General features: G+C 53.3%; 4 protein-coding genes, 2 long non-coding RNA genes and 2 pseudogenes across 10 annotated transcripts; 1 reads left to right on the forward strand and 7 right to left on the reverse strand.

Annotated features, from left to right (window-relative positions):
- Positions 1–1,194: 1,194 nt before the first annotated feature.
- LOC135576375 (ciliary microtubule associated protein 1A-like) lies at positions 1,195–9,554 on the reverse strand. 2 transcript variants are annotated; one of them, XM_065041200.1, is made up of 7 exons: positions 9,295–9,554; positions 8,545–8,686; positions 4,521–4,647; positions 4,234–4,434; positions 3,851–3,952; positions 3,543–3,664; positions 1,195–3,344 (listed from the first exon to the last, which is right to left on the reverse strand). In XM_065041200.1, the coding sequence occupies exons 2-7, from the start codon at positions 8,605–8,607 to the stop codon at positions 2,949–2,951; spliced, it is 1,011 nt and encodes a 336-aa protein (XP_064897272.1). In that variant the 5' UTR covers positions 8,608–8,686; positions 9,295–9,554; the 3' UTR covers positions 1,195–2,948. The 2 variants fall into 2 exon arrangements, with proteins under 2 accessions (XP_064897272.1, XP_064897271.1); XM_065041199.1 differs by lacking the exons at positions 8,545–8,686; positions 9,295–9,554 and having other exon boundaries at positions 4,521–4,873.
- Positions 9,555–16,293: 6,739 nt separating this feature from the next.
- Positions 16,294–18,692, reverse strand: LOC135576386 (ciliary microtubule associated protein 1A-like; annotated as a pseudogene).
- A 2,070-nt stretch (positions 18,693–20,762) lies between these two features.
- On the reverse strand, positions 20,763–22,577 carry LOC135576330 (uncharacterized). The gene is made up of 3 exons (XR_010467988.1): positions 22,303–22,577; positions 21,553–21,694; positions 20,763–21,256 (listed from the first exon to the last, which is right to left on the reverse strand). It is a non-coding gene; the product is annotated as an uncharacterized LOC135576330 (long non-coding RNA).
- A 6,849-nt stretch (positions 22,578–29,426) lies between these two features.
- On the reverse strand, positions 29,427–31,737 carry LOC135576387 (ciliary microtubule associated protein 1A-like; annotated as a pseudogene).
- Positions 31,738–42,596: 10,859 nt separating this feature from the next.
- LOC135576388 (ciliary microtubule associated protein 1A-like) lies at positions 42,597–44,971 on the reverse strand. Its single transcript, XM_065041229.1, has 6 exons — positions 44,721–44,971; positions 44,434–44,634; positions 44,051–44,152; positions 43,743–43,864; positions 43,479–43,616; positions 42,597–42,656 (listed from the first exon to the last, which is right to left on the reverse strand). The coding sequence occupies exons 1-6, from the start codon at positions 44,950–44,952 to the stop codon at positions 42,597–42,599; spliced, it is 855 nt and encodes a 284-aa protein (XP_064897301.1). The 5' UTR covers positions 44,953–44,971.
- Positions 44,972–54,774: 9,803 nt separating this feature from the next.
- LOC135576331 (ciliary microtubule associated protein 1A-like) lies at positions 54,775–57,389 on the reverse strand. The gene is made up of 6 exons (XM_065040730.1): positions 57,231–57,389; positions 56,944–57,144; positions 56,578–56,679; positions 56,270–56,391; positions 55,934–56,071; positions 54,775–55,111 (listed from the first exon to the last, which is right to left on the reverse strand). The coding sequence occupies exons 1-6, from the start codon at positions 57,334–57,336 to the stop codon at positions 55,025–55,027; spliced, it is 756 nt and encodes a 251-aa protein (XP_064896802.1). The 5' UTR covers positions 57,337–57,389; the 3' UTR covers positions 54,775–55,024.
- A 2,335-nt stretch (positions 57,390–59,724) lies between these two features.
- LOC135576332 (uncharacterized) lies at positions 59,725–61,433 on the reverse strand. The gene is made up of 3 exons (XR_010467989.1): positions 61,053–61,433; positions 60,303–60,444; positions 59,725–59,996 (listed from the first exon to the last, which is right to left on the reverse strand). It is a non-coding gene; the product is annotated as an uncharacterized LOC135576332 (long non-coding RNA).
- A 7,207-nt stretch (positions 61,434–68,640) lies between these two features.
- Positions 68,641–79,479, forward strand: DMAC2 (distal membrane arm assembly component 2). Of its 4 annotated transcripts, none has more exons than XM_065040710.1 (7): positions 68,641–68,747; positions 69,112–69,275; positions 69,511–69,591; positions 69,672–69,805; positions 69,891–70,053; positions 76,743–77,107; positions 78,577–79,479. In XM_065040710.1, the coding sequence occupies exons 1-6, from the start codon at positions 68,730–68,732 to the stop codon at positions 77,086–77,088; spliced, it is 906 nt and encodes a 301-aa protein (XP_064896782.1). In that variant the 5' UTR covers positions 68,641–68,729; the 3' UTR covers positions 77,089–77,107; positions 78,577–79,479. The 4 variants fall into 4 exon arrangements, with proteins under 4 accessions (XP_064896782.1, XP_064896783.1, XP_064896781.1 ...); XM_065040711.1 differs by having other exon boundaries at positions 78,581–79,479; XM_065040709.1 differs by having other exon boundaries at positions 76,743–79,479.
- The last annotated feature ends 49,539 nt before the right edge of the window (positions 79,480–129,018 follow it).

A 129,018-nucleotide genomic window follows, 5' to 3' on the forward strand; every position in this document is an offset into this window, starting at 1 on the left:
TGGCCCCCCACCCCTGCATTGTGGCACTGCCACTAGCTCTGCCACTAATGCTGCTGCTGCTTCTGTGGCCACTGCAGCTGCTGCAGCAAATGCTGCTACTGCCAATGCTGCTGCTGCTGCTTTGGCCACTGCCGCCGCTGCTGCAAATGCTGGCGCTTCTGCTTCAGCTGCTGCCGCTGCAAATGCTGCTGCCGCTGCAGATGCTGCTGCCGCTGCTGCCACTGCCAGCACTGCCGGAGCGGTGTCCGTGCACAGCACTACATACCAGGGTGTGACACAGAGCGGCTCTGTGACCTCACAGCCCAAGCTGCAGCCCAGGACACCATGGGCCTTCTGAGCTGCCAGCTCACAATGTCGACTCGCACCCAAATTTTCATCCCCCAGGGCTATTCCATGGTCTCAGAAGCCGTGCAGAGGATGGAATGGTTGGAGTCCCCGAGCAGGACAAGAGCCTGCAAGCGCAATGGTCACGATGTGATACTTGGAATATATCTGTGATCTTAAATCCGGGCAGTTTTATTACATGGGCTTTGCAGTAGTCATGAGTTTTCCTTTCTTCATGCCTGGTTTCAGCATCATATAGATTTATAGATGCCATATTTCAAATGGAGTAAAACTTTTAGGAATTGATACTCCTCAGGTCATGTTCGAGCCATAGAGTGGGATGTCCCATTGTACACAAATGTCTTCATTGCTCTGGCATCCTTAAAAATGCTCTTTTCTTGTGTTGGTCGGGACTTAAGTCTGACAATACCAGATCCAGTGACCCAAAGGCCTTAGCAAGCAGGGCAGCATAGTGTGGTATAGATCAGTGTCATGGTATAGATCCACTTCATCCCTGCTTCTCAGAAAAGGAAGTTTTGTGCAAGGTGGTAATGACATCAGCTGGAAACATTCGATTTTGTCACATTCGACTTTGTCACTTTTCCCAAGGAACAAGCATCAGGACAAGAGGAAACGGCCTCAAGATGCACCAGGGGAGGTTGAGGTTGGATGTGGGAACAATTTCTTCCCCAAAGGGCTGTGGGGCATTGGAACAGGCTGCCCAGGGCAGTGCTGGAGTCACCATCCCTGGAGGGCTGGACAGACGGACATGAGGTTCTCAGGACACGGGGTAGTTCATCCAGGCTTGACTGGCCTTTGTGCTCTCTCTGCAAAGGCAACTTGCAGGAATCCTTTTCCAATTTGTAATTCTTTTTTTTTTCCTGATCATCAGAATACCTCTAGATCTTAAACATATAAATAAAAACATTTAAAAATTTCCTATTAAGCTCAGGAGTTTGAAACATGGGAAGCCAAGGCATGTGAACCTCAGGTGAGGTGTCTCTACCGCAGGGCTGCCTGAGGCAGCGGATGTTCTCCAATGTCTTGAGTTTGCAGCTGGACACTGGCAGAGGAGACGAACTGGAGCTGTCTTGGGCTCCTGCTGCCTGTGCTCCCAGGTTGTGCCCGTGTTTCCAGGTCGTGCCCGTGTTTCCACGTTGTGCCCGTGTTTCCAGGTCCTGTGTGTGTTTCCAGGTTGTGCCTGTGTATGGTTTGCACAGAGTTTGCTGGCACTTGACGTTTCCTGGGGCTGAAACAAAGTCTCCAATGTGCAAATCACCTATTTCCCCTGCAGACACTTCTCTGTGTCCCCCATCGTGTATCCCAGGATAAAGCTCTAATGATTGCAAACATGCAGGCTTGTACGAGCTGGTTCAGAGCAAGAGTGCTTTGGGCAGCCCTGGTCTGACACCTGAAACGTGTCTCTGGTCAAAGAACGTCCTACAATGACATAGCACTAGTGACCAAAACCAAAGTGTTACTGTCCAAAGTCATAACTATGTAATTGAGCCTCCAAGACACATCATGGCAAACCTATAGAAAATATCCCGTATCACCCAGGAGAAATCCGTGCTGTATCACTACTTTTTGCCTTTTCAAACAGGAATTAGTGATTATTTTTCCTGAGCTGTCCCCAGGATGCTCTGCTCTCTGCTGAGAGCGTGCAGGGAAGGACCCGGCTGCTTTTGGGGTGCAGCGTTCAGCTCCAGTCGCACTGTGTGGATTGTATCTGTCCTCAGCCAGGTGTGCAGCAGGTGTCAGAGGAAGAACAAGACACGTCCAGGGTGAAGTGAGCAATCAGGGTCCTCGTTTGGTTGTGTTAGGGCAATCAGGAGAAAATGTGCAGTTAGAGCTGTTGCTTCTACTAGGACCTGATTGCCCTCCATTCTGAACCTTGTAGGGTTTTTGCTGCTTGTAGGGTTAAACAGAGCAAGCAGCTCTTCCTCACCCACAGAAACCCCTCCCCTTGTCTCAAGGTGAAGAGAAAACCTCTCTGAGCAACACGTTGTTTTATTCAACACATCTCAAACGTCGAGGATCAGGGGAGTGGTGTACACGGAATGGCGCAGTCCAAACGTGGCTGCAGGCGCCTGGGGCTTGATCAGCTCCACCTGGTAGGAGTAAAGGAGGAAATGGTGACCATGGGCCCTTGTCATCGCTTGTCTGGGTGCCTGTTGCCCTGCCCGTGGCCCCGAGCCCAGTGCCATTTCTGGACAGTCACTCTGCATCTCTCTGTGTCTCTGTTTGGTCAGGGCTGGCTGTGGGTGCAGCGCAGTTCAGTGTCCTGACCCAGCAGACTTGTCCTCAGCGACGGCCGTCTGCCGGAACAAGGGTGCCGATGGGCACTGGCAGCTCCTCCTCGCACACCGCAGTACGTGTGCCTTGCAGCCTCCAGCTCGCTGCACCTATTCGTGCAGCACACTTCTTGGAAACCTCAAGTATGAGCAGAGCACTCAAGATGTCCTGAGGCTGTGATCCACTGCATTTCCTTCTCGTTATGAGGGACGTATGTAAGCAAAAGAGAAAACCAGTTTAGCAGCAGGTAAAAGGCATCCACTGAGTTTGTTTTTGAGGACAGTAAAAGAAAAGTCTAGATTTCAGCAGGTAACAGACAGAAAAGCTCATCACAGCTGGTGTGAAAAGCTGGGTCTGAGTCCAGAGGATGTCGAGCTCCAGCCAGATTTACTGGATTCCTGTCCCCTCCAAATTCGTCTTCCCAGCATTAGGAAGGCTGGGAGCTGTGTCTGCTTGTCCCTTGTGAGGTAAAGCAGTGTTCCTTGCCTTCCCTCTGCTGGGCTGGGGACAAGGGAAGGGACAGGAGGGCTGTCCTGCAGCTTGTCACTGCAGCAAAGCCGCGCAGGAGCAGAAGGCGGCTGCCTTACCCTTCCCGTGCGGTAATCCGCCGGCCCCGGTTTGACCGTCTTGTCTCGGAGCTGAGTTCGGGTTCCCATGGTGTACCCAGGAGCTCTGGTTTTGAAAACATCCAGCTCGATCTTTGGGAGCGCCGCAGGGCCTGGGGTCTGTAAGAGAGTCAGGGGAGCTGCTGGGTGAAAATCGTTGGTGTTTGTTCTTACCCATTCCTGGCACAGGATGCACCAGTTCAGCGAGCTGGGCAAAGCATTTGGGAACCACACAGCCCTTCTGGTGCACGTTGGTGGAGGCATGGGCAGTAAATTTTCTCTTTGTGTGTTTTTGCGGCCCCCGGATGTGACTCTCACCTTGGCGAGATCAGCATCGTAGCGATCCCGCTGACTCCTGCTCTTCATGGAGTAGCACGGGCTGGCAGGCGTGTGCGCCGTGTTGGGGCCCAGCACCCTGGGCAAGGTGTAGGTGCCGGGACCTGCAAGAGGAACGGGAAGAGAAGAAACCTCTGGGGCAGAGACAGGCACCCTGCAAAGCCTGCTCAGGGCAGCAGGAAGGATATCTGCTCCCTTTCCTCATTGACTCTGGTTGAAAAGCTGAGCAGCAGATTGTCACCAGAGGCCTCCCCAGCCACAAGGGTTTCCATCTCCCTGTGGTCACGTACCTGGAGTGAAGTCGGTTTTGAGTCCCCTGTTCCGAAAGGCCATGGATAGCTCAGGCGGGCACTTAAAGATGTGTCGGTTGGACTTCTCCGGGCTGTAATCGCCTAGGGCAGAGGACAACAGCACAAAAGCGGTGAAGTTCTGGCGTTTTTCTCAATCCAGGGAGGCAATTTCACCAAGAGCTGCTCTCCCTAACAGCTGCAGAAGTGCCAGCTGCCGGAAAACATCAACAGCTCATTGAAAGGGTGAGCTGCGGCTTTTGTACCCATCTATCTTTTGTACCCATCTATCTTTTGTACCCATCTATCTTTTGTACCACTATGGCAGGGAAATGTGAAAACGTATTTGTCTTGTCTGAACAAACATCTGGAGGAATGTTACTCACTGGGTCCAGGTGTGATCTCCGTCTTTATCCTGGGAAGTCCAGTGATGGCGTAGGCTGGAGCCACGTACTTCCCAGTCCTGGTCATGGAGGGCTCCACGTAATAGCGAGGGCCTGGGGAGCAGCCGCCTTCCGCAGGAGCTTTTGCCCCTCTGCAGGTGTACGCAGGGGCTTTGACTTTGGTGGGGTTGTGGTTGATGTAACCTAGGAAGAAAAGGGAAGCAGGTTTGTAGCCGATTTTGTGACGGGTGTGCTCACCGTGCCACGCACCGCTCTGATCCTTGTCTTACCCGTTGTCCCCTGGACTGAGTATTTGGGTCCAGGGCTGGTGAACTGGGCCGAGATGAGGCCCCGTGGGCGATGAGGTCTCCAAGTGCCCACGAAAGCTCCGTCCATGCTGGGAGATGCTTTGAAAGCCTGAGGAAAAAGCAGAATTGTGCCTTGGTACTTTGGTTTGTGCCTCAGTAGTTTTGAATCACCGTTCAAATGATTTTGCTGTACGTGACTAGTGAACCTTGCCATGGAACTTGGTTCAGTTGCATTTTTCCGACATCATATTAAAACCACCTTTGCTAATATCTTTGACAGTGGCTCTTTAAACGATCTCAGTCATCCATTGGTGACATCTTGGTCTTGTGCAGTGCAAGTTCTGTCTCACCAGAGAACACCAGAACTCTTGATAACAGATTTTACGATGAGGGTGTCCAGACCCCTTGCCCAGAGCAGTTGTGCATTCCCCCACACTGGATTTGTTCAGGACCTGGGGATGAAATCCCAAGGTGCACAATGGAGCTCATGGCTGCTGCAGAGCTATGGCAGGGAAGCAGGAGTCTCCGCACTTCACCTGTCTCAGCCGCGGCCGTCGAAAGGGATGAGGACGACAACGTCTGCGTCTGCTTCGTCTCTGCGGCACAGAGCGTGGCGAGCAGTGAGAGCAGCCAGAGATGTGGCAAGAGAGGTTGCCAGTGAGGGCTGCCAGAGATGTGGCAAGAGAGGTTGTGGTGGCAGCGACCAGGGGACCCTGGGGACAGCCTGGGATCATCCTGGAAACGCTCTGTGACATCAGAAGGCTGTGCCATGGCATCAGATGGTGATGCGGGACTGGGGACGTCCGGCCTGCATGGCCAGACCTTCCTGAGATCTGCTTGTCCTGTCTCCATGTGTATTTTCAGGGTGCACATGAGACAGATTTTGAACATCAGCAGAGACTGGGAGAGCTTTCCAAAGCACCTGGTTTTTACACTGTCTTTACACTCAGTGACAGAGGTGGCAAGTGACACAGCGGTCACACAGCACCGCTGGGTACCAGAGGCTTTGCCTGCTGAGGCAAACTAATATTTCCAGATTCGTTACTTTAAGACTGTTGGAGGGGGATTTGGGTTTCAAAAGGAGAGGAAAAGCATTTCCACTACAGAACCTCAGCCACCACATCTGTGATTGTCCATGTGTGGCAGGATGCAACCCCCCTCCCTCCTTCAGTATGGCACATCTCCCTCTTTCTCTGCTACTTGAGGCTAACAGCTTCTTTTGTTTGGCCCAGAGCACCCTGGCTCCTGGGACGTTAGAAGAAGGGAGTGCCAAGGCACGCTGAGCCGCGCCCAGTGTGGGGGATGTTTGGAGGCTTCAGGGGCACCCACAGACAGTGTGGGGGTGCAGAGAAGCTTCTAGAGTGCCTACAGTCAGATCTGATCAGCCAGTATAAAAACGGGACTCTCGTCGAGACTCCGCCCATTTGCCGCGGGTCTCTCGGAGCACGAGCAAGATGCTGCCACCGAGAGCCCCCTCCCCGGGATGGGGACTCCGCTTGCCTTGCCGCCACGTGTGTAAGTAAAACTTCTCGCAGGATTGCGAGTATATTTATACTTTCGTGCACATATGCACGTATAACTTTCTGTGCTCCATATGAGCGCGTGTAAAATTAATCCTCGCAGAATCGCGGGTGTATTTTCTTTCCGTGCACATTTGCACAAGTACTTTATTTCCTCGCACAATCGCGAGTGGCCGCCGAGAGCCCCTCGCACAATCGCGAGTGTATTTTCCTCCCGTGCTTCCACATAAGCACGTGTAGGATTCTGTGCACATTTGCACGTGTAAAATAACTCTCGCAGGACTGCGAGCGTATTATAAATTTACTCTTGCGGAATCGCGAGTGCACACTTTCCGTACTCACTGCGAGTACGTGTATCTCTATAAAAATAATCCCACACCGTGTTTAGGCAAGTGTGTACTCCTCTGGGACTCGGGAACAGCTCCGGCATTGTTTTGAGTGAAGCCACGTGCATGCACTCTGTGGACCGCCCCTCTCAATAATTTCCTCCACTGATATCCGAACCTGTATTTAAGTCACTTTTGGAGTGCTAAAACCCTGTTCCTTGCCGGCCTAATAAAAGCATTTCCACTACAGAACCTCAGCTGCCACAACTCTGTCCATGTCAGGACCCACAAACACTGTGTTGCAAAAAATGTGACAGCTATAAAAAGTATCCTATCCTCCCCAAATCACTGTTTCCCTCGCACCCTCAGATTAGCACAGGAATAATCTTGCTCTGATGACCAAATCCAACTCTCAGCACAGGTGTCCGGATTCTCAGTGCCCTGTGACTCCCAAGATGCAAACTCAGTATTTTCCTTTGTGGTCTGTTCAGTAACAGCGGTTACCCCAAACATGCGTCACTTTGAGCAGGGAACCTGCAAAGAGCTCTGATGGAGCGCTGTGTGGTTAAATGAATATTCAGATCTCCTGCAGTTGGGTTTCCCCGGTTTCAGGCACAAGTACGTGCACATGTGGCCAGCAGGAGGGAGCAGAGCTGCACAGAGTGAGAGACGCAGCTTTACTGACTGCATTTCACGGAATAATTTTGCGGGTTTTAAAACGAAATCCCATCAGCATCACAGGTGTATATTTGTTGCTGTGAGAAGTTTCATTAGTTCGTTAAGTAGCTGACATTTTCTTTTCTTTCACTCATGTACATTTGGCATTAAAACACACATACTAGTGCTAATATGTTTGTTTCCAGTCTCTGCTGGAAAGGGAGTTAAATAGAGAAATGCCAATACCAAGGCAGAGCAGGGCATGGCAAGAGCTGAAGGATTCTGTTGGGATAGTGTTTAATGACTATCAATAAAGTGAAAATCCCTCCTCAGCTTTGATTCTTGCTTTTCCTGCCATATTCAGCCTCAGCCTGAGTAGAAGGGGAGCTGATGGTGTGTAAGGGGATCCCAAGAACGTGTGTAACAGCAAAAGGAAGGAGATGAGCAGCAACAAGCTCCTGTCTGTCTCCTCTACAGGGACTGGTGTGTGCTAATGCAGGGAAATCAGCTGCTTTGGCCTGAGATGGGCCAAAGTGAACTCTGTCTCCTCCCCAACTGCTGCAGAATAAACCTCTGGGGATGGGTGGGAGGGGAACAGAAACTGCGGGATGTTGCACGGCTGGTGTTCTGAGAGAGAGATTTGTATTCACTGGGTAACCCAGGGCATCCTGCCATTTTCGTTAGAGCAGAGGAGATATAGGACTCTAGTCTAGGAACAGAAGAACTCTCTAAATCCTACAATTAGACTCCTTTTCCCTGAGCAAGGTCTGAACTCTGCAGACCTTCTTTGTGATGGCCACTCTGTGATGCTCGCTCACCGCTGTGGTTGTGCCCAGTGTCAATGTCAGGGGTACATACAATCAAAGTATTTATCTGGATGTGCTCATAGATGATGGAGGGTACAGCAATGAGAAAGTAGCCAGAGTTAATCCATGCTAAGGCGCTTTATTGAAAGTTGTGGTCAACAATTGACCTGTTTCAGCATTAGAATCATCAGGAAGGGAACTCCTGGCAGAGGAGATGTCAGGGAAGAACAGCATCGGGGTTGGCTTTGTGCAGCAGCGATCGGGCATCTGTACGTTGTTCCAGAAAGGTGAGATTTTCAGACCTTGATGGTGGCACGGCAGTAGTTCAGCTGCACAAGGTTCAGGACATGGAGTCTAGTGCAGGCTCCTTTGTTGTGGATGGGTTGGAGTTCTTTACAAAGCAAGAAAAGCAAACACCATGAGATAAGGCGTTAAATGATCTGTGCGCTCTTTGGCAGCCCTTAATACCGGGCACATTGCACTCCTGTTCTAAGCAAATTGCGCCATCTCAGGTACCAAAGAAATGATGAAAGCAGGGCGAACGTGAGGGGCTGAAATGCTGCTGTGTCCAAATGCAACAGCCTGCACCTGATCTGTAGAGCATCTTTGTCATACAGGGTTTGCAGACAATCAGCCTGCAGTAAGGCTCCGGTTCATACCGGTTAGTTACAGAGATAATTCATTTGCTTGTACTCACCAGGAACTGGAGAAGCCAGTACGGTTGTGGACTCTCTGCAGGTGTTGAAGATGTCAGGTCCATAAATCCTGAGGTCAGGGACAACTCTCTGGCCGAGGACGAATGTGATCACACGTGTCGGTTGTATTTGACCCTTCAGACCCTGACCATCAAAGCACAGAATGCAGCACGATGAGTGCCTTGGCCCCTGGGTTGCTGTGCATGTTCCTGTGTCTGGATGGTGACTCGGTGTTTGGTGTTTTCCTCAGCAGTGTATTTAGTGTGGGCTTTTCATCCCCTGGGTGACTCTGGGGCCCTTGGCAAGCGCTGAATTCAGCTCCTGCGGCAGATGTTCCTGAGGGAGTCCAGGTGCCGGGAGGCTAAAGAGAGCAACCTGCCAACCTAAACCTGCTCAGGGAAAACCGTCCCCGTGGCCAAATCCCAGGCAACGTTACTGTTCAGAACAACAGTCCTGCTGCTTGGAAAATCTCATCCTCTAACAAAGAAAAAGCAGAGGGAAGAAACAGCTCGATGAACTCCAGGGTAAAGACGTAGGCAGCCGGGCTGTTGGGGATTGACATGGGTGGGATTTTATCCAATAAAAGCCCTTGTACCTTCCAAAATGTGCTCTAAGGTACCATGCAGCCATAGAGCGCCAAAGTACAGGTGCCCAATACAACATTGCCCCCAGAAATTGTTTTACAATAAATAGGCAATTCAATCCTGTGGGTGTCTGTTACTCTAAGTGATAAGAATAATATTTCATCTTACCTAAACTTATTTTCCGTGATGTCAATTCTTCTGGAAAGCCGTGCTTGTTCAGTTAGGGAGGGTCATGAATGCTTGGGCTTTTGTGTCCCGTTGGTCAGTTTCCTTTTGTGTGCGAACTGTGGCAGAGAATCACTGAAAAGGTTCCAGAATGACTTGTCAACAGCACATTATTTAGAGAAGAGTGGTTTTGCGGTATAAAGTCCCCGTTCGCAGTCCCGCCAGCGCGGCGCAGGGCAGGGGCAGCGGCGGCGGGAGACGCTGAGGGGCCGCCGGGCCCTGAGGGGAGAAAAAGGGGCGGGACAAAGGGCGGGAAGAGGCGGCTGAGGCGGCGGCGGGGCCGGGGCTGCTGCGCCGCAGGGACCCGCAGGGCCAGCCCCGCACTTGTCGCGTTCCGCTTCATTCGCTTACAGTACTTTAAGTATTTTTGTTCGCAAAAGACTCTTGTTAGGCGTCTTGTTGGTGTCTCGAATGAGAATATCTCTTCTTCTGCTTAAAACAAAATAAACTTCCCTCAGAGATCAGGCTGTCTCAGCATCCTGAATGTGAGAAAAGCAGCGCAGCAGAACTGAGGAGAAAGTCCTGTGACTTTGTAATGCTAATGGGTGGCCTCTGGAATTGAAAGGACAGTTTCAATTAAACGAGGAAGGGTGAAGAGCAGTTTTTCCAGGCAGCCCGAGTTTCTGAAGTGATGTTTGTAGATCATGGAAGTTGTGTTTACTGGTAAAGCTTGGGCCTCCTCTTGTTGAGCAGGATCTTTTCTTGCAAGGTGAGCAGCTCCACATTTCTGCGCTGTTAAGAATATCTATCTAGCTATGTGCAGACATGGAGAGTTTGAGAGTCCCAGTATTGCCGTCTCTTCAGGTTCACCGGAGTCTTTGCTGCCACGTCTCTGCTCAGCAATCTCTTTTTGAGTCCCCTTCTCTTCCTCGGCAGTCTAAATTTGAATCCATTGAAATCTGAATAATTATTATCATTGTGAAATGTCATGAGAGCCCCGTCAGTGCAAGAAACCTGCCAGAATGTGATATGACAATTAAATTCCCGTGGTCTGTAAGCAGCAGACACTTTGCTTCGTTGGTTAGTGCTGGAATATGGGATTTCCTTCTGACAGACCACTCAATGCTCAGAAACTCATTTTGATCCTTATTCTGAAATGTATTGTATTTAAGCACCAACTATGCAGATACAAAAAGCTCCGCTTTCCTGTGGGACCAATATTACAGCACTCTGACACACGGCATTTGACGTATGTCAAGACCAAATAATAACATATAGTAGTAAATAGCATCAAATTAACATGACGAGTCTCTGAGAAATTATATCCTTTGAAGGAAAGGTAACAAGGCATCTTTGTTTCAATGAAACATAATAATGTTGAGAAATTAAGAAAATCAGCAGACTGACAGAAATGACTTTATTTTGATGCAACTTTATTTCAATGAAAATGTTTCATTTAATGAATAAGGCTGAATAAAGCATTGAAGATGCTCCCTCCAGGCCTGCAGAAATTAGCATGGCCCGTGATATTAGCATAATTTAGGATTCCTTCATGAGTTTAGTTTAAATGTTTCACACTCATATGTATCTATTGGTCTGGAATCTAAGAAAGGCAATTTCTCAGGTCTCTTGCTCCATACATTGCAATTACTGACAGAAAGAAATGGCAGCGCATAGAAAGAAACGGCGGCACGTGGTTCAGCAGCACGTGGTTCAGCAGTAGTTTCCTGTCTTCTGTAAAGCTTTAATGGTGACTGTAGGACACGTGGTTAATTTAAGCTTTTGCTGGAATAAAAAAGCTGGGAGATGTATTAAGCATCACGATGTGTTATGAGATGGTAAAAGTGGGATTTGATGGACATGAGGTTGAAGTCATTTTGTGAACAGCCCCCAGTGTTTCCTCTCTCTGCAGCTCTCCCTCCTGGCCCAGCTCCGCAGGCCGGTCCCACCAGGGAAGCTGTGTCGCCCCAGCCCGACGGAGCGTCCCCCGCCCAGCTCCCTGCCCGCTGGCACCGCGGCATCCACCTCCCTGCGTGCCCTGACATGAAGTTCGGCGCAGAACTGGTGAGTGCCCAGACAATTGTGCTGCTCAACTGTGTTTATTGTTATGCCGCGTTCCCAGCTGCCTTGGCCTTGGCTTCGCGGCGCCTGCGGAGAGAAGAGGCTGCTGAGGCCCCGCCGTGGCCGTGGTGCCGGGGGGTGCGAGGCTGCGGGGCAGCGCTGGGCGACCCGTGGGGTGCGGGCACCCGGCTGCACGGGGGAGCTGCAGTTGGAGCTGCAGGGACACCCTGGCCGAGGTGAACACCTGGGATATACAGCAGGACCCAGCAGGGTGATTTCTGCTCGTAGGAACACATCACTATTGTGATTCTCCCTGTCCATGGCAATGTCATCCCTCATTCTTCTTCCTGACCTTGCTCTGCCTACGTCTGTTGCTGGGTCAGCTCTTGTTGGGCAGAGCCACTTTTAACTAACACTTGGAACAGCAAGAGCAGGTTTTGTTAAAGACCAGCCAGGAGCTGAGCGGTCAGTTAAACCATCCTTCAGCAGGAACCTCAGTGGAGTTTGGCCAGTAACTAAGCGGGCACTTCAGAATACCCTGGCTCTAAATGTTTCAAGGCTAATGGCCGCCATCTGATACAGGAGTTTGGCAACAGCCCCTGCTCAACAACTCACTTTTGTATTCTCCTCTTGCACAGCCAGCATGCACAAAACAGCACTATCCCAAACAGGATGGAGCCCAAGACCCCCACGACGGCTTCTAAGCAGTGGTTCTTGTAGGTCGCGGTGTCAGTAGTATTGTTCTTATTCTTGGTGCTCCAACCTGGATGAACAATTCTGTACCTTAGTGTTTTCTGCACACGAGATCTGACAGCAGTTTGACCAACTGTCCCTTGGAGCGAGACAGACAAAAGCCATCCCTGTGTCAGGGAATGCCACCCCCAGCTCTCCCTCCCCGGGGAACCCACACCCCAGGAGGACAGAGTCCGGCCCATGGGGAGACACCTGAACCCCGCTCCCCCCTTTGCCTTTGCTCCAGCACGGGCACTGCTTGCATGCCCCCAGCCTTCAGGCCTTGTCTCCCACTTCTGGCCCTGCAAGGCTGCTCCGTACCTGGAATCTTGTCAAGGAGGCCGTTGATTCCAGCCTGGCGGGCTTCCCCGGGGTTGGGCAGCTCTGCCAAGAATCACAGAAAGGTAAAGCCTCAGCAGAGGATGCAGGAGTTCGGGGCAGGTTCCCCCTAAACCGTGCTCGATCTCTCAGTGCATCCCTTTGGACCTCAGTGCACAGGAGGGACCCCTCCCTTGTGCCTGGGGGGGCACTCAAGGCAAGAGTTTGGCTGCTGAAGACCCTGCAGACACAGGGGTTTTGGTTCATGACAGTGGATGACCAAAGGACAGCAATTACCTGGCATGCCTCGTGATTTCATTGTCCAAGTCCCTTCATCGTAGTTCGGCACTACCTGGTCGCCTCTTTTCTGAAACGCCACGGTCTCCCCAGTGTCATGGCTCAGGACTTTAGAAAGAAATGGAATAAGTTTAATGAGAAGTAACCTCTTCAAGAACCAATATCTTTCTCAGAATACATTGATAACACTCAGAAACAAAGCCAGAGCATTTTGGGGTGTCAGTTCAGTCAGGGAAAGCGCCCTTCTTAGGAGCACGTGTATCTAAACCTCCACTTCCCAAGTCTTCTGCTCTAGAGCGATATATACCCACCATGCTCTACTTTGTCCAGTTCCTCCAGGACTTGGTTGAGGACTGATTTATGCTGGGAAGGTTTTCGTCTTAATACCTTAGGCCTTGTTCTTTGAGGACCTTAACGGAAAGTAGAAAGTTAAATTCCTGAGCAATAAAATACTGAACACGAGTGCTCAGCCCGTGAAGTCAGCCAAGGCCGAGCACTCAGCCTCGCGATGCCGAGTGAGCTGCGAGGCTGGAAAAGCCCTCCCGCTGTTCACACCTGCACCTGAACACCCACGAGAAGTTTCCATCACACACTGTGATCCCGTCATCACTGAACAGCTTTGAGCTGGCAGCTCCCCAAGGAAGTTAAAAGCCACAACCTACCCATGAGACCGCCCCGAGTGTCAGCCCTGGGAGCCAGCTGGTACCCTGGATTTCCATTGCGTCCAGCCGTGTCTGCAGACAGACACAACAGAGAAACTCCCAGGAAATATTTCAATGGACGTCTTCAGAATATTAAACCCTAAATGCTCACTCGTTCAAGCAACAGACCTGAGGGATCGCCGTGATGTTCCCTGACAAGAGCCGGCTGAGGAGTCGCAAGGCCATCGGCTACAGGCACATCTGGAATCAAGCACATTCCATTAGATCTTGTCATCTGCTTCTTTCTCAGTGACCTGTGGTGACTGGAGGGGAGGTCAGGTAATGATGTGGGACCCAGACGTGGGTGGAGGTTCCCAGAGCTGCAGAGGGGTGGGGGTGACCTGTTGACTGGCACCTGGCAGCTCTCAGAATACTGTTTCCAGGCCGCATGTAACACCCCTCAAGGGCTGGATGGACAAACACAGGGATCCTCGGGGATTTCTTACTGGTAGATCTCTGGGCTGGGTGCCCATCCCCACCTGCCCGCCTACGAGTTCCCCGTTCTCCATACGGCGCTGCCTCGACCTCCCGGGCTTGCAGAGCCAGGAGGAGGAGGATAAAGAGGAGCGAGGGGGTTATGGCCCCCCACCCCTGCATTGTGGCACTGCCACTAGCTCTGCCACTAATGCTGCTGCTGCTTCTGTGGCCACTGCAGCTGCTGCAGCAAATGCTGCTACTGCCAATGCTGCTGCTGCTTTGGCCACTGCCGCCGCTGCTGCAAATGCTGGCGCTTCTGCTTCAGCTGCTGCCGCTGCAAATGCTGCTGCCGCTGCAGATGCTGCTGCCGCCGCTGCTGCCGCTGCCAGCACTGCCGGAGCGGTGTCCGTGCACAGCACTACACACCAGGGTGTGACACAGAGCGGCTCTGTGACCTCACAGCCCAAGCTGCAGCCCAGGACACCATGGGCCTTCTGAGCTGCCAGCTCACAATGTCGACTCATGCCCAAATTTTCATCCCCCAGGGCTATTCCATGGTCTCAGAAGCCGTGCAGAGGATGGAATGGTTGGAGTCCCCGAGCAGGACAAGAGCCTGCAAGCGCAATGGTGGCGATGAGATATTTGGAATATATCTGTGATCTTCAATCTGGGCAGTTTTATTACATGGGCTTTACAGTAGTCATGAGTTTTCCTTTCTTCATGCCTGGTTTCAGCATCATATAGATTTATAGATGCCATATTTCAAATGGAGTAAAACTTTTAGGAATTGATGCTCCTTAGGTCATGTTCGAGCGACGGAGTGGGATGTCCCATTGTACACAAACGTCTTCATTACTCTGGCATCCTTAAAAATGCTCTTTTCTTGTGTTGGTAGGTCAGGACTTAAGTCAGACAATACCAGATCCAGTGACCCAAAGGCCTTAGCAAGCAGGGCAGCATAGTGTGGTATAGATCAGTGTCACGGTATGGATCCACTTCATTCCTGCTTCTCAGAAAAGAAAGTGTTGTGCAAGGTGGTAATGACATCAGCTGGAAACATTCGATGAATTTGTCACTTTTCCCCAGGAACAAGCGTCAGGACAAGAGGAAACGGCCTTAAGATGCACCAGGGGAGGTTGAGGTTGGATGTGGGAACAATTTCTTCCCCAAAGGGCTGTGGGGCATTGGAACAGGCTGCCCAGGGCAGTGCTGGAGTCACCATCCCTGGAGGGCTGGACAGACGGACATGAGGTTCTCAGGACACGGGGTAGTTCATCCAAGCTTGACTGGCCTTTTTTCTTTCTCTGCAAAGGCAGCTTGCAGGAATCCTTTTCCAATTTGTAATTCTTTTTTTTCCTGATCATCAGAATACCTCTAGATCTTAAACATATAAATAAAAACATTTAAACATTTCCTATTAAGCTCAGGAGTTTGAAACATGGGAAGCCAAGGCGTGTGAACCTCAGGTGAGGTGTCTCTACCGCAGGGCTGCCTGAGGCAGCGGATGTTCTCCAATGTCTTGAGTTTGCAGCTGGACACTGGCAGAGGAGACGAACTGGAGCTGTCTCGGGCTCCTGCTGCCTGTGCTCCCAGGTTGTGCCCGTGTTTCCAGGTCGTGTGTTTGTTTCCAGGTTGTGTGTGTGTTTCCAGGTTGTGCCTGTGCATGGTTTGCACAGATTTTGCTGGCACTTGATGTTTGCTGGGGCTGGAACAAAGTCTCCAATGTGCAAATCACCAATTTCCCCTGCAGACACTTCTCTGTGTCCCCCATCGCGTATCCCAGGATAAAGCTCTAATGATTGCAAACATGCAGGCTTGTACGAGCTGGTTCAGAGCAAGAGTGCTTTGGGCAGCCCTGGTCTGACACCTGAAACGTGTCTCTGGTCAAAGAATGTCCTACAATGACATAGCACTAGTGACCAAAACCAAAGTGTTACTGTCCAAAGTCATAACTATGTAATTGAGCCTCCAAGACACATCATGGCAAACCTATAAAAAATATCCCGTATCACCCAGGAGAAATCCTTGCTGTATCACTACTTTTTGCCTTTTCAAACAGGAATTAGTGATTATTTTTCCTGAGCTGTCCCCAGGATGCTCTGCTCTCTGCTGAGAGCGTGCAGGGAAGGACCCGGCTGCTTTTGGGGTGCAGCGTTCAGCTCCAGTCGCACTGTGTGGATTGTATCTGTCCTCAGCCAGGTGTGCAGCAGGTGTCAGAGGAAGAACAAGACACGTCCAGGGTGAAGTGAGCAATCAGGGTCCTCATTTGGTAGTGTTAGGGCAATCAGGAGAAAATGTGCAGTTAGAGCTGTTGCTTCCACTTCGGACTGCTCTCCAGTCTGAATCTTGTAGGGTTTTTGCTGCTTGTAGGGTTAAACAGAGCAAGCAGCTCTTCCTCACCCACAGAAACCCCTCCCCATGTCTCAAGGTGAAGAGAAAACCTCTCTGAGCAACACGTTGTTTTATTCAACACATCTCAAACGTCGAGGATCAGGGGAGTGGTGTACACGGAATGGCGCAGTCCAAACGTGGCTGCAGGGGCCTGGGGCTTGATCAGCTCCACCTGGTAGGAGTAAAGGAGGAAATGGTGACCATGGGCCCTTGTCATCGCTTGTCTGGGTGCCTGTTGCCCTGCCCGTGGCCCCGAGCCCAGTGCCGTTTCTGGACAGTCACTCTGCATCTCTCTGTGTCTCTGTTTGGTCAGGGCTGGCTGTGGGTGCAGCGCAGTTCAGTGTCCTGACCCAGCAGACTTGTCCTCAGCGACGGCCGTCTGCCGGAACAAGGGTGCCGATGGGCACTGGCAGCTCCTCCTCGCACATCGCTGTACGTGTGCCTTGCAGCCTCCAGCTCGCTGCACCTATTCGTGCAGCACGCTTGTTGGAAACCTCAAGTATGAGCAGAGCACTCGAGATGTCCTGAGGCTGTGATTCATTGGATTTCCTTCTCGTTATGAGGGACGTATGTAAGCAAAAGAGAAAACCAGTTTAGCAGCAGGTAAAAGGCATCCACTGAGTTTGTTTTTGAGGACAGTAAAAGAAAAGTCTAGATTTCAGCAGTTAACAGACAGAAAAGCTCATCACAGCTGGTGTGAAAAGCTGGGTCTGAGTCCAGAGGACGTTGAGCTCCAGCCAGATTTGCTGGATTCCTGTCCCCTCCAAATTCCTCTTCCCAGCATTAGGAAGGCTGGGACCTGTGTCTGCTTGTCCCTTGTGAGGTAAAGCAGTGTTCTTTGCCTTCCCTCTGCTGGGCTGGGGGCAAGGGAAGGGACAGGAGGGCTGTCCTGCAGCTTGTCACTGCAGCAGGACACTGTGCTGCTCAAGGCAGCCCCAGCGGAAGGGGAGATGCTTTGGCAAAGCCGCGCAGGAGCAGAAGGCGGCTGCCTTACCCTTCCCGTGCGGTAATCCGCCGGCCCCGGTTTGACCGTCTTGTCTCGGAGCTGAGTTCGGGTTCCCATGGTGTACCCGGGAGCTCTGGTTTTGAAAACGTCCAGCTTGATCTTTGGGAGCGCCGCAGGGCCTGGGGTCTGTAAGAGAGTCAGGGGAGCTGCTGGGTGAAAATCGTTGGTGTTTGTTCTTACCCATTCCTGGCACAGGATGCGCCAGTTCAGCGAGCTGGGCAAAGGATTTGGGAACCACACAGCCCTTCTAGTGCAAGTTGGTGGAGGTGTGGGCAGCGATTTTTCTCTTTGTGTGTTTTTGCGGCCCCTGGATGTGACTCTCACCTTGGCGAGATCAGCATCGTAGCGATCCCGCTGACTCCTGCTCTTCATGGAGTAGCACGGGCTGGCAGGCGTGTGCGCCGTGTTGGGGCCCAGCACCCTGGGCAAGGTGTAGGTGCCAGGACCTGCAAGAGGAACGGGAAGAGAAGAAACCTCTGGGGCAGAGACAGGCACCCTGCAAAGCCTGCTCAGGGCAGCAGGAAGGATATCTGCTTCCTTTCCTCATTGACTCTGGTTGAAAAGCTGAGCAGCAGATTGTCACTAGAGGCCTCCCCAGCCACAAGGGTTTCCATCTCCCTGTGGTCACGTACCTGGAGTGAAGTCGGTTTTGACTCCCCTGTTCCGGAAGGCCATGGATGGCTCAGGCGGGCACTTAAAGATGTGTCAGTTGGACTTCTCCGGGCTGTAATCGCCTAGGGCAGAGGACAACAGCACAAAAGCGGTGAAGTTCTGGCGTTTTTCTCAATCCAGGGAGGCAATTTCACCAAGAGCTGCTCTCCCTAACAGCTGCAGAAGTGCCAGCTGCCGGAAAACATCGACAGCTCATTGAAAGGGTGAGCTGAGGCTTTTGTAGCCATCTATCTTTTGTACCCATCTATCTTTTGTAGCCATCTATCTTTTGTAGCCATCTATCCTTTGCACCACTATGGCAGGGAAATGTGAAAACATATTTGCCTTGTCTGAACAAACAGCTGGAGGAATGTTACTCACTGGGTCCAGGTGTGATCTCCGTCTTTATCCTGGGAAGTCCAGTGATGGCGTAGGCTGGAGCCACGTACTTCCCAGTCCTGGTCATGGAGGGCTCCACGTAATAGTGAGGGCCTGGGGAGCAGCCACCTTCCGCAGGAGCTTTTGCCCCTCTGCAGGTGTACGCGGGGGCTTTGACTTTGGTGGGGTTGTGGTTGATGTAACCTAGGAAGTAAAGGGAAGCAGGTTTGTAGCTGATTTTGTGACGGGTGTGCTCACCGTGCCACGCACCGCTCTGATCCTTGTCTTACCCGTTGTCCCCTGGACTGAGTATTTGGGTCCAGGGCTGGTGAACTGGGCCGAGATGAGGCCCCGTGGGCGATGAGGTCTCCAAGTGCCCACGAAAGCTCCGTCCATGCTGGGAGATGCTTTGAAAGCCTGAGGAAAAAGCAGAATTGTGCCTTGGTACTTTGCTTTGTGCCTCAGTAGTTTTGAATCACTGTTCAAATGATTTTGCTGTACGTTACTAGTGAACCTTGCCACGGAACTTGGTTCAGTTGCATTTTTCCGACATCATATTAAAACCACTTTTGCTAATATCTTTGACAGTGGCTCTTTAAACGATCTCAGTCATCCATTGGTGACATCTTGGTCTTGTGCAGTGCAAGTCCTGTCTCACCAGAGAACACCAGAACTCTTGATAACAGATTTTACGATGAGGGTGTCGAGACCCCTTGCCCAGAGCAGTTGTGCATTCCCCGCAACTGGATTTGTTCAGGGCCTGGGGATGAAATCCCAAGGTGCACAATGGAGCTCATGGCTGCTGCAGAGCTATGGCAGGGAAGCAGGAGTCTCCGCACTTCACCTGTCTCAGCCGCGGCCGTCGAAAGGGATGAGGACGACAACGTCTGCGTCTGCTTCGTCTCTGCGGCACAGAGCGTGGCGAGCAGTGAGAGCAGCCAGAGATGTGGCAAGAGAGGTTGCCAGTGAGGGCTGCCAGAGATGTGGCAAGAGAGGTTGTGGTGGCAGCGGCCAGGGGACCCTGGGGACAGCCTGGGATCATCCTGGAAACGCTCTGTGACATCAGAAGGCTGTGCGATGGCATCAGCTGGTGATGCGGGACTGGGGACGTCCGGCCTGCAGGGCCAGACCTTCCTGAGATCTGCTTGTCCTGTCTCCATGTGTATTTTCAGGGTGCACATGAGACCGATTTTGACCATCAGCAGAGACTGGGGGAGCTTTCCAAAGCACCTGGTTTTTATGCTGTCTTTACACTCAGTGACAGAGGTGGCAAGTGACACAGCGGTCACACAGCACCGCTGGCTACCAGAGGCTTTGCCTGCTGAGGCAAACTAATATTTCCAGATTCGTTACTTTAAGACTGTTGGAGGGGGATTTGGGTTTCAAAAGGAGAGGAAAAGCATTTCCACTACAGAACCTCAGCCGCCACATCTCTGATTGTCCATGTCAGGACCCACAAACACTGTGCTGCAAAAAATGTGTCAGCTATAAAAAGTATCCTATCCTCCCCAAATCACTGTTTCCCTCGCACCCTCAGATTACCACAGGAATAATCTTGCTCTGATGACCAAATCCAACTCTCAGCACAGGTGTCCGGATTCTCAGTGCCCTGTGACTCCCAAGATGCAAACTCAGTATTTTCCTTTGTGGTCTGTTCAGTAACAGCGGTTACCCCAAAACATGCGTCACTTTGAGCAGGGAACCTGCAAAGAGCTCTGATGGAGCGCTGTGTGGTTAAATGAATATTCAGATCTCCTGCAGTTGGGTTTCCCCGGTTTCAGGCACAAGTACGTGCACATGTGGCCAGCAGGAGGGAGCAGAGCTGCACAGAGTGAGAGACGCAGCTTTACTGACTGCATTTCACGGAATAATTTTGCGGGTTTTAAAACAAAATCCGATCAGCATCACAGGTGTATATTTGTTTCTGCGAGAAGTTTTATTAGTTCGTTAAGTAGCTGACATTTTCTTTTCTTTCACTCATGTACATTTGGCATTAAAACACACTAATATGTTTGTTTCCAGTCTCTGCTGGAAAGGGAGTTAAATAGAGAAATGCCAATACCAAGGCAGAGCAGGGCATGACAAGAGCTGAAGGGTTCTGTTGGGATAGTGTTTAGTGATTATCAATGAAGTGAAAATCCCTCCTCAGCTTTGATTCTTGCTTTTTCTGCCATATTCAGCCTCAGCCTGAGTAGAAGGGGAGCTGGTGGTGTGTAAGGGGATCCCAAGAACGTGTGTAACAGCAAAAGGAAGGAGATGAGCAGCAACAAACTCCTGTCTGTCTCCTCTACAGGGACTGGTGTGTGCTAATGCAGGGAAATCAGCTGCTTTGGCCTGAGATGGGCCAAAGTGAACTCTGTCTCCTCCTCAGCTGCTGCAGAATAAACCTCTGGGGATGGGTGGGAGGGGAACAGAAACTGCGGGATGTTGCATGGCTGGTGTTCTGAGAGAGAGATTTGTATTCACTGGGTAACCCAGGGCATCCTGCCATTTTCGTTAGAGCAGAGGAGATACAGGACTCTAGTCTAGGAACAGAAGAACTCTCTAAATCCTACAATTAGACTCCTTTTCCCTGAGCAAGGTCTGAACTCTGCAGACCTTCTTTGTGATGGCCACTCTGTGATGCTCGCTCACCTCTGTGGTTGTGCCCTGTGTCAAGGTCAGGGGTACATACAATCAAAGTATTTATCTGGATGTGCTCATAGATGACGGAGGGTACAGCAACGAGAAAGTATCCAGAGTTAATCCATGCTAAGGCGCTTTATTGAAAGTTGTGGTCAACAATTGACCTGTTTCAGCATTAGAATCATCAGGAAGGGAACTCCTGGCAGAGGAGATGTCAGGGCAGAACAGCATCGGGGTTGGCTTTGTGCAGCAGTGATCGGGCATCTGTACGTGGTTCCAGAAAGGTGAGATTTTCAGACCTTGATGGTGGCACGGCAGTAGTTCAGCTGCACAAGGTTCAGGACATGGAGTCTAGTGCAGGCTCCTTTGTTGTGGATGGGTTGGAGTTCTTTACAAAGCAAGAAAAGCAAACACCATGAGATAAGGTGTTAAATGATCTGTGCGCTCTTTGGCAGCCCTTAATACCGGGCACATTGCACTCCTGTTCTAAGGAAATTGCGCCATCTCAGGTACCAAGGAAATGGTGAAAGCAAGGGAGTAGAAATGCTGCTGTGTCCAAATGCAACAGCCTGCACCTGATCTGTAGAGCATCTTTGTCATACAGGGTTTGCAGACAATCAGCCTGCAGTAAGGCTCCGGTTCATACCGGTTAGTTACAGAGATAATTCATTTGCTTGTACTCACCAGGAGCTGGAGAAGCCAGTACGGTTGTGGACTCTCTGCAGGTGTTGAAGATGTCAGGTCCATAAATCCTGAGGTCAGGGACAACTCTCTGGCCAAGGACGAATGTGATCACACGTGTCGGTTGTATTTGACCCTTCAGACCCTGACCATCAAAGCACAGAATGCAGCACGATGAGTGCCTTGGCCCCCGGGTTGCTGTGCATGTTCCTGTGTCTGGATGGTGACTCGGTGTTTGGTGTTTTCCTCAGCAGTGTATTTAGTGTGGGCTTTTCATCCCCTGGGTGACTCTGGGGCCCTTGGCAAGCGCTGAATTCAGCTCCTGCGGCAGATGTTCCTGAGGGAGTCCAGGTGCCGGGAGGCTAAAGAGAGCAACCTGCCAACCTAAACCTGCTCAGGGAAAACCGTCCCCGTGGCCAATTCCCAGGCAACGTTACTGTTCAGAACAACAGTCCTGCTGCTTGGAAAATCTCATCCTCTAACAAAGAAAAAGCAGAGGGAAGAAACAGCTCGATGAACTCCAGGGTAAAGACGTAGGCAGCCGGGCTGTTGGGGATTGACATGGGTGGGATTTTATCCAATAAAAGCCCTTGTACCTCCCAAAATGTGCTCTAAGGTACCATGCAGCCATAGAGCACCAAAGTACAGGCGCCCCATACAACATCGCCCCCAGAAATTGTTTTACAATAAATAGGCAATTCAATCCTGTGGGTGTCTGTTACTCTAAGTGATAAGAATAATATTTCATCTTACCTAAACTTATTTTCTGTGATGTCAATTCTTCTGGAAAGCCGTGCTTGTTCAGTTAGGGAGGGTCATGAATGCTTGGGCTTTTGTGTCCCGTTGGTCAGTTTCCTTTTGTGTGCGAACTGTGACAGAGAATCACTGAAAAGGTTCCAGAGTTACTTGTCAACAGCACATTATTTAGAGAAGAGTGTTTTTGCGGTATAAAGTCCCCGTTCGCAGTCCCGCCAGCGCGGCGCAGGGCAGGGGCAGCGGCGGCGGGAGACGCTGAGGGGCCGCCGGGCCCTGAGGGGAGAAAAAGGGGCGGGACAAAGGGCGGGAAGAGGCGGCTGAGGCGGCGGCGGGGCCGGGGCTGCTGCGCCGCAGGGACCCGCAGGGCCAGCCCCGCACTTGTCGCGTTCCGCTTCATTCGCTTACAGTACTTTAAGTATTTTTGTTCGCAAAAGGCTCTTGTTAGGCGTCTTGTTGGTGTCTCGAATGAGAATATCTCTTCTTCTGCTTCAAACAAAATAAAATTCCCTCAGAGATCAGGCTGTCTCAGCATCCTGAATGTGAGAAAAGCAGCGCAGCAGAACTGAGGAGAAAGTCCTGTGACTTTGTAATGCTAATGGGTGGCCTTTGCAATTGAAAGGACAGTTTCAATTAAACGAGGAAGGGTGAAGAGCAGTTTTTCCAGGCAGCCCGAGTTTCTGAAGTGATGTTTGTAGATCATGGGAGTTGTGTTTACTGGTAAAGCTTGGGCCTCCTCTTGTTGAGCAGGATCTTTTCTTGCAAGGTGAGCAGCTCCACATTTCTGCGCTGTTAAGAATATCTATGTATCTATGTGCAGACATGGAGAGTTTGAGAGTCCCAGTATTGCCGTCTCTTCAGGTTCACCGGAGTCTTTGCTGCCATGTCTCTGCTCAGCAATCTCTTTTTGAGTCCCCTTCTCTTCCTCGGCAGTCTAAATTTGAATCCATTGAAATCTGAATAATTGTTATCATTGTGAAATGTCATGAGAGCCCCGTCAGTGCAAGAAACCTGCCAGAATGTGATATGACAATTAAATTCCCGTGGTCTGTAAGCAGCAGACACTTTGCTTTGTTGGTTAGTGCTGGAATATGGGATTTCCTTCTGACAGACCACTCAATGCTCAGAAACTCATTTTGATCCTTATTCTGAAGTGTGTTGTATTTAAGCACCAAGTGTGCAGATACAAAAAGCTCCGCTTTCCGGTGGGACCAATACTACAGCACTCTGACACACGGCATTTGACGTATGTCAAGACCAAATAATAACATATAGTAGTAAATAGCATCAAATTAACATGACGAGTCTCTGAGAAATTATATCCTTTGAAGGAAAGGTAACAAGGCATCTTTGTTTCAATGAAACATAATAGTGTTGAGAAATTAAGAAAATCAGCAGACTGACAGGAAACGACTTTATTTTGATGCAACTTTATTTCAATGAAAATGTTTCAGTTAATGAATAAAGCTGAATAAAGCATTGAAGATGCTCCCTCCAGGCCTGCAGAAATTAGCATGGCCCGTGATATAAACATGGTTTAGGATTCCTTCATCCGTTTAGTTTAAATGTTTCACACTCATATGAATCTATTGGTCTGGAATCTAAGAAAGGCAATTTCTCAGGTCTCTTGCTCCATACATTGCAATTACTGACAGAAAGAAATGGCAGCGCATAGAAAGAAACGGCGGCACGTGGTTCAGCAGCACGTGGTTCAGCAGTAGTTTCCTGTCTTCTGTAAAGCTTTAATGGTGACTGTAGGACACGTGGTTAATTTAAGCTTTTGCTGTAATAAAAAAGCTGGGAGATGTATTAAGCATCACGTTGTGTTATGAGATGGTAAAAGTGGGAATTGATGGACATGAGGTTGAAGTCATTTTGTGAACAGCCCCCAGTGTTTCCTCTCTCTGCAGCTCTCCCTCCTGGCCCAGCTCCGCAGGCCGGTCCCACCAGGGAAGCTGTGTCGCCCCAGCCCGACGGAGCGTCCCCCGCCCAGCTCCCTGCCCGCTGGCACCGCGGCATCCACCTCCCTGCGTGCCCTGACATGAAGTTCGGCACAGAACTGGTGAGTTCCAGACAATTGTGCTGCTCAACTGTGTTTATTGCTATGCCGCGTTCCCAGCTGCCTTGGCCTTGGCTTCGCGGCGCCTGCGGAGAGAAGAGGCTGCTGAGGCCCCGCCGTGGCCGTGGTGCCGGGGGGTGCGAGGCTGCGGGGCAGCGCTGGGCGACCCGTGGGGTGCGGGCACCCGGCTGCACGGGGGAGCTGCAGTTGGAGCTGCAGGGACACCCTGGCCGAGGTGAACACCTGGGATTTACAGCAGGACCCAACAGGGTGATTTCTGCTCGTAGGAACACGTCACTATTGCGCTTCTCACTTTCCATGGCAACGTCATCCCTCATTCTTCTTCCTGACCTTGCTCTGCCTACGTCTGTTGCTGGGTCAGCTCTTGTTGGGCAGAGCCACTTTTAACTAACACTTGGAACAGCAAGAGCAGGTTTTGTTAAAGACCAGCCAGGAGCTGAGCGGTCAGTTAAACCATCCTTCAGCAGGAACCTCAGTGGAGTTTGGCCAGTAACTAAGCGGGCACTTCAGAGTACCCTCGCTCTAAATGTTTCATGGCTAATGGCCGCCATCTGATACAGGAGTTTGGCAACACCCCCTGCTCAACAACTCACTTTTGTATTCTCCTCTTGCACAGCCAGCATGCACAAAACAGCACTATCCCAAACAGGAGGGAGCCCAAGACCCCCACGACAGCTTCTAAGCAGTGGTTCTTGTAGGTCGTGGTGTCAGTGGTATTGTTCTTATTCTTGGTGCTCCAACCTGGATGAACAATTCTGTACCTTAGTGTTTTCTGCACACGAGATCTGACAGCAGTTTGATCAACTGTCCCTTGGAGCGAGACAGACAAAAGCCATCCCTGTGTCAGGGAATGCCACCCCCAGCTCTCCCTCCCCGGGGAACCCACACCCCAGGAGGACAGAGTCCGGCCCATGGGGAGACACCTGAACCCCGCTCCCCCCTTTGCCTTTGCTCCAGCACGGGCACTGCTTGCATGCCCCCAGCCTTCAGGCCTTGTCTCCCACTTCTGGCCCTGCAAGGCTGCTCCGTACCTGGAATCTTGTCAAGGAGGCCGTTGATTCCAGCCTGGCGGGCTTCCCCGGGGTTGGGCAGCTCTGCCAAGAATCACAGAAAGGTAAAGCCTCAGCAGAGGATGCAGGAGTTCGGGGCAGGTTCCCCCTAAACCACGCTCGATCTCTCAGTGCATCCCTTTGGACCTCAGTGCACAGGAGGGACCCCTCCCTTGTGCCCACTCAAGGCAAGAGTTTGGCTGCTGAAGAGCCTGCAGACACAGGGGTTTTGGTTCATGACAGTGGATGACCAAAGGACAGCAATTACCTGGCATGCCTCGTGATTTCATTGTCCAAGTCCCTTCATCGTAGATTGGCACTACCTGGTCGCCTCTTTTCTGCATCGCCACGGTCTCCCCAGTGTCATGGCTCAGGTCTTTAGAAAGAAATGGAATCAGTTTAATGAGAAGTAACCTCTTCAAGAACCAATATCTTCAGGAGGCAATATTTCTCAGAATACATTGATAACACTCAGAAACAAAGCCAGAGCATTTGAGGGTGTCAATTTAGTCAGGGAAAGCGCCCTTCTGAAGAGCATGTGTATCTAAACCTCCACTTCCCAAGTCTTCTGCTCTAGAGCGATATATACCCACCATGCTCTACTTTGTCCAGTAACTCCAGGACTTGGTTGAGGACTGATTTATGCTGGGAAGGTTTTCGTCTTAATACCTTAGGCCTTGTTCTTTGAGGACCTTAACGGAAAGTAGAAAGTTAAATTCCTGAGAAATAAAATACTGAACACGAGTGCTCAGCCCGTGAAGTCAGCCAAGGCCGAGCACTCAGCCTCGCGATGCCGAGTGAGCTGCGAGGCTGGAAAAGCCCTCCCGGTGTTCACACCTGCACCTGAACACCCACGAGAAGTTTCCATCACACACTGTGATCCCGTCATCACTGAACAGCTTTGAGCTGGCAGCTCCCCAAGGAAGTTAAAAGCCACAACCTACCCATGAGACCGCCCCGAGTGTCAGCCCTGGGAGCCAGCTGGTACCCTGGATTTCCATTGCGTCCAGCCGTGTCTGCAGACAGACACAACAGAGAAACTCCCAGGAAATATTTCAATGGACATCTTCAGAATATTAAACCCTAAATGCTCACTCGTTCAACAACAGACCTGAGGGATTGCCGTGATGCTCCCAGACAAGAGCCGGCTGAGGAGTCGCAAGGCCATCGTCTACAGGCACATCTGGAATCAAGCACATTCCATTAGATCTTGTCATCTGCTTCTTTCTCAGTGACCTGTGGTGACTGGAGGGCAGGTCAGGTAATGATGTGGGACCCAGACGTGGGTGGAGGTTCCCAAAGCTGCAGAGGGGTGGGGGTGACCTGTTGACTGGCACCTGGCAGCTCTCAAAATACTGTTTCCAGGCCGCATGTAACACCCCTCAAGGGCTGGATGGACAAACACAGGGATCCTCGGGGATTTCTTACTGGGAGATCTCTGGGCTGGGTGCCCATCCCCACCTGCCCGCCTACGAGTTCCCCGTTCTCCATACGGCGCTGCCTCGACCTCCCGGGCTTGCAGAGCCAGGAGGAGGAGGATAAAGAGGAGCGAGGGGGTTATGGCCCCCCACCCCTGCATTGTGGCACTGCCACTAGCTCTGCCACTAATGCTGCTGCTGCTTCTGTGGCCACTGCAGCTGCTGCAGCAAATGCTGCTACTGCCAATGCTGCTGCTGCTTTGGCCACTGCCGCCGCTGCTGCAAATGCTGGCGCTTCTGCTTCAGCTGCTGCCGCTGCAAATGCTGCTGCCGCTGCAGATGCTGCTGCCGCCGCTGCTGCCGCTGCCAGCACTGCCGGAGCGGTGTCCGTGCACAGCACTACACACCAGGGTGTGACACAGAGCGGCTCTGTGACCTCACAGCCCAAGGTGCAGCCCAGGATACCATGGGCCTTCTGAGCTGCCAGCTCACAATGTCGACTCGCGCCCAAATTTTCACCTCCCAGGGCTACTCCATGGTCTCAGAAGCCGTGCAGAGGATGGAATGGTTGGAGTCGCTGAGCAGGACAAGAGCCTGCAAGCGCAATGGTCATGATGTGATACTTGGAATATATGTGTGATCTTAAATCCGGGCAGTTTTATTACATGGGCTTTACAGTAGCCATGAGTTTTCCTTTCTTCATGCCTGGTTTCAACATCATACAGATTTATAGATGCCATATTTCAAATGGAGTAAAACTTTTAGGAATTGATGTTCCTCAGGTCATGTTCGAGCCATAGAGTGGGATGTCCCATTGTACACAAATGTCTTCATTGCTCTGGCATCCTTAAAAATGCTCTTTTCTTGTGTTGGTCGGGACTTAAGTCTGACAATACCAGATCCAGTGACCCAAAGGCCTTAGCAAGCAGGGCAGCATAGTGTGGTATAGATCAGTGTCATGGTATAGATCCACTTCATCCCTGCTTCTCAGAAAAGGAAGTTTTGTGCAAGGTGGTAATGACATCAGCTGGAAACATTCGATGAATTTGTCACTTTTCCCAAGGAACAATCGTCAGGACAAGAGGAAACGGCCTCAAGATGCACCAGGGGAGGTTGAGGTTGCATGTGGGACCAATTTCTTCCCCAAAGGGCTGTGGGGCATTGGAACAGGCTGCCCAGGGCAGTGCTGGAGTCACCATCCCTGGAGGGCTGGACAGACGGACATGAGGTTCTCAGGACACGGGGTAGTTCATCCAGGCTTGACTGGCCTTTGTGCTCTCTCTGCAAATGCAACTTGCAGGAATCCTTTTCCAATTTGTAATTCTTTTTTTTTTTCCTGATCATCAGAATACCTCTAAATCTTAAACATATAAATAAAAACATTTAAACATTTCCTATTAATCTCAGGAGTTTGAAACATGGGAAGCCAAGGCGTGTGAACCTCAGGTGAGGTGTCTCTACCGCAGGGCTGCCTGAGGCAGCGGATGTTCTCCAGTGTCTTGAGTTTGCAGCTGGACACTGGCAGAGGAGACGAACTGGAGCTGTCTCGGGCTCCTGCTGCCTGTGCTCCCAGGTTGTGCCCGTGTTTCCACGTTGTGCCCGTGTTTCCAGGTTGTGCCCGTGTTTCCAGGTCATGTGTGTGTGTTTCCATTTCGTGTGTGTGTTTCCAGGTCGTGTGTGTGTTTCCAGGTTGTGCCCGTGTTTTCAGGTCGTGTGTGTGTTTCCAGATCGTGTGTGTGTTTCCAGGTTGTGCCTGTGCATGGTTTGCACAGAGTTTCCAGGCACTTGACGTTTGCTGGGGCTGGAACAAAGTCTTCAATGTACAAACCGCCAGTTTCCCCTGCAGACACTTCCCTGTGTCCCCCATCGCGTATCCCAGGATAAAGCTCTAATGATTGCAAACATGCAGGCTTGTACGAGCTGGTTCAGAGGAAGAGTGCTTTGGGCAGCCCTGGTCTGACACCTGAAACATGTCTCTGGTCAAAGAACGTCCTACAATGACATAGCACTAATGACCAAAACCAAAGTGTTACTGTCCAAAGTCATAACTATGTAATTGAGCCTCCAAGACACATCACAGCAAACCAATAAAAATATATCCCGTATCACCCAGGAGAAATCCGTGCTGTATCACTACTTTTTGCCTTTTCAAACAGGAATTAGTGATTATTTTTCCTGAGCTGTCCCCAGGATGCTCTGCTCTCTGCTGAGAGCGTGCAGGGAAGGACCCGGCTGCTTTTGGGGTGCAGCGTTCAGCTCCAGTCGCACTGTGTGGATTGTATCTGTCCTCAGCCAGGTGTGCAGCAGGTGTCAGAGGAAGAACAAGACACGTCCAGGGTGAAGTGAGCAATCAGGGTCCTCGTTTGGTTGTGTTAGGGCAATCAGGAGAAAATGTGCAGTTAGAGCTGTTGCTTCTACTAGGACCTGATTGCCCTCCATTCTGAACCTTGTAGGGTTTTTGCTGCTTGTAGGGTTAAACAGAGCAAGCAGCTCTTCCTCACCCACAGAAACCCCTCCCCTTGTCTCAAGGTGAAGAGAAAACCTCTCTGAGCAACACGTTGTTTTATTCAACACATCTCAAACGTCGAGGATCAGGGGAGTGGTGTACACGGAATGGCGCAGTCCAAACGTGGCTGCAGGCGCCTGGGGCTTGATCAGCTCCACCTGGTAGGAGTAAAGGAGGAAATGGTGACCATGGGCCCTTGTCATCGCTTGTCTGGGTGCCTGTTGCCCTGCCCGTGCCCCCGAGCCCAGTGCCGTTTCTGGACAGTCACTCTGCATCTCTCTGTGTCTCTGTTTGGTCAGGGCTGGCTGTGGGTGCAGCGCAGTTCAGTGTCCTGACCCAGCAGACTTGTCCTCAGCGACGGCCGTCTGCTGGAACAAGGGTGCCCATGGGCACTGGCAGCTCCTCCTCGCACATCGCTGTACGTGTGCCTTGCAGCCTCCAGCTCGCTGCAGCTATTCGTGCAGCACGCTTGTTGGAAACCTCAAGTATGAGCAGAGCACTCGAGATGTCCTGAGGCTGTGATTCACTGCATTTCCTTCTCATTTTGGGGGACGTATGTGAACAAAAGAGAAAACCAGTTTAGCAGCAGGTAAAAGGCATCCACTGAGTTTGTTTTTGAGGACAGTAAAAGAAAAGTCTAGATTTCAGCAGTTAACAGACAGAAAAGCTCATCACAGCTGGTGTGAAAAGCTGGGTCTGAGTCCAGAGGACGTTGAGCTCCAGCCAGATTTGCTGGATTCCTGTCCCCTCCAAATTCCTCTTCCCAGCATTAGGAAGGCTGGGACCTGTGTCTGCTTGTCCCTTGTGAGGTAAAGCAGTGTTCTTTGCCTTCCCCCTGCTGGGCTGGGGGCAAGGGAAGGGACAGGAGGGCTGTCCTGCAGCTTGTCACTGCAGCAGGACACTGTGCAGCTCAAGGCAGCCCCAGCGGAAGGGGAGATGCTTTGGCAAAGCCGCGCAGGAGCAGAAGGCGGCTGCCTTACCCTTCCCGTGCGGTAATCCGCCGGCCCCGGTTTGACCGTCTTGTCTCGGAGCTGAGTTCGGGTTCCCATGGTGTACCCGGGAGCTCTGGTTTTGAAAACGTCCAGCTGGATCTTTGGGAACGCCGCAGGGCCTGGGGTCTGTAAGAGAGTCAGGGGAGCTGCTGGTGAAAATAGCCGGTGTTTGTTCTTACCTGCGCCTGGCACAGGATGCGCCAGTTCAGCGAGCTGGGCAAAGCATTTGGGAACCACACAGCCCTTCTAGTTCAAGTTGGTGGAGGTGTGGGCAGCGATTTTTCTCTTTGTGTGTTTTTGCGGCCCCCGGATGTGACTCTCACCTTGGCGAGATCAGCATCGTAGCGATCCCGCTGACTCCTGCTCTTCATGGAGTAGCACGGGCTGGCAGGCGTGTGCGCCGTGTTGGGGCCCAGCACCCTGGGCAAGGTGTAGGTGCCGGGACCTGCAAGAGGAACGGGAAGAGAAGAAACCTCTGGGGCAGAGACAGGCACCCTGCAAAGCCTGCTCAGGGCAGCATGAAGGATATCTGCTCCCTTTCCTCATTGACTCTGGTTGAAAAGCTGAGCAGCAGATTGTCACTAGAGGCCTCCCCAGCCACAAGGGTTTCCATCTCCCTGTGGTCACGTACCTGGAGTGAAGTTGGTTTTGACTCCCCTGTTCCGGAAGGCCATGGATGGCTCAGGCGGGCACTTAAAGATGTGTCGGTTGGACTTCTCCGGGCTGTAATCGCCTAGGGCAGAGGACAACAGGACAAAAGCGGTGAAGTTCTGGCGTTTTTCTCAATCCAGGGAGGCAATTTCACCAACAACTGCTCTCCCTAACAGCTGCAGAAGTGCCAGCTGCCGGAAAACATCGACAGCTCATTGAAAGGGTGAGCTGAGCCTTTTGTAGCCATCTATCTTTTGTACCCATCTATCTTTTGTACCACTATGGCAGGGAAATGTGAAAACGTATTTGCCTTGTCTGAACAAACAGCTGGAGGAATGTTACTCACTGGGTCCAGGTGTGATCTCCGTCTTTATCCTGGGAAGTCCAGTGATGGCGTAGGCTGGAGCCACGTACTTCCCAGTCCTGGTCATGGAGGGCTCCACGTAATAGCGAGGGCCTGGGGAGCAGCCGCCTTCCGCAGGAGCTTTTGCCCCTCTGCAGGTGTACGCGGGGGCTTTGACTTTGGTGGGGTTGTGGTTGATGTAACCTAGGAAGAAAAGGGAAGCAGGTTTGTAGCTGATTTTGTGACGGGTGTGCTCACCGTGCCACGCACCGCTCTGATCCTTGTCTTACCCGTTGTCCCCTGGACTGAGTATTTGGGTCCAGGGCTGGTGAACTGGGACGAGATGAGGCCCCGTGGGCGATGAGGTCTCCAAGTGCCCACGAAAGCTCCGTCCATGCTGGGAGATGCTTTGAAAGCCTGAAGAAAAAGCAGAATTGTGCCTTGGTACTTTGGTTTGTGCCTCAGTAGTTTTGAATCACTGTTCAAATGATTTTGCTGTACGTTACTAGTGAATCTTGCCATGGAACTTGGTTCAGTTGCATTTTTCCGACATCATATTAAAAGCACTTTTGCTAATATCTTTGACAGTGGTTCTTTAAACGATCTCAGTCACCCATTGGTGACATCTTGGTCCTGTACCATGCAAGTCCTGTCTCACCAGAGAACACCAGAAATCTTGATAACAGATTTTACGATGAGGGTGTCGAGACCCCTTGCCCAGAGCAGTTGTGCATTCCCCGCCACTGGATTTGTTCAGGGCCTGGGGATGAAATCCCAAGGTGCACAATGGAGCTCATGGCTGCTGCAGAGCTATGGCAGGGCAGCAGGAGTCTCCGCACTTCACCTGTCTCAGCCGCGGCCGTCGAAAGGGATGAGGACGACAACGTCTGCGTCTGCTTCGTCTCTGCGGCACAGAGCGTGGCGAGCAGTGAGAGCAGCCAGAGATGTGGCAAGAGAGGTTGCCAGTGAGGGCTGCCAGAGATGTGGCAAGAGAGGTTGTGGTGGCAGCGACCAGGGACCCTGGGGACAGCCTGGGATCATCCTGGAAACGCTCTGTGACATCAGAAGGCTGTGCGATGGCATCGGATGGTGATGCGGGACTGGGGACGTCCGGCCTGCAGGGCCAGACCTTCCTGAGATCTGCTTGTCCTGTCTCCATGTGTATTTTCAGGGTGCACATGAGACCGATTTTGAACATCAGCAGAGACGGGGGGAGCTTTCCAAAGCACCTGGTTTTTACACTGTCTTTACACTCAGTGACAGAGGTGGCAAGTGACACAGCGGTCACACAGCACCGCTGGCTACCAGAGGCTTTGCCTGCTGAGGCAAACTAATATTTCCAGATTCGTTACTCTAAGACTGTTGGAGGGGGATTTGGGTTTCAATAGCAGAAGAAAAGCATTTCCACTACAGAACCTCAGCCGCCACATCTCTGATTGTCCATGTCAGGACCCACAAACACTGTGCTGCAAAAAATGTGACAGCTATAAAAAGTATCCTATCCTCCCCAAATCACTGTTTCCCTCGCACCCTCAGATTAGCACAGGAATAATCTTGCTCTGATGACCAAATCCAACTCTCAGCACAGGTGTCCGGATTCTCAGTGCCCTGTGACTCCCAAGATGCAAACTCAGTATTTTCCTTTGCGGTCTGTTCAGTAACAGCGGTTACCCCAAAACATGCGTCACTTTGAGCAGGGAACCTGCAAAGAGCTCTGATGGAGCGCTGTGTGGTTAAATGAATATTCAGATCTCCTGCAGTTGGGTTTCCCCGGTTTCAGGCACAAGTACATGTGGCCAGCAGGAGGGAGCAGAGCTGCACAGAGTGAGAGACGCAGCTTTACTGACTGCATTTCACGGAATAATTTTGCGGGTTTTAAAAATAAATCCCATCAGCATCACAGGTGTATATTTGTTGCTGCGAGAATTTTCATTAGTTCGTTAAGTAGCTGACATTTTCTTTTCTTTCACTCATGTACATTTGGCATTAAAACACAAATACTAGTGCTAATATGTTTGTTTCCAGTCTCTGCTGGAAAGGGAGTTAAATAGAGAAATGCCAATACCAAGGCAGAGCAGGACATGGCAAGAGCTGAAGGATTCTGTTGGGATAGTGTTTAGTGACTATCAATAAAGTGAAAATCCCTCCTCAGCTTTGATTCTTGCTTTTTCTGCCATATTCAGCCTCAGCCTGAGTAGAAGGGGAGCTGATGGTGTGTAAGGGGATCCCAAGAACTTGTGTCACAGCAAAAGGAAGGAGATGAGCAGCAACAAACTCCTGTCTGTCTCCTCTACAGGGACTGGTGTGTGCTAATGCAGGGAAATCAGCTGCTTTGGCCTGAGATGGGCCAAAGTGAACTCTGTCTCCTCCCCAACTGCTGCAGAATAAACCTCTGGGGATGGGTGGGAGGGGAACAGAAACTGCGGGATGTTGCATGGCTGGTGATCTGAGAGAGAGATTTGTATTCACTGGGTAACCCAGGGCATCCTGCCATTTTCATTAGAGCAGAGGAGATACAGGACTCTAGTCTAGGAACAGAAGAACTCTCTAAATCCTACAATTAGACTCCTTTTCCCTGAGAAAGGTCTGAACTCTGCAGACCTTCTTTGTGATGGCCACTCTGTGATGCTCGCTCACCTCTGTGGTTGTGCCCTGTGTCAAGGTCAGGGGTACATACAATCAAAGTATTTATCTGGATGTGCTCATAGATGACGGAGGGTACAGCAATGAGAAAGTAGCCAGAGTTAATCCATGCTAAGGCGCTTTATTGAAAGTTGTGGTCAACAATTGACCTGTTTCAGCATTAGAATCATCAGGAAGGGAACTCCTGGCAGAGGAGATGTCAGGGAAGAACAGCATGGGGGTTGGCTTTGTGCAGCAGCGATCGGGCATCTGTACGTGGTTCCAGAAAGGTGAGATTTTCAGACCTTGATGGTGGCACGGCAGTAGTTCAGCTGCACAAGGTTCAGGACATGGAGTCTAGTGCAGGCTCCTTCGTTGTGGATGGGTTGGAGTTCTTTACAAAGCAAGAAAAGCAAACACCATGAGATAAGGTGTTAAATGATCTGTGCGCTCTTTGTCAGCCCTTAATACCGGGCACATTGCACTCCTGTTCTAAGGAAACGGAGCCTTCTCAAGTACCAAAGAAATGATGAAAGCAGGGCGAACGTGAGGGGCTGAAATGCTGCTGTGTCCAAATGCAACAGCCTGCACCTGATCTGTAGAGCATCTTTGTCATACAGGGTTTGCAGACAATCAGCCTGCAGTAAGGCTCCGGTTCATACCGGTTAGTTACAGAGATAATTCATTTGCTTGTACTCACCAGGAGCTGGAGAAGCCAGTACGGTTGTGGACTCTCTGCAGGTGTTGAAGATGTCAGGTCCATAAATCCTGAGGTCAGGTACAACTCTCTGGCCAAGGACGAATGTGATCACACGTGTCGGTTGTATTTGACCCTTCAGACCCTGACCATCAAAGCACAGAATGCAGCACGATGAGTGCCTTGGCCCCTGGGTTGCTGTGCATGTTCCTGTGTCTGGATGGTGACTCGGTGTTTGGTGTTTTCCTCAGCAGTGTATTTAGTGTGGGCTTTTCATCCCCTGGGTGACTCTGGGGCCCTTGGCAAGCGCTGAATTCAGCTCCTGCGGCAGATGATCCTGAGGGAGTCCAGGTGCCGGGAGGCTAAAGAGAGCAACCTGCCAACCTAAACCTGCTCAGGGAAAACCGTCCCCGTGGCCAATTCCCAGGCAACGTTACTGTTCAGAACAACAGTCCTGCTGCTTGGAAAATCTCATCCTCTAACAAAGAAAAAGCAGAGGGAAGAAACAGCTCGATGAACTCCAGGGTAAAGACGTAGGCAGCCGGGCTGTTGGGGATTGACATGGGTGGGATTTTATCCAATAAAAGCCCTTGTACCTTCCAAAATGTGCTCTAAGGTACCATGCAGCCATAGAGCGCCAAAGTACAGGTGCCCAATACAACATTGCCCCCAGAAATTGTTTTACAATAAACAGGCAATTCAATCCTGTGGGTGTCTGTTACTCTAAGTGATAAGAATAATATTTCATCTTACCTAAACTTATTTTCTGTGATGTCAATTCTTCTGGAAAGCCGTGCTTGTTCCGTTAGGGAGGGTCATGAATGCTTGGGCTTTTGTGTCCCGTTGGTCAGTTTCCTTTTGTGTGCGAACTGTGGCAGAGAATCACTGAAAAGGTTCCAGAATGACTTGTCAACAGCACATTATTTTAGAGAAGAGTGTTTTTGCGGTATAAAGTCCCCGTTCGCAGTCCCGCCAGCGCGGCGCAGGGCAGGGGCAGCGGCGGCGGGAGACGCTGAGGGGCCGCCGGGCCCTGAGGGGAGAAAAAGGGGCGGGACAAAGGGCGGGAAGAGGCGGCTGAGGCGGCGGCGGGGCCGGGGCTGCTGCGCCGCAGGGACCCGCAGGGCCAGCCCCGCACTTGTCGCGTTCCGCTTCATTCGCTTACAGTACTTTAAGTATTTTTCTTCGCAAAAGACTCTTGTTAGGCGTCTTGTTGGTGTCTCGAATGAGAATATCTCTTCTTCTGCTTAAAACAAAAAACAATTCCCTCAGAGATCAGGCTGTCTCAGCATCCTGAATGTGAGAAAAGCAGCGCAGCAGAACTGAGGAGAAAGTCCTGTGACTTTGTAATGCTAATGGGTGGCCTTTGCAATTGAAAGGACAGTTTCAATTAAACGAGGAAGGGTGAAGAGCAGTTTTTCCAGGCAGCCCGAGTTTCTGAAGTGATGTTTGTAGATCATGGGAGTTGTGTTTACTGGTAAAGCTTGGGCCTCCTCTTGTTGAGCAGGATCTTTTCTTGCAAGGTGAGCAGCTCCACATTTCTGCGCTGTTAAGAATATCTATGTATCTATGTGCAGACATGGAGAGTTTGAGAGTCCCAGTATTGCCGTCTCTTCAGGTTCACCGGAGTCTTTGCTGCCACGTCTCTGCTCAGCAATCTCTTTTTGAGTCCCCTTCTCTTCCTCGGCAGTCTAAATTTGAATCCATTGAAATCTGAATAATTATTATCATTGTGAAATGTCATGAGAGCCCCGTCAGTGCAAGAAACCTGCCAGAATGTGATATGACAATTAAATTCCCGTGGTCTGTAAGCAGCAGACACTTTGCTTCGTTGGTTAGTGCTGGAATATGGGATTTCCTTCTGACAGACCACTCAATGCTCAGAAACTCATTTTGATCCTTATTCTGAAATGTATTGTATTTAAGCACCAACTATGCAGATACAAAAAGCTCCGCTTTCCTGTGGGACCAATATTACAGCACTCTGACACACGGCATTTGACGTATGTCAAGACCAAATAATAACATATAGTAGTAAATAGCATCAAATTAACATGACGAGTCTCTGAGAAATTATATTCTTTGAAGTAAAGGTAACAAGGCATCTTTGTTTCAATGAAACATAATAGTGTTGAGAAATTAAGAAAATCAGCAGACTGACAGGAAACGACTTTATTTTGATGCAACTTTATTTCAATGAAAATGTTTCAGTTAATGAATAAAGCTGAATAAAGCATTGAAGTTGCTCCCTCCAGGCCTGCAGAAATTAGCATGGCCCGTGATATAAACATAATGTAGGATTCCTTCATGAGTTTAGTTTAAATGTTTCACACTCATATGAATCTATTGGTCTGGAATCTAAGAAAGGCAATTTCTCAGGTCTCTTGCTCCATACATTGCAATTACTGACAGAAAGAAATGGCAGCGCATAGAAAGAAACGGCAGCACGTGGTTCAGCAGCACGTGGTTCAGCAGTAGTTTCCTGTCTTCTGTAAAGCTTTAATGGTGACTGTAGGACACGTGGTTAATTGAAGCTTTTGCTGGAATAAAAATGCTGGGAGATGTATTAAGCATCACGATGTGTTATGAGATGGTAAAAGTGGGAATTGATGGACATGAGGTTGAAGTCATTTTGTGAACAGCCCCCAGTGTTTCCTCTCTCTGCAGCTCTCCCTCCTGGCCCAGCTCCGCAGGCCGGTCCCACCAGGGAAGCTGTGTCGCCCCAGCCCGACGGAGCGTCCCCCGCCCAGCTCCCTGCCCGCTGGCACCGCGGCATCCACCTCCCTGCGTGCCCTGACATGAAGTTCGGCGCAGAACTGGTGAGTTCCAGACAATTGTGCTGCTCAACTGTGTTTATTGCTATGCCGCGTTCCCAGCTGCCTTGGCCTTGGCTTCGCGGCGCCTGCGGAGAGAAGAGGCTGCTGAGGCCCCGCCGTGGCCGTGGTGCCGGGGGGTGCGAGGCTGCGGGGCAGCGCTGGGCGACCCGTGGGGTGCGGGCACCCGGCTGCACGGGGGACCTGCAGTTGGAGCTGCAGGGACACCCTGGCCGAGGTGAACACCTGGGATTTACAGCAGGACCCAACAGGGTGATTTATGCTCGTAGGAACACGTCACTATTGCGCTTCTCGCTTTCAATGGCAACGTCATCCCTCATTCTTCTTCCTGACCTTGCTCTGCCTACGTCTGTTGCTGGGTCAGCTCTTGTTGGGCAGAGCCACTTTTAACTGACACTTGGAACAGCAAGAGCAGGTTTTGTTAAAGAGCACCCAGGAGCTGAGCGGTCAGTTAAACCATCCTTCAGCAGGAACCTCAGTGGAGTTTGGCCAGTAACTAAGCGGGCACTTCAGAGTACCCTGGCTCTAAATGTTTCAAGGCTAATGGCCGCCATCTGATACAGGAGTTTGGCAACAGCCCCTGCTCAACAACTCACTTTTGTATCCTCCTCTTGCACAGCCAGCATGCACAAAACAGCACTATCCCAAACAGGATGGAGCCCAAGACCCCCACGACAGCTTCTAAGCAGTGGTTCTTGTAGGTCGCGGTGTCAGTAGTATTGTTCTTATTCTTGGTGCTCCAACCTGAATGAACAATTCTGTACCTTAGTGTTTTCTGCACACGAAGTCTGACAGCAGTTTGATCAACTGTCCCTTGGAGCGAGACAGACAAAAACCATCCCTGTGTCAGGGAATGCCACCCCCAGCTCTCCCTCCCCGGGGAACCCACACCCCAGGAGGACAGAGTCCGGCCCATGGGGAGACACCTGAACCCCGCTCCCCCCTTTGCCTTTGCTCCAGCACGGGCACTGCTTGCACGCCCCCAGCCTTCAGGCCTTGTCTCCCACTTCTGGCCCTGCAAGGCTGCTCCGTACCTGGAATCTTGTCAAGGAGGCCGTTGATTCCAGCCTGGCGGGCTTCCCCGGGGTTGGGCAGCTCTGCCAAGAATCACAGAAAGGTAAAGCCTCAGCAGAGGATGCAGGACTTCGGGGCAGGTTCCCCCTAAACCGTGCTCGATCTCTCAGTGCATCCCTTTGGACCTCAGTGCACAGGAGGGACCCCTCCCTTGTGCCTGGGGGGGCACTCAAGGCAAGAGTTTGGCTGCTGAAGAGCCTGCAGACACAGGGGTTTTGGTTCATGGCACTGGATGACCAAAGGACAGCAATTACCTGGCATGCCTCGTGATTTCATTGTCCAAGTCCCTTCATCGTAGATCGGCACTACCTGGTCGCCTCTTTTCTGCATCGCCACGGTCTCCCCAGTGTCATGGCTCAGGTCTTTAGAAAGAAATGGAATCAGTTTAATGAGAAGTAACCTCTTCAAGAACCAATATCTTCAGGAGGCAATATTTCTCAGAATACATTGATAACACTCAGAAACAAAGCCAGAGCATTTGAGGGTGTCAATTTAGTCAGGGAAAGCGCCCTTCTGAGGAGCACGTGTATCTAAACCTCCACTTCCCAAGTCGTCTGCTCTAGAGCGATATATACCCACCATGCTCTACTTTGTCCAGTAACTCCAGGACTTGGTTGAGGACTGATTTATGCTGGGAAGGTTTTCGTCTTAATACCTTAGGCCTTGTTCTTTGAGGACCTTAACAGAAAGTAGAAAGTTAAATTCCTGAGAAATAAAATACTGAACACGAGTGCTCAGCCCGTGAAGTCAGCCAAGGCCGAGCACTCACCCTCGCGATGCCGAGTGAGCTGCGAGGCTGGAAAAGCCCTCCCGGTGTTCACACCTGCACCTGAACACCCACGAGAAGTTTCCATCACACACTGTGATCCCGTCATCACTGAACAGCTTTGAGCTGGCAGCTCCCCAAGGAAGTTAAAAGCCACAACCTACCCATGAGACCGCCCCGAGTGTCAGCCCTGGGAGCCAGCTGGTACCCTGGATTTCCATTGCGTCCAGCCGTGTCTGCAGACAGACACAACAGGGAAACTCCCAGGAAATATTTCAATGGACATCTTCAGAATATTAAACCCTAAATGCTCACTCGTTCAACAACAGACCTGAGGGATCGCCGTGATGCTCCCAGACAAGAGCCGGCTGAGGAGTCGCAAGGCCATCGTCTACAGGCACATCTGGAATCAAGCACATTCCATTAGATCTTGTCATCTGCTTCTTTCTCAGTGACCTGTGGTGACTGGAGGGGAGGTCAGGTAATGATGTGGGACCCAGACGTGGGTGGAGGTTCCCAAAGCTGCAGAGGGGTGGGGGTGACCTGTTGACTGGCACCTGGCAGCTCTCAAAATACTGTTTCCAGGCCGCATGTAACACCCCTCAAGGGCTGGATGGACAAACACAGGGATCCTTGGGGATTTCTTACTGGGAGATCTCTGGGCTGGGTGCCCATCCCCACCTGCCCGCCTACGAGTTCCCCGTTCTCCATATGGCGCTGCCTCGACCTCCCGGGCTTGCAGAGCCAGGAGGAGGAGGATAAAGAGGAGCGAGGGGGCTATGGCCCCCCACCCCTGCATTGTGGCACTGCCACTAGCTCTGCCACTAATGCTGCTGCAGCTTCTGTGGCCACTGCAGCTGCTGCAGCAAATGCTGCTACTGCCAATGCTGCTGCTGCTTTGGCCACTGCCGCCGCTGCTGCAAATGCTGGCGCTTCTGCTTCAGCTGCTGCCGCTGCAAATGCTGCTGCCGCTGCAGATGCTGCTGCCGCCGCTGCTACCGCTGCCAGCACTGCCGGAGCGGTGTCCGTGCACAGCACTACACACCAGGGTGTGACACAGAGCGGTTCTGTGACCTCACAGCCCAAGGTACAGCCCAGGACACCATGGGCCTTCTGAGCTGCCAGCTCACAATGTCGACTCGCGCCCAAATTTTCATCCCCCAGGGCTATTCCATGGTCTCAGAAGCCGTGCAGAGGATGGAATGGTTGGAGTCCCCGAGCAGGACAAGAGCCTGCAAGCGCAATGGTGGCGATGAGATATTTGGAATATATCTGTGATCTTATATCTGGGCAGTTTTATTACATGGGCTTTACAGTAGTCATGAGTTTTCCTTTCTTCATGCCTGGTTTCAGCATCGTATAGATTTATAGATGCCATATTTCAAATGGAGTAAAACTTTTAGGAATTGATGCTCCTCAGGTCATGTTCGAGCCATAGAGTGGGATGTCCCATTGTACACAAATGTCTTCATTGCTCTGGCATCCTTAAAAATGCTCTTTTCTGGTGTTGGTAGGTCGGGACTTAAGTCCGACAGTACCAGATCCAGTGACCCAAAGGCCTTAGCAAGCAGGGCAGCATAGTGTGGTATAGATCAGTGTCATGGTATAGATCCACTTCATCCCTGCTTCTCAGAAAAGAAAGTTTTGTGCAAGGTGGTAGAGAAGTCAGCTGGCAACATCTGATGAATTTGTCATTTTTCCCAAGGAACAAACGTCAGGACAAGAGGAAACGGCCTCAAGATGCGCCAGGGGAGGTTGAGGTGGGATGTGGGGAACAATTTCTTCCCCAAAGGGCTGTGGGGCATTGGAACAGGCTGCCCAGGGCAGTGCTGGGGTCACCATCCCTGGAGGGCTGGACAGACAGACATGAGGTTCTCAGGACACGGGGTAGTTCATCCAGGCTTAACTGGCCTTTGCGCTTTCTCTGCAAAGGCAACTTGCAGGAATCCTTTTCCAATTTGTAATTCTTTTTTTTTCCTGATCATCAGAATACCTTTAGATCTTAAACATATAAATAAAAACATTTAAACATTTCCTATTAATCTCAGGAGTTTGAAACATGGGAAGCCAAGGCGTGTGAACCTCAGGTGAGGTGTCTCTACCGCAGGGCTGCCTGAGGCAGCGGATGTTCTCCAGTGTCTTGAGTTTGCAGCTGGACACTGGCAGAGGAGACGAACTGGAGCTGTCTCGGGCTCCTGCTGCCTGTGCTCCCAGGTTGTGCCCGTGTTTCCAGGTCGTGCCCGTGTTTCCAGATTGTGCCCGTGTTTCCAGGTTGTGCCCGTGTTTCCAGGTCGTGCCCGTGTTTCCAGGTCGTGCCCGTGTTTCCAGATTGTGCCCGTGTTTCCAGATTGTGCCCGTGTTTCCAGGTCGTGCCCGTGTTTCCAGGTCGTGTGTGTGTTTCCAGGTCGTGTGTGTGTTTCCAGGTTGTGCCTGTGCACGGTTTGCACGGAGTTTGCTGGCACTTGACGTTTGCTGGGGCTGGAACAAAGTCTCCAATGTGCAAATCACCTATTTCCCCTGCAGACACTTCTCTGTGTCCCCCATCGCGTATCCCAGGATAATGATTGCAAACATGCAGGCCTGTACGAGCTGGTTCAGAGCAAGAGTGCTTTGGGCAGCCCTGGTCTGACACCTGAAACGTGTCTCTGGTCAAAGAACGTCCTACAATGACATAGCACTAGTGACCAAAACCAAAGTGTTACTGTCCAAAGTCATAACTATGTAATTGAGCCTCCAAGACACATCACAGCAAACCTATAAAAAATATCCCGTATCACCCAGGAGAAATCCTTGCTGTATCACTACTTTTTGCCTTTTCAAACAGGAATTAGTGATTATTTTTCCTGAGCTGTCCCCAGGATGCTCTGGTCTCTGCTGAGAGCATGCAGGGAAGGACCCGGCTGCTTTTGGGGTGCAGCGTTCAGCTCCAGTCGCACTGTGTGGATTGTATCTGTCCTCAGCCAGGTGTGCAGCAGGTTTCAGAGGAAGAACAAGACAAGTCCAGGGTGAAGTGAGCAAGCAGGGTCCTCATTTGGTTGTGTTTAGGGCAATCAGGAGAAAATGTGCAGTTAGAGCTGTTGCTTCCACTTCGGACTGCTCTCCATTCTGAACCTTGTAGGGTTTTTGCTGCTTGTAGGGTTAAACAGAGCAAGCAGCTCTTCCTCACCCACAGAAACCCCTCCCCTTGTCTCACGGTGAAGAGAAAACCTCTCTGAGCAACACGTTTTATTCAACACATCTCAAACGTCGAGGATCAGGGGAGTGGTTACACGGAATGGCGCAGTCCAAACGTGGCTGCAGGCGCCTGGGGCTTGATCAGCTCCACCTGGTAGGAGTAAAGGAGGAAATGGTGACCATGGGCCCTTGTCATCGCTTGTCTGGGTGCCTGTTGCCCTGCCCGTGGCCCCGAGCCCAGTGCCGTTTCTGGACAGTCACTCTGCATCTCTCTGTGTCTCTGTTTGGTCAGGGCTGGCTGTGGGTGCAGCGCAGTTCAGTGTCCTGACCCAGCAGACTTGTCCTCAGCGACGGCCGTCTGCCGGAACAAGGGTGCCGATGGGCACTGGCAGCTCCTCCTCGCACATCGCTGTACGTGTGCCTTGCAGCCTCCAGCTCGCTGCACCTATTCGTGCAGCACGCTTGTTGGAGACCTCAAGTATGAGCAGAGCACTCGAGATGTCCTGAGGCTGTGATCCATTGCATTTCCTTCTCGTTATGAGGGACGTATGTAAGCAAAAGAGAAAACCAGTTTAGCAGCAGGTAAAAGGCATCCACTGAGTTTGTTTTTGATGACAGTAAAAGAAAAGTCTAGATTTCAGCAGTTAACAGACAGAAAAGCTCATCACAGCTGGTGTGAAAAGCTGGGTCTGAGTCCAGAGGACGTTGAGCTCCAGCCAGATTTGCTGGATTCCTGTCCCCTCCAAATTCGTCTTCCCAGCATCAGGAAGGCTGGGAGCTGTGTCTGCTTGTCCCTTGTGAGGTAAAGCAGTGTTCCTTGCCTTCCCCCTGGTGGGCTGGGGACAAGGGAAGGGACAGGAGGGCTGTCCTGCAGCTTGTCACTGCAGCAGGACACTGTGCAGCTCAAGGCAGCCCCAGCGGAAGGGGAGATGCTTTGGCAAAGCCGCGCAGGAGCAGAAGGCGGCTGCCTTACCCTTCCCGTGCGGTAATCCGCCGGCCCCGGTTTGACCGTCTTGTCTCGGAGCTGAGTTCGGGTTCCCATGGTGTACCCAGGAGCTCTGGTTTTGAAAACGTCCAGCTCGATCTTTGGGAGCGCCGCAGGGCCTGGGGTCTGTAAGAGAGTCAGGGGAGCTGCTGGGTGAAAATCGTTGGTGTTTGTTCTTACCCATTCCCGGCACAGGTTGCACCAGTTCAGCGAGCTGGGCAAAGGATTTGGGCCCCTGGATGTGACTCTCACCTTGGCGAGATCAGCGTCGTAGCGATCCCGCTGACTCCTGCTCTTCATGGAGTAGCACGGGCTGGCAGGCGTGTGCGCCGTGTTGGGGCCCAGCACCCTGGGCAAGGTGTAGGTGCCGGGACCTGCAAGAGGAACGGGAAGAGAAGAAACCTCTGGGGCAGAGACAGGCACCCTGCAAAGCCTGCTCAGGGCAGCACGAAGGATATCTGCTCCCTTTCCTCATTGACTCTGGTTGAAAAGCTGAGCAGCAGATTGTCACCAGAGGCCTCCCCAGCCACAAGGGTTTCCATCTCCCTGTGGTCACGTACCTGGAGTGAAGTCGGTTTTGACTCCCCTGTTCCGGAAGGCCATGGATGGCTCAGGCGGGCACTTAAAGATGTGTCGGTTGGACTTCTCCGGGCTGTAATCGCCTAGGGCAGAGGACAACAGCACAAAAGCGGTGAAGTTCTGGCATTTTTCTCAATCCAGGGAGGCAATTTCACCAAGAGCTGCTCTCCCTAACAGCTGCAGAAGTGCCAGCTGCCGGAAAACATCGACAGTTCATTGAAAGGGTGAGCTGAGGCTTTTGTAGCCATCTATCTTTTGTAGCCATCTATCTTTTGTACCCATCTATCTTTTGTACCACTATGGCAGGGAAATGTGAAAACGTATTTGCCTTGTCTGAACAAACAGCTGGAGGAATGTTACTCACTGGGTCCAGGTGTGATCTCCGTCTTTATCCTGGGAAGTCCAGTGATGGCGTAGGCTGGAGCCACGTACTTCCCAGTCCTGGTCATGGAGGGCTCCACGTAATAGCGAGGGCCTGGGGAGCAGCCGCCTTCCGCAGGAGCTTTTGCCCCTCGGCAGGTGTACGCGGGGGCTTTGACTTTGGTGGGGTTGTGGTTGATGTAACCTAGGAAGAAAAGGGAAGCAGGTTTGTAGCTGATTTTGTGACGGGTGTGCTCACCGTGCCACGCACCGCTCTGATCCTTGTCTTACCCGTTGTCCCCTGGACTGAGTATTTGGGTCCAGGGCTGGTGAACTGGGCCGAGATGAGGCCCCGTGGGCGATGAGGTCTCCAAGTGCCCACGAAAGCTCCGTCCATGCTGGGAGATGCTTTGAAAGCCTGAGGAAGAAGCAGAATTGTGCCTTGGTACTTTGCTTTGTGCCTCAGTAGTTTTGAATCACTGTTCAAATGATTTTGCTGTACGTTACTAGTGAACCTTGCCATGGAACTTGGTTCAGTTGCATTTTTCTGACATCATATTAAAACCACTTTTGCTAATATCTTTGTCAGTGGCTCTTTAGACGATCTCAGTCATCCATTGGTGACATCTTGGTCTTGTGCAGTGCAAGTCCTGTCTCACCAGAGAACACCAGAACTCTTGATAACAGATTTTACGATGAGGGTGTCCAGACCCCTTGCCCAGAGCAGTTGTGCATTCCCCGCAACTGGATTTGTTCAGGGCCTGGGGATGAAATCCCAAGGTGCACAATGGAGCTCATGGCTGCTGCAGAGCTATGGCAGGGCAGCAGGAGTCTCCGCACTTCACCTGTCTCAGCCGCGGCCGTCGAAAGGGATGAGGACGACAACATCTGCGTCTGCTTCGTCTCTGCGGCACAGAGCGTGGCGAGCAGTGAGAGCAGCCAGAGATGTGGCAAGAGAGGTTGCCAGTGAGGGCTGCCAGAGATGTGGCAAGAGAGGTTGTGGTGGCAGCGACCAGGGTACTCAGGGGACAGCCTGGGATCATCCTGGAAACGCTCTGTGACATCAGAAGGCTGTGCGATGGCATCAGCTGGTGATGCGGGACTGGGGACGTCCGGCCTGCAGGGCCAGACCTTCCTGAGATCTGCTTGTCCTGTCTCCATGTGTATTTTCAGGGTGCACATGAGACAGATTTTGAACATCAGCAGAGACTGGGGGAGCTTTCCAAAGCACCTGGTTTTTACACTGTCTTTACACTCAGTGACAGAGGTGGCAAGTGACACAGCGGTCACACAGCACCGCTGGCTACCAGAGGCTTTGCCTGCTGAGGCGAACTAATATTTCCAGATTCGTTACTCTAAGACTGTTGGAGGGGGATTTGGGCTTCAATAGCAGAAGAAAAGCATTTCCACTACAGAACCTCAGCCGCCACATCTCTGATTGTCCATGTCAGGACCCACAAACACTGTGCTGCAAAAAATGTGACAGCTATAAAAAGTATCCTATCCTCCCCAAATCACTGTTTCCCTCGCACCCTCAGATTAGCACAGGAATAATCTTGCTCTGATGACCAAATCCAACTCTCAGCACAGGTGTCCGGATTCTCAGTGCCCTGTGACTCCCAAGATGCAAACTCAGTATTTTCCTTTGTGGTCTGTTCAGTAACAGCGGTTACCCCAAAACATGCGTCACTTTGAGCAGGGAACCTGCAAAGAGCTCTGATGGAGCGCTGTGTGGTTAAATGAATATTCAGATCTCCTGCAGTTGGGTTTCCCTGGTTTAAGGCACAAGTACGTGCACATGTGGCCAGCAGGAGGGAGCAGAGCTGCACAGAGTGAGAGACGCAGCTTTACTGACTGCATTTCACGGAATAATTTTGCGGGTTTTAAAACGAAATCCCATCAGCATCACAGGTGTATATTTGTTGCTGCGAGAAGTTTCATTAGTTCGTTAAGTAGCTGACATTTTCTTTTCTTTCACTCATGTACATTTCGCATTAAAACACACATACTAGTGCTGAAATTATGTTTCCAGTCTCTGCTAGAAAGGGAGTTAAATAGAGAAATGCCAATACCAAGGCAGAGCAGGGCATGGCAAGAGCTGAAGGGTTCTGTTGGGATAGTGTTTAGTGACTATCAATGAAGTGAAAATCCCTCCTCAGCTTTGATTCTTGCTTTTTCTGCCATATTCAGCCTCAGCCTGAGTAGAAGGGGAGCTGGTCGTGTGTAAGGGGATCCCAAGAACTTGTGTCACAGCAAAAGGAAGGAGATGAGCAGCAACAAGCTCCTGTCTGTCTCCTCTACAGGGAGTGGTGTGTGCTAATGCAGGGAAATCAGCTGCTTTGGCCTGAGATGGGCCAAAGTGAACTCTGTCTCCTCCTCAACTGCTGCAGAATAAACCTCTGGGGATGGGTGGGAGGGGAACAGAAACTGCGGGATGTTGCATGGCTGGTGATCTGACAGAGAGATTTGTATTCACTGGGTAACCCAGGGCATCCTGCCTTTTTCATTAGAGCAGAGGAGATACAGGACTCTAGTCTAGGAACAGAAGAACTCTCTAAATCCTACAATTAGACTCCTTTTCCCTGAGCAAGGTCTGAACTCTGCAGACCTTCTTTGTGATGGCCACTCTGTGATGCTCGCTCACCTCTGTGGTTGTGCCCTGTGTCAAGGTCAGGGGTACATACAATCAAAGTATTTATCTGGATGTGCTCATAGATGACGGAGGGTACAGCAATGAGAAAGTAGCCAGAGTTAATCCATGCTGAGGCGCTTTATTGAAAGTTGTGGTCAACAATTGACCTGTTTCAGTATTAGAATCATCAGGAAGGGAACTCCTGGCAGAGGAGATGTCAGGGCAGAACAGCATCGGGGTTGGCTTTGTGCAGCAGCGATCGGGCATCTGTACGTGGTTCCAGAAAGGTGAGATTTTCAGACCTTGATGGTGGCACGGCAGTAGTTCAGTGCACAAGTTCAGGACATGGAGTCTAGTGCAGGCTCCTTCGTTGTGGATGGGTTGTGAACTCTCTGCCAGTACGGTTGTGAACTCTGCAGGTGTTGAAGATGTCAGGTCCATAAATCCTGAGGTCAGGGACAACTCTCTGGCCCAGGACGAATGTGATCACACGTGTCGGTTGTATTTGACCCTTCAGACCCTGACCATCAAAGCACAGAATGCAGCACGATGAGTGCCTTGGCCCCTGGGTTGCTGTGCATGTTCCTGTGTCTGGATGGTGACTCGGTGTTTGGTGTTTTCCTCAGCAGTGTATTTAGTGTGGGCTTTTCATCCCCTGGGTGACTCTGGGGCCCTTGGCAAGCGCTGAATTCAGCTCCTGCGGCAGATGTTCCTGAGGGAGTCCAGGTGCCGGGAGGCTAAAGAGAGCAACCTGCCAACCTAAACCTGCTCAGGGAAAACCGTCCCCGTGGCCAATTCCCAGGCAACGTTACTGTTCAGAACAACAGTCCTGCTGCTTGGAAAATCTCATCCTCTAACAAAGAAAAAGCAGAGGGAAGAAACAGCTCGATGAACTCCAGGGTAAAGACGTAGGCAGCCGGGCTGTTGGGGATTGACATGGGTGGGATTTTATCCAATAAAAGCCCTTGTACCTCCCAAAATGTGCTCTAAGGTACCATGCAGCCATAGAGCGCCAAAGTACAGGTGCCCAATACAACACTGCCCCCAGAAATTGTTTTACAATAAATAGGCAATTCAATCCTGTGGGTGTCTGTTACTCTAAGTGATAAGAATAATATTTCATCTTACCTAAACTTATTTTCTGTGATGTCAATTCTTCTGGAAAGCCGTGCTTGTTCCGTTAGGGAGGGTCATGAATGCTTGGGCTTTTGTGTCCCGTTGGTCAGTTTCCTTTTGTGTGCGAACTGTGGCAGAGAATCACTGAAAAGGTTCCAGAATGACTTGTCAACACACATTATTTTAGAGAAGAGTGTTTTTGCGGTATAAAGTCCCCGTTCGCAGTCCCGCCAGCGCGGCGCAGGGCAGGGGCAGCGGCGGCGGGAGACGCTGAGGGGCCGCTGGGCCCTGAGGGGAGAAAAAGGGGCGGGACAAAGGGCGGGAAGAGGCGGCTGAGGCGGCGGCGGGGCCGGGGCTGCTGCGCCGCAGGGACCCGCAGGGCCAGCCCCGCACTTGTCGCGTTCCGCTTCATTCGCTTACAGTACTTTAAGTATTTTTGTTCGCAAAAGACTCTTGTTAGGCGTCTTGTTGGTGTCTCGAATGAGAATATCTCTTCGTCTGCTTAAAACAAAAAACAATTCCCTCAGAGATCAGGCTGTCTCAGCATCCTGAATGTGAGAAAAGCAGCGCAGCAGAACTGAGGAGAAAGTCCTGTGACTTTGTAATGCTAATGGGTGGCCTTTGCAATTGAAAGGACAGTTTCAATCAAACGAGGAAGGGTGAAGAGCAGTTTTTCCAGGCAGCCCGAGTTTCTGAAGTGATGTTTGTAGATCATGGGAGTTGTGTTTACTGGTAAAGCTTGGGCCTCCTCTTGTTGAGCAGGATCTTTTCTTGCAAGGTGAGCAGCTCCACATTTCTGCGCTGTTAAGAATATCTATCTATCTATGTGCAGACATGGAGAGTTTGAGAGTCCCAGTATTGCCGTCTCTTCAGGTTCAGCGGAGTCTTTGCTGCCACGTCTCTGCTCAGCAATCTCTTTTTGAGTCCCCTTCTCTTCCTCGGCAGTCTAAATTTGAATCCATTGAAATCTGAATAATTATTATCATTGTGAAATGTCATGAGAGCCCCGTCAGTGCAAGAAACCTGCCAGAATGTGATATGACAATTAAATTCCCGTGGTCTGTAAGCAGCAGACACTTTGCTTCGTTGGTTAGTGCTGGAATATGGGATTTCCTTCTGACAGACCACTCAATGCTCAGAAACTCATTTTGATCCTTATTCTGAAATGTATTGTATTTAAGCACCAACTATGCAGATACAAAAACCTCCACTTTCCTGTGGGACCAATATTACAGCACTCTGACACACGGCATTTGACGTATGTCAAGACCAAATAATAACATCTAGTAGTAAATAGCATCAAATTAACATGACGAGTCTCTGAGAAATTATATCCTTTGAAGGAAAGGTAACAAGGCATCTTTGTTTCAATGAAACATAATAGTGTTGAGAAATTAAGAAAATCAGCAGACTGACAGGAAACAACTTTATTTTGATGGAAATTTATTTCAATGAAAATGTTTCAGTTAATGAATAAAGCTGAATAAAGCATTGAAGATGCTCCCTCCAGGCCTGCAGAAATTAGCATGGCCCGTGATATAAACATAATTTAGGATTCCTTCATGAGTTTAGTTTAAATGTTTCACACTCATATGTATCTATTGGTCTGGAATCTAAGAAAGGCAATTTCTCAGGTCTCTTGCTCCATACATTGCAATTACTGTCAGAAAGAAATGGCAGCTCATACAAAGAAATCGTGGCCCGTGTTCAGCAGCATGTGGTTCAGCAGCACGTGGTTCAGCAGTAGTCTCCTGGCCCAGCTCCGCAGGCCGGTCCCACCAGGGAAGCTGTGTCGCCCCAGCCCGACGGAGCGTCCCCCGCCCAGCTCCCTGCCCGCTGGCACCGCGGCATCCACCTCCCTGCGTGCCCTGACATGAAGTTCGGCGCAGAACTGGTGAGTTCCAGACAATAGTGCTGCTCAACTGTGTTTATTGCTATGCCGCGTTCCCAGCTGCCTTGGCCTTGGCTTCGCGGCGCCTGCGGAGAGAAGAGGCTGCTGAGGCCCCGCCGTGGCCGTGGTGCCGGGGGGTGCGAGGCTGCGGGGCAGCGCTGGGCGACCCGTGGGGTGCGGGCACCCGGCTGCACGGGGGAGCTGCAGTTGGAGCTGCAGGGACACCCTGGCCGAGGTGAACACCTGGGATTTACAGCAGGACCCAACAGGGTGATTTCTGCTCGTAGGAACACGTCACTATTGCGCTTCTCACTTTCCATGGCAACGTCATCCCTCATTCTTCTTCCTGACCTTGCTCTGCCTACGTCTGTTGCTGGGTCAGCTCTTGTTGGGCAGAGCCACTTTTAACTAACACTTGGAATAGGAAGAGCAGGTTTTGTTAAAGAGCACCCAGGAGCTGAGCGGTCAGTTAAACCATCCTTCAGCAGGAACCTCAGTGGAGTTTGGCCAGTAACTAAGCGGGCACTTCAGAGTACCCTGGCTCTAAATGTTTCAAGGCTGATGGCCACCATCTGATACAGGAGTTTGGCAACAGCCCCTGCTCAACAACTCACTTTTGTATTCTCCTCTTGCACAGCCAGCATGCACAAAACAGCACTATCCCAAACAGGATGGAGCCCAAGACCCCCACGACAGCTTCTAAGCAGTGGTTCTTGTAGGTCGCGGAGTCAGTGGTATTGTTCTTATTCTTGGTGCTCCAACCTGGATGAACAATTATGTACCTTAGTGTTTTCTGCACACGAAGTCTGACAGCAGTTTGATCAACTGTCCCTTGGAGCGAGACAGACAAAAACCGTCCCTGTGTCAGGGAATGCCACCCCCAGCTCTCCCTCCCCGGGGAACCCACACCCCAGGAGGACAGAGTCCGGCCCATGGGGAGACACCTGAACCCCGCTCCCCCCTTTGCCTTTGCTCCAGCACGGGCACTGCTTGCACGCCCCCAGCCTTCAGGCCTTGTCTCCCACTTCTGGCCCTGCAAGGCTGCTCCGTACCTGGAATCTTGTCAAGGAGGCCGTTGATTCCAGCCTGGCGGGCTTCCCCGGGGTTGGGCAGCTCTGCCAAGAATCACAGAAAGGTAAAGCCTCAGCAGAGGATGCAGGAGTTCGGGGCAGGTTCCCCCTAAACCGTGCTCGATCTCTCAGTGCCTCCCTTTGGACCTCAGTGCACAGGAGGGACCCCTCCCTTGTGCCTGGGGGGCACTCAAGGCAAGAGTTTGGCTGCTGAAGAGCCTGCAGACACAGGGGTTTTGGTTCATGGCACTGGATGACCAAAGGACAGCAATTACCTGGCATGCCTCGTGATTTCATTGTCCAAGTCCCTTCATCGTAGTTCGGCACTACCTGGTCGCCTCTTTTCTGAAACGCCACGGTCTCCCCAGTGTCATGGCTCAGGTCTTTAGAAAGAAATGGAATCAGTTTAATGAGAAGTAACCTCTTCAAGAACCAATATCTTTCTCAGAATACATTGATAACACTCAGAAACAAAGCCAGAGCATTTGAGGGTGTCAATTTAGTCAGGGAAAGCGCCCTTCTGAGGAGCACGTGTATCTAAACCTCCACTTCCCAAGTCTTCTGCTCTAGAGCGATATATACCCACCATGCTCTACTTTGTCCAGTTCCTCCAGGACTTGGTTAAGGACTGATTTATGCTGGGAAGACTTTCGTCTTAATACCTTAGGCCTTGTTCCTTGTGGACCTTAACGGAAAGTAGAAAGTTAAATTCCTGAGCAATAAAATACTGAACACGAGTGCGTAGCCCGTGAAGTCAGCCAAGGCCGAGCACTCAGCCTCGCGATGCCGAGTGAGCTGCGAGGCTGGAAAAGCCCTCCCGCTGTTCACACCTGCACCTGAACACCCACGAGAAGTTTCCATCACACACTGTGATCCCATCATCACTGAACAGCTTTGAGCTGGCAGCTCCCCAAGGAAGTTAAAAGCCACAACCTACCCATGAGACCGCCCCGAGTGTCAGCCCTGGGAGCCAGCTGGTACCCTGGATTTCCATTGCGTCCAGCCGTGTCTGCAGACAGACACAACAGAGAAACTCCCAGGAAATATTTCAATGGACATCTTCAGAATAGTAAACCTTAAATGCTCACTCGTTCAAGCAACAGACCTGAGGGATCACCGTGATGTTCCCGGACAAGAGCCGGCGGTGGAGTGGCGAGGCCATCGGCTACAGGCACATCTGGAATCAAGCACATTCCATTAGATCTTGTCGTCTGCTTCTTTCTCAGTGACCTGCGGTGAGTGGAGGGGAGGTCAGGTAATGATGTGGGACCCAGACGTGGCTGGAGGTTCCCAAAGCTGCAGAGGGGTGGGGGTGACCTGTTGACTGGCACCTGGCAGCTCTCAGAATACTGTTTCCAGGCCGCATGTAACACCCCTCAAGGGCTGGATGGACAAACACAGGGATCCTCGGGGATTTCTTACTGGGAGATCTCTGGGCTGGGTGCCCATCCCCACCTGCCCGCCTACGAGTTCCCCGTTCTCCATACGGCGCTGCCTCGACCTCCCGGGCTTGCAGAGCCAGGAGGAGGAGGATAAAGAGGAGCGAGGGGGCTATGGCCCCCCACCCCTGCATTGTGGCACTGCCACTAGCTCTGCCACTAATGCTGCTGCAGCTTCTGTGGCCACTGCAGCTGCTGCAGCAAATGCTGCTACTGCCAATGCTGCTGCTGCTTTGGCCACTGCCGCCGCTGCTGCAAATGCTGGCGCTTCTGCTTCAGCTGCTGCTGCTGCAAATGCTGCTGCCGCTGCAGATGCTGCTGCCGCCGCTGCTGCCGCTGCCAGCACTGCCGGAGCGGTGTCCGTGCACAGCACTACACACCAGGGTGTGACACAGAGCGGCTCTGTGACCTCACAGCCCAAGCTGCAGCCCAGGACACCATGGGCCTTCTGAGCTGCCAGCTCACAATGTCGACTCGCGCCCAAATTTTCATCCCCCAGGGCTATTCCATGGTCTCAGAAGCCGTGCAGAGGATGGAATGGTTGGAGTCCCTGAGCAGGACAAGAGCCTGCAAGCGCAATGGTGGCGATGAAATATTTGGAATATATCTGTGATCTTAAATCTGGGCAGTTTTATTACATGGGCTTTACAGTAGTCATGAGTTTTCCTTTCTTCATGCCTGGTTTCAGCATCATATAGATTTATAGATGCCATATTTCAAATGGAGCAAAACTTTTAGGAATTGATGCTCCTTAGGTCATGTTCGAGCGACGGAGTGGGATGTCCCATTGTACACAAATGTCTTCATTGCTCTGGCATCCTTAAAAATGCTCTTTTCTGGTGTTGGTAGGTCAGGACTTAAGTCTGACAGCACCAGATCCAGTGGCCCAAAAGCCTTAGCAAGCAGGACAGCATAGTGTGGTATAGATCAGTGTCATGGTATAGATCCACTTCATCCCTGCTTCTCAGAAAAGAAAGTGTTGTGCAAGGTGGTAATGACATCAGCTGGAAACATTCGATGAATTTGTCACTTTTCCCAAGGAACAAGCACCAGGAGCAGAGGAAACGGCCTCAAGTTGCCCCAGGGGAGGCTGAGGTGGGATGTGGGGAACAATTTCTTCCCCAAAGGGCTGTGGGGCATTGGAACAGGCTGCCCAGGGCAGTGCTGGAGTCACCATCCCTGGAGGGCTGGACAGACGGACATGAGGTTCTCAGGACACGGGGTAGTTCATCCAGGCTTGACTGGCCTTTGTGCTTTCTCTGCAAAGGCAGCTTGCAGGAATCCTTTTCCAATTTGTAATTCTTTTTTCTTCCTGATCATCAGAATACCTCTAGATCTTAAACATATAAATAAAAACATTTAAACATTTCCTATTAATCTCAGGAGTTTGAAACATGGGAAGCCAAGGCGTGTGAACCTCAGGTGAGGTGTCTCTACCGCAGGGCTGCCTGAGGCAGCGGATGTTCTCAAATGTCTTGAGTTTGCAGCTGGACACTGGCAGAGGAGACGAACTGGAGCTGTCTCGGGCTCCTGCTGCCTGTGCTCCCAGGTTGTGCCCGTGTTTCCAGGTCATGTGTGTGTTTCCAGGTCGTGTGTGTGTTTCCAGGTCGTTTGTGTGTTTCCAGGTTGTGCCTGTGCACGGTTTGCACAGAGTTTGCACTTGACGTTTGCTGGGGCTGAAACAAAGGCTTCAATGTGCAAATCAGCAACTTCCCCTGCAGACACTTCTCTGTGTCCCCCATCGCGTATCCCAGGATAAAGCTCTAATGATTGCAAACATGCAGGCTTGTACGAGCTGGTTCAGAGCAAGAGTGCTTTGGGCAGCCCTGGTCTGACACCTGAAACGTGTCTCTTGTCAAAGAACGTCCTACAATGACATAGCACTAGTGACCAAAACCAAAGTGTTACTGTCCAAAGTCATAACTATGTAATTGAGCCTCCAAGACACATCACAGCAAACCAATAAAAAATATCCCGTATCACCCAGGAGAAATCCTTGCTGTATCACTATTTTTTGCCTTTTCAAACAGGAATTAGTGATTATTTTTCCTGAGCTGTCCCCATGATGCTCTGCTCTCTGCTGAGAGCGTGCAGGGAAGGACCCGGCTGCTTTTGGGGTGCAGCGTTCAGCTCCAGTCGCACTGTGTGGATTGTATCTGTCCTCAGCCAGGTGTGCAGCAGGTGTCAGAGGAAGAACAAGACACGTCCAGGGTGAAGTGAGCAAGCAGGGTCCTCGTTTGGTTGTGTTAGGGCAATCAGGAGAAAATGTGCAGTTAGAGCTGTTGCTTCCACTTCGGACTGCTCTCCAGTCTGAACCTTGTAGGGTTTTTGCTGCTTGTAGGGTTAAACAGAGCAAGCAGCTCTTCCTCACCCACAGAAACCCCTCCCCATGTCTCAAGGTGAAGAGAAAACCTCTCTGAGCAACACGTTGTTTTATTCAACACATCTCAAACGTCGAGGATCAGGGGAGTGGTGTACACGGAATGGCGCAGTCCAAACGTGGCTGCAGGCGCCTGGGGCTTGATCAGCTCCACCTGGTAGGAGTAAAGGAGGAAATGGTGACCATGGGCCCTTGTCATTGCTTGTCTGGGTGCCTGTTGCCCTGCCCGTGGCCCCGAGCCCAGTGCCATTTCTGGACAGTCACTCTGCATCTCTCTGTGTCTCTGTTTGGTCAGGGCTGGCTGTGGGTGCAGCGCAGTTCAGTGTCCTGACCCAGCAGACTTGTCCTCAGCGACGGCCGTCTGCCGGAACAAGGGTGCCGATGGGCACTGGCAGCTCCTCCTCGCACATCGCTGTACGTGTGCCTTGCAGCCTCCAGCTCGCTGCACCTATTCGTGCAGCACGCTTGTTGGAGACCTCAAGTATGAGCAGAGCACTCGAGATGTCCTGAGGCTGTGATCCATTGCATTTCCTTCTCGTTATGAGGGACGTATGTAAGCAAAAGAGAAAACCAGTTTAGCAGCAGGTAAAAGGCATCCACTGAGTTTGTTTTTGAGGACAGTAAAAGAAAAGTCTAGATTTCAGCAGTTAAGAGACAGAAAAGCTCATCACAGCTGGTGTGAAAAGCTGGGTCTGAGTCCAGAGGACGTTGAGCTCCAGCCAGATTTGCTGGATTCCTGTCCCCTCCAAATTCGTCTTCCCAGCATTAGGAAGGCTGGGAGCTGTGTCTGCTTGTCCCTTGTGAGGTAAAGCAGTGTTCTTTGCCTTCCCCCTGCTGGGCTGGGGACAAGGGAAGGGACAGGAGGGCTGTCCTGCAGCTTCTCACTGCAGCAGGACACTGTGCAGCTCAAGGCAACCCCAGGAGAAGGGGAGATGCTTTGGCAAAGCCGCGCAGGAGCAGAAGGCGGCTGCCTTACCCTTCCCGTGCGGTAATCCGCCGGCCCCGGTTTGACCGTCTTGTCTCGGAGCTGAGTTCGGGTTCCCATGGTGTACCCGGGAGCTCTGGTTTTGAAAACATCCAGCTCGATCTTTGGGAGCGCCGCAGGGCCTGGGGTCTGTAAGAGAGTCAGGGGAGCTGCTCGGTGAAAATCGTTGGTGTTTGTTCTTACCCATTCCCGGCACAGGATGCACCAGTTCAGCGAGCTGGGCAAAGGATTTGGGAACCACACAGCCCTTCTAGTGCAAGTTGGTGGAGGTGTGGGCAGCGATTTTTCTCTTTGTGTGTTTTTGCGGCCCCTGGATGTGACTCTCACCTTCGCGAGATCAGCGTCGTAGCGATCCCGCTGACTCCTGCTCTTCATGGAGTAGCACGGGCTGGCAGGCGTGTGCGCCGTGTTGGGGCCCAGCACCCTGGGCAAGGTGTAGGTGCCGGGACCTGCAAGAGGAACGGGAAGAGAAGAAACCTCTGGGGCAGAGACAGGCACCCTGCAAAGCCTGCTCAGGGCAGCACGAAGGATATCTGCTCCCTTTCCTCATTGACTCTGGTTGAAAAGCTGAGCAGCAGATTGTCACCAGAGGCCTCCCCAGCCACAAGGGTTTCCATCTCCCTGTGGTCACGTACCTGGAGTGAAGTCGGTTTTGACTCCCCGGTTCCGGAAGGCCATGGATGGCTCAGGCGGGCACTTAAAGATGTGTCGGTTGGACTTCTCCAGGCTGTAATCGCCTAGGGCAGAGGACAACAGCCCAAAAGCGGTGAAGTTCTGGCGTTTTTCTCAATCCAGGGAGGCAATTTCACCAAGAGCTGCTCTCCCTAACAGCTGCAGAAGTGCCAGCTGCTGGAAAACATCGGCAGCTCATTGAAAGGGTGAGCTGAGCCTTTTGTACCCATCTATCTTTTGTAGCCATCTATCTTTTGTACCACTATGGCAGGGAAATGTGAAAACGTATTTGCCTTGTCTGAACAAACAGCTGGAGGAATATTACTCACTGGGTCCAGGTGTGATCTCCGTCTTTATCCTGGGAAGTCCAGTGATGGCGTAGGCTGGAGCCACGTACTTCCCAGTCCTGGTCATGGAGGGCTCCACGTAATAGCGAGGGCCTGGGGAGCAGCCGCCTTCCGCAGGAGCTTTTGCCCCTCTGCAGGTGTACGCAGGGGCTTTGACTTTGGTGGGGTTGTGGTTGATGTAACCTAGGAAGTAAAGGGAAGCAGGTTTGTAGCTGATTTTGTGACGGGTGTGCTCACCGTGCCACGCACCGCTCTGATCCTTGTCTTACCCGTTGTCCCCTGGACTGAGTATTTGGGTCCAGGGCTGGTGAACTGGGCCGAGATGAGGCCCCGTGGGCGATGAGGTCTCCAAGTGCCCACGAAAGCTCCGTCCATGCTGGGAGATGCTTTGAAAGCCTGAGGAAAAAGCAGAATTGTGCCTTGGTACTTTGCTTTGTGCCTCAGTAGTTTTGAATCACTGTTCAAATGATTTTGCTGTACGTTACTAGTGAACCTTGCCATGGAACTTGGTTCAGTTGCATTTTTCCGACATCATATTAAAACCACTTTTGCTAATATCTTTGACAGTGGCTCTTTAAACGATCTCTGTCATCCATTGGTGACATCTTGGTCTTGTGCAGTGCAAGTCCTGTCTCACCAGAGAACACCAGAACTCTTGATAACAGATTTTACGATGAGGGTGTCCAGACCCCTTGCCCAGAGCAGTTGTGCATTCCCCGCAACTGGATTTGTTCAGGGCCTGGGGATGAAATCCCAAGGTGCACAATGGAGCTCATGGCTGCTGCAGAGCTATGGCAGGGAAGCAGGAGTCTCCGCACTTCACCTGTCTCAGCCGCGGCCGTCGAAAGGGATGAGGATGACAACGTCTGCGTCTGCTTCGTCTCTGCGGCACAGAGCGTGGCGAGCAGTGAGAGCAGCCAGAGATGTGGCAAGAGAGGTTGCCAGTGAGGGCTGCCAGAGATGTGGCAAGAGAGGTTGTGGAGGCAGCGACCAGGGGACCCTGGGGACAGCCTGGGATCGTCCTGGAAACGCTCTGTGACATCAGAAGGCTGTGCGATGGCATCAGATGGTGATGTGGGACTGGGGACGTCCGGCCTGCAGGGCCAGACCTTCCTGAGATCTGCTTGTCCTGTCTCCATGTGTATTTTCAGGGTGCACATGAGACCGATTTTGAACATCAGCAGAGACTGGGGGAGCTTTCCAAAGCACCTGGTTTTTACGCTGTCTTTACACTCAGTGACAGAGGTGGCAAGTGACACAGCGGTCACACAGCACCGCTGGCTACCAGAGGCTTTGCCTGCTGAGGCAAACTAATATCTTCAGATTCGTTACTTTAAGATTGTTGGAGGGAGATTTGGGTTTCAAAAGGAGAGGAAAAGCATTTCAACTACAGAACCTCAGCCGCCACATCTCTGATTGTCCATGTCAGGACCCACAAACACTGTGCTGCAAAAAATGTGACAGCTATAAAAAGTATCCTATCCTCCCCAAATCACTGTTTCCCTCGCACCCTCAGATTAGCACAGGAATAATCTTGCTCTGATGACCAAATCCAACTCTCAGCACAGGTGTCCGGATTCTCAGTGCCCTGTGACTCCCAAGATGCAAACTCAGTATTTTCCTTTGCGGTCTGTTCAGTAACAGCGATTACCCCAAAACATGCGTCACTTTGAGCAGGGAACCTGCAATGAGCTCTGATGGAGCGCTGTGTGGTTAAATGAATATTCAGATCTCCTGCAGTTGGGTTTCCCCGGTTTCAGGCACAAGTACGTGCACATGTGGCCAGCAGGAGGGAGCAGAGCTGCACAGAGTGAGAGACGCAGCTTTACTGACTGCATTTCACGGAATAATTTTGCGGGTTTTAAAAATAAATCCCATCAGCATCACAGGTGTATATTTGTTGCTGTGAGAAGTTTCATTAGTTCGTTAAGTAGCTGACATTTTCTTTTCTTTCACTCATGTACATTTGGCATTAAAACACAAATACTAGTGCTAATATGTTTGTTTCCAGTCTCTGCTGGAAAGGGAGTTAAATAGAGAAATGCCAATACCAAGGCAGAGCAGGGCATGGCAAGAGCTGAAGGGTTCTGTTGGGATAGTGTTTAGTGACTATCAATAAAGTGAAAATCCCTCCTCAGCTTTGATTCTTGCTTTTTCTGCCATATTCAGCCTCAGCCTGAGTAGAAGGGGAGCTGATGGTGTGTAAGGGGATCCCAAGAACGTGTGTCACAGCAAAAGGAAGGAGATGAGCAACAACAAACTCCTGTCTGTCTCCTCTACAGGGACTGGTGTGTGCTAATGCAGGGAAATCAGCTGCTTTGGCCTGAGATGGGCCAAAGTGAACTCTGTCTCCTCACCAACTGCTGCAGAATAAACCTCTGGGGATAGGTGGGAGGGGAACAGAAACTGCGGGATGTTGCATGGCTGGTGATCTGAGAGAGAGATTTGTATTCACTGGGTATTCCCATTTGTATTCCTTTGTATTCACTGGGTAACCCAGGGCATCCTGCCATTTTCGTTAGAGCAGAGGAGATACAGGACTCTAGTCTAGGAACAGAAGAACTCTCTAAATCCTACAATTAGACTCCTTTTCCCTGAGAAAGGTCTGAACTCTCCAGACCTTCTTTGTGATGGCCACTCTGTGATGCTCGCTCACCTCTGTGGTTGTGCCCTGTGTCAAGGTCAGGGGTACATACAATCAAAGTATTTATCTGGATGTGCTCATAGATGACGGAGGGTACAGCAATGAGAAAGTAGCCAGAGTTAATCCATGCTAAGGCGCTTTATTGAAAGTTGTGGTCAACAATTGACCTGTTTCAGCATTAGAATCATCAGGAAGGGAACTCCTGGCAGAGGAGATGTCAGGGAAGAACAGCATGGGGGTTGGCTTTGTGCAGCAGCGATCGGGCATCTGTACGTGGTTCCAGAAAGGTGAGATTTTCAGACCTTGATGGTGGCACGGCAGTAGTTCAGCTGCACAAGGTTCAGGACATGGAGTCTAGTGCAGGCTCCTTCGTTGTGGATGGGTTGGAATTCTTTACCAACAAGAAAAGCAAACACCATGAGATAAGGTGTTAAATGATCTGTGCGCTCTTTGGCAGCCCTTAATACCGGGCACATTGCACTCGTGTTCTAAGGAAACGGAGCCTTCTCAAGTACCAAAGAAATGATGAAAGCAGAGCGAACGTGAGGGGCTGGAAATGCTGCTGTGTCCAAATGCAACAGCCTGCACCTGATCTGTAGAGCATCTTTGTCATACAGGGTTTGCAGACAATCAGCCTGCAGTAAGGCTCCGGTTCATACCGGTTAGTTACAGAGATAATTCATTTGCTTGTACTCACCAGGAGCTGGAGAAGCCAGTACGGTTGTGGACTCTCTGCAGGTGTTGAAGATGTCAGGTCCATAAATCCTGAGGTCAGGGACAACTCTCTGGCCGAGGACGAATGTGATCACACGTGTCGGTTGTATTTGACCCTTCAGACCCTGACCATCAAAGCACAGAATGCAGCACGATGAGTGCCTTGGCCCCTGGGTTGCTGTGCATGTTCCTGTGTCTGGATGGTGACTCAGTGTTTGGTGTTTTCCTCAGCAGTGTATTTAGTGTGGGCTTTTCATCCCCTGGGTGACTCTGGGGCCCTTGGCAAGCGCTGAATTCAGCTCCTGCGGCAGATGTTCCTGAGGGAGTCCAGGTGCCGGGAGGCTAAAGAGAGCAACCTGCCAACCTAAACCTGCTCAGGGAAAACCGTCCCCGTGGCCAATTCCCAGGCAACGTTACTGTTCAGAACAACAGTCCTGCTGCTTGGAAAATCTCATCCTCTAACAAAGAAAAAGCAGAGGGAAGAAACAGCTCGATGAACTCCAGGGTAAAGACGTAGGCAGCCGGGCTGTTGGGGATTGACATGGGTGGGATTTTATCCAATAAAAGCCCTTGTACCTTCCAAAATGTGCTCTAAGGTACCATGCAGCCATAGAGCGCCAAAGTACAGGTGCCCAATACAACATTGCCCCCAGAAATTGTATTACAATAAACAGGCAATTCAATCCTGTGGGTGTCTGTTACTTTAAGTGACAAGAATAATATTTAATCTTACCTAAACTTATTTTCCGTGATGTCAATTCTTCTGGAAAGCCGTGCTTGTTCCGTTAGGGAGGGTCATGAATGCTTGGGCTTTTGTGTCCCGTTGGTCAGTTTCCTTTTGTGTGCGAACTGTGGCAGAGAATCACTGAAAAGGTTCCAGAGTTACTTGTCAACACACATTATTTTAGAGAAGAGTGTTTTTGCGGTATAAAGTCCCCGTTCGCAGTCCCGCCAGCGCGGCGCAGGGCAGGGGCAGCGGCGGCGGGAGACGCTGAGGGGCCGCCGGGCCCTGAGGGGAGAAAAAGGGGCGGGACAAAGGGCGGGAAGAGGCGGCTGAGGCGGCGGCGGGGCCGGGGCTGCTGCGCCGCAGGGACCCGCAGGGCCAGCCCCGCACTTGTCGCGTTCCGCTTCATTCGCTTACAGTACTTTAAGTATTTTTGTTCGCAAAAGACTCTTGTTAGGCGTCTTGTTGGTGTCTCGAATGAGAATATCTCTTCTTCTGCTTCAAACAAAACAAAATTCCCTCAGAGATCAGGCTGTCTCAGCATCCTGAATGTGAGAAAAGCAGCGCAGCAGAACTGAGGAGAAAGTCCTGTGACTTTGTAATGCTAATGGGTGGCCTTTGCAATTGAAAGGACAGTTTCAATTAAACGAGGAAGGGTGAAGAGCAGTTTTTCCAGGCAGCCCGAGTTTCTGAAGTCATGTTTGTAGATCATGGGAGTTGTGTTTAGTGGTAAAGCTTGGGCCTCCTCTTGTTGAGCAGGATCTTTTCTTGCAAGGTGAGCAGCTCCACATTTCTGCGCTGTTAAGAATATCTATCTATCTATGTGCAGACATGGAGAGTTTGAGAGTCCCAGTATTGCCGTCTCTTCAGGTTCACCGGAGTCTTTGCTGCCACGTCTCTGCTCAGCAATCTCTTTTTGAGTCCCCTTCTCTTCCTCGGCAGTCTAAATTTGAATCCATTGAAATCTGAATAATTATTATCATTGTGAAATGTCATGAGAGCCCCGTCAGTGCAAGAAACCTGCCAGAATGTGATATGACAATTAAATTCCCGTGGTCTGTAAGCAGCAGACACTTTGCTTCGTTGGTTAGTGCTGAAATATGGGATTTCCTTCTGACAGACCACTCAATGCTCAGAAACTCATTTTGATCCTTATTCTGAAATGTATTGTATTTAAGCACCAACTCTGCAGATACAAAAAGCTCCACTTTCCTGTGGGACCAATATTACAGCACTCTGACACACGGCATTTGACGTATGTCAAGACCAAATAATAACATATAGTAGTAAATAGCATCAAATTAACATGACGAGTCTCTGAGAAATTATATCCTTTGAAGTAAAGGTAACAAGGCATCTTTGTTTCAATGAAACATAATAGTGTTGAGAAATTAAGAAAATCAGCAGACTGACAGGAAACGACTTTATTTTGATGGAACTTTATTTCAATGAAAATGTTTCAGTTAATGAATAAAGCTGAATAAAGCATTGAAGATGCTCCCTCCAGGCCTGCAGAAATTAGCATGGCCCGTGATATAAACATAATTTAGGATTCCTTCATGAGTTTAGTTTAAATGTTTCACACTCATATGTATCTATTGGTCTGGAATCTAAGAAAGGCAATTTCTCAGGTCTCTTGCTCCATACATTGCAATTACTGACAGAAAGAAATGGCAGCGCATAGAAAGAAACGGCGGCACATGGTTCAGCAGCACGTGGTTCAGCAGTAGTTTCCCGTCTTCTGTAAAGCTTTAATGGTGACTGTAGGACACGTGGTTAATTTAAGCTTCTGCTGGAATAAAAAGCTGGGAGATGTATTAAGCATCACGTTGTGTTATGAGATGGTAAAAGTGGGAATTGATAGACATGAGGTTGAAGTCATTTTGTGAACAGCCCCCAATGTTTCCTCTCTCTGCAGCTCTCCCTCCTGGCCCAGCTCCGCAGGCCGGTCCCACCAGGGAAGCTGTGTCGCCCCAGCCCGACGGAGCGTCCCCCGCCCAGCTCCCTGCCCGCTGGCACCGCGGCATCCACCTCCCTGCGTGCCCTGCCATGAAGTTCGGCGCAGAACTGGTGAGTTCCAGACAACTGTGCTGCTCAACTGTGTTTATTGCTATGCCGCGTTCCCAGCTGCCTTGGCCTTGGCTTCGCGGCGCCTGCGGAGAGAAGAGGCTGCTGAGGCCCCGCCGTGGCCGTGGTGCCGGGGGGTGCGAGGCTGCGGGGCAGCGCTGGGCGACCCGTGGGGTGCGGGCACCCGGCTGCACGGGGGAGCTGCAGTTGGAGCTGCAGGGACACCCTGGCCGAGGTGAACACCTGGGATTTACAGCAGGACCCAACAGGGTGATTTCTGCTCGTAGGAACACGTCATTATTGCGCTTCTCGCTTTCAATGGCAACGTCATCCCTCATTCTTCTTCCTGACCTTGCTCTGCCTACGTCTGTTGCTGGGTCAGCTCTTGTTGGGCAGAGCCACTTTTAACTAACACTTGGAACAGCAAGAGCAGGTTTTGTTAAAGACCAGCCAGGAGCTGAGCGGTCAGTTAAACCATCCTTCAGCAGGAACCTCAGTGGAGTTTGGCCAGTAACTAAGCGGGCACTTCAGAATACCCTGGCTCTAAATATTTCAAGGCTAATGGCCGCCATCTGATACAGGAGTTTGGCAACAGCCCCTGCTCAACAACTCACTTTTGTATTCTCCTCTTGCACAGCCAGCATGCACAAAACAGCACTATCCCAAACAGGATGGAGCCCAAGACCCCCACGACAGCTTCTAAGCAGTGGTTCTTGTAGGTCGCGGTGTCAGTGGTATTGTTCTTATTCTTGGTGCTCCAACCTGGATGAACAATTCTGTACCTTAGTGTTTTCTGCACACGAAGTCTGACAGCAGTTTGACCAACTGTCCCTTGGAGCGAGACAGACAAAAACCATCCCTGTGTCAGGGAATGCCACCCCCAGCTCTCCCTCCCCGGGGAACCCACACCCCAGGAGGACAGAGTCCGGCCCATGGGGAGACACCTGAACCCCGCTCCCCCCTTTGCCTTTGCTCCAGCACGGGCACTGCTTGCACGCCCCCAGCCTTCAGGCCTTGTCTCCCACTTCTGGCCCTGCAAGGCTGCTCCGTACCTGGAATCTTGTCAAGGAGGCCGTTGATTCCAGCCTGGCGGGCTTCCCCGGGGTTGGGCAGCTCTGCCAAGAATCACAGAAAGGTAAAGCCTCAGCAGAGGATGCAGGAGTTCGGGGCAGGTTCCCCCTAAACCATGCTCGATCTCTCAGTGCATCCCTTTGGACCTCAGTGCACAGGAGGGACCCCTCCCTTGTGCCTGGGGGGGCACTCAAGGCAAGAGTTTGGCTGCTGAAGAGCCTGCAGACACAGGGGTTTTGGTTCATGACAGTGGATGACCAAAGGACAGCAATTACCTGGCATGCCTCGTGATTTCATTGTCCAAGTCCCTTCATCGTAGATCGGCACTACCTGGTCGCCTCTTTTCTGCATCGCCACGGTCTCCATAGTGTCATGGCTCAGGTCTTTAGAAAGAAATGGAATCAGTTTAATGAGAAGTAACCTCTTCAAGAACCAATATCTTTCTCAGAAGACATTGATAACACTCAGAAACAAAGCCAGAGCATTTTGGGGTGTCAGTTCAGTCAGGGAAAGCGCCCTTCTGAGGAGCACGTGTATCTAAACCTCCACTTCCCAAGTCTTCTGCTCTAGAGCGATATATACCCACCATGCTCTACTTTGTCCAGTTCCTCCAGGACTTGGTTGAGGACTGATTTATGCTGGGAAGGTTTTCGTCTTAATACCTTAGGCCTTGTTCTTTGAGGACCTTAACGGAAAGTAGAAAGTTAAATTCCTGAGAAATAAAATACTGAACACGAGTGCTCAGCCCGTGAAGTCAGCCAAGGCCGAGCACTCAGCCTCGCGATGCCGAGTGAGCTGCGAGGCTGGAAAAGCCCTCCCGGTGTTCACACCTGCACCTGAACACCCACGAGAAGTTTCCATCACACACTGTGATCCCGTCATCACTGAACAGCTTTGAGCTGGCAGCTCCCCAAGGAAGTTAAAAGCCACAACCTACCCATGAGACCGCCCCGAGTGTCAGCCCTGGGAGCCAGCTGGTACCCTGGATTTCCATTGCGTCCAGCCGTGTCTGCAGACAGACACAACAGAGAAACTCCCAGGAAATATTTCAATGGGCATCTTCAGAATATTAAACCCTAAATGCTCACTCGTTCAAGCAACAGACCTGAGGGATCGCCGTGATGTTCCCGGACAAGAGCCGGCTGAGGAGTCGCAAGGCCATCGGCTACAGGCACATCTGGAATCAAGCACATTCCATTAGATCTTGTCATCTGCTTCTTTCTCAGTGACCTGTGGTGACTGGAGGGGAGGTCAGGTAATGATGTGGGACCCAGACGTGGGTGGAGGTTCCCAAAGCTGCAGAGGGGTGGGGGTGACCTGTTGACTGGCACCTGGCAGCTCTCAGAATACTGTTTCCAGGCCGCATGTAACACCCCTCAAGGGCTGGATGGACAAACACAGGGATCCTCGAGGATTTCTTACTGGGAGATCTCTGGGCTGGGTGCCCATCCCCACCTGCCCGCCTACGAGTTCCCCGTTCTCCATACGGCGCTGCCTCGACCTCCCGGGCTTGCAGAGCCAGGAGGAGGAGGATAAAGAGGAGCGAGGGGGTTATGGCCCCCCACCCCTGCATTGTGGCACTGCCACTAGCTCTGCCACTAATGCTGCTGCTGCTTCTGTGGCCACTGCAGCTGCTGCAGCAAATGCTGCTACTGCCAATGCTGCTGCTGCTTTGGCCACTGCCGCCGCTGCTGCAAATGCTGGCGCTTCTGCTTCAGCTGCTGCCGCTGCAAATGCTGCTGCCGCTGCAGATGCTGCTGCCGCCGCTGCTGCTGCTGCCAGCACTGCCGGAGCGGTGTCCGTGCACAGCACTACACACCAGGGTGTGACACAGAGCGGCTCTGTGACCTCACAGCCCAAGCTGCAGCCCAGGACACCATGGGCCTTCTGAGCTGCCAGCTCACAATGTCGACTCGCGCCCAAATTTTCATCCCCCAGGGCTATTCCATGGTCTCAGAAGCCGTGCAGAGGATGGAATGGTTGGAGTCCCCGAGCAGGACAAGAGCCTGCAAGCGCAATGGTGGCGATGAGATATTTGGAATATATCTGTGATCTTATATCTGGGCAGTTTTATTACATGGGCTTTACAGTAGTCATGAGTTTTCCTTTCTTCATGCCTGGTTTCAGCATCGTATAGATTTATAGATGCCATATTTCAAATGGAGTAAAACTTTTAGGAATTGATGCTCCTCAGGTCATGTTCGAGCCATAGAGTGGAATGTCCCATTGTACACAAATGTCTTCATTGCTCTGGCATCCTTAAAAATGCTCTTTTCTTGTGTTGGTAGGTCGGGACTTAAGTCCGACAGTACCAGATCCAGTGACCCAAAGGCCTTAGCAAGCAGGGCAGCATAGTGTGGTATAGATCAGTGTCATGGTATAGATCCACTTCATCCCTGCTTCTCAGAAAAGAAAGTTTTGTGCAAGGTGGTAATGACATCAGCTGGCAACATCTGATGAATTTGTCATTTTTCCCAAGGAACAAACATCAGGACAAGAGGAAACGGCCTCAAGATGCGCCAGGGGAGGTTGAGGTGGGATGTGGGGAACAATTTCTTCCTCAAAGGGCTGTGGGGCATTGGAACAGGCTGCCCAGGGCAGTGCTGGAGTCACCATCCCTGGAGGGCTGGACAGACGGACATGAGGTTCTCAGGACACGGGGTAGTTCATAAAGGCTTGACTGGCCTTTGTGCTTTCTCTGCAAAGGCAACTTGCAGGAATCCTTTTCGAATTTGTAATTCTTTTTTTTTCCTGATCATCAGAATACCTTTAGATCTTAAACATATAAATAAAAACATTTAAACATTTCCTATTAATCTCAGGAGTTTGAAACATGGGAAGCCAAGGCGTGTGAACCTCAGGTGAGGTGTCTCTACCGCAGGGCTGCCTGAGGCAGCGGATGTTCTCCAATGTCTTGAGTTTGCAGCTGGACACTGGCAGAGGAGACGAACTGGAGCTGTCTCGGGCTCCTGCTGCCTGTGCTCCCAGGTTGTGCCCGTGTTTCCAGGTCGTGTGTGTGTTTCCATTTCGTGTGTGTGTTTCCAGGTCGTGCCCGTGTTTCCAGGTTGTGCCCGTGTTTCCAGGTCGTGTGTTTGTTTCCAGGTCGTGTGTGTGTTTCCAGGTTGTGCCTGTGCACGGTTTGCACAGAGTTTCCAGGCACTTGACGTTTGCTGGGGCTGGAACAAAGTCTCCAATGTACAAACCGCCAGTTTCCCCTGCAGACACTTCTCTGTGTCCCCCATCGCGTATCCCAGGATAAAGCTCTAATGATTGCAAACATGCAGGCTTGTACGAGCTGGTTCAGAGCAAGAGTGCTTTGGGCAGCCCTGGTCTGACACCTGAAACGTGTCTCTGGTCAAAGAACGTCCTACAATGACATAGCACTAGTGACCAAAACCAAAGTGTTACTGTCCAAAGTCATAACTATGCAATTGAGCCTCCAAGACACATCATGGCAAACCTATAAAAAATATCCCGTATCACCCAGGAGAAATCCTTGCTGTATCACTACTTTTTGCCTTTTCAAACAGGAATTAGTGATTATTTTTCCTGAGCTGTCCCCAGGATGCTCTGCTCTCTGCTGAGAGCGTGCAGGGAAGGACCCGGCTGCTTTTGGGGTGCAGCGTTCAGCTCCAGTCGCACTGTGTGGATTGTATCTGTCCTCAGCCAGGTGTGCAGCAGGTGTCAGAGGAAGAACAAGACACGTCCAGGGTGAAGTGAGCAATCAGGGTCCTCGTTTGGTTGTGTTAGGGCAATCAGGAGAAAATGTGCAGTTAGAGCTGTTGCTTCTACTAGGACCTGATTGCCCTCCATTCTGAACCTTGTAGGGTTTTTGCTGCTTGTAGGGTTAAACAGAGCAAGCAGCTCTTCCTCACCCACAGAAACCCCTCCCCTTGTCTCAAGGTGAAGAGAAAACCTCTCTGAGCAACACGTTGTTTTATTCAACACATCTCAAACGTCAAGGATCAGGGGAGTGGTGTACATGGAATGGCGCAGTCCAAACGTGGCTGCAGGCGCCTGGGGCTTGATCAGCTCCACCTGGTAGGAGTAAAGGAGGAAATGGTGACCATGGGCCCTTGTCATCGCTTGTCTGGGTGCCTGTTGCCCTGCCCGTGGCCCCGAGCCCAGTGCCGTTTCTGGACAGCCGCTCTGCATCTCTCTGGTTAAATCTGGTTTCAGTTTCACCGAGTCCGCAAGTCCAAAGGGGCATTTTTTATACAGACTGGGACAGCAAACGTTGGTTCTATTCTTAGTCCTTTAGAAGCAGCAGCGCTTGTATGGATTTGTGCGGAAAAAGAAAAGTTTGAGCGCGGGCTCTGAGAACAGTTCACATTCGCTTTCACTGGCTTTTGGCGCCGCTGGGGAGCGACACAAATCCCGCAGAGAAACGCGACACTGACCCCCCGGCAGCCCCGCGGGAACGGCGCCTCCACCGTGCCCAGAGGAGCCCGGGCTGCGGAGCGGGAGGAGCGGGAGGAGCGGGAGGAGCGGGGGCGGGACGCGCCGGGTGCTGTCACGTGACGGGCGCTGTCACGTGACGCCTCCAGGATGGCGGCGCTGAGAGCGGTAGGTGGTGCCTGGTGTCGCTTTGGAGACCCCTCCTGGGGCCCCCAGTGACGGGGGGCAGTTTGGGAGGGGTCTGTGCCCCCCCGCAGGACCCTAAAGCGGGGCCAGGCCCGGGCGGCCCCTCCCCGAACCGGCACAAAGCGGGGCGGCCCCCTCGCTCGCCCCCCACGAACCCCCGCAGCGGGGGTGGGGGCACGAGCGGGGCCCGTGTCCCCCGCTTTGGGAGCAGCTTTTGTGTCCCCCCCCCCCCCGCATTAATTAAATCGCGATACGTGCCCCCGACTGGCAGCCCCGGAGCCTGTTTGGGGGCGCAGACACGGGAGAAACTGAGGCAGGAGCTGAGGCTCCCCCGTCCCCCCCGCAGGTGCTGAGGTGCCGGGGGGGCCCGGCCCCGCTCCCCCCGCCCGGGCAGAGCCGTGGGGCGGCAGGGGGGCTCCTGCAGCGCCTGGGCCGCTGGTTCTACGAGGCGGAGGTGGCGGCGGAGTGGGGGGAGCGGCTGCGGCGCTACCGGCTGCGGAGCAGGAACGCGTGCGTGGGGCGGGGGGGGTTGGTTGGGCCCCCCCCATTGTGGGGCGGAGCGGAGGGGCTGGGTCAGGCCCCCATGATTTGTGGGGAGCAAGGGGAGGGGCTGGAGCCGGCCCCACACATGTGGGGTGGGGGAGGGGGGCATTTTGCAGTGCACAAGGAGGGGCTGGTTCAGGACCCCTCTTTTGGGTTGCAAGAAGAGGGGCTGGTTCAGCCCCCACCCTCCCTCCCTCCCCAGGTACTGCAGTTCGCTCAGGGACACACATGGGGACGATGTGGCAGCCGCTGTCTTCACCCTGTCCTGTGGCGGGGGGGTCAGGTGAGCCCCTGCCCCACCTTGGGGGTGTCCCCCTGCCCCCCTGCATTTGGGGGGCTTGCCCTGATGCACCCTTCCCACAGATTTGATGGGCAGCAGCACTGGATTCGGGGGAGGCCCCGTGAGCACCCAGAGCTGCTGAGCTTCCACGAGGTCCCCGTGGTGGCCCTGGACCTCAGTGGCTCCCCCATCACCTACGATGGCTTGGACAACCTGGGTGAGCCCCAAGACCCCCTAGAGACCCTCCCCCCACCCCCCAACCCCTTGGGGACCCCTCTGACCCCCTTTTCCCCCCCGCCCAGTGCCGCTGACCCGGCTGCAGCACCTGGACCTGAGCAGGTGCCCCCACCTCGACGACTGGGCGCTGGGGCGGCTCCATGTCTTCAGGGACACTTTGCAGGAGCTGTCGGTGGCTTGGTGTCCCGGTGTCACCGAGCGGGGCCTGGCCACCCTCCACCACCTCCGGTGAGCATGCAGGGTGGGACACAGGGGATGGTGGGGTTCAGGGGACGGTGGGGATGTCCCCCCAGGTGTCACCCCCCCCAATCTCCGTTCTCCCCCCAGGGCGCTGCGGCGGCTGGACCTGACAGGGCTGCGTGTCCCCAGCCCTGGGCTGGTGCAGATCCTGCTGGAGGAGGTGCTGCCGGGCTGCGAGGTCCTGGGCTTGGACTTCGGGGACAGCCCGGGGATGGGGACAGCACCGCCTCCCGCCTGAGGCCAACGAGGTTATGGGGTGTAGAGGGAGCCCCCCCAGAGCATTAAATGGCTGCATGCTGCCTCCTCTCCCCACGTGGATTTGGGTTTTTTTAGCAGTGATCAATGGATTTCTCAGGTTTTTGCTCCGTTTCAAGTGGTGCTGCACCACCCCACACACCCCCCTTGGTGTTCCAAGCTTGAAAGTGGCTGATTTGGGGCACCCAGCCCCCAGAAGAGTCCAGTGGGTGTCAGGGAAGGGCTGTCTAATCCCCCTCAAGTGGGTTAATTCCCCCCTCCAGATGGTGAATTCCTCCCTCTAGGGGTTTAATCCCTCTCCAAGGTGGGTTAATTCCTCCCCCGAGGGGGCTATTTCCCCCTTCCAAGGGGATTTATGCACCTCAGGTGGGTTAACTGCTCTCCCCCCTCAACCCCCCAAGGATTTAATCCCTGCACAGGCAGTTGAATCCCTCCTCGAGGAGGTTAATTCCCCCCATCAAAGGGCTTAATCCTCCCCCAAAGAGAGTTAAATCCCCCTCCAAGGGGGCTAATCCCCCTCATAGGGGTGGTAATTCCTTTCCCAAGAGTTTTTAAATCCCCCCACCAAGATTAATTACTACCTCGAGGAGTTTAATCTCCCCCCAAAAGGGGGGTTTAATCCCCTCTCCAAGGAGATTAATGACCCCCTCAAGGGGCTTAATTCCCCCGAAAGGGCAGTTAATCCCCTGCAAAGGAATTAATCCACCCCAGAGGGGGTTTAATCCCCCCTCAAATAAACTAAATTCCCCCTCCAAGGGGATTAATCCTCCTTCAAGGAGTTTAATTTCCCACAAAGAGGATGGCTAACCCCCCCCAAAGGGCTTAATTCTCCCTCCAAGGGGCTTAATCCCTCCCAAGTCTGGGTTAATCCTCCCCAAAGTGGGGCTATTTCCCTCTTCCAATGGGGCTGATCCCCCCAGAGGGATTCATTCCCCCTCCAAGGGGATTAATCACTCCCAAAGAGTTTAATCTCCCCTAAAGGGGGTTTATGCCCCCATGATCTCCCTTCCCCAAATCCTAGGGATCGCTCTCCCAAAGATCCCAAGGATCCTTCCCCCAAATCCCAGGGATTCCCCTCCCCAAAATCCCTGGGATCCCTCCTCAGAATCCCATGGATTCTCCCCAGAAATCCTGGGGATCTCCCCAAAATCCCAGGGATCCCTCAAAAATCCAGGGACCCCCCTCCCCAAAATCCCTGGGATGTCCTTCCACAAAATCCCAAGGATCTCCCCAAAATGCCTGGGATCTCCCTCCCCAAAATTCCAGGTATTCTTTCTCAAAATCCATGCAATCTCCCTCCCCCAAATTCCTGGGATTCTCCCCCAAAATCCCAGAAATTCTGCCACCCCAGAATCCCAGGGATGTCCCCAAATCCCAGGGATCTCCCCCTCCCCCAGATCCCTGGTACCATGTGGTGGGTGTTCTTCCTCCAGCCCTTCTCCCCCTTGTCTCACCAGCTGCGGTTCGTGTAGAACTGCAGGCAGGAGATGGGGTGATTCTGCTTGTCCCAGTGATTCACCTTGTCCACTGAGCTGTCGTGCTGTGGTACCCAATTCTGAGGGTGAGGAGGCAAAAAAAAACCCTTAAAAATGTGAATTTTGGGTGCGGGGGTCCTGTGGGTGCTGGGATGACTGGTGGATAATGGCCTCAATGAGGACAGCTGGTTCTCGGCCACAGCGCGGCGCCAAACCTCTTCGGTGGCATTGTACGTGGCAAAACCGCCACAGATGGACAGCAGGGCGTAGCCAGGTACAGCTCTAACCCCCCCCACACCAAAAAAACCCAAACCCTCCAAAATCCCCTAACCCCCCAAACACTCCAAGATGCCCCTTCCCAAATGCCCAAAACATTCCAACAACCCTCAAACCCTCCAATGACTCCCAGCCCCCCTCCCTCAAAAAACCGCAAACCCTCCAAAACACCACTAAAATCCCCAACCCCACCACCCCTGAAACCTTCTAACAACCCCAAAACCCTCCACAGAATCCCAGAATGTCAGGGATGGAAGGGCCCTGTCAAGCTCATGCAGTGCAATCCCCCCATGGAGCAGGAACACCCAGATGAGGTTACACAGGAAGGTGTCCAGGCGGGTTGGAATGTCTGCACAGAAGGAGACTCCACAACCCCCTGGGCAGCCTGGGCCAGGCTCTGCCACCCTCACCAGGGACAAGTTTCTTCTCAAATTTAAGTGGAACCTCCTGTGTTCCAGTTTGAACCCATTGCCCCTTGTCCTATCACTGGTTGTCACCCAGAAGAGCCTGGCTCCATCCTCCTGACACTCCCCCTTTAGATATCTGGAAACATGAATGAGTCCCCCCTCAGTCTCCTCTTGTCCAGCTCCAGAGCCCCAGCTCCCTCAGCCTTTCCTCACCCGGGAGATGCTCCACTCCCTTCAGCATCTTTGTTGCCCTGCGCTGGACTCTCTGCAGCAGTTCCCTGTCCTGCTGGAACTGAGGGGCCACAACTGGACACAATATTCCAGGTGTGGTCTCCCCAGGGCAGAGCAGAGGGGCAGGAGAACCTCTCTGACCTACTGACCACCCCCTTCTAACCCACCCCAGGTACCATTGGCTTCCTGGCCACAAGGGCCCAGTGCTGGCTCATGGTCACCCTGCTGTCCCCAGGACCCCCAGGTCCCTTTCCCCTACGCTGCTCTCTAATAGGTCATTCCCCAACTTACACTGGACCCTGGGGTTGTTCCTGCCCAGATTCAAGACTCTACACTTGCCCTTGTTCTATGTCATTAAATGTTTCCCTGCCCAGCTCTCCAGCCTGTCCAGGTCTCTGATGGCAGCACAGCTTCCAGTGTCACCACTCCTCCAGTTTGGTGTCACCAGCCCCTGCGCCCCCTCGGCTACTGGCCTGGCACTGCCAGAATCCCCTGTGGAACCAGCATCCAGGGAAACAACTGAACGCTCGTGGCTGCTGTTCTGGTGATCTTTGCTGCAGAGAGAAGCTGCATTGCTCAAGGGTTCGTCAGCTTCCTCACGTGTAGCTCCTGGTTCCCGAAACAGCTCCTGGGGAAGCTTCTGCGGGGCCGTGGCACCTTGTGTCACAGCTCACACACCCCAGTGCTGAGCTGGAGACAAAACAGTGCTGGCAGAAGAGCAGGAGCAGCAAAGCCAGCACTTGCACAAAATGCTTCACTTTGGAACTTGTTGATCAAATAGAAGCTTTAATTTCAAGACCAGAAGCTTTCAGAGACCTGTTTTCAAACCTCTCATTCCATACCTGCTCCACGTGCTTTGATGTATAACATTTGTCAATTTCTCTTTCAAGGAGGTTCGATGGATGAATACATGTTCCCAAAAATAAAAGCACCATTTAAGTCACCTGGGGTGAAAACACCACCCATGATCACAGCATTTTGCTGTTCCACGCCACCCACCAGGATGCTCTTGTAGAAGATGACAAGTGGCAACGTCTACCCTGGTCTGGGTGACGCAGCTGTCTCCATGCTGGTTGTAAGCTGGAGGCACTGGAGGCACTTCTTTTGAGGTCACAGGTGTCACGGAGTCGGGGCACTTCTCATCGGACGGCAGCAGGGGACGGGGTGCGATCAAAGATGACACCCCGAGGAAGAGGTGTCCGTGGCGTGGTCAGTGGTACAGAAGGGGGAGGTTTTAGGGAGCTACAAGAGAAAGAAGGAAAAGCATTCTCAGCAATCTGACATTTTCTCTGTGTGTGTGTGATTCTGGAGGAAGAGCTGGAGAAAGCAGAAGGCACGTACAAAACCTCCGCCACCTGCGTGAGGCTGGAGGGATTCTGTGCCTCCGGGAAAAAAGTGATCTTCGCTTAATTCCTTTCACCATTTTAATGAAAACTTATTTCCCATTCGCTGTGCCAGATCCCGCGCCGCTGGCTTTGCCCCTGGAGGAGTGCCTAGTGTGGTCAGTACTGGGGCCAATATTATTCAATATATTCATTAACGATTTGGACGAGGGAATAGAGTGTACTATCAGCAAGTTTGCTGATGACACTAAGCTGGAGGAGTGGTGACACTGGAAGCTGTGCTGCCATCAGAGACCTGGACAGGCTGGAGAGTTGGGCAGCGAATAACCTAATGAAATTTAACAAGGGAAAGTGTAGAGTCCTGAATCTGGGCAGGAACAACCCCAGGTTCCAGTATAGGTTGGGAAATCACATATTAGAGAGCAGTGTAGGGGAAAGGGACCTGGGGGTCCTGGGGACAGCAGGGTGACCATGAGCCAGCACTGGGCCCTTGTGGCCAGGAAGCCAATGGTACCTGGGGTGGGTTAGAAGGGGGTGGTCAGTAGGTCAGAGCGGTTCTCCTGCCCCTCTGCTCTGCCCTGGGGAGACCACACCTGGAATATTGTGTCCAGTTGTGGCCCCTCAGTTCCAGCAGGACAGGGAACTGCTGCAGAGAGTCCAGCGCAGGGCAACAAAGATGCTGAAGGGAGTGGAGCATCTCCCGGGTGAGGAAAGGCTGAGGGAGCTGGGGCTCTGGAGCTGGACAAGAGGAGACTGAGGGGGGACCCTATCAATGTTTATAAATATCTAAAGGGTGAGTGCCATGAGGATGGAGCCAGGCTCTTCTCGGTGGCAAACAATGATAGGACAAGAGGCAATGGGATCAAGCTGGAACACAAGAGGTTCCGCTTAAATTTGAGAAGAAACTTCTTCTCAGTGAGGGTGGCAGAGCCTGGCCCAGGCTGCCCAGGGGGGTTGTGGAGTCTCCTTCTCTGGAGACATTCAAATCCACCTGGACATGTTCCTGTGCGACCTCACCCAGGCATTCCTGCTCCAGCAGGGGGATTGGACTGGATGATCTTTTGAGGTCCCTTCCAATCCCAAACATACTGTGATACTGTGATACTGTGATACTGTGAGGCGGCAGCAAATACCAGGACCAGAACGGGGCTGTGGGCACCATCAGGGACTGGGACAGAGCTGGGGACACCGTGCACCGCTGCTCCCGCACCAGCTCAGAGCCTTTCCGGGAGTGACCACACACACGCCTCCCTGTCTGCCCCTTCTAGAATATTCATTCCTCGATGGAAACTGCTCCCTCCTTCCCCTGCTTCTCAGCGTTTTGCCTTTCTCTTCACCTGTCTTCCTCAAAACCCACTGAGAGGATCTTCCCCCTCCAACTTGCTTATTGAAATCACAGTAACAACTGCTCCAGCTCAACAGTTTAAACCATTTATGGATGCCAGTGTCCAGCACCTCAGGCTTCATTTGGTTTAAGAACATGTCGTACCATTTAATGTAAAATATCCAGAAGCCAAACCACAATATGACACTCCCCAGCACAACAGCCCTAAAAAGGGCTTCAGCAACCCAGCTGCACAGTTCAGGTCGAAAGGGCAGAGTCCGTAGGAAAGAGCTCCCTGGCGATGGAACTGAGCCCAGGCAAGGCTGGCGAGCTCTGACCTTACCCGCCTCTCACTTGCTCTGCTCTGCCTTCCCAGAATTAGGCTGGGCTTATGCAGACGAGCTTTCCCCTCCCCGCAAACGCATTTCCCAGAGCTCAGGCACAGCTTTGGCAAGCCAGGCTGTCCTGGGGGGTTGCTCAGCTGCTACAAACTTCTTTCTCCAGCTACAGCTGAGCAGGCTGCCAACAGCAGGAGAACCCAAACCTGAGATATTCAGGTAGGAAATTATGAGCTGTTGAGCTTATTCCTCTGCAGCTGATCCCTTCGTCATTTCGTTTTGTGTGGGGGCTTAGGAATCCTCTGGTCCACCTTGCTGCTACCGTCACGCACCACGTGCCGGGAGCCAGCGCGATGCTCGGGCTCCTCACCCGCTTCCCACAGGCTCAAAGGCAGAGATGCCGCTCACCTGCCCCATCCCCCTCCAAAAGTACAAGGAGGCACTGCAAGAAAAATTAACCCCTTGCTTCTCCAGGGCCCCACCAAACCCCAAGCAGTGCCAGGCACCACAAGAACATCTGGTTTCAGGGAAGCAGAGCTTTGGTCTGCCTTGTATCTCTGCAGCACAGATTGCATGAAACTCCTGACTGGATTGCTTCCATTTTTACACGTTTATTTCTAGAGTCCCTCCATTCCACTCCGAGCAACACTCTGGTCAAGACCCAGCGCCTGGGGCCGTCGGCAGCGTCTGCAGCCTTGCACGGGCTGTTTATGCTGAAAACTGGGCCCAGGCCCCACCTTGTGCTGAGGCTCCTTGGGAATGTCAGTGGCAGTGACGATGGTGACCGTGCTGTCCCCAGAGCTCCCACCAGCGCAGGTCTGGGCTGCACTTTGATGGGTGTGCTGTGGGCAATCACCCCGGAGCCCATGAGCAGCCCAGGGGAGAAAAGAAAGTGTAACAGCTGGGAAGAGACAGCAGGACAGAGCTGGGCTGAGCAAAGCTGCCACTTGCTTCAAAAATCTGATGTATTGTTTTGTGTTCCTATCTCAAGTGGCCTATTGTTTTCACTACTTCCTCGTTGTTTACAGGGTTTGTTACTCACAAGGACAACACCTTATTGACCCAGTGTCCCCGCCAGCTGCAAGGCCAAAGTCAGAGCTAGTGCCCCATGTCACAAACGAGACTCCTGGTCAGTCTTCAATTGTCAGACTCGCTTGCCAGGAAATGCCTGATGGTGAACCTGCTGCATTCACGCTCCAAGAGATGAGGGACAAGCCAGAGCCACGGCAGCTGCTCCCCCGAGGGCTCCTGGTCCCTGCGACACGAGGCAGCTCAAAACCTGCTCCGTCTCCATCAGCGAAAGGGAACGCAGGGCCACACACCGGGCAAAGGTCTTCAAAAGGCAAATTCATCCGCTGCTGCCAATTCTTCTGACTCAATAAAGGTGCCACAGGTACTGGTTTTTCTCTAAGAGTCTAACCAGGCATGCACACACACTGTACTCCCCTTGGCAGCGATTTGCAACCCAAGTGTCTCTGGACCTGTAGGATTTGTGGCTTTAGGAACCCTAACCCTAAAACCGTAACCCTAAGAGAAGCGTGGATCTTGAGCTGTGGTCCTCATAAGCATTGACGGCCCTGGTGAGAAAAGAGTGCAGGGATCAATGCTGAAGCAGTGCTGTCCTCTTCTTGGTACACCCTTTGTAGCCCCAGTGTCCCTGAAGGTGTAGGATTTGTGGTTCTTGGAACACTAACCTGACCCCTTACCCCTTACCCTTAACTGAGCTCAGTGATGGGGAGAAGATCCTCACCTGCATGGGTGGCCCAGATGAGAAAGGTGTGCAGGGAGCAATATTGGTGCAGTGCCATGCTCTCCTTGGCATTTTTGCAACCCCTTTCTTTCTGGAGCTGTAGGATTTGTGGCTCTCAAATCCGTAACCAGAACCTTACCCCTATCCCTAACTGTACCCAGGAAGGGGGCACAGGTCCCCACCTGTGTTGGTGGCCCAGATGAGAAAGGTGTTCAGGGAGCGATGTTGGTGCAGTGCTGTGCTCTCCTTCACAAGCCCCAGTGTCACCAGCGCTGTAGGATTTCTAATCCTATCCCTGCACTGACCTCTACCCCAATGCTAGCACTGCCAGGGCACAAGCCCCGCCTGCGTGAGCAGCCCAGATGAGAAAGGTGTGCAGGAAGCAATGCTGTGCGGTGCCGTGCTCTAGCTGGCATGCCCTTTGCAGCCTCAGTCCCTGGAGCTGTAGGGTTTGTTGCTCTCAGAATCCGAAACCTATCCCTACTCCTACATCTACCCCTAAACGCTGCCAATGACAGGGCGCAAGTTCCAACACGCACAGGCGGCCCAGTTGATAACGGTGTGCAAGGAGCAATGTTATTGCAGTGCTGTCCTCTTCTTCACATGCATTTTATGGTCCCAGTGTCCCTGGAGCTGTAGGATTTGTGGCTCTTGGAACCTGAAGCCTAAACCTACCCCTAACCCTAAACTACCTGCTGCCAGTGATGGGGCAAAAGTCCCTACCTGTGTGGGTGGCCCTATACCTACTCCTACCCGTGCCTCTAACTGCTGACAGTGACATACATGGGTGGCCCAGGTGAGAAAGGTGTGCAATGCTGTGCACTCCCTGACACGCCTTTTGCAGCCCCAGTGTCACTAGAGCTGTAGGATTTGTCACACCCTGAACCCTAAAGCCAACCCTACTCTTACCTGTACATCTCAATGCTGCCAGTGACTGGGCACAAGTCCTCACACGCGCAGGTGACCCAGGTGAGAAAGGTGTGCAGGGAGCAAGCTCAGTGCAGTGCCCTGCTCTCCTTGGCAGGCCTTTGATAGACCCAAGGTACCTGGAGCTGCGGGATTTGTGGCTCTTGGAACCCCCATCTTAACCCTGTCCTTCTCTGACAACAAAGCCAGAATGCACGCCCTCAACGGGACAGAGGAACAACCTCCACTTCTGCAGATCCCCACAGATGAAACACTGTCAACAGAGATGCGGCTGTCGATGAGCACGACACCTGTACGAAGGCCAGAAGAGAGCTGTATTGGCCTACAGAGTAGGGTCGTATGAACAGCCACAATCTACGTATGAAATGCAAAGAGTAAATTAATTTTCATTACCTTGCTAACTTGCAGACCTAAGAAAAAGCACCTAAGCACGTGGGCAGAGGCACACAACTGGAAACGCAGGCATTGCAGAGCTCAGTACTTGCCAGAAGATCCTCAGGCCTGTTGGTTTCGCCTCTATATGGGGAATTCACACAGGTGCAGTTTGCTGTCCCAGACCAAGGCAAGCTGTGATACAAGAGCTTTGGTCCTCCCCGATGTCCATGGAAAGCCAGAAATGGCGTTATCACCATGTCGAGGGTTAAGATTGCGGGGTGACAATAAAACCCTGGCAGATGTATTGTTAACCCCCTCTCCCCCCCTCCCTACACTTCCCCCTCCCTCTCCCCCCTTTCCACTAAGGAGAGGCAATTGGGAGGAAAAGAAGCACAGAGTGAAGAGAGTTGGAAAAAATTAAAGATGTTTTACTAATGCTACTAATAAGAATAGAGAAAATAATACAAAATATACAAAACCAATCTTGAAAGTCTCAGCAACTGCAGAGCCGGCACCTGAAGTCCTGGACTGGACTCTGCAGCCAACCGGAGCTGGATTCAGTCTGTCACTGGCCTCAGTTCACAGGGACGACTCGCAAGGTCCTCCCCTAATGTCGGCCATAAGCAGAAGGGAAAAGGGAAAAGCACACGAGATCCTCGTGATCTCCCACTTTTATATAAAGTATTCACGTGAATGGAATGTTATACACAGTTGGTCAGTTTCTTGCTCACTTGTTTCTCATCGCCCCTCTCGCGAGATGTCCATCTGTGCTTATCAATAAGTTTGCATTCCATTGCTAGGTTTACCAAAACATGTGTCTGGTTCTCCAGGAAAATGCAGTTAATATGAAGCTTTAGCTGACAGGCAAATTCACTGAAAGAGATACTTGTTTTTAACAAAACCAGGACACACCATCAGACTCCTGTGGGATGTAAAGACATCTTGGCAGTTGCATCGTGCTGTGTCGGCTTTGAATTAGCCCTGGGGAAAAGGGTCATCAAGGGATTGTGGTACATAAGAAAAGGTTCCTATGTAAACACCGCCTTGCAGAAATGCACTGTGACCTCACCTACACAAGCGGGTCTATTGTTAGAAGAAATCAGACGGAAACCAGCTGAAAGTGGCAAAGTTGCAACAAAATAGTGCAAACTCAGCTAATAAATACGCATTGTGTGCTTGCACAAGGGGTACTTGTGAACAGATACTCAAAAGTGAATGGTAACAGGCAACCTCATGGCCAAACCAATAGGATTTTTAGACTGTAAAAATGAATACATGTAACATAAATTCAGAAGTACAGTTCATCCTCTGGTAGCCATTATCTAGGGGCCAGAAGTCCTCCCAGCCCTCCCCAAAACTGGCTGTTGGTCGCCTGGCAGTCATTCTCCATGCACCACAAGTCCTCCATACCGTCATACCCACCTGCTCACCAGAAACGAGTCAAACCACACCACAAGTGACACTGCCTGACCTGTAGGAGACACACGAGACCAGAAATGGTGGTTTTGAGACAAAACACATAACACAATCCTCCAGAACAGCCGTAGTCCTGAGGCATGAGGTGCAGGGGGCCACGCCGGTCTCAGGAGGTGCAGTGTCTGCTCCGGCCACGGCTTTGCTGAGGTGAGGGCTGCGGGTGATGGTGGGGAACTCCAAACCACCCACTGCGATGGGCTCCCGGTCAGCTGGAGCCGGGCCAGGCCGGGGTGACCCAAGCGCTGGGGAGAGGAAGGAGATGGAGACACCCCCTTCCCATCACAGCTGACACAACCTATAAAGTCATAAAACTACAACTCGCAAGGTTATAAAGCAGGTATGTTTATTTGACGTCGGGTGCAAGGGGGATCGTTCCACCATTCATGCGCAACTTCTAACAATAATAAGTGTGTTTAAATACAGAAAGGTGTTACATATTCATAATGACCCCAGGAACACCTATCCATATTCATAACCTTCCCCGCTTCTTATTAAAGTGAGTCCCAGGTCACCATTTCCATAGTCTCCTGCTTGACCCCTCCCCGTTGTGCCTGCGCAGTGCCGCCTGGTGGTCTTGAGGAGGGGTCTCTGGGCTCTGTGGATGAAGCTCCTTCACCTTGTCACAGTGAAACTTTTACCTTTGGCTCATCACGTTGAATTGACTGGAACCCAAGCTGCCAAGTCGATTGAAACCAGACTGGCGCCCCCTTCTGCTGTAAATCTTCGTTATCTCGTCTCCTCAAGTTTACAGCCGGTGCTGTTAAACTTCTTAGCTCGGCATTCTGTTTTCTCTTAACATAAAGCTCTAACCTAGGCGCTCGTTATGTGGCTGACCCTTAAAGTGTCAGTTCGTTAGTAGGCACTGGTCATGTGGTGGGTTAACCCTTAAAATGTTAGTTCCCTCTTGGCACCACTGGGCACCCTGACTCCCTGAGCCCCCCTGAACCACTCCAGCATTTTTAGTTACCACAATAATCAGAGTAGTGATCTGGGGGTACCAGATTTGGGGTGCTGGGTTTTGGGAAGCAGGGTTTGGGGGAACAGGGTTGGTGGTTTCAGGAAGTGGGGATGGAGATTTGGGGGCAGGGATTGGGCATGCAGGATTTAGGGGGGCAGGGTTTGGGGTGAAGGATTTGGGGGGCAGGTTGGGTGGGATATGGGGCTGCAGGGTTTCAGCGTGCAGCATTTTGGGGTGTAGGGGTTTGGGTTGGAGGGTTTGAGTAGCAGCATCTTGGGGTGCAGGGTTTGGGGGAGCAGGGTTTGGGGGACCAAGGTTAGATGGGATTTGGGGCTGCAGGGATTTAGGGTGCAGGGTTTAGGGGTGCAGTGTTTTGGGGGCAGGATTTGGGGTACAGGGGTATGGGGCTGCAGGCTTTGGGAAGGAAGGATTTGGGGTGCAGGGTTTGGGGGGTAGGATTTGGGTTTTCAGGGTTTGGGGGTGCAGGGTTTGGGGGTGCAGGATTTGGGGGTGCAACATCTTGGAGAGTAGGGTCTTGGAGTGCAGGGTTTGGGGGGCACAGTTTAAGGGGCAGGATTTGGGGGTGCAGGACTTGGGGTTGCAGATTTTTAGGGTGCAACTTGTGCAGGACAGTGTTTTGGGGTAGTGGGTTTTGGGGTGCAGAGTTTTGGGGGGAAGGATTAGGGGAGCAGGGTTTCAGGGTGAAACATTTAGTGATGCAGGATTTTGGGGTGCAGGGTTTGAAGAGGCAGAATTGGGGTGCAGGGTGTTGGGGGAAGGAGCTGGGGTTGCAAGATTTGGGGGTGTAGGGTTTGAGTGTGCAGGGTTTGTGGGGGCAGGGTTGGGGCCAGGATTTGGGGGTTCAGGGTTTAGGGTATCAGGATCTTGAGGTGAAGTTTTTGGGTAGGGCAGGATTTTGGGGTGCAGGGTTAGGCGGGATTTAGGAGTGCAGGGTTTGAAGGTGCAGGGTTTGTGGGGCAAGAATCTGGGGGTGCAGGATCTGGGGGTGCAGGGTTTGGGGGTGCAGGGTTTAGGGGTGCAGGGTTGGTGGGGTCAGGACGTGGAAGAAGAGATTTGGGGGGCAGGCATTGGGTGTGCAGGGTTTAGGGGTGCAGGCTTTTGGGGGGATAGAGTTTGCAGGTGCAGAATTTGGGGGGCAGGATCAGGGGGTGCTGGATTTAGGGGTGTAGGGTTGGGGAGTGAAGGGCTTGGGGGTGCAGGGTTGTGGGGTGCAAGGTTTGGGGCACAGGACCTGGGGGAGCAGGATTTGGGTTTCAGGGTTTGGGGGTGCAGGGTTTTGAAAGTGCAGGGTTTGGAGGGGGGAGGTTTTGGGGGTGCAAGATTTGGTGGTGCAGGTTTTGGGGGTGCAGTGTTAAGGGGCTGGGGGATTAGGGGTGCAGGATTTGGGGGTGCAAGGCTGGGGGGGCAGGGTTTTGTGGGGCCTGATTTGGGGCTACAGGGTCTGGGGGTGCAGGTTCCGGGGGTTCAGGGTTTAGGGCAGTAGGATCTTCGGGTGCAGGAGTTTGGGGTGCAGGCTTTGGGGTCCAGGATTTGGGGGTGCAGGATTTGGGGTTGCAGGGTTCTGGGGTGCAGGGTTTGGGATGCAGTGTTTTGGGGTGCAGGGTTTGGGGAAGGAGGATATGGGGGTGCAGGGTTTGGGGTGGAGGGCTTGGTAGGGCAGGATTTAGGGGTGGAAAGTTTAGGGGGTAGAGACTGGGGTGCAGGATTTGGGCTGAAGGTGTTTGTGGGTGCAGGGTTTTGGGGGACAGGGCTATGGGGTGCAGGGTTTGGGAGTTCGGGATGTGAGGCTGGAGGATTTGGGGGTGCAGGATCTGGAGAGTCAGGATATGGGGGTGCAGTGTCTGGGGGTGCATTGTTTAGGGTGCACATGTTCTGGCTGTGCACGATTTGAGAGTGCAGGGCTTTGGGGTGCAGGGTTTGGGGGTTCAGTGTTTAGGGTAACAGAATCTTGGGGTGCAGGGGTATGCAGTGAAAGGTTTGGTAGGGCAGGATTTGGGGTGCAGCATTCTGGGGTACGGGGTTTTGGGGTACAGGATTTGGTGTTGCAGGGATGGGGTGAAGGGCTTGGGCTTTCAGGACTGTGACGTGGAGGGTTTGGGGGGGCAAGGTTTGGGGGTGAATTCTTTGGGGTGCAGGGTTTGGGGTTTCAGGAGGTGGGGGAAGGATCTCGGGGTGTAGGGTTTGGGGGGGAAAGGTTTTAGGGGTGTAGGGTTTGGGGGCGCAGGGTGTTGGGGAAGGATTTGGAGGGGCAGGGTGTTGAAGTGCAGTGTTTCGGGGGGCATGATTTTGGGGGTGCAAGATGTGGGCATCCAGGTTTGTGGGGTGCAAGGTTTGGGAGTGGAGGACTTTGGGGTGCTGGGTTTGGGGCAGCCTGATTTGGGGGTGCAGTGTTTGGGCATTCAGGACCTGGGGGTGACACATTTGGGGGTGTGGCGTTTTGGGGTGCAGGATTTGGGGTACAGGGTTTGGGGGTGCATTGTTGGGGAACAGGATTTGGGGTACAGGGTTTGGGGGTGCATTGTTGGAGGCAGGGTTTGGGGGCAGGGTTTGGGGGTGCAGGGTTTGGGGGCAAGGTTCAGGGGTGCAGGGTTTAGGATGGAAGGATTTGGGGGTGCAGGGTTTGGGCGTGCAGGGTTTTGGGGTGCAGGATTTGGGAGGGCAGGATTAGGGGGTGCAGGATTTTGGGTGTAGGGTTTAGGGGTGCAGAGTTTGGTAGGGCTGGAATTGGGGGTGCAGGATTTGGGGTGCAGGGTTTGGTGTTGCAGGATATTAGGGTGCAGGGTTTTGGGGTGCATGGTTAATAGGAATGCAGAATCCAGGGTGCAAGATTTGGGGTACAGGGTTTGGGGATGCAGGATTCAGGGTGTGGATTGTTGGGGTGCAGGGTTTTGGGGGTACGGGGCTTGGTGAGGCAGGATTGGGGATGCATGGTTTTGGGGTGCAGGGATTCAGGTTGCAAAGCTTGGGGGGCCAAGATCTGGGGGTGCAGGACTGAGGTGCAGGATTTGGGGGTGGAAAGTATTGGTGTTCATGACCTGGGGATGCAAGATTTGGGGTGCAGCGTGTGCAGGATTTGGGGGTACGAGGGATGTGGGATGTGGGGGTGCAGGGTTTGGGGGTTCATGTTTGTGGGGGACAGAATTTCGGGGTGCAAGGTTTGGCCAGATTTGGGAATGCAAGCATGTAAGGTGCAGGGTTTGTGGGTCAGGATTTGGGGGTGCAGGATTTGGGTGAGCAGGGTTTGGCGGTGCAGACTTTTGGGGTGCAGGATCTGGGGGGTATGTGGCGCAGGATTTGCGGGTGCAGGTTCTGGAGGGGCAGGATTTGGGGGTGTAGGGTCGTGGGGTGCAGGGTTTAGAGGTTCAGTGTTTGGTGGGGAAGAATTTCGGGGTGCAGGTTTTGGGGTGCAGGGTTATGGGGGTTTCACATCCAGAGGAACTGGAGGTGCAGGGTTTTAGGGTAAGGGCTTGGTGAGTCAGGATTTGGGGGATCAGGATTTGGGGGTGCAGGACTGGGGTGTACAGAATCTGTGTGCAGGTTGGCGCATATTTTGGGGTGTATGAGATTTGGGGGTGGGATTTGAAGGAAAATGTTTTGGGGGTGCGAGGTTTTGGGGTGCAGGGTTTGAGGGGCAGGTTTTGCGTGTTCAGAACTGGGGGTGCAGGATTTTGCGCTGAAGGGCTCTGGGGTGCCGGGGGTGGCTGCAGGGTTTGGGGTGCAAGGGTTTGTGGTGCAGGGTTTGGAGTGCAGGATTTTGGGGTGCAGGGGTTTCGGTTTCAGGACCTGGGGGTGCAGGATTTGGCGGTACAGGGTTTGGGGGTCAGGATTTGGGAGCAAAAAGTTTAGGGGGCAGGGTTTGGGGGTGCAGGGTCTTAGGGAACAGGATTTCAGGGGTGCAGGATGTGAGGGTGACGGCCTTGGGGACGAAGGATTCGGGAGTGCAGGGTTTGGGGGTGCAGATTTGGGGTGCAGTGTTTAGGGGGTGTAGGGTTGTGGAGAGGCAGGATATTGGGGTGCAGGATTTAGACCTGATGACTTTAGGATGGCAGGATTGGGGGGGCAAGGATTTGGGGGTGCAGGGTTTCGGGGTGCAGGGTTTAAGGCTGCAGGATTAGGGGGTGGAGGTTTGGGGGTGCAGAGTTTTGGGGTGCAGGATCTGGGGGGTATGTGGCGCAGGATTTGCGGGTGCAGGTTCTGGAGGGGCAGGATTTGGGGGTGTAGGGTCGTGGGGTGCAGGGTTTAGAGGTTCAGTGTTTGGTGGGGAATAATTTCGGGGTGCAGGTTTTGGGGTGCAGGGTTATGGGGGTTTCACATCCAGAGGAACTGGAGGTGCAGGGTTTTAGGGTAAGGGCTTGGTGAGTCAGGATTTGGGGGATCAGGATTTGGGGGTGCAGGATTGGGGTGTACAGAATCTGGGTGCAGGTTGGTGGGGTGCACGGTTTGGGCGTGCAGGATTTGGAGGTCAGAATCTAAGTGTGCAAGATTTGGGGGTTCAGGGTTGGGTATGGCCGGATTTGGGGGTGCAGGGCCTTAGGGTGAGGCTTTGGGGGTGCAGGTTTCATGTCTTTAGGATCTGGGGGTGCAGGATTTGGTGGTGCAGATTTTTGAGTGCAGGTTTGAGGGGCCTTGATTTTGCGGTGCATGGTTCGGTGGGGTAGGATTCGGGGTGCAGTGTTTTGGGGTGCAGCGTTTGAAGGGTGCAGGGTTATGGGGTGCAGGTTTAGAGAGGGAAGGATCTGGGGGTGCAGAGTGTAGAGATCAGAATTTGGGGTGCAGGGTTCTGGGGTGCAGGATCTGGGGGGCAGGATATGGGGGAGCAGGTTTTGGGGTGCAGAACCTTGTTGTTCAGGGTTTAGAGGCAGGATTTGGGGGTGCAGGATTTGGGGGTGCAGGATTAATGGGTTCAGGGTGTTTGGGGGAAGGATTTGGGGTGCAGGGTTCTGAAGTGCAGGGTTTAAAGGGGCAGGATATGGGGTGAATGGTTTGGGGGTGCACATTTTGGGGGATGCGAGATCTGAGAGTGCAGGGTTTGGGGTGAGGGATTGCAGGTGGGATTCGGGGTTGCAGAATTTGGTATTGTAGGTTTTAGGGGTGCAGAATTTGGGGGTGCGGGGTCAGGCGGGATTTGGGAGTGCAGGGTTTGAAGGTGCAGGGTTTGTGGGGCAGGATCTGGGGGTGCAGGGTTTGGGGGTGCAGGGTTTGGGGGTGTAGGGTTTGGGGGGCAGGATCTGGGGGTGCAGGATTTGGGGGTGCAGGGTTTGGGGGTGTAGGGTTTGGGGGGCAGGTTCTGGGGGTACAGGATATGGGGGTGTAGAGTTGGGAGGTGAAGGGTTTGAGGGACAGAATTTCGAGGTGAAGGGTTTGGGGCGCAGGATCTGGGGGTGCAGAATTTGGGTTTCAGGGTTTAGGGGTGCAGGATTTGAGGGTGCAGGATTTGGGCATGAAGGATTTGGGGGTGCAATATTTGGGGGTGCAGAACCTGGGGGAACAGGGTTTAGGGAGGCAGAATTTGGGACGCAGGATTTGGGGGTGCAAGGTTTCTGGGGTGCAGGATCTGGGGGTGCATTATTTGGGGTTCAGGATCTGGGGTGCAGGATTGGGTAGTCCAGGGTTTCGGGGTGCAAGTTTTTGGGGGACAGGATTTAGGGCTGAAGAGTTTTGGCTGGCAGGGTATTGGGGTGCAGGGTTGGGGGGCAGAAATTGGGGTGCGGCTTTGGAGGGCTACAGGTGTCACGGGTGGGATTTTGGGGTGCAGGGTTAGAAAGTGGAGGATATTGGGGTGCAGAATTTCGGGGTGCAGGGTTTAGGGGGGCAATGTTCTGGGGTGCAGGATTAGGGGGTTGAGGGTTTGGGGGTTCAAGTTTGTGGGGGACAGAATTTCAGGGTGCAGGATTTTGGGGTGCAGGGTTTGGGGGTGCAGGCTTGGAGGGCAGAATTTGGGGGTGCAGGGTTTGGGCAGAAGGGTTTGGGGGAGCAGGATTTTGGGGTTCAGGATTTGGGGGTGCAGGATCTAGGAAGGCAGGATCTGGAGGTGCAGGGTTGGGGGGGTCCGGTATTGGGGTGCAGGGTTTGGGTGCAGGATTTGGGGTGCAGGGTTTTGGGGTGAGGGCTTTGGGGGTCAGGCCATGAGGGTGGAGGATTTGAGGGTGTGTGCTGTTGGGGTGCAGAGTTGGGGGACAGATTTGGGGGGTGCAGGGTTTGGGTGCAGGATTTGGGGTGCAGGGTTAGGCGGGATTTGGGGTGCAGGGTTTGAAGGTGCAGGGTTTGTGGTGCAGGATCTGGGGGGACAAGGTTTAGGGGTGCAGGCTCTGGGGGGGATAGAGTTTGCAGGTGCAGGCTTTGGGGGTGCAGGGTCTTGGGGTGAAGGGTTGGGTAGGGCAGGATTTGGGGGTGCAGGGTTTGAAGGTGCAGGGTTTGTGGGGAAGGATCTGGGGGTGCAGGGTTTAGGAGTGTGGGCTTTTGGGGGGATAGAGTTTGCAGGTGTAGGATTTGAGGGTGCAGGGTCTTGGGGTGAAGGGGTTTGGGGTGAAGGCTTGGGTAGGGCAGGATTTGGGGGTGCAGGGTTTGGGGGAGTAGGGCTTGGGGTGCAGAACCTTGTTGTTCAGGGTCTAGAGGCAGGATTTGGGGGTGCAGGGCTTTGGAGTGAGGGATTGCAGGGTGCCGGGTTTGGGGGGGAAGCATCTGAGGGTACAGGTTTTGGGGGTGCAGGTTTTTAGGGTGCAACTTGTGAGGGGCATCAGTGGGGGTATCATGTTTTGGGGTGCAAGGTTTGGGGGAGGATTAGGGGAGCAGGGTTTGGGGGTGCAAGGTTTAGTGGTGTGGGTTTTGGGATGGCAGGATCTGGGGGTACCAGATTTGGGGTGCTGGGTTTTGGGGAGCAGGGTTTGGGGGTGCAGGGTTGGTGGGTTCAGGACGTGGGGATGGAGATTTGGGGGGCAGGGATTGGGCATGCAGGATTTAGGGGGGCAGGGCTTTAGGGGGACAGGGTTTGGGGTGAAGGATTTGGTGGGCAGGGTTGGGTGGGATATGGGGCTGCAGGGTTTCAGCGTGCAGGATTTTGGGGTGTAGGGGTTTGGGTTGGAGGGTTTGAGTAGCAGCATCTTGGGGTGCAGGATTTGGGGGTCAGGTGTGGGGGTGGAGGCTTTGAGGGTTTGTGCTGTTGGGGTGCAGAGTTGGGGGACAGTTTTGGGGGTGCAGGGTTTGGGTGCAGGGTTAGGTGGGATTTGGGGTGCAGGGTTTGAAGGAGCAGAGTTTGTGGCGCAGGATCTGGGGGGGCAGGGTTTGGGGGTGCAGGGTTTGGGGGTGCAGGATTCATGTGTTCAGGAACTGAGGGTGCAGAATTTGGCCATTCAGGGTTTGGGGTGCAGGGTCTAATGGGACAGGATCTGGGGGGCAGGATATGGGGGAGCAGGGTTTGGGGTGCAGAACCTTGTTGTTCAGGGTTTAAAGGCAGGATTTGGGGGTGCAGGACTTTGGGGTGAGGGTTTAGGGGTGCAGGGTTCAGGTGTTCAGGATTTGGGGGTGCAGGATTAATGGGTTCAGGGTGTTTGGGGGAAGGATTTAGGGTGCAGGGTTCTGAAGTGCAGGGTTTAAAGGGGCAGGATATGGGGTGAATGGTTTGGGGGTGCACATTTTGGGGGGTGCGAGATCTGAGAGTGCAGGGTTTGGGGTGAGGGATTGCAGGGTGCCGGGTTTGGGGGGGAAGCATCTGAGGGTACCAGATTTGGGGTGCTGGGTTTTGGGGGTTCAGGGTTTGAGGGTGCAGGGTTGGTGGGTTCAGGATGTCGGGATGGAGATTTGGGGGGCGGGGTTTGGGAATGCAGGATTTAGGGGTGCAGGGTTTAGGGGGGCAGGGTTTGGGTGCAGCATTTGGGGGTGTAGGGTATTGGGGTGAGGGATTTGGGGGGCAGGACATAGGGGTGGGGGATTTGAGGGTGCGTGCTGCTGGGGTGCAGAGTTTGGGGGGGCAGATTTGGTGTGTGCAGGGTTTTAAGGAGCAGGATTTGGGGGTGCAGGGTTCTGGGGTGCCGGGTTTTGGGGTGCAGGGTTTAGGGAAGGATGATATGGGGGTGCAGGATTTGGGTGTACAGGGTTGGGGAGAAGGATTTTGGGGTGCAGGATTTTAGGGTGAAGGTTTGGTAGGGCCGAGTTTGGGGGTTCAGGGTTTCGGGGTGCAGGGTTAAGGCTGCAGGATTAGGGGGTGGAGGTTTGGGGTGCAGAGTTTTGGGGCGCAGGATCTGGGGGGAATGTGGTGCAGGATTTGTGGGTGCAAGGTTTGGAGGGGCAGGATTTGGGGGGGCAGAATTGCAGGGTGTAGGGTTGGGGGTACAGGGTTTTGGGGGGCAGGGCTTGGGGGGATATGGGGCTGCAGGGTTTCAGCGTGCAGGATTTTGGGGTGTAGGGGTTTGGGTTGGAGGGTTTGAGTAGCAGCATCTTGGGGTGCAGGGTTTGAGGGTGCAGGATTTTGGGGTGCAAAACCTTGGAGAGTAGGGTTTTGGGGTGCAGGGTTTGGGGGAGCACAGTTTAAGGGGCAGGATTTGGGGGTGCAGGATTTGGTGTTGCATATTTTTAGGGTGCAACTTGTGCAGGACAGTGTTTTGGGGTACAGGGTATTGGGGTGCAGAGTTTTGGGGGGAAGGATTAGGGGAGCAGAGTTTCGGGGTGGAACATTTAGTGATGTAGGATTTGGGGGTGCAGGGTTTGAGGAGGCAGAATTGGGGTTCAAGGTGTTGGGAGAAGGAGCTGGGGTTGCAAGATTTGGGGGTGTAGGGTTTGAAGGTGCAGGGTTTGGGGGGCAGGGTTGGGGGCCAGGATTTGGGGGTTCAGAGTTTAGGGTTGAAGGGTTGGGTGGTGCAGGATTTTGGGGTGCAGGGGTTTGGGACTGCAAGTTTTGGGGGACAGCATTTGGCCGTAGGGTTTGGGGGTTCAAGATTTTGGGGGATCAGGATTTGCAGGAATGATTTGGGGGTGTAGGGTTTGGGGCAGGATTTGGGGGTACAATGTTTAGGGGGCAGGGGTGGTGGGTTCAGGATGTCGGGATGGAGATTTGGGGGGAGGGGTTTGGGAATGCAGGATTTAGGGGTGCAGGGTTTAGGGGGCAGGGCTTGGGTGCAGCATTTGGGGGTGTAGGGTATTGGGGTGAGTGATTTGGGGGGCAGGACATAGGGGTGGAGGATTTGGGGGTGCATGCTGTTGGGGTGCAGAGTTTGGGGGGGCAGATTTGGTGTGTGCAGGGTTTTAAGGTGCAGGGTTTGGGGTGCACGGTTTAGGGGTGCAGAGTTTGGGAGATCAGGGTTTGGGGGTGCAGGGGCTTGGGGGGGAAATTTAATGTTGGGGAGTGTGGGTTGCATTGGTGTTGGGGTGAAGGAATTGGGGGGCAGGGTTTGGGGGGTAGGATTTGGGTTTTCAGTGTTTGGGGTGCAGGGCTCTGGGGTACAAAGCTTTGGTAGGTCAGGGGTTGGGGTGCAGGAGCTTGGGGTGCACAGTTTAAGGGGACAGGATTTGGGGGTGCAGGGTTCTGGGGTGCTGGGTTTTGGGGTGCAGGGTTTAGGGAAGGATGATATGGGGGTGCAGGATTTGGGTGTGCAGGGTTGGGGAGAAGGATTTTGGGGTGCAGGATTTTAGGGTGAAGGTTTGGTAGGGCCGAGTTTGGGGGTTCAGGGTTTCGGGGTGCAGGTTTAAGGCTGCAGGATTAGGGGGTGGAGGTTTGGGGTGCAGAGTTTTGGGGCGCAGGATCTGGGGGGTATGTGGTGCAGGATTTGCGGGTGCAAGGTTTGGAGGGGCAGGATTTGGGGGGGCAGAATTGGGGGGTGTAGGGTTGGGGGGTGCAGGGTTTTGGGGTGCACGATTTGTGGGGGAAGGCATTTCGATTGCAGGATTTGGGGGTGCGGGGTTTAGGGTAGCAGGGTCTTGGGGTGCAGGATTTCTAGGGCAGGATATTGGGGTGAAGGATTTGGGAGTTCCGGATTTGGGATGCAAATTTTGGGAGGCACAGTTTAATGATGCAGGATTTGAGGGGCCAGGATTTGGGGGTGCAGTGTTAGGGGGTGAATGTGTTGGGGATGATGGGTTTGGGGGTGCAGGATGTGGGGGTGAAGGATTTCAGGGTGCAGGGTTTGGGGTGAAGGATTTGGGGGGCAGGGTTGGGTGGGATATGGGGCTGCAGGGTTTCAGCGTGCAGGATTTTGGGGTGTAGGGGTTTGGGTTGGAGGGTTTGAGTAGCAGCATCTTGGGGTGCAGGGTTTGGGGGTGCAGGATTTTGGGGTGCAAAACCTTGGAAAGTAGGGTTTTGGGGTGCAGGGTTTGGGGGAGCACAGTTTAAGGGGCAGGATTTGGGGGTGCAGGATTTGGTGTTGCATATTTTTAGGGTGCAAGTTGTGGGGGACAGTGTTTTGGGGTACAGGGTATTGGGGTGCAGAGTTTTGGGGGGAAGGATTAGGGGAGCAGAGTTTCGGGGTGGAACATTTAGTGATGTAGGATTTGGGGGTGCAGGGTTTGGGGAGGCAGAATTGGGGCTCAGGGTGTTGGGGGAAGGAGCTGGGGTTGCAAGATTTGGGGGTGTAGGGTTTGAGGGTACAGGGTTTGGGGGGGCAGGGTTGGGGGCCAGGATTTGGGGGTTCAGAGTTTAGGGTTGAAGGGTTGGGTGGTGCAGGATTTTGGGGTGCAGGGGTTTGGGACTGCAAGTTTTGGGGGACAGCATTTGGCCGTAGGGTTTGGGGGTTCAAGATTTTGGGGGATCAGGATTTGCAGGAATGATTTGGGGGTGTAGGGTTTGGGGGCAGGATTTAGGGGTACAATGTTTAGGGGGCAGGGGTGGTGGGTTCAGGATGTCGGGATGGAGATTTGGGGGGAGGGGTTTGGGAATGCAGGATTTAGGGGTGCAGGGTTTAGGGGGCAGGGCTTGGGTGCAGCATTTGGGGGTGTAGGGTATTGGGGTGAGTGATTTGGGGGGCAGGACATAGGGGTGGAGGATTTGGGGGTGCATGCTGTTGGGGTGCAGAGTTTGGGGGGGCAGATTTGGTGTGTGCAGGGTTTTAAGGTGCAGGGTTTGGGGTGCACGGTTTAGGGGTGCAGAGTTTGGGAGATCAGGGTTTGGGGGTGCAGGGGCTTGGGGGGGAAATTTAATGTTGGGGAGTGTGGGTTGCATTGGTGTTGGGGTGAAGGAATTGGGGGGCAGGGTTTGGGGGGTAGGATTTGGGTTTTCAGTGTTTGGGGTGCAGGGCTCTGGGGTACAAAGCTTTGGTAGGTCAGGGGTTGGGGTGCAAGAGCTTGGGGTGCACAGTTTAAGGGGACAGGATTTGGGGGTGCAGGGTTCTGGGGTGCTGGGTTTTGGGGTGCAGGGTTTAGGGAAGGATGATATGGGGGTGCAGGATTTGGGTGTGCAGGGTTGGGGAGAAGGATTTTGGGGTGCAGGATTTTAGGGTGAAGGTTTGGTAGGGCCGAGTTTGGGGGTTCAGGGTTTCGGGGTGCAGGTTTAAGGCTGCAGGATTAGGGGGTGGAGGTTTGGGGTGCAGAGTTTTGGGGCGCAGGATCTGGGGGGTATGTGGTGCAGGATTTGCGGGTGCAAGGTTTGGAGGGGCAGGATTTGGGGGGGCAGAATTGGGGGGTGTAGGGTTGGGGGGTGCAGGGTTTTGGGGTGCACGATTTGTGGGGGAAGGCATTTCGATTGCAGGATTTGGGGGTGCGGGGTTTAGGGTAGCAGGGTCTTGGGGTGCAGGATTTCTAGGGCAGGATATTGGGTTGAAGGATTTGGGAGATCCGGGTTTGGGATGCAAATTTTGGGAGGCACAGTTTAATGATGCAGAATTTGAGGGGCCAGGATTTGGGGGTGCAGTGTTAGGGGGTGAATGTGTTGGGGTTGATGGGTTTGGGGGTGCAGGATCTGGAGGTGAAGGATTTCAGGGTGCAGGGTTTGGGGTGAAGGATTTGGGGGGCAGGGTTTGGGGGGATATGGGGCTGCAGGGTTTCAGCGTGCAGGATTTTGGGGTGTAGGGGTTTGGGTTGGAGGGTTTGAGTAGCAGCATCTTGGGGTGCAGGGTTTGAGGGTGCAGGATTTTGGGGTGCAAAACCTTGGAGAGTAGGGTTTAGAGGTGCAGGGTTTGGGGGAGCACAGTTTAAGGGGCAGGATTTGGGGGTGCAGGATTTGGTGTTGCATATTTTTAGGGTGCAACTTGTGGGGGACAGTGTTTTGGGATACAGGGTATTGGGGTGCAGAGTTTTGGGGGGAAGGATTTATGGGAGCAGAGTTTCAGGGTGCAACATTTAGTGATGTAGGATTTGGGGGTGCAGGGTTTGAGGAGGCAGAATTGGGGTTCAAGGTGTTGGGGGAAGGAGCTGGGGTTGCAAGATTTGGGGGTGTAGGGTTTGAGGGTACAGGGTTTGGGGGGCAGGGTTGGGGGACAGGATTTGGGGGTTCAGAGTTTAGGGTTGAAGGGTTGGGTGGTGCAGGATTTTGGGGTGCAGGGGTTTGGGACTGCAAGTTTTGGGGGACAGCATTTGGCTGTAGGGTTTGGGGGTTCAAGATTTTGGGGGATCAGGATTTGCAGGAATGATTTGGGGGTGTAGGGTTTGGGGGCAGGATTTGGAGGTACAATGTTTAGGGGGCAGGGTTCTGGGGAGCAGGGTTTGGGGTGCAAGATCTTGGGGTGTATGAGTTTTGGGTGTGGAATTTGAAGGAAAATGATTTGGGGGTGCAAGGTTTTGGGGTGCAGGGTTTGGGGGGCAGGTTTTGCATGTTCAGAACTGGGGGTGCAGGATTTTGCATTGCAGGGCTCTGGGGTGCTTGGGGTGGCTGCAGGGTTTGGGGTGCAGTATTTTGGGGTGCAGGGGGTTGGGTTTCAGGACCTGGGGGTGCAGGGTCTTAGGGAACAGGATTTCAGGGGTGCAGGATTTGAGGGTGACGGCCTTGGGGGTCTCAGGGATGAAGGATTTGGGGTGCAGGGTTTAGGGGGTGTAGGGTTGTGGAGGGGCAGGATATTGGGGTGCAGGATTTAGAGGTGATGACTTCTGGTCAGCAGTATTGGAGGGCAAGGATTTGGGGGTGCAGGGTTTCGGGGTGCAGGGTTAAGGCTGCAGGATTAGAGGGTGGAGGTTTGGCGGTGCAGAGTTTTGGGGTGCAGGATCTGGGGGGTATGTGGCACAGGATTTGCTGGTGCAGTGTTTGGAGGGGCAGGATTTGGGGGGCAGAATTGGGGAGAGTAGGTTTGTGGGGTGCAGGGGTTTGGGGTGCATGATTTGTGGGGAAGGGATTTAGGTTGCAGGATTTGGGGGTGCAGTGTTAATGTGTTTGGGACCTCAGGGTGCAGGATTTGGGGTGCAGGGGTAGGGTTTCAGGACCTGTGGTGCAGGGTCTTAGGGAACAGGATTTCAGGGGTGCAGGATTTGAGGGTGACAGCCTTGGGGGTCTTGGGGATGAAGGATTTGGGGTGCAGGGTTTGGGGGTTCAAGCTTTGGGACTTGAGGATGACAGATTTAGGGGAGTAGTGTTTGGGGGTGCAGGATCTAGGGGCGCAGATTTTGGGGGTGCAGGGTTGTGGAGAGCAGGAATGGACGTGCAGGGTTGGGGTGCAGGGTTTGGGGTGAAGGGTTGGGTAGGGTAGCATTTGGGAGTGCAGGGTTTGGGGGATGGATTCGCTGGTGCAGGTTTTCAGGTAAAGAGTTTTGGGGTGCACGGTTTCGGGGTGGAGGATTTCGGGGTAGAGGGTTTGGGGGTGCAGGATTTTGGGGTGCAGATTTTGGGGGTGGAGGATTTGGGGGTTTAGGGCAGTAGGATCTTTGTGTGCAGGAGTTTGGGGTACAGGGTTTGGGGGCCAGGATTTGGGGTTGCAGGGGTCGGGGGTGCCAGGTTTTGGGGTGCAGGATATGGGGTTGCAGGGTTCTGGGGTGCCGGGTTTTGGGGTGCAGTGTTTGGGGAAGGAGGATATGGGGGTGCAAGGTTATAGGGAGCAGGATTTGGGGGTGCAGGGTTTTAAGGTGCAGGATCTTGGGGTGCAGGGTTTGGGGTGGAGGGCTTGGTAGGGCAGGATTTGGGGGTAGAAAATTTAGGAGGTAGGGTTTGGGGTGCAGGATTTGGGGGTGAAGGGGTTATGGGGTGCAGGGTTATGGGGTGCAGGGTTATGGGGTGCAGGGTTTGGGAGTTCGGGACGTGGGGCTGGAGGATTTGGGGGTGCAGGGTTCTGGGGTGCAGAGTTTGGGGCTGCAGGGTGTGGGGCAGCAGGATCTGGGGGTGCAGAGTTGGGGGGTGCACTGTGTTTTGGGGGAGGATTTGGGGCTGGGAGGGAAGGATCTGGGGGTGCAGGGTGTAGGATCAAATTTGGGGTGCAGGGTTCTGGGGTGCAGGATCTGGGGGTCAGGCTTTAGGGGGACAGGGTTTGGGGGGCAGGGTTGGGAGGGATGACCTGGGGGTGCAGGGTTTAGGGCAGCAGGATCTTGGGGTGAAGGGGTTTGGGGTGAAGGGTTGGGTAGGACAGGATTTGGGGTGCAGGTTTTTAGGGTGCAACTTGTGGGGGGCAGGATTTGGAGTACAGGGATTTGGGGTGCAGGGTTCAGGGGGGTTCAGGACATGGGCTGGAGGATTTGGGGAAGCAGGATTAAGGGGTTTAGAATTTGGGGTGCAGGGTTCTGGGGTGCAGAGTTTGGGGGGACAGGGTTTTGGGAGGCAGGGTCTGAAGCATTTGGGGGTGCAGGGTGCTGTGTGAAGGATCTGGGGGTGCAAGATTGGGGGGGCAGGGTGTGGGGGATCGGGGTCTGGGTGTGCAGGGTGTTAAAAGTTGAGGGTTGGGTAGGGCAGGATTTCGGGGTGCAGGGTTTGGGCGTTCAAGATTTAGGGTAACAGGACCTTGGGGTGCAGGGTTTGGGGGAGCAGGATTTGGGGGAGCAAGATTTGGGGTGCAGGGCTTTGGGGTGAACGTTTCGATAGGGCAGGATTTGGGGTGAAGTGGTTGGGGGAGCAGGAGTTTGGGGTTCAGAACCTGTGGGTCCAGAGTTTGGGGGTGCAGAACCTGGGGGAACAGGGTTTAGGGAAGCATGATTGGGGACACAGGGTTTGGGGGTGCAGGGTTTCTGGGGGCAGGATTTTGGGTGTAGGGTTTTGGGGCACAGGGTGTGAGGGTGCAGCGTTTGGATGCAGGATCTGGGGGTGCATTATTTGGGGGGAAGGATCTGGGGTGCAGTATTGGGTGGTTCAGGGTTTCGTTCGGAGTGCAAGTTTTTGGGGGACAGGATTTAGGGCTTGGAGGATTTGGGGGTGAGGGTTGTGGGGTGCAGGATTTTGGGGTGCATTGTTTTGGGTGCAGGATGTGGGGGGGCAGGCTTTGGGGGGCAGGATTTAGGGGTTCAGGGTTTTGGGTTGCAGGGTATTGGGGCAAGGTTCTGGGGTGCTGGGTTTCGGGGGCAGGGTTTGGGGTTTCCAGGGTTTTGGGGTGCAGCTTTAGGGGATGGAGTATTAGTGGGTGCAGAGTTTAGGGGTACAGGGTCTGGGGGTGCAGGATTTGGGTATTAATAACGTGGGGGTGTAGGACTTAGGGGTGCAGGTTTTGGGATGAGGGATCCTGGGGTTCAGGATTTGGGGGTGCAGAGTTTTGGGGCAGAAGGGTTTGGGGAGCATGATTTTGGGGTTCAGGGTTTTGGGGTGCAGGATCTAGGAGGGCAGGATCTGGGGGTGCAGGGTTGTGGGGTGAAGGAGTTTGGGGTTCAGGGTTGTGTAGGGCAGTATTTGGGGGTGCAGGGTTTGGGACTGCAGGTTTGGGAGGGCAGGACTTGGGGGTGCAATATCTTGGGGTGTATGAGTTTTGGGTGTGGGATTTGATGGAAATTGATTTGGGGGTGCAGGAATTGGGGTACAGGGCTTTGCGGTTGCTGGTTTTGGGGATTCAGGATGTGGGGGTGCAGGATTTGGATGCAGGTTTTGGGGTGCAGAGTTTGGGTGCAGGATTTGGGGTGCAGGGTTTCGGGGCGAGGGATTTGGGGGTCAGGCTGTGGGGGTGGAGGATCTGAGGGTGCGTGCTGTTGGGGTGCAGAGTTGGGGGGACAGATTTGGGGGGTGCAGGGTTTGGGTGCAGGATTTGGGGTGCAGGGTTAGGCGGGATTTGGGAGTGCAGGGTTTGAAGGTGCAGGGTTTGTGGGGCAAGGATCTGGGGGTGCAGGGTTTGGGGGTGCAGGGTTGGTGGGTTCAGGACGTGGAGGAGGAGATTTTGGGGGCAGGGATTGGGGGTGCAGGGTTTAGGGGTGCAGGCTTTTGGGGGGATAGAGTTTGCAGGTGCAGGGTTTGGGGTGCAGGGTCTTGGTGTGAAGTGGTTTGGGGTGAAGGGTTGGGTAGGATTTGGGGGTGCAGGATTTGGGTGGTTGGATTTTGGTGCAGGTTTTTGGGTAAAGGGTTTTGGGGTGCAGGGTTTCAGGGTGAAGGATTTGGGGGTAGAGGGTTTGGGGATACAGAGTGTTGGGGTGCAGGGTTGTGGGGTGTAGGGTTTGGGGGCAGGATCAGCAGGTGTGGGATTTAGGGGTGTAGGGTTGGGAGGTGAAGGGTTTGGGGTGCAGGATTTGGGTTTCAGGGTTTGGGGCTACAGGGTCTGGGGGTGCAGAGTTTAGGGGTACAGGATTTGGGTGTTCATGACATGGGGGTGGGGGATTTGGGGGTGGAGGTTGGGGGGGGAAGCTTTTGGGGTGAGGGATCCTGGGGTTCAGGGTTTGGGGGTGCAGGGTTTTGGGGCGACAAGATCTGGGGGTGTACAGTTTTGGGGTGCAGTGTTTTGGGTGAAGGCTTTACCAAAGCAGCATCTGGGGGTTCAGGGATTGGGGGTGCAGGGCTTTGGGGTGCAGGATTAGGGGGTGCAGGGTTCAAGTCTTTAGGAGCTGGGGGTGCAGGATTACAGGGAGCAGGGTTATGGGGGGCAAGGTTCTGGGGTGCTGGGATACAGGGAGCAGGGTTTAGGGTTTGCAGGGTTTTGGGGTGCAGTGTTAGGGGATGGAATATTAGTGGGTGCAGAGTTTAGGGGTACAGGGTCTGGGGGTGCAGGATTTGGGTTTTCATGACGTGGGGGTGGAGGATTTGGGGGTGCAGGTTTGGGGGGGTAGTTTTGGGGTGAGGGATCCTGGGGTTCAGGATTTGGGGGTGCAGGGTTTGGGGGTCAGGATCTAGGGGTGAGATATTTGGGGTGCTGGCTTTGGGGGTGAAGGGTTTGAGGGGAAGGATGTGGGTGCAGGATTAGGGGGTTGAGGGTTTGGGGGTTCAAGTTTGTGTGGGACAGAATTTTGGGGTGCTGGATTTTGGGCTGCAGGGCTTTAGGGTTTGGGGGAGCATGATTTTGGGGTTCAGGGTTATGAAGTGCAGGATCTAGGAGGGCAGGATCTGGGGGTGCAGAGTAGTGGGGAAGGATCTGGGGCGAGATATTTGTGATGCCAGGTTTGGGGTGCCGGGTTTGGGGGTGAAGGTTGTGGGGGCAAGAATTAGGGGGCTCAGGGTTGGGGGGTTCAGTTTGTGGGGGAGAGAATTTCAGGGTGCAGGATTTGGGTGGGCGGGATTTTGGGGTTACAAGGTTTGGGGGTGCAGGATCTGAGGGTGAAGGATTTCAGGGTGCAGGGTTTGGGGTGAAGGATTTGGGGGGCAGGGTTGGGTGGGATATGGGGCTGCAGGGTTTCAGCGTGGAGGATTTTGGGGTGTAGGGGTTTGGGTTGGAGGGTTTGAGTAGCAGCATCTTGGGGTGCGGGGTTTGGGGGAGCAGGGTTTGGGGGGCCAAGGTTAGACGGGATTTGGGGCTGCAGGGATTTAGGGTGCAGGGTTTAGGGCTGCAGCGTTTCCTGGGAAGGATTTGGGGTACAGGGGTATGGGGTGCAGGGTTTAGGGGTCAGGCTTTCGGGGGGGCAGGTTTTGGGGGGCAGGGTTGGGAGGGATGATTTGGGGATACAGGGATTTATGGCAGCAGGAACTTGGGGTGAAGGGGTTTGGGGTGCAGGGTTTGAAGAGGCAGAATTGGGGTGCAGGGTGCTGGGGGAAGGAGCTGGGGTTGCAAGATTTGGGGGTGTAGGGTTTGAGGGTGCAGGGTTTGAGGGTGCAGGGTTGGGGGCCAGGATTTGGGGGTTCAGGTTTAAGGGTATGAGGATCTTGGGGTGAAGGGTTTGGGTAGGGCAGGATTTTGGGGGGCAGGGTTTGGGGTTCAGGTTTTGAGGGTGCAGGGTTTGGGGTGCAGAGTTTGTGGGAGAGAATTTGGGTGTGCAATATTTGGGCGTGCAGCGTTCTGGGGTGCAGGATTTGGGGGTGCAGGATTTGTGGGGGAAGGGATTTAGGTTGCAGGATTTGGGGGTGCAGTGTTCATGTGTTCGTGACCTCGGGGTGCAGGATTTGGGGGCGCAGGGTTGGGGGCAGTTTTGGGGTACAAGATTTGGGGATGCAGGGTTTAGGGCTTCAGGACATGGGGGTGGAGGGTTTGGGGGTGCAGGGCTTGGGGGTTCAAGCTTTGGGACTTGAAGATGACGGATTTAGGGGGTAGCGTTTGGGGTTGCAGGATCTAGGGGCGCACATTTTGGGGGTGCAGGGTTGTGGAGAGCAGGAACGGAGGTGCAGGGTTTGGTGGGGCAGGAATTGGGGGTGCAGGGTTTGGGGGATGGATTCGCTGGTGCAGGTTTTCAGGTAAAGAGTTTTGGGGTGCAGGGTTTTGGGGTGGAGGATCTGGGGGTAGAGGGTTTGGGGGTGCAGGGTGTTGGAGGAAGGATCTGTTGGTTCAAGGTCTGGGGGTGCAGGATTTGGGTTTCAGGGTTTGGGGGTGCAGGGTTTTGAAGTGCAGGGTTTGGAGGGGGGAGGTTTTGGGGGTGCAAGATTTGGTGGTGCAGGTTTTGGGGGTGCACTGTTAAGGGGGTGGAGGATTACGTAGTGCAGGATGTGGGGGTGCAGGGTTTAGGGGAGCAGGATCTTGGGGTGCAGGGTTAGGAGGGGTACAGGGTTTTTGGTTGAGAGAATTGGGGTTTCAGGGTTTGGGGTTCAGGTTTTGGGGGTGCAGGGTGTTGGGGGAAGAATTTAGGGGTGCAGGGTTTGGGGTGCAGGGTTTGGAGGTGGAGTGTTTCAGGCATCAGGGCTTGGGGGGCAGAATTTTGGGTGCAGGGTTTGGGATTCAGGATTTGGGGAGCAAGATTGTGGGGTGCAGGGCTATAGGGTGAAGGGTTTGGTGGGGCAGGATTTGGGGACGAAGGGTTTGGGGGAGCAGGATTTTGGGGGCAGGATTTCCGGTGTAGGATTTTGGGGCGCAGGTTGTGAGGGTGCAGGGTTTGGGGTGCAGGATCTGAGGGTGCAAGATTGGGGGTGCAAGATTTGGGGGTGCAGGGCTTGAGGGTTCAGGACATGGGGTTGGAGGATTTGGGGGTGCAGAGTCTGCGGATCAAGGTTGAATGCAGCAGGATCTTGAAGTGCAGGGTTTGGGGTGAAGGGTTTGAGAGGGAAGGATCTGGGGGTTCAGGGATTGGGGGTGCAGGGCTTTGGGGTGAGGGTTTGGGGGTGTGGGGTTCAAGTCTTTAGCAACTGGGGGTGCAGGATTACAGGGAGCAGGGTTATTGGGGGCAAGGTTCTGGGGTGCTGGGTTTCAGGGGGCAGGATTTAGGGGTTCCAAGGTTTTGGGGTGCAGTGTTAGGGGATGGAGTATTAGTGGGTGCAGAGTTTAGGGGTACAGGGTCTGCGGGCGCATGATTTGGGTGTTCATGACATAGGGGTGGAGGATTTGGGGGTGCAGGTTTGGGGTGAAGGATCCTGGGGTTCTGGATTTGGGGGTGCAGGGTTTTGGGGCTGCAAGATCTGGGCGTGTACGGTTTTGGGGTGCAGTGTTTTGGGTGAAGGCTTTTCCAGAGCAGGATCTGGGGGTGCAGGGTTGGGGGGCAGATTTTGGGGTGCAGGGGTTGGGGGTTGAAGGTTTGGGGGTGCATTGTTTGGGGGGCAGGATGAGGAGGTGCAGGGTTTAGGGTTGCAGGGGTTTGTTGGCAAGATTTGGGGGTGCAAGGTTTAGGGGTGCAGAGATTGGGAGATCAGGGTTTAGGGGTGCAGAGTTTGGGAGATCAGGAATAGGGGGTTGAGGGATTGGGGGTACAAGCTTGTGGGGGACAGAATTTCGGGATGCAGGATTTTTGGGGGAGCATGATTTTGGGGTTCAGGGTTTTGGGGTGCAGAAACTAGGAGGGCAGGATCTGGGGGTGCAGGGTTGGGTAGGGCAGGATTTGGGGGTGCAAGATCTTGGGTTGTACGAGTTTTGGGTCTGGGATTTGAAGAAAAATGATTTGGGGGTGCAGGAATTGGGGGTGCAGGGTTTTGGTGTTGCTGGTTTTGGAGCTTCAGGCCATGGGGGTGCAGGATTTGGGTGCAGGGTTTGGGGTGCAGGGCTAAAGGGGGCAGGATTTGGAGGTGCAAGATTTGGTGGTCTGGGGTACTGGGGTGCAGAGTTTTGGGGTAAGGGATTTGGTGCAGGGTTAGGGGGGCAGATTTTGGGCTTGGGGGTTGAAAGTTTGGGGGTGCATTGTTTGGGGGGCAGGATGAGGAGGTGCAGGGTTTAGGGTTGCAGGGGTTTATTGGAAAGGCTTGGGGGTGCAAGGTTTAGGGGTGCAGAGTTGGTCAGGACATGGGGGTGGAGGATTTGAGGGTGCGTGCTGTTGGGGTGCAGAGTTGGGGGGACAGATTTGGGGGGTGCGGGGTCAGGCGGGATTTGGGAGTGCAGGGTTTGAAGGTGCAGGGTTTGTGGGGAAGGATCTGGGGGTGCAGGGTTTAGGGGTGCAGGCTTTTGGGGGGATAGAGTTTGCAGGTGCAGGATTTGGGGGTGCAGGGTCTTGGCGTGAAGTGGTTTGGGGTGAAGGGTTGGGTAGGGCAGGATTTGGGTGGTTGGATTTTGGTGCAGGTTTTTGGGTAAAGGGTTTTGGGGTGCAGGGTTTCAGGGGGAAGGATTTGGGGGTAGAGGGTTTGGGGATACAGAGTGTCGGGGTGCAGGGTTGTGGGGTGCAGGGTTTGGGGGCAGGATCAGGGGGTGTGGGATTTAGGGGTGTAGGGTTGGGGGGTAAAAGGTTTGGGGGACAGAATTTCAAGGTGAAGGGTTTGGGGTGCAGGATTTAGGTTTCAGGGTTTCGGGCTACTGGGTCTGGGGGTGCAGATTCCGGGGGTTCAGGATTTGGGGGTTCAGGGTTTAGTGCAGTAGGATCCTTGGGTGCAGGGTTTGGAGAAGGAGGATATGGGAGTGCAGGGTTTGGGGGTGCAGGGTTACGGAGAGCAGGTCTTGGGGTGCAGGGTTTGGGGTGGAGGGCTTGGTAGGGCAGAATTTGGGGGTGGAAAGTTTAGGGGGTAGAGATTGGGGTGCAGGATTTGGGGCTAAAGGGGTTTGGGGGTTTTAGGGTTATGTGGTGCAGGGTTTGGGAGTTCAGGAAATGGGGCTGGAGGATTTGGGGGTGCAGGGTTCTGGGGTGCAGAGTTTGGGGCTGCAGAGTGTGGGGCAGCAGGATCTGGGGGTGCAGAGTTGGGGGGTGCATTGTGTTTTGGGGGAGGATTCAGGGTTGGGAGGGAAGGATCTGGGGGTGCAGGGATCAGAATTTGGGATGTAGGTTTCTGGGGTGTAGGATCTGGGGGGCAGGATATGGAGGAGCAGGGTTTGGGGTGCAGAACCTCGTTGTTCAGGGTTTAGAGGCAGGAGTTGGTGAGTACCTGCTGAGACCACACCTGGAATATTGTGTCCAGCTGTGGCCCCTCAGTTCCAGCAGGACAGGGAACTGCTGCAGAGAGTCCAGCGCAGGGCAACAAAGATGCTGAAGGGAGTGGAGCATCTCCCGGGTGAGGAAAGGCTGAGGGAGCTGGGGCTCTGGAGCTGGACAAGAGGAGACTGAGGGGGCACTCATTCATGTTTCCAGATATCTAAAGGGGGAGTGTCACGAGGATGGAGCCAGGCTCTTCTCGGTGACAACCAGTGATAGGACAAGGGGCAATGGGTTCAAACTGCAACACAGGAGGTTCCACTTAAATTTGAGAAGAAACTTGTTCCCGGTGAGGGTGGCAGAGCCTGGCCCAGGCTGCCCAGGGGGGTTGTGGAGTCTCCTTCTGTGCAGACATTCCAACCCGCCTGGACACCTTCCTGTGTAACCTCATCTGGGTGTTCCTGCTCCATGGGGGGATTGCACTGGATGAGCTTGCCAGGGCCCTTCCAACCCCTGACATTCTGGGATTCTGGGATTTGGGGGTGCAGGACTTGGGGGTTGGAGGATTTGGGGGTGCAGGTTTTTAGGGTTGAGGACATGGGGCTAGAGGATTTGGGGGTGCAGGTTTGGGGGTTCAGGATTGAATGCAGCAGGATCTTGAAGTGCAGAGTTTGGGGTGAAGGGTTTCAGAGGGAAGGATCTGGGGGTTCAGGGATTGGGGGTGCAGGGCTTTGGGGTGAGGGCTTGGGGGTGCAGAGTTCAAGTCTTTAGGAACTGGGGGTGCAGGATTACAGGGAGCAGGGTTATGGGGGGCAAGGTTCTGGGGTGCTGGGATTCGGGGGCAGGGTTTGAGGTTTCCAGGGTTTTGGGGTGCAGCTTTAGGGGATGGAGTATTAGTGGGTGCAGAGTTTAGGGGTACAGGGTCTGGGGGCGCAGGATTTGGGTGTTCATGATGTGGGGGTGCAGATTTAGGGGTGCAGGTTTGGGGGGGGAAGCTTTTGGGATGAGGGATCCTGGGGTTCAGGTTTTGGGGGTGCAGGGTTTTGGGGCCACAAGATCTGGGGGTGTACAGTTTTTGAGTGCACTGTTTGGGGTGAAGGCTTTTCCAGAGCAGGATCTGGGGGTGCAGGGTTAGGGGGGCAGATTTTGGCGTGCAGGGGTTGAAGGTTTGGGGGTGCATTGTTTGGGGGGCAGGATGAGGAGGTGCAGGGTTTAGGGTTGCAGGGGTTTGTTGGCAAGATTTGGGGGTGCAAGGTTTAGGGGTGCAGAGATTGGGAGATCAGGGTTTAGGGGTGCAGAGTTTGGGAGATCAGGAATAGGGGGTTGAGGTTTTGGGGGTTCAAGCTTGTGGGGGACAGAATTTTGGGGTGCAGGATTTTTGGGGGAGCATGATTTTGGGGTTCAGGGTTTTGGGGTGCAGAAACTAGGAGGGCAGGATCTAAGGGTGCAGGTTTGGGAAGGCAGGATTTGGGGGTGCAAGATCTTGGTGTGTACGAGTTTTGGGTCTGGGATTTGAAGAAAAATGATTTGGGGGTGCAGGAATTGGGGGTGCAGGGTTTTGGCGTTGCTGGTTTTGGAGCTTCAGGCCATGGGGGTGCAGGATTTGGGTGCAGGGTTTGGGGTGCAGGGCTAAAGGGGGCAGGATTTGGAGGTGCAAGATTTGGTGGTCCGGGGTACTGGGGTGCAGAGTTTTGGGGTAAGGGATTTCATGCAGGGTTAGGGGGGCAGATTTTGGGCTTGGGGGTTGAAAGTTTGGGGGTGCATTGTTTAGGGGGCAGGATGAGGAGGTGCAGGGTTTAGGGTTGCAGGGGTTTGTTGGAAAGACTTGGGGGTGCAAGGTTTAGGGGTGCAGAGTTGGTCAGGACATGGGGGTGGAGGATTTGAGGTGCATGCTGTTGGGGTGCAGAGTTGGGGGGACAGATCTGGGGGGTGCAGGGTTAGGCGGGATTTGGGAGTGCAGGGTTTGAAGGTGCAGGGTTTGTGGGGCAAGGATCTGGGGGTGCAGGGTTTGGGGGTGCAGGGTTGGTGGGTTCAGGACGTGGAGGAGGAGATTTTGGGGGCAGGGATTGGGGGTGCAGGGTTTAGGGGTGCAAGCTTTTGGGGGGATAGAGTTTGCAGGTGCAGGATTTGGGGGTGCAGGGTCTTGGTGTGAAGTGGTTTGGGGTGAAGGGTTGGGTAGGATTTGGGGGTGCAGGGTTTGGGTGGTTGGATTTTGGTGCAGGTTTTTGGGTAAAGGGTTTTGGGGTGCAGGGTTTCAGGGGGAAGGATTTGGGGGTAGAGGGTTTGGGGATACAGAGTGTCGGGGTGCAGGGTTTGGGGTGCAGGGTTTGGGGGCAGGATCAGGGGGTGTGGGATTTAGGGGTGTAGGGTTGGGGGGTAAAAGGTTTGGGGGACAGAATTTCAAGGTGAAGGGTTTGGGGTGCAGGATTTGGGTTTCAGGGTTTCGGGCTACTGGGTCTGGGGGTGCAAATTTGGGGGTTCAGGATTTGGGGGTTCAGGGTTTAGTGCAGTAGGATCCTTGGGTGCAGGGTTTGGGGTGCAGGGTTCGGGGAAGAAGGATATGAGGGTGCAGGGTTTCGGGGTGCAGGGTTACAGAGAGCAGGGTCTTGGGGTGCAGGGTTTGGGGTGGAGGGCTTGGTAGGGCAGAATTTGGGGGTTGAAAGTTTAGGGGGTAGGGTTTGGGGTGCAGGATTTGGGGGTGAAGGGGTTTGGGGGTTTTAGGGTTATGTGGTGCAGGGTTTGGGAGTTCAGGAAATGGGGCTGGAGAATTTGGGGGTACAGGGTTCTGGGGTGCAGAGTTTGGGGCTGCAGAGTGTGGGGCAGCAGGATCTGGGGGTGCAGAGTTGGGGGGTGCATTGTGTTTTGGGGGAGGATTCAGGGTTGGGAGGGAAGGATCTGGGGGTGCAGGGATCAGAATTTGGGATGTAGGGTTCTGGGGTGCAGGATCTGGGGGGCAGGATATGGAGGAGCAGGGTTTGGGGTGCAGAACCTCGTTGTTCAGGGTTTAGAGGCAGGAGTTGGTGAGTACCTGCTGAGACCACACCTGGAATATTGTGTCCAGCTGTGGCCCCTCAGTTCCAGCAGGACAGGGAACTGCTGCAGAGAGTCCAGCGCAGGGCAACAAAGATGCTGAAGGGAGTGGAGCATCTCCCGGGTGAGGAAAGGCTGAGGGAGCTGGGGCTCTGGAGCTGGACAAGAGGAGACTGAGGGGGGACTCATTCATGTTTCCAGATATCTAAAGGGGGAGTGTCAGGAGGATGGAGCCAGGCTCTTCTCGGTGCCAACCGGTGACAAGACAAGGGGCAATGGGTTCAAACTGGAACACAGGAGGTTCCACTTAAATTTGAGAAGAAACTTGTTCCTGGTGAGGGTGGCAGAGCCTGGCCCAGGCTGCCCAGGGGGTTGTGGAGTCTCCTTCTGTGCAGACATTCCAACCCGCCTGGACACCTTCCTGTGTAACCTCATCTGGGTGTTCCTGCTCCATGGGGGGATTGCACTGGATGAGCTTGCCAGGGCCCTTCCATCCCTGACACACTGGGATTCTGGGATTTGGGGGTGCAGGACTTGGGGGTTGGAGGATTTGGGGGTGCAGGATTTGGGGGTGCAGGTTTTTAGGGTTGAGGACATGGGGCTAGAGGATTTGGGGGTGCAGGTTTGGGGGTTCAGGATTGAATGCAGCAGGATCTTGAAGTGCAGGATTTGGGGTGAAGGGTTTGAGAGGGAAGGATCTGGGGGTTCAGGGATTGGGGGTGCAGGGCTTTGGGCTGAGGGCTTGGGGGTGCAGAGTTCAAGTCTTTAGCAACTGGGGGTGCAGGATTACAGGGAGCAGGGTTATGGGGGGCAAGGTTCTGGGGTGCTGGGATTCGGGGGCAGGGTTTGAGGTTTCCAGGGTTTTGGGGTGCAGTGTTAGGGGATGGAGTATTAGTGGGTGCAGAGTTTAGGGGTACAGGGTCTGGGGGCGCAGGATTTGGGTGTTCATGACATGGGGGTGGGGGATTTGGGGGTGGAGGTTGGGGGGGAAGCTTTTGGGGTGAGGGATCCTGGGGTTCAGGGTTTGGGGGTGCAGGGTTTGGGGGTCAGGATCTAGGGGTGAGATATTTGGGGTGCTGGCTTTGGGGGTGAAGGGTTTGAGGGGAAGGATGTGGGTGCAGGATTAGGGGGTTGAGGGTTCAAGTTTGTGTGGGACAGAATTTTGGGGTGCAGGATTTTGGGGATGCAGGGTTTTAGGGTTTGGGGGAGCATGATTTTGGGGTTCAGGGTTATGAAGTGCAGGATCTAGGAGGGCAGGATCTGGGGGTGCAGAGTAGTGGGGAAGGATCTGGGGCGAGATATTTGTGGTGCCGGGTTTGGGGGTGAAGGGTGTGGGGGCAAGGATTAGGGGGTGAACGGTTGGGGGGTTCAGTTTGTGGGGGAGAGATGTGCAGGATTTGGGTGGGCGGGATTTTGGGGGTACAAGGTTTGGGGGTGCAGGATGTGGGGGTGAAGGATTTCAGGGTGCAGGGTTTGGGGTGAAGGATTTGGGGGGCAGGGTTGGGTGGGATATGGGGCTGCAGGGTTTCAGCGTGCAGGATTTTGGGGTGTTGGGGTTTGGGTTGGAGGGTTTGAGTAGCAGCATCTTGGGGTGCAGGGTTTGGGGAGCAGGGTTTGGGGAGCCAAGGTTAGATGGGATTTGGGGTTGCAGGGATTTAGGGTGCAGGGTTTAGGGGTGCAGCGTTTCCCGGGAAGGATTTGGGGTACAGGGGTATGGGGTGCAGGGTTTAGGGGGTCAGGCTTTCAGGGGGGCAGGTTCTGGGGGGCAGGGTTGGGAGGGATGATTTGGGGATACAGGGATTTATGGCAGCAGGAACTTGGGGTGAAGGGGTTTGGGGTGCAGGGTTTGAAGAGGCAGAATTGTGGTGCAGGGTGCTGGGGGAAGGAGCTGGGGTTGCAAGATTTGGGGGTGTAGGTTTTGGGGGGGCAGGGTTGGGGGCCAGGATTTGGGGGTTCAGGTTTAAGGGTATGAGGATCTTGGGGTGAAGGGTTTGGGTAGGGCGGGATTTTGGGGGGCAGGGTTTGGGGTTCAGGTTTTGAGGGTGCAGGGTTTGGGGTGCAGAGTTTGTGGGACAGAATTTGGGTGTGCAATATTTGGGCGTGCAGCGTTCTGGGGTGCAGGGTTTGGGGGTGCAGGATTTGTGGGGGAAGGGATTGAGGTTGCAGGATTTGGGGGTGCAGTGTTCATGTGTTCGTGACCTCGGGGTGCAGGATTTGGGGGCACAGGGTTGGGGGCAGTTTTGGGGTACAAGTTTTGGGGATGCAGGGTTTAGGGCTTCAGGACATGGGGGTGGAGGGTTTGGGGGTGCAGGGCTTGGGCGTTCAAGCTTTGGGACTCGAGGATGACAGATTTAGGGGGTAGTGTTTGGGGGTGCAGGATCTAGGGGCACAGATTTTGGGGGTGCAGGGTTGTGAAGAGCAGGAACGGAGGTGCAGGGTTTGGTGGGGCAGGAATTGGGGGTGCAGGGTTTGGGGGATGGATTCGCTGGTGCAGGTTTTCAGGTAAAGAGTTTTGGGGTGCAGGGTTTTGGGGTGGAGGATCTGGGGGTAGAGGGTTTGGGGGTGCAGGGTGTTGGAGGAAGGATCTGTTGGTTCAAGGTCTGGGGGTGCAGGATTTGGGTTTCAGGGTTTGGGGGTGCAGGGTTTTGAAGTACAGGGTTTGGAGGGGGGAGGTTTTGGGGGTGCAAGATTTGGTGGTGCAGGTTTTGGGGGTGCAGTGTTAAGGGGGTGGAGGATTAGGTGGTGCAGGATGTGGGGGTGCAGGGTTAGGAGGGGTACAGAGTTTTTGGTTGAGAGAACTGGGGTTTCAGGGTTTGGGGTTCAGGTTTTGGGGGTGCAGGGTGTTGGGGGAAGGATTTAGGGGTGCAGGGTTTGGGGTGCAGGGTTTGGAGGTGGAGTGTTTCAGGCATCAGGGCTTGGGGGGCAGAATTTTGGGTGCAGGGTTTGGGATTCAGGATTTGGGGGAGCAAGATTGTGGGGTGCAGGGCTATAGGGTGAAGGGTTTGGTGGGGCAGGATTTGGGGACGAAGGGTTTGGGGGAGCAGGATTTTGGGGGCAGGATTTCCGGTGTAGGGTTTTGGGGCGCAGGTTGTGAGGATGCAGGTTTTGGGGTGCAGGATCTGAGGGTGCAAGATTGGGGGTGCAAGATTTGGGGGTGCAGGGCTTGAGGATTCAGGACATGGGGTTGGAGGATTTGGGGGTGCAGGTTTGGGGGTTCAGGGTTGAATGCAGCAGGATCTTGAAGTGCAAGGTTTGGGGTGAAGGGCTTGAGAGGGAAGGATCTGGGGCTTCAGGGATTGGGGGTGCAGGGCTTTGGGGTGAGGGTTTGGGGGTGCAGGGTTCAAGTCTTTAGCAACTGGGGGTGCAGGATTACAGGGAGCAGGGTTATGGGGGGCAAGGTTCTGGGGTGCTGGGTTTCAGGGGGCAGGATTTAGGGGTTCCAAGGTTTTGGGGTGCAGTGTTAGGGGATGGAGTATTAGTGGGTGCAGAGTTTAGGGGTACAGGGTCTGGGGGTGCAGGATTTGGGTGTTCATGACATAGGGGTGGAGGATTTGGGGGTGCAGGTTTGGGGTGAAGGATGCTGGGGTTCTGGATTTGGGGGTGCAGGGTTTTGGGGCCACAAGATCTGGGGGTGTACAGTTTTTGAGTGCACTGTTTGGGGTGAAGGCTTTTCCAGAGCAGGATCTGGGGGTGCAGGGTTAGGGGGGCAGATTTTGGCGTGCAGGGGTTGGGGGTTGAAGGTTTGGGGTGCATTGTTTGGGGGGCAGGATGAGGAGGTGCAGGGTTTAGGGTTGCAGGGGTTTGTTGGCAAGATTTGGGGGTGCAAGGTTTAGGGGTGCAGAGATTGGGAGATCAGGGTTTAGGGGTGCAGAGTTTGGGAGATCAGGAATAGGGGGAGGGTTTGGGGGTACAAGCTTGTGGGGGACAGAATTTTGGGATGCAGGATTTTTGGGGGAGCATGATTTTGGGGTTCAGGGTTTTGGGGTGCAGAAACTAGGAGGGCAGGATCTGGGGGTGCAGGGTTGGGTAGGGCAGGATTTGGGGGTGCAAGATCTTGGGTTGTACGAGTTTTGGGTCTGGGATTTGAAGAAAAATGATTTGGGGGTGCAGGAATTGGGGGTGCAGGGTTTTCGCGTTGCTGGTTTTGGAGCTTCAGGTCATGGGGGTGCAGGATTTGGGTGCAGGGTTTGGGGTGCAGGGCTAAAGGGGGCAGGATTTGGGGGCAGGATTACAGGGAGCAGGGTTTAGGGGGGCAAGGTTCTGCAGAACCTTGTTGTTCAGGGTTTAGAGGCAGGAATTGGGGGTGCAGGATTTGGGGGTGCAGTGTTGGGCAAGGAAGGATCTGGGGGTGCAGGGTTTGAAGGTTCAGGACTTGGGGGAGCAGGATTTGGGGGTGCAGGATTAATGGGTTCAGGGTGTTTGGGGGAAAGATTTGGGGTGCAGGGTTTGAAGTGCAAGGTTTAAAGGGGCAGGATATGGGGTGAATGGTTTGGGGGTGCCCGTTTTTTGGGGGTGCGTATCTGAGAGTGCAGGGTTTGGGGTGAGGGATTGCAGGGTGCCGGGTTTGGGGGGGAAGCATCTGAGGGTACAGGATTCGGGGGTGCAGGTTTTTAGGGTGCAACTTGTGGGGACCAGCAGGGGGGTGAATTGTGTTTTGGGGTGAGGGATTTCGGGGTCAGGACATGAGGGTGGAGGATTTGAGGGTGCGTGATGTTGGGGTGCAGGGTTTGGGGTGGCATATTTCGGGGTGCAGTGTTTTAAGGTGCAGGGTTTGTGGGTGCAGGGTTTAGGGCTGAAATTTAATGTTGGGGAGTGTGGGTTGCATTGGTGTTGGGGTGAAGGAATTGGGGGGCAGGGTTTGGGGTTAGGATTTGGGTTTTCGATGTTTGGGGGTGCAGGGCTCTGGGGTGCAGGATCTGGAGGTGCAGAGTTTGAGGTTGAAGGGTTTAGGGGTGCAGCATTACCAGGGAAGGATTTGGGGTGCAGGGTTGTGGGTTGCAGGGTTTCGGGGGAGGATCTGGGGGTGTGGGATCTGGGGTGCACGGTTTGCAGGGAAGGATTTGGGGAGCCAGGGTTAGGGTGAGGGTTGGCTGGGGAAGGCTTGGGGTGGCATAATTTTGGGGTGCACAGTTTGGACAGCTCAGTCTGGGGTGCAGGGGGTGGGAATTCAGGGTTTGGGGGCACGGAGTTTAGGGGAGCAGGGTTTGGGGGTTCATGACGCGGGGATGGAGGAAGTGGGGGTGCAGGGTTTGGTGGGGAAGGGCTTGGGGGTGCCTGGTTTAGGATTGCAGGATTTGGGGGTCAAGGGTTTGGAGGGTTTTGGGGGGCAGGATATAGGGCTGCAGTATTTGAGGGCGCAGGGTTGTGGAGTGCAGAGATTTAGGGGTGCAGGATCTGAGCTTGTATGGTTTTGGGGTGCAGGGTTTCGAGGTGCAGGGTTTGTGGTTGCAGGCTTTAGGGGTGCAGGGTTTGGGGGTTCAGGTCGAGGGGCTTGAGGATTTGGGGGTGCAGGACTTCCAAGTTCAGGTTCTGTGTATGCTGGGTTTTGGGGTGAAGGATTTGGGGGAGCAAGGTTTGGGGAGCAGAATTTGGGGGTGTACATTTGGAGTGTTCAGGATTTGGGGGAGCGCAGTGTTACAGCAGAATTTGGGGTACAGGATTTGGAGGTTCAGGGTTTAGGGGAGCAGGATCTGGGGGTGCAGGGTTTGGGGGTGCAAGATTTGGGGGTGCAGGGTTTGGGGGTGAAGGGCTTGAGGGTTCAGAACATCAGGTTGGAGGATTTTGGGGTGCAGGTTTGGGGGTTCAGAGTTGAATGCAGCAGGATCTTGAAGTGCAGGGTTTGGGGTGAAGGGTTTCAGAGGGAAGGATCTGGGGGTTCAGGGATTGGGGGTGCAGGGCTTTGGGGTGAGGGTTTGGGGGTGCAGGGTTCAAGTCTTTAGCAACTGGGGGTGCAGGATTACAGGGAGCAGGGTTATGGGGGGCAAGGTTCTGGGGTGCTGGGTTTCGGGGGCAGAGTTTGGGGTTTCCAGGGTTTTGGGGTGCAGCTTTAGGGGATGGAGTATTAGTGGGTGCAGAGTTTAGGGGTACAGGGTCTGGGGGCGCAGGATTTGGGTGTTCATGACGTGGGGGTGCAGGATTTGGGGTACAGGTTTGGGGGGGGCAGGTTTTGGGATGAGGGATCCTGGGGTTCAAGATTTGGGGGTGCCGGGTTTGGGCAGAAGGGTTTGGGAGAGCGGGATTTTGGGGTACAGGATTCAGGAGGGCAGGATCTGGGGGTGCAAGGTTTTGGGGTGTAGGCTTTGGGGGGCAGGATCTGGGGGTGTGGGATTTAGGGGTGTAGGGTTCGGGGGACAGAATTTCAAGGTGAAGGGTTTGGGGTGCAGGGTTTGCAGTGAATGTTTTGGGGTGCAGGATCTGGGGGTGCAGGATTTGGGTGTTCAAGATTTAGTGTAGCAAGATCTTGAGGTGCAGGGTTTGTGGGGTGCAGGGTTTTGGGGTGAGGGATTTGGGGTTCAGGTTTTGGGGGTGAAGGGTTTGGGGGGAAGGATCTGGGGTGCAGGATTAGGGGGTTGAAGGTTTGGGGTTCAAGTTTGTGGGGGATAGAATTTTGGGGTGCAGGATTTTGGGGTGTAGGGTTTGGGAGTGCAGTGTTGGGGGGTCAGGATTTGGGGGTGCAATGCTGGGGGTGAAGGGGCTTGGGGTTCAGGGTTGGGTAGGGCAGTATTTGGGGGTGCAGGGTTTGGGACTGCAGGTTTGGGAGGGCAGGACTTGGGGGTGCAATATCTTGGGGTGTACGAGCTTGGGGTGTGGGATTTGAAGGAAAATTATTTTGGGGTGCAGGGTTTTGGGGTTGATAGTTTTGGGGATTCAGGATGTGGGGGTGCAGGGTTTGGGTGCAGGATTTAGGGTGCAGGGTTTTGGGGTGCAGGGCTAAAGGGGGCAGGATTTGGAAGTGCAATGTTTGGTGGTCCAGGGTACTGGGGTGCAGGGTGTTTGAGGGAAGGATTTGGGGTGCAGGGTTTTGAGTGCAGGGTTTAAATGGGCAGGATATGGGGTGAATGGTTTGGGGGTGCCCGTTTTTTGGGGGTGCAAGATCTGAGCGCAGGTGTTTGGGGTGAGGGATTGCAGGGTGCCGGGTTTGGGGGGGAAGCATTTGAGGGTACAGGTTTCGGGGGTGCAGGTTTTTAGGGTGCAACTTGTGGAGGGCAGCAGGGGGGGTATCGTGTTTTGGGGTGCAAGGATTGGGGGAGGATTAGGGCAGCAGGGTTTTGGGGTGCAAGGTTTAGTGGTGTGGGGTTTGGGAGGGCAGGACCTGGGGGTACCAGATTTGGGGTGCTGGGTTTTGGGGAGCAGGGTTTGGGGGTGCAAGGTTGGTGGGCTCAGGATGTGGGGATGGAGATTTTGGGGGCTGGGGTTGAGCATGCAGGATTTAGGGGTGCAGAGTTTTAGGGCGGCAGGGTTTAGGGGGGCAGGGTTGGAAGGGAGTAACGAGTGCAGGGTTTTGGTGCAGGATTTGGGGGTGCAGGGCTTTGGGGTGAGGGATTTGGGGGTCAGGCCATGGGGGTGGAGGATTTGAGGGTGCATGCTGTTGGGGTGCAGAGTTGGGGGGACAGATTTGGGGGGTGCAGGGTTAGGTGGGTTTTGGGAGTGCAGGGTTTGAAGGTGCGGGGTTTGTGGGACAAGGATCTTGGGGTGCAAGGTTTGGGGGGATGGATTTGCTTTTGCTGGTGCAGGCTTTCGGGTAAAGGGTTTTGGGGTGCAGGGTTTCGGGGTGGAGGATTTGGGGGTAGAGGGTTTGGGGGTGCAGGGTTTAGGGGTACGGGCTTTTGGGGAGATAGAGTTTGCAGGTGCAGGGTCTTGGGGTACAGGGGTTTGGGGTGAAGGGTTGGGTAGGGCAGGATTTGGGGGTGCAGGGGTTGGGGGTTCAAGGTTTTGGGGGTGCAGGGTTTAGTGGGGCAGGATTTGGGGGTGCAGAGTTTTGGGGGATGGATTTGCTGGTGCAGGTTTTCGGGTAAAGGGTTTTGGGGTGCAGGGTTTTGGGGTTTCGGATTTGGGGTAGAGGGTTTGGGGGTGCAGGGTGTTGAGGGAAGGATCTGTTGGTTCAAGATCTGGGGGTGCATATTATGGGGGTGCAGGATTTGGGGGTGCAGGGTTGGTGGTGCAGGGCTGGGAGGGCAGGGTTTTGGGGGGCCTGATTTGGGGCTACAGGGTCTGGGGGTGCACGTTCCAGGGGGTCAGGATTTGGGGTTCAGGGTTTAGGGCTGTAGGATCTTTGGGTGTAGGGTTTGGGGGCCAGGATTTAGGGGTGCAGGATTTGGGGGTGAAGGGTTCTGGGATGCCAGGTTTTGGGGTGCCAGGCTTGGGGAAGGATGATATGGGGGTGCAGGATTTGGGGGTGCAGGGTTCTGGGGTGCAGAGTTTGGGGCTGCAGGGTGTGGGGCAGCAGGATCTGGGGGTGCAGAGTTGGGGGGTGCATTGTGTTTTGGGGGAGGATTTGGGGGGGGAGGAAAGGATCTGGGGGGGCAGGGTGTAGGGATCAGAATTTGGGGGTGTAGGGTTCTGGGGTGCAGGATCTGGGGGGCAGGATATGGGGGGACAGGGTTTGAGGTGCTGGGTTCAGGGGCTTCGGGCTGTGGGGCTGGATAATTTGGGGCAGCAGGATTAAGGGGTTTAGGATTTTGGGGTGCAGGGTTCTGGGGTGCAGAGTTTGGGGGGACAGGATTTTGGGAGGCAGGGGCTGAAGTGTTTGGGGGTACAGGGTGTTAAGGTGCAGGATCTGGGGGTGCAGGGTTTGTGGGTGCAGCGCTCTGGGGTGCAGGGTTTGGGGTGCAGGGTTTGGGGTTGTAGGACGCAGGATCTGGGGTGCAGCTTTTGAAGTTGCAGGTTTTGGGGGTGCAGGATCTGGAGAGTCAGGATTTGGGGGTGCAGTGTTTGGGGGTGCACGGTTTAGGGTGCACATGTTCTGGGCGTGCATGATTTAAGAATGCAGGGATTTGGGGTGCAGGGTGTTGAGGGGAAGAATTTGGAGGTGCAGTGTTTGGGGGGCCAGGTGCCCCATGGTTCTGGGGTGCCAGGTTTTGGAGTGAAGGATTTGGAAGTGCAGGATTTGGGGTGCAGGATTTTGGGGTACGGGAATTGGGGGTGCAGGGTTTGGGGGTGTAGGGTCCATGGGTGCAGGATCTGGGGATGCAGGATTTGGGGGTGCAGCATATTGAGTGCAATTTTATGGGGCACTTGATTTTGGGGAGGGGAAGCATTTGGGGTGCAGTGTTATCGGGGTGCAGGGTTTTGGGGTGCATTGGTTTTGTGGGGAAGGACCTGGGGATGCAGGGTTTAAGGGTTCAGGATCTGGAGGTGTAGAGTTTTGGGGTGCAGGGTCCTGGTGTTCAGGTTTTGGGGATGCAAGGGTTTGGGGGGAAGGATGTGGGGTGCAGGATTTAAGGGTGCATTGTTTTGGGTGCAGGGTTTGGGGGTGCAGGATTTGGGGGCAGGATTTAGGGGTTTGGGGCTGCAGGGTGTTGGGGAGAAGGATTAGGGGGTGCAGTGTTAAGGGGGTGGAGGATTAGGGGGTGCAGGGCTTTGGGGTGAGGGTTTGGGGGTGCAGGGTTCAAGTCTTTAGCAACTGGGGGTGCAGGATTACAGGGAGCAGGGTTGTGGGGGACAAGGTTCTGAGGTGCTGGGTTTAGGGGGCAGGATTTGGGGTTTCCAGGGTTTTGGGGTGCAGTGTCAGGGGATAGAGTATTAGTGGGTGCAGAGTTTAGGGGTACAGGGTCTGCGCAGGATTTGGGTGTTCATAACGTTGTGGTGCAGGATTTATGGGTGCAGATTGGGGGGGGCATGTTTTGGGGTGAGGGATCCCGGGGTTCAGGATTTGGGGGTGCAGGGTTTTGGGGTCACGAGATCTGGGGGTGTACATTTTTTGGGTGCAGTGTTTCGGGTGAAGGCTTTTCCAGAGCAGGATCTGGGGGTGCAGGGTTAGGGGGGCAGGTTTTGGGGTGCAGGGGTTGGGGGTTGAAGGTTTGGGGGTGCATTGTTTGGGGGGCAGGATGAGCAGGTGCAGGGTTTAGGGTTGCAGGGATTTGTTGGCACGATTTGGGGCTTCAGGGATTGGGGGTGATAGGGTTTTGGGGTTGCTGGTGTTGGACATTCGGGACGTGGGGGTGCAGGGTTTGGGGGTGAAGGGGTTTTGGGTTTTAGGGTTTTGGGGAACAGGGTTATGGGGTGAAGGGTTTGGGGCTTCGGGACATGGGGCTGGAGGATTTGTGGGTGCAGGGGTTTGGAGTGCTGGAACTGGGGTTGCAGAAGTTGGTGGTGCAGGGTTTTGGGGTGCAGGGTTTGAAGGGTGCAGGGTTATAGGGTGCACGTTTTGGGAGGGAAGAATCTCAGAGTGAAGGGTGTAGGAATCAGAATTTGGGGCTGCAGGGTTCTGGGGTGCAGGATCTGGGAGGGCACAATATGAGGGTGCAGGGTTTGGGGTGCAGAACCTTGTTGTTCAGGGTGTAGAGGCAGGATTTGGTTCAGCATGTGGGGGTGCAGGATTTGGGGGTACAGGATTAATGGGTGCAGGGTGTTTGGGGGAAGGATTTGGGGTGTAGGGTTTTGAAGTGCAGGGTTTAAATGGGCAGGATATGGGGTGAATGGTTTGGGGGTGCCCGTGTTTTGGGGGTGCGAGATCTGAGAGTGCAGGGTTTGGGGTGAGGGATGTAGGGTGCCGGGTTTGGGGGGGAAGCATTTGAGGGTACAGGTTTTGGGGGTGCAGGTTTTTAGGGTGCAACTTGTGGAGGGCAGCAGGGGGGGTATCGTGTTTCGGGGTGCAAGGTTTGGGGGAGGATTAGGGCAGCAGGGTTTTGGGGTGCAAGGTTTAGTGGTGTGGGGTTTGGGAGAGAAGGATCTGGGGGTACCAGATTTGGGGTGCTGGGTTTTGGGGAGCAGGGTTTGGGGGTGCAGGGTTGGTGGGCTCAGGATGTGGGGATGGAGATTTTGGGGGCTGGGATTGGGTATGCAGGATTTAGGGGGGCAGGGTTTTAGGGGAGCAGGGTTTAGGGGGGCAGGGTTGGAAGGGAGTAATTGGGGTGCAGGGTTTTGGTGCAGGATTTGGGGGTGCAGGGTTTGGGGTTCAGGATCTGGGGGTGCGGGTAGTGGGGAAGGATCTGAGGGTGAGATACTTGTGGTGCCAGGTTTGGGGTGCCAGGTTTGGGGGTGAAGGGTGTGGGGGCAAGGATTAGGGGGTTCAGGGTTGGGGGGTTCAGTTTGTGCGGGAGAGAATTTTGATGTGCAGGATTTGGGTGGGCGGGATTTGGGGGGTACAAGGTTTGGGGGTGCAGGATCTGGGGTGAAGGATTTGGGGGGCAGGGTTGGGTGGGATATGGGGCTGCAGGGTTTCAGCGTGCAGGATTTTGGGGTGTAGGGGTTTGGGTTGGAGGGTTTGAGTAGCAGCATCTTGGGGTGCAGAGTTTGGGGGAGCAGGGTTTGGGGGGCCAAGGTTAGATGGGATTTGGGGCTGCAGGGATTTAGGGTGCAGAGTTTGGGGTGCAGCGTTTTGGGGGCAGGTTTGGGGTACAGGGGTATGGGGCTGCAGGCTTTGGGAAGGAAGGATTTGGGGTGCGGGGTTTGGGGGGTTAGGATTCGGGTTTTCAGTGTTTGGGCGTGCAGGATCTGGAGGTGCAGCGTTTGGGGTTGCAGGGGTTTGGGGTGCAGTGTGTCCAGGAAGGATTTGGGGTACAGGGTTTGGGGTGCAGGATTTAGGTGGGCAGGCTTTTGAGGGGCAGGGTTGGGAGGGATGATTTGGGGGTATAGGGGTTTAGGGAAGCAGGATCTTGGGGTGAAGGGGTTTGGGGTGAAGGGTTTGAAGAGGCAGAATTGGGGTTCAGGGTGTTGGGAGAAGGATCTGGGGTTGCAAGATTCGGGGGTGTAGGGTTTGAAGGTGCAGGGTTTGGGGTGCTGGTTTTAGGGGGGTTCGAGACGTGGGGCTGGAGGATTTGGGGGCACAGGGTTAAGGGGTTTAGAATTTGGGGTGCAGGGTCCTGGGGTGCAGAGTTTGGGGGGACAGAGTTTTGGGAGGCAGGGGCTGAAGCGTTTGGGGGTGCAGGGTGTTAAGGTGCAGGATCTGGGGGCGCAGGGTTTGTGGGTGCAGTGTTTGGGGTTGTAAGAGGCAGGATCTGGGGCGCAGCTTAAGTTGCAGGTTTTGGGGGTGCAGTGTTTGGGGGTGCATGGTTTAGGGTGCACATGTTCTGGGCGTGCATGATTTGAGCCTGCAGGGCTTTGGGGTGCAGGGTGTTGAGGGGAAGAATTTGGAGGTGCAGTGTTTGGGGGGGCAGGTGCCCCATGGTTCTGGGGTGCCGGGTTTTGGAGTGAAGGATTTGGAAGTGCAGGATTTGGGATACAGGATTTTGGGGTACAGGAATTGGGGGTGCAGGGTTTGGGGGTGTAGGGTCCATGGGTGCAGGATCTGGGGATGCAGGATTTGGGGGTGCAGCATATTGAGTGCAATTTTGTGGGGCACTTGATTTTGGGGAGGGGAAGCATTTGGGGTGCAGTGTTATCAGGGTGCAGGATTTGGGGGTGCAGGGTTTTTGGGTGCATTGGTTTTGTGAGGAAGGACCTGGGGGTGCAGGGTTTAAGGGTTCAGGATCTGGAGGTGTAGAGTTTTGGGGTGCAGGGTCCTGGTGTTCAGGTTTTGGGGATGCAAGGATTTAAGGGTGCATTGTTTTGGGTGCAGGATTTGGGGGTGCAGGCTTTGGGGGGCAAGATTTAGGGGTTCAGGGTTTGGGGGGCAAGATTTAGGGGTTCAGGGTTTGGGGTTGCAGTGTGTTGGGGAGAAGGATTAGGGGGTGCAGTGTTAACAGGATGGAGGATTAGGGGGTGCAGGGTGGGGGTGCAGGGTTTTGAGGGGCCTGATTTGGGGGTGCAGGGTTGGGGGTGCAGGGTTTTGGGGGGCCTGATCTGGGGGTGCAGGGTTGGGGCTGCAAGATCCTGGAGTTCAGGCTTTGGTGATGGAGGGTTTGGGGGAGAAGGATTTGGAGAATCAGAATTTGGGGTGTAGTGTTTGGGGGTGAATGGTTTGGAGGTGCACGGTTCTTGGGGGTGCAAGATTTGAGACTGGGGGGTTTTGGGGTGAGGAACTTTGGGGTCCCAATTGGGAGGTACAGGGTCTGGGGGTGCACGGTTTGGGGGTGTAGGGCTTAGGGTAGCAGGATCTTGGGGTGAAGGGTTTTGGGGTGAAGGGCTTGAGGGTTCAGAACATCAGGTTGGAGGATTTGGGGTGCAGGTTTGGGGGTTCAGGGTTGAATGCAGCAGGATCTTGAAGTGCAGGGTTTGGGGTGAAGGGTTTCAGAGGGAAGGATCTGGGGCTTCAGGGATTGGGGGTGCAGGGCTTTGGGGTGAGGGTTTGGGGGTGCAGAGTTCAAGTCTTTAGCAACTGGGGGTGCAGGATTACAGGGAGCAGGGTTATGGGGGACAAGGTTCATGGGTGCTGGGATTTGGGGGCAGGGTTTGAGGTTTCCAGGGTTTTGGGGTGCAGCTCTAAGGGATGGAGTATTAGTGGGTGCAGAGTTTAGGGGTATACGGTCTGGGGGCGCAGGATTTGGGTGTTCATGATGTGGGGGTGCAGATTTAGGGGTGCAGGTTTGGGGGGGGAAGCTTTTGGGATGAGGGATCCTGGGGTTCAGGATTTGGGGGTGCAGGGTTTTGGGGCAGAATGGTTTGGGGAGCAGGATTTTGGGGTTTTGGGGTGCAGGATCTAGGAGGGCAGGATGTGGGGGTGCAGGATTTGGGCGTTCAAGATTTAGGGTAGCAAGATCCTGAGGTGCAGGGTTTGAGGGGTGCAGGGTTTGGGGAGCAGGATTTTGGGGTTCAGGGTTTCGGGGTGCAGGATCTAGAAAGACAGGATCTGGGGGGTCAGAATTTGGGGGTGCAATGCTGGGGGTGAAGGGGCTTGGGGTTCAGGGTTGTGTAGGGCAGTATTTGGGGGTGCAGGGTTTGGGACTGCAGGTTTGGGAAGGCAGGACTTGGGGGTGCAATATCTTGGGGTTTATGAGCTTTGGGTGTGGGATTTGATGGAAAATGATTTGGGGGTGCAGGAATTGGGGTACAGGGTTTTGGGGTTGCTGGTGTTGGGGATTCAGGATTATGGGGGTGCAGGATTTGGATGCAGGTTTTGGGGTGCAGGGTTTTGGGGTGCAGGGTTTGGGTGCAGGATTTGGGGTGCAGGGTTAGGTGGGATTTGGGGGTGCAGGGTTTGAAGGTGCAGGGTTTGTGGGACAAGGATCTGGGGGGGCAGGGTTTGGGGGTGCAGGGTTATGGGGTGCAGGCTTTTGGGTGGATAGAGTTTGCAGGTGAAGGATCTGGGGGTGCAGGGTCCTGGGGTGAAGGGGTTCGGGGTGAAGGGTTGGGTAGGGTAGGATTTGGGGGTGCAGGGGTTGGGGGTTCAAGGTTTTGGGGGTGCAGGGTTTGGTGGGGAGGAACTGGGGGTACAGGCTTTGGGGGATGGATTTGTTGGTGCAGGTTTTCGGGTAAAGGGTTTTGGGGTGCAGGGTTTCCGGGTGGAGGATTTGGGGGTAGAGGGTTTGGGGCGCAGTGTTTGGGGGGCAGGATCTGGGGGTGCACGATTTGGGGGTGTAGGGTTGGGGGGTGAAGGGTTTGGGGGACAGAATTTCGAGGTGAAGAGTTTGGGGTGCAGGGTTTGCAGTGAAGGTTTTGGGGTGCAGGGTGTGGAGGTGCAGGGTTTGGAAAGAGTATTTTGGGGTGCAGGAAGGTTGGGTGCCGTGTTTGCGGGGCAGGTTTGGGGTGATCCCTGCTGATCTGCACACACTTGCTCTCTCTCTATTCACCTTCACTCCTGCTCCTCCATCTCCCCACTGTTCCCTCCATCTCCTCTCTGCTTGTTTCCATCCCACTCTTGACACAGCCCTGACCCACTGAGAATGTTCCAGAACATGCTGCTCCAAAGCCCGGGGTGACCTTGGGGCTCTGGGACAATGGCCCAGAATCCCAGAGCCCTTTGGCTGGCAAAGCCCTCGGAGATGAGCGAGTCCAAGCACAACCGGCACTGCCCCGTGTCCCTCAGGAGCTGCTGTGGAAACCCCTCCAGGGATGGCGGCTCCAGCGCTGCCCTGGGCAGCCCGTTCAGCGCCCGACAGCCCTTGTGGGAGGAAAAGGTTCCCGTTAGCAGCCAGCACCTCACCTGGGAGCAGCGGGGCCGCTTCCTCTCCTCCCGTCCCCCGTTCCTGGGCGCTGTGTGGCGCGGCTCCTCCCGGCCGCTCCCGCACTCCCGCTCTGTCTCTCGCCCGAAGGCTCGGGCGGGAACGGCCGCTGCGTCTCCACGGCGACCGGTCGCACTCCCGCGCGGCGGCACGCGGCACCCGGCCGGCCAATCGCAGCTCGCCGCCTCGGCCCCGCGCGCCGCCGGCCGTTGCCCCCCCCCCCCGCCCATCCCCTCAGCGGCGGAACCGCGCTCTGGTACGAGTTAATTCTCAGTTTATCACACAAATATGCTCACAGTGTTATAAATAAGAGCCAATAAATCGATTCTGAGTCAATCAATCGATTTTATTTAGCAAGCGGTAATTAGGCAAAACAGCGCTGGGTGACCGGGGGAAGCTCAGTTCCGCCAACAGGCACACCAAATCAACCTTTCGTATGTGCTTATATACGTTATGCGTTCATTTACGTGCTGGGAATTTCCGTCTCTGGAACTTTTGTTATCTGTTGCAACATCCGAGCGCTTTGTTATCTGTAACACCATCTGGGAGTCCTAATATCTGTGGCACCATCCGGGAGTCCTGTTATTTATGGCACCATCCGGTAGTCCTGTTATTTATGGCACCACCTGGTAGTCCTGTTATTTATGGCATTGTCTTTAACTACTACTACAAGGTTCTACAAAACATAATCAAACTCGCACAAGCACAGTTACTGCTTACAATAATATGCATAATACAATTGAATCCTACTCGATTTGTTCAACATTAACAATTTTGACCATCACTTATTACAACAGCACGCTATAAAACACCTTGTGTGCGCACAGAGCACCTGAAATCACCCAACTTCTGCAACTTCTGATTTATTTTTTCTCAAGAGAGAATGTTTTTGCGTGTGTCTGTGCGGTTCTGTTTGTTGGGGGGGGTGCTTTGTATTGTTTATAGTTTTGTTTTGCTTATATTTTTGTTTTGTGTTTTCTTGGGGAAGGCTGTGAGGGGAATTACTGAAGGTTTTATGCGGGTTGGAGGCTGGAGAGCGTGCTCTTGGACGGATTTTGAGCAGTGTTCAGGCAGGCTTTACCCGGCCACTCTGTTCCTGGCACGGGCCAGGATGCTTTTGGCCACCCGGGCACACGCTGGCCCACGTCAGCCGCCGCCTCCAGCGCCCCAGGGCCCTTTGCAGCCGCTGCTCCCACCCTGCAGCGCCCACGGGGTTGTTGTGGCCCCGACACGTTCCCTGGTTGAACCCCAAGGAAGCGAAAAACGAATGGCTGACAAAGAGCCTTAAAAACGTGTAAAAAACGGTTTTGTAACAGATCGTGCAGCTAAGAATATTTGCTAATCGCACCAAGATCAGCCTGACAGTCAACAATTTACCGGCTTGTGCAGATGTTAAACTGCGATGTTCTACCAGCGTGGTTTGCTACACTCTGCTTTGCACGATTTGGCGGGAAAGAAAGATGTTGCACACGCAGCTTTGCACGTTTTGGCGGGAAAGAAAGACGTTGCACACCATGCTTTGCAGGTTTTGGCGGGAAAGAAAGATGTTGCACACCCTGCTTTGCACGTTTTGGTGGGAAAGAAAGATGTTGCACACCCAGCTTTGCACGTTTTGGCGGGAAAGAAAGATGTTGCACACCCAGCTTTGCACGTTTTGGAGGGAAAGAAAGATGTTGCACAACCAGCTTTGCACGTTTTGGCGGGAAAGATGTTGCACAACCAGCTTTGCACGTTTTGGCGGGAAAGAAAGATGTTTCACACCCAGCTTTGCACGTTTTGGCGGGAAATAAAGATGTTGCACACCCTGCTTTGCACGTTTTGGCGGGAAAGAAAGATGTTGCACACCCAGCTTTGCACGTTTTGTCGGGAAAGAAAGATGTTGCACACCCAGCTTTGCACGTTTTGGCGGAAAAGAAAGATGTTGCACACCCAGCTTTGCACGTTTTGGCGGGAAAGAAAGATGTTGCACACCCTGCTTTGCACGCTTTGGCGGGAAAGCCGTCGTGTGCTTATGGGGGGGGATGTGCGTGGCTGTGCGGGGCAGACTGGCTGACCGCATAGCAACCCATCTGACCAATCAGGAAGAAGATCGGGGGCGGGCACTCCCAGACGGTGTATAAACACGATATAACTACTTTGTGCTGTAACCAGTTTGCGTGCCTTGGCTGGGGCAGGGGCTGCCTGTCCCCCCAGCGCTCTTTTGCTCATTTATCTTCAATAGAAGTTATTTTCAATTTATTTGAGTCATATTTGACTGCAACACCCACTAAAGCCACAGATATGGACTGTGACCAGGTCAAGCTGGGAAGCCAGAAGTGAGGCCTCCCCATAAATCAGAGAATGCCCTGTTGTATTGTCTCTGGTGACCAGATGGAGGATCCGCGATCGATCCTGTATCTTTTGAATCTCCGTTTCTCATTAATAGATGAACAACAACTTTGTTGCTCCCCCAGAGCTGATGTGTCTGTGTTGAGCTGAAAAGTCAATGTTCTGGGTGTTAAAATTACACCCGCCAAAAGGTTTTATATCAAAACCCTGTCAGGGTTATGGAGCAGATCATCCTGAATGCAATCACACAGCACCTTCAGGATGGCCAAGGGATCAGACCCAGCCAGCATGGGGTTAGGAGGGGCAGGTCCTGTCTGACCAACCTGATCTCCTTTTATGATCAGGTGGCTCACCTGGTGGATGAGGGAAAGCCGTGGATGTGGTCTATCTGCACTTCAGCAAGGCCTTTGACGCTGTCTCCCATAATATACTCCTGCAAAAGCTGGTAGCCCATGGCTTGGACAAGTGCAATCTACGCTGGGTTAAGAACTGGCTGGAGGGCCGGGCCCAGAGAGTGCTGGTGAATGGGGCTGCATCCAGCTGGCGGCCAGTCACTAGTGGTGTCCCCAGGGGTCAGTGTTGGGTCCAGTCCTGTTTAACATCTTTATTGACGATTTAGATGAGGGGATTGAGACCATCATCAGCAAATTTGCTGTTGACACCAAGTTGGAGGGAGTGTCGACCTGCTGGAAGGCAGGAGGGCTCTGCAGAGGGATCTGGATAGACTGAAAAATGGTCTGATTCCAATGGGATGAAGTTCAACAAGGCCAAGTGCCGGGTGCTGCGCTTTGGTCACAACAACCCCCTGCAGCACTACAGGCTGGGCACAGAGTGGCTGGAGAGCAGTCAGGCAGAAAGGGACCTGGGGTACTAATGGACAGGAAGCTCAACATGAGCCAACAGTGTGCCCAGGTGGCCAAGAAGGCCAATGGTGTCCTGTCCTGTATCCAAACCAGCGTGGTCAGCAGGACAAGGGCAGTGATCCTTCCCCTGTGCTCTGCATTGGGGAGGCCACACCTGGAGTGTTGTGTTCAGTTCTGGGCCCCTCAGCTCAGGAAAGAGATTGAAGTGCTGGAGCGGGTCCAGAGAAGAGCAACGAGACTGTGGAAGGGACTGGAACACAAGCCCTATGAGGAGAGGCTGAGGGAGCTGGGCTTGTTTAGTCTGGAGAAGAGGAGGCTTAGAGCTGAGCTCAGCACTCTCTAGAACTACCTGAAGGGCAGTTCTAGCCAGGTGGGGATTGGGCTCTTCTCCCAGGCAGTCAGCAATAGGACAAGGGGCCATGGGCTTCAACTCTGCCAGGGGAAGTTTAGGCTGGAGATTAGAAAGCAATTCTCTGCAGAGAGAGTGGTCAGGCATTGGAATGGCTGCCCAGGGAGGTGCTGGACTCACCGGCCCTGGAGGGTTTAAACTGAGATTGGACGTGGCACTTAGTGCCATGATCTAGTCAATGGACTGGAGTTGGACCAAGGGTTGGACTGGATGATCTCTGAGGGCTTTTCCAACCCAGTCCATTCTGTGATTCTGTGAAAAAGATTTAAAAATATTTACACAATATTTAATATTTCTGTAATAAGGATATAAACATTTTCCCCACACATTTTTTTGTCTGGAGTTAATAAATGTGAATGTTTGATCTTCATATGAGCTTTGAGCTTTGGATAATATTCAATATTTCCATAATAAGTATATACACTTTTTTTCTGCTAATTTTCATTTGGAGTTAATATATTTTAATAATCGATCTTTAAATAAGATTTGATTAATATTTGAGATTTACAGAATATTTAGTATTATATAATATTTAGTATTACATAATATTAATATTAATAATAATTAATATTTAATAATAATCTTAATATATAATCTTAATATAACATTAAATATTTCCATATCTATGCTATATACTTTTTATGACACATTGTATCTGGAGCGAATATATTTTAACATTAGATCATTAGATCATATTTGATCTTAATATCCTATTTGAGCTTTCTATAATAATTAATATGTATACAGTAAGAATATACAATTTTCCAACCATTTTTTTTCTGGATTTAATGTATTTTCTCATTTGACTTTATACCCTATTTAGTCTTTATATAATATTTATTATTTCTATCAAAGTATATAAACTTTTGCACTAATCTTCGTCTGGAGTTAATATATTTTCATATTTGATCTTTATATCCTATTGAATCTTTATATTTGATATTTCTCTAAAAGTACATTAACCTTTCCTCTAATTTTTGTCTGGAGTCAATATATTTTAATTTTTGATCTTTCTATCATGTTTGATTAGTATTTGAGCTTTATATAATATTTATATAATACTATAGAAACTTTAGCCCACTGGTTTTTGTCTGGAGTTAAAATGATTTGATCTTTGTATCCGATTTAATCTTTATATAACATTTGCTATTTATATAATAAGCATATAAACTTCTCCCATGATTTTTTGTCTGGAGTGAATGTATTTTGGTATTTGATCTCTGTATCATATTTAATCTTTCCATAAAAGCACATAAACCTTTCCACTAACGTTTCTCAGGAGTGAATGTGTTTGGATATGTGACCCTTGTATCCTATTGCAGCAATGTTTGATCTGAGTCTGTTCCTTCTCTCACTGTCCATCCTCACCCCCTTCTCTCGCTGTCGCTCCCTCCGGCCCTGGGACCGTTTGCACGGTTGGACTCTTCCAGCCCCACAGCTCCTGTTCCCCCCCGAGCTGTGCTCCCTTCAGCCCCCCAGCCCCGTTTGACTCTGCACCCCAGAGTGCAGTTTGGGCTCAATTCCTGCAGCGGGGGATGAGGAACCTGCTGTATTATTCAATATATCCATCAATGATTTGGACGAGGAATAGAGTGACTGTCAGCAAGTTTGCTGGTGACACCAAGCTGCAGGAGTGGTGACACTGGAAGCTGTGCTGCCATCAGAGACCTGGACAGGCTGGAGAGCTGGGCAGGAAAAACCTAATGAAATAGAACAAGGGCAAGTGTAGAGTCTTGAATCTGGGCAGGAACAGCCCCAGGGTCCAGTGTAAGTTGGGAAATGACCTATTAGAGAGCAGTGTAGGGGAAAGGGACCTGGGGGTCCTGGGGACAGCAGGGTGACCATGAGCCAGCACTGGGCCCTTGTGGCCAGGAAGGCCAGTGGTACCTGGGGTGGGTTAGAAGGGGGTGGTCAGTAGGTCAGAGAGGTTCTCCTGCCCCTCTGCTCTGCCCTGGGGAGACCACACCTGGAATATTGTGTCCAGCTGTGGCCCCTCAGTTCCAGCAGGACAGGGAACTGCTGCAGAGAGTCCAGCGCAGGGCAACAAAGATGCTGAAGGGAGTGGAGCATCTCCCGGGTGAGGAAAGGCTGAGGGAGCTGGGGCTCTGGAGCTGGACAAGAGGAGACTGAGGGGGGACTCATTCATGTTTCCAGATATCTAAAGGGGGAGTGTCAGGAGGATGGAGCCAGGCTCTTCTGGGTGACAACCAGTGACAGGACAAGGGGCAATGGGTGCAAACAGGAACACAAGAGGTTCCACTTAAATTTGAGAAGAAACTTGTTCCCGGTGAGGGTGGCAGAGCCTGGCCCAGGCTGCCCAGGGGGTTGTGGAGTCTCCTTCTGTGCAGACATTCCAACCCGCCTGGACACCTTCCTGTGTAACCTCATCTGGGTGTTCCTGCTCCATGGGGGGATTGCACTGGATTGCCAGGTCCCTTCAACCCCTCACATCCTGGCATTCTGTGTCCTCAGGGGCTGGAAGGGCTGTTGGCTCAACCCGTTTCTCCAACACGACCCATTGACCCTGGAGGGCCAGCAGCTCAGCCCCAGCCGTCCAGGCCCGTCCCAGCTGCAGGAGCTCGGGGAGAGCTGAAGGCAAAGGGCAGTGAGGCTGCAGCCGTCCCAGCGCCCCAGTCGCACACATCGAGCTGCTGATGCTGTGGAACAGGTTCTGCTGTGCTTCACTCTTTCCGTTTCAGGATTTCTCTGGTAACTGGGCCACTTAGACACAGACTGTACAACTACTCCTTCATGCCGTCCTTCTCTCTTGGGCCACTGATTTCTGCAGCAAGTTACCGCAAAAGAAAACAGCTGTGAGTGTTTCCATCTTTTTGCCATTGTCTGTCTCTTGGCACTTTTTCCTCCTGGCCTCCCAACCGGTACCTGCTTGGGCTCTGAGCAACCTGAGCTGGTGCCGATGTCCCTGCTCATGGCAGGGGTGGCACTGGGGGTGACGCGCAGAAACAACTTTACAACCTATAAAGTCATAAACCTTTACAACTCCCAAAGTTATAAAGCAGGTATGTTTATTTGACGTCGGGCGCAAGGGGGATCGTTCCACCATTCATGCGCAACTTCTAACAGTATGAGGTGTGTTTAAATACAGAAAGGTGTTACATATTCATAATGACCCCAGGAACACCTATCCATATTCATAACCTTTCCCGCTTCTTATTAAAGTGAGTCCCAGGTCACCATTTCCATAGTCTCCTGCTTGACCCCTCCCCGTTGTGCCTGCGCAGTGCCGCCTGGTGGTCTTGAGGAGGGGTCTCTGGGGTCTGTGGATGAAGATCCTTCACCTTGTCACAGTGAAACTTTTACCTTTGGCTCATCACGTTGAATTGACTGGAACCCAAGCTGCCAAGTCGATTGAAACCAGACTGGCGCCCCCTTCTGCTGTAAATCTTCGTTTTCTTGCCTGCTCAAGTTTACAGCTGGTGCTGTTAAACTTCTTATCTTGGCATTTGATGAGCTTCTGTTTCTCTTAGCATAACTGGTTACATACAGCTCTAAACTAGGCACCCTAAGGGTTATTAGTTAGTTCCCTCTGTCAGAAGGGGCTGGAAAACAATTCACTGAGCGGAACCGATGGGAGCAGGTACAGCGCACGTGGCACGTGGGATTAATGGACTCCAGTTTCATCCGGCAGGGCATCCCCAGCTCACTGGTGGCAGGGCCGTGTGTGAGCAGAGCAGCCCTGGTGTGTGCAGGAAGAGTTCAGCAGCAGCTCAAGCACGGGCTAAACCATCTGGGCTGCCAGGAAGGAAATGAGCTCCGTCCCAGCTACGAGCAGAAGAGACGGCACACTGGAGGGGCTCATGCACCCCACAGACCTGCAGTCCCGTGTCTCCCAACTGCCCAAGCACAGCAAAGCCCAAACCCCACCTGCCCCAACACGCTCGAAGCAGCAGAGACACGTGGGAGCAGGGACAGACGGGATTTCTGGAGCAGGGCTGGCGAGAAAGGGGATGACTGTTTCCCAGCTCAAGAGGGGACACGTCTCTGCCCAGCTGTGCCGCCTCCCTGCTGGTGTCACAATGCAGCCGGCAGTGATGCGGGCTGATGTCACAAGGGATCCCCACATCACAGGGAGGTCTCCCCAGCGCTGCGGCGGTGCCGGCACTTGGCAACGAGGCCTGGGTGCTGCTGGGCACTGCTCAGGGGCTCCCACTGCTGCCTTCGGAGCTGCTGCACAGCCAGGAGCGCGGTCGGGAGGCAGCGGGGCTGCGCTGGGGGACTCTTGTTGACTGGCAGGAGCCTTCCTGAGTGACAGGACCCTTCCCGAGTGACAGGACCTTCCTGACAGAGGGGACCTTCCTGACAGA

This window comes from Columba livia, chromosome 25 (assembly GCF_036013475.1).
Source record: "Columba livia isolate bColLiv1 breed racing homer chromosome 25, bColLiv1.pat.W.v2, whole genome shotgun sequence".
NCBI classification, from domain to species: domain Eukaryota; kingdom Metazoa; phylum Chordata; class Aves; order Columbiformes; family Columbidae; genus Columba; species Columba livia.

Coding starts and splice junctions, on each gene's coding strand:
- DMAC2 (XM_065040709.1), top strand. Junction 69,592..69,671: donor TCCTGTGGCGGGGGGGTCAG/GTGAGCCCCTGC, acceptor CCCTTCCCACAG/ATTTGATGGGCAGCAGCACT. Junction 70,054..76,742: donor GCCACCCTCCACCACCTCCG/GTGAGCATGCAG, acceptor CGTTGTTTACAG/GGTTTGTTACTCACAAGGAC.
- LOC135576331 (XM_065040730.1), bottom strand. CDS start 57,336: ATGGACGGAGCTTTCGTGGGCACTTGGAGACCTCATCGCCCACGGGGC. Junction 57,145..57,230: donor CTCAGTCCAGGGGACAACGG/GTAAGACAAGGA, acceptor TTTACTTCCTAG/GTTACATCAACCACAACCCC. Junction 56,680..56,943: donor GGAGATCACACCTGGACCCA/GTGAGTAATATT, acceptor CCTCTGCCCTAG/GCGATTACAGCCTGGAGAAG.
- LOC135576375 (XM_065041199.1), bottom strand. CDS start 4,752: ATGGCAAGGTTCACTAGTCACGTACAGCAAAATCATTTGAACGGTGAT. Junction 4,435..4,520: donor CTCAGTCCAGGGGACAACGG/GTAAGACAAGGA, acceptor TTTTCTTCCTAG/GTTACATCAACCACAACCCC. Junction 3,953..4,233: donor GGAGATCACACCTGGACCCA/GTGAGTAACATT, acceptor CCTCTGCCCTAG/GCGATTACAGCCCGGAGAAG.
- LOC135576388 (XM_065041229.1), bottom strand. CDS start 44,952: ATGGCAAGGTTCACTAGTAACGTACAGCAAAATCATTTGAACAGTGAT. Junction 44,635..44,720: donor CTCAGTCCAGGGGACAACGG/GTAAGACAAGGA, acceptor TTTTCTTCCTAG/GTTACATCAACCACAACCCC. Junction 42,657..43,478: donor CGGATTACCGCACGGGAAGG/GTAAGGCAGCCG, acceptor TACTCCTACCAG/GTGGAGCTGATCAAGCCCCA.